Source organism: Protopterus annectens, chromosome 11.part0, assembly GCF_019279795.1.
Source record: "Protopterus annectens isolate FY-2018-M chromosome 11.part0, PAN1.0, whole genome shotgun sequence".
Classification (NCBI taxonomy): Eukaryota; Metazoa; Chordata; order Ceratodontiformes; family Protopteridae; genus Protopterus; species Protopterus annectens.
Window position 1 is genome coordinate 1,485,344,775 of NC_056745.1, and position 144,179 is coordinate 1,485,488,953.

Genomic DNA, 144,179 nt, shown 5'->3' on the forward strand with positions numbered 1-144,179 from the left:
AGTCATTCCCCTCTACAAGGGCAGACCATCAACCAACCCAGGGTTACAGCCCCATCAGTCTAACAAGACTGATATGCAAAGCCATGAAACAAATTATCATGGAAATGATAAACAAGGAGATTGGCAACCTACTGAGAATGGACCCATCCAAGTTTGACTTTGTCAAGGGAAGGTCATTAACCTGGCAGACTATTCTGAGGATATCACCAAGGCAATGGATGAGGGTAAAATAGTGCATACTGCATATCCTACTCTGACTAAGGCATTCGGTAGAATACTCCACTCAGGCCTTGTTGACAAGCTCTCTGAGCTAGGCATAAATCCTTACATAACTCATTGGATTTCAGGCTGACCCAGATACAGGATACACAAAGTCAGGATAGGTAAAACCACCTCCAGCAAGAGACCAGTTACCAATGGAGTACCCCAGGGCTCTTTGCTGGGCCTGCTTCTTGTTTGGCATCTACATCATGGAAGTCAGTGCTAATGTCAAAGGCCTCTGGCTCATCAACTTTACAGATGACTGTAAATTGGGAGCTATTATACATTCCCTCAAGACACGTACATCTTGTAAGTGTGTTTAACACAGACAAATGACTGGTGCTAAAGCCATGACCTAAAATTCAAAGCAAAAAAATGCATAGGTTTATAAGTTCATAGGTTCGTACTAGGCTATCTGCCCTAGGGCATTTATAAGTCTAGCCAGAGTGTGTGTGGCTTTCACCACCCCTTAGGATGAGAATACTACACCATTTTAGGGTTTAGTTTACTGTGCCTCTGTCTAGTAGTGACACAGAGATGACCCCCGGGGTAAACCTACGATCTCCCATCCACTCATCAAGATTTCTCTTGAATAGAATCAGTGAGGGGCTCTGCCTAACATGGACTGGGATTCTATTCCAGAGTGTAGGGAGCCTCTGGGTTATGAATCTGTCCCTCCAGCATGTCCTATTTATTTCTGTGTTGAGGTTTAAGTCTCTTGCTCTCGTGGCTCTGATGGATTTGGATTTTCTGAGGTGGAGCATGTCCATTAATTCCGGATTGGATATGGCCTTGTACGTCAGGCACAGGTCACCTCTGAGTAGGCGGTATGCGACTGAATAGAGCTGGAGTTTTTTCAGTCGGGCAGCATATAACATATGTTTAAGACCCTTTATCCTCTCGGTGAGGAACTTTTGGGGTCTTTCCAACTGCTGCAGGTGTCGGGTGAGATACATCCCAAATTGGGCATTGTACTCAATCATTGGCCTGATAAGAGAAGAGTACAGGGGCACAATGACCTCTCTTGATCTAGATGTGAAACCCTTCATGATAAGGTGGGAAATATAGAAGGTCTTCCTAACCACTTTGGCAATGTGAGTGTCAAATGAGAGGTTACTGTCAACCTGGGTCCCTAGGTCCCTGATTACCTCTTCCGTACTTAATGGATTACCACCTATGTGGTAATTTGTGAGTACCTTGTTTTTCCCAAAGGGTATGACTATACATTTTTTGGCGTTCAGCTTAAGGCCATGGCTCTGGCACCAATTATCCATTTCTATGAGGCCTCTCTGAAGGATGTTTGTGTCCGCTGGAGTATCAATTATGCCGCCCAGTTTGCAGTCATCTGCGAACTTTGTCAGCCAGAATCCTCCTATGTTTGCCTGTACCTCGGAAAAATAAATGCTGAACAAGAGGGGTCGCAGGACTGAACCCTGTGAGACACCGCTTGTGACTGGCTTAGAGTCTGACATAGCTCCAGCAACTCTGACCCTGTGGGTTCTGTCCTTGAGCCAGTTTGCAACCCATCTTGTGACATATGAGTTTACATTTTAGCTGGTGAGTTTGTCTATGATGCCCGAGTGGGGTATTGTGTCAAAGGCTTTTGCAAGGTCAAGGTAGGCTGTGTGAACTGCCTTGCCCTCATCAATGGCCTTAGTGACTGTTTCAAAAAAGTTGACCAAGTTCAAAAGGCAGGATCTGCCCTTGACAAAGCCAAATTGGGTAGGATCCAATGTCTGTAGGTCCCCAATGTCTTTGTTTATGAGTTCCATAATGATCCTCTCCCTAGCTTTGCAGACCAGGCTCGTCAAGCTTATGGGGCGGTAATTTCCAGGGTCCGTAAAAGCACCGCCTTTGTGAAGTGGGACCACTGTTGCCGTACGCCACTCTTTGGGTATGTATCCTGTAGTAAGGCTAAGATTAAATAGCAGCCTTATGCATGGGTTTAGTTCCTCTTGGAGTTCATGTAGCACACAGCCCGGGACACCATCCGGTCCCATTGATGCTGTGTTTTTAGCTTTAGAGAGGGCGGCTCTCACCTGGGCATCTGAGATGTTAGGGAGGCTACACTCTGCTGGGATAGTTATTTCTCCTTTTGGGGTGGAGGGGGAGGAGAAATTTGCACTGAACCTGTCTGCCAGAATGTTGACAATGTCAGTGGGATCAGTGTATTTTGTGTCATTTTGGACTAACTCTGAGCATATCTGGGAGTTTCCACCCAGGTTTCTAACATAGCTAAAGAAGGCCTTGTGATTGTCTTTTGTGTCTTTTGCGATTTTTCTCTCAAAGTTGGCCTTGGATGATTTTATGAGTGATCGTAGTTTTTTGCTAGTACTGATCAGAGATGCCTTCCCTTTTGGGGATTTTGCTCTGTCATGTAGTAGCTTCCTCCTCCTGTTGTAAAGTTTGTTTATGGCTGGGGTCCACCAGACCCCTGCCTTTGGGGGAATGGGTCTTGGTTTTATTTGGGATTGCATGATCCATGCATTCTTGAAGGTGCCCGTAGAAGGCATTTGCAAAGGATTCAGCAGTATGGGTTGTGGTTTCCACTGGCCCAGGGGCCTTGAAGGATACCACTTCAGTCTTAAGAAGTGTGAAGTTGGCTTTTGAGAAGTTCTTCACTGTGGTCTTTTGTGCAGGGGGTGGGGGCGGGATGTGGATATCCAGTGAGATTAATTTATGGTCTGATCTTACCAAAGAGGGATATACTTCCGGTGTGGAGCATTTTGTCCCCATGTTTGTGATGATCAGGTCTAGTATATTGTCTCCTCTTGTGGGAATGGTGACTAGTTGTTCCATTGCATTTGAGTTTATGAATTCTAGGAACCTTTGGGCTAGGGTGTTGGGGCTTGAGTAATGTTCCCAGTCTATGTTTAGGTAGTTGAAGTCTCCCAAAATGATGGTATTTGGAGAGACATTCATACTCTCCAGTGTCTTCAGGAAGGCTGTGTGGGTTCCTGAGTTTGAGAGGGTGGTCTGTAGCATGCTACAAACTGTAAGGCAGTTTTGCCTATGGTTAGTTGCACCTGGATAGTCTCCGATGCTTCGTGCATTGCCACTAACCTGGAGGTGTGGGTATCTTTGATGAAAATGGATACTCCCCCTCCTTTTGTGGTTCGGTCCAAGTTTTGGGGCGGAAAGCATGATATGAGGTAAAACCTGATAGTGCTGGGGTGCTCTCAGGATCCTTGAACCAGGTTTCAGTCACTGCACAGACATCGATGTTCTCCATACTGAGGAGGGCTTCGAGGGCGTGCATCTTGAGGTTTAGACTTCTGGCATTGAGCAGCATTACCCTTAGTTTTTTCCACTTGTGTTTTCTAGGGAGGTAGGTTTGTCATTTGAGCCTTGCCTAAAAAGGCACTATGGGGTGGCAAGAGCCTTGGCCAATATGCGGAAGCCCAGGGGTGACAGGTGCAAGCCATCCCTTGCAAAGCAGCGTGGCTTGTCAAGCATGTCATCCCAAGCAGACAGACATTGGATCCCCTTTGAATGACACCAGTAATTAAGCCAATTGTTAAAACTGATCATTTTGTCTTTGTCCTGTGGCATCATTTTTGGTGAGGGTAAGATGCTGCTCAGGGTCAGGGTCATACCGGCCTGGGCTACATAATCAGAGAGCTCCTGTATGTCTCTTTTCATGTAGTCCAGGGAGGTACGTCTCAGGTCGTTCACACCGGCATGTACAATGACTGAGTCATATTTGTACTTGCTGTGGAGTGACCTGAGTGCTTGTGTTATGTGGCGGATTCTAGCTCCCGACAGGCAGCTTACTGTGACCTTTTCCTTGTTCAGTCTGGTGAGCGGGACGTCGGTGTGTCTGACTATGGAGTCACCTATTACAAGTGTGTCTGGCATGTTGTTTGGCCTTAAGGGCTGTGACTGTTTAGCACACTGACTTTGTGAACTATGTGTTGCATGATAGTGCCTTTGGGAAACTGTCAACCCAGTTTAATTACTCCATCGATAAAATGCCCCTAAGAGTTGACCCAGTAGTAATGGATCTGGGAACATGTGCAGATAACAACCTGGCCTTTGACCAATGTGTAGCTAAGATATTAAGAAAATGATTCTATGCCACCCAGCTTATAGGTAACAGTACGGCATCCAGGTCAAATAAAGTTATAGTGTCAGACCTGTCATGGAGTACAATGCCCCCTTTGGCATTTATCTAACCAGACACTTGCAACAGTTGGAATGCCCACAAAGGTTTCTCACCAGGTGAGGAGGGGGCATGGATACCCTGTCCTACACTTATTGCCTAAAGATTTTGTCTCTGTAATCAGTGAGAGGGGATCTTGGCCTGGCTTACATGGCTTCCTCAGACTCAGCCTTAATGGGTCTGTTGCAAATGCACAAAACAAACACTACCAGGAACACTAAATCCAAGGATATGAACTTTACTTGTGCCATAAACAGAACATGCTGGAGAGACAGATATGTGTCTTAAAAGATCCCAACACTATGGAATAGGCTCCCCATCCATGTAAAACAGAGCTCATCCCTGACTCTATTCAAATGAAACCTTGACAGTTGGATGGGAAATTGTAAATTTTCCCTGGTTTGGCCCCCTTGTCCCTTATGGACAAAGGCTGTCACTAAGAAAAGTATTAGCCTAATTAACATCCCCCCCTACAAATCCTTCGTTACCTCCCTACTAACATGCCCTCCCATATAGCAGTCCATGATACTCTGGACCTAAATGGTCTGGAGTGTAGGTTTGTAAGGGCCTTCATGGTCATTAGCCTAGTAACAACCTACGAACCTACTGGCCAATAAATGTATCTCTAACTTCACCCCTCTTTTCCCTCTGTCTGTCCCTCAAGATATACCTGAAACTTGCTCACCTCTAGATATCACACAAAACCAAGTCCTAAAAGTGCTAGGAAATGCTAAAAGTACTGCATTGATGGGTTCTGGCAATATCCCTGTATGCATCTTAAATAGCATGAAGCATGGTTTAGTCACACCCCTAACAACACTGTTCAAACTCAGCCTCCATACAGGTTTTGTACAGAGTGAATGGAGAACAGCTACAGTCATTCTCCTGCTAAAGGGATGACCTACCACAGACTAAGGCAATTATAGACCCATAAGTCTGACCAGCCTCATATGCAAAGCCATGGAAAGACTTATCATGGAACTAATCAGTTGGGACATAGTGAACCTCCAAACACTGGACCCTTCATCAGTCTGGATTCATCAGGGGCAGGTCATGCTTACTCTACCTCTTGGATTTTTTTGAAAAGGCCACCAAAGTGATGGATGAAGACAAAATGGTACATACCATACACTTCAAGCTGGTCAAAGCCTTTGACACAATTTCCCACTCAGGCACAGTAGAAAAGCTAAATAAACTGGGAATAAACCCCAATGTCACCCACTGGATTGCTAACTGTCTCACAGGCAGAATGTAGAAAATCAAAATAGGGGAAGTAGCTTTTTACAAAGAGACCAGTCACCAGTGGAGCCCTTCAGGATTCTGTCCTGGGACCTCTCCTGTTTGACATCGACTTTTCTGAAGTAAAAGGCAGTAGGACTTTGGCTATGTTTGCAGGTGACTACAAGTTAGGAGCAGTCATTGAATCCCCAAATAACTTAGCCATCCTTCAGTAAGGTTTGACTCAAGTTAATAACTGCTGCTAAAAATGGACTGAAACTAAATGCCCAAAATGCATTATTGTATCCTTCGGAAAGTCATCTGTCCTACTACAATATAACCCTAAGAGCTGACCCAGTTGTTCAGGATTTGGAAACTTGTGTGGACAGTGATCAAACTTTTGACAAACGTGTCTATTAATGTAAGAACATCTTTCTATACTGCACATTTGATAAATAAAGAGATCGAGTCACTGTCCTTCTTTAATCAGTCCTCAGTAGCCCAGTCATTGAATACAATGGTCCCTTTGGCATGTATCTGTCCAGACCCGTGCCACAACTGGAATGCGCACAGAGATACCTTACTGAAAGGGTGTAAGGCCTATACAACATATCCTACATGGACTGACTCAGTGCCCTGTCACTATACTTGGTTTCTTACAGACAGCTAAGAGTTGACCTGTGTCTGGCATACAAGGCATCCTCTGACCTAATACTGGTGGATTTACTGCACATCAGTAAGTCAAATGGCATCAGAAATACTTAGTCTAAACCTCTTCTGCAACATCAACAGAATGGTTTGGAGAGACAGGTATATATCTCAGAAGGATACAACTGCTCTGGAACAGACTCTCCATCCACACAAACCAAAGTTCATTCATGTCTATACTCAAGCACAACTTGGATCTATGGATGTGATACAGAAAATTTAGTCCAGAATTGTGCAGCTACTTACAGCAAGCTGAACTGTTACTTCTGAGGAAGATCATGTCATTGTTCATAAACGTGCAGCACCAGTTAGAGACAGAGCTTATAAAAACCCATGATTCAGTAGGCATCCGCCAGAGTTAACAGGAGCGTACACACCAGAAAATAGATATGTTTATCAGCGATGTTTAATTTCTCCAAGTGCTTTGGGTTTCTAATACCATAGCAGGATTAGAGTTTCATTGAAGTCCTGGCAATGTGTTTTGTCACAATGTACACTGAATTTAAAGCCAAAGTTATATTATTTTATACAGTTCACATCATTTTTACCTAACACTAAACAGTGCTGATAGGTAACTGTTAGAGATACCTTTTCTTACAGAAAGTATGTTAATTTCAAATAGGTGATTTCTTACAATATTTGTTCTCATAAGCTATTCTTCTCCTGCAAAGGAACTTTACTATATTTACAATGTATTACTTGCAGGATGGTTCATAGTAATGATACTGTGTACATTGACAAGAAAGTTTTCAAAATCAGATAGCCCTTTACATACATTAATAATTTTGTGATTGGTAGAATATTTCATACTTGTGGTGATGATATTCATTAGTCAAATGCCACGAAGGATTAAACTTCGAGCTCAACAGCATTTTCATGATGTCAAGATAAGCAATTTGTTAATCTCTTTAACTATCTATGGTCTTGAATGCCACCAGGGTAGTCACAGTGTGTAAATATTCACTAGGATTCAGAAACATTTTATGCTTTGCGCCAAGTTATTTCACATGATGAGCTAACGTTTATGTTGTGGGTGGTTAAGGGACATATCAACTACAAGTTTAGATATCTGAGAAATCCTGCAGCTTGTATAATATGCAAATGATGGTATGATGACATGGAATTAAGCAACAGTATTAAAATGAGAATGCAAATGAGGGTAAACAACACAGCAGAGGGATTCAGAGAAATACATGGATTGCACCAAGAGATATTAACTCCGGAGCTGTTGACTACAACTAACATATGGAGCTGTGGGGTACAGACTACAAAAACCTGCAATGGCTGCCCACAACACTAGAAAATAAGTACACACAGCAGGCTGTACTCGCTGGCTGCAGTGACGGTATTCTAAGTTGTCACCGTTATTGATACTGTGTCATCCATTAATGCTTAACATATCACAATCTCCATGACATTAAAATGGTGGACTGCTATTTTGTGAACAAAGGCATAATCCCATAGCAGGTTGAGATGTGTCACTGTCATATGCAGGCCCACAAGATGAACTGAGCACCTATCTCTACAGATGCCAAGCTATGTGTAGTTTTGAAAATGCTAGCTTCAGGGACCTTTCAGCACACAACGGGGGGCATTGTGAGCATATCCCAGGCAGCAACCTCAAGATTACTTCACAATTTCCTCAATTTCATGCTACAGCATGGAGATCAGATGTGATTTCCAAGTGTTGCAAAGCAGAGATTGAACATCATGTGAGTTTTTATGATGTCATCCATTTTTCTGATGTACCAGGAGCTATAGGCTGCAGAGCAGAGAAGACTGTATATCAACAGTAAAGGGTTCTATCTACAATGTGCCAGGCAGTCTGTAGCTACAATATATAAAGAATTTGCAGGACATGAAGGCAGTGCTTATGACTCCCACATGTGTCTCATGCACAGTTTACATCAGTGATTTCTGTGGAGTGATTTTACCCAGGGTAACCATCATGAAAAACTTCTCCAAAGCTGACTTTGGGCTCCTACAAACAGAGGTGGCTAACTTTACGACACCCATGTCAATGGAAAATAGATGCATGACTACCGAATCATACACCAATGTACTGTATGAACACGTACATAAATGCATGGAACTTGCCATACCCAACAGAACCAAGACGCTCTCCTCTAGAAAACGGAAGCCAATCTGGTGGTCCCCTGCCATTAATAAACTCGAAAACAGAAGGAAGAGACTGTTGCAGAAAAAGGTGAAGCCCCAAGAATGGAAAACTCCCTTATTAGCCTCAACAAAGAGTTGAGATCCCTCATCAAAACCTCAAAGACAGCTATGAAGGCAGAATTGCAGCAGACACTGAAAACAACCACAAAGTCTTCTATAGTTATATCAAGAATCTCCATGGCAATACCCAGGTTTGTTCTGAGTTACTGCACAATGGTACCTTCTATATTGAGCCAACAAGTATTTCCAACATACTGACCGACAGATTCAGTGCCAGCTTTACCCCTCTCTCCCCCCTCTAAAGGACCAATCACAATACCGGAGGAATGCCAGGCATCCAGCATTACTGCAGCACAGGTTAAAGCTGCATTGTCCAAGGCCAAGAAAACAGCTTCCATGGGACCCAAAAATATCCCTGGATGTGCTCTACATGAACTACAAAGTGAACTGACACCACATCTGTGTGCCCTGTTCAATAACAGCCACACCTCAGGCTTTGTCCCTACTGAATGGTGCACTGCTACAGTTATCCCTGTCCATAAAGCGGGAGTGACTACAGACCCTGGGAATTATTGCCCCATTAGCCTGATGAGTCTGATATGTAAAGTTATGGAGTGCATCATCATGGACCTGATTAACAAGGATAAGGAATCTCCAAACTCTAGATCCCACACAATTTGGTTTTGTGAAAGGTAGATCATGCCTGCTCAATCTGGTTGACTTCTTTGCATCAATCACCAGAGCTGTGGATGAGGGCAAGGCAGTTCATACAGCCTACCTTGATCTGGCCAAGGCATTTGATACCATTTCCCACTCAGGACTTATTTATAAAATCACCAAACTAGGCATCAACCCCTATATCACTAGGTGGGTTGTAAATTGGCTCACAGACGGAACCCATGGTGTGAAAGTAGCGGACTCCAAGTTAGACTGCCAACCAGTTAAGAATAGAGTCCCACAGGGATCAGTCCTGGGTCTTCTTATGTTTGGTATCTACTTCTCAGAAGTCCAGGCCAACACGGAGGGACTCTACCTGACCAAGTTCATAGACAAATGCAAGCTGGGAGCCATTATTAACTCCCCAAGTGATGTAGACATCCTACAGAAAGGCCTCACTGAGACCAATGACTGCTGTTGAAACCATGGCCTTAAGCTTAATGCCAAAAAAGGTGCCATCATTCCCCTTGGGAAAACTCAGTTTCCACTAATTACCACATCGATGGGAGCCCAATGAACAGTGAAGGCATTATTAGAGATCTGGGGACAAAGGTTGATAGCTACCTCTCCTTCAACCACCACATTGCCACTGTGGTCAGAAAGTCCTTCTATGTGGCACATCTCATTACTAAGGGTTTTCATCTAGGAAGAAAGAGGTCATCATCTCTCTCTACTCTTCCCTCATTAGGCCAATCAGCGTGTATAATGCCTCATTTGGCATGTACCTCACTAGACACATGCAACAGCTTGGAAGGCCACAAAAGTACTTCATGAAGAGGATCCTAGGCCTTAAACACATGTCCTACATGGACAGACTCAAAAAGCTCCAGCTATTCTCTGTCTCATATCATCTACTAAGAGACGATCTCTGCTTGTCTTACAAAGCCATGTCTGACCCAGCACTGTTAGAAATGCTACATCTAAAGAAATCCCACTGCCTCCGCACCACACAGTCCAAAGACCTCAACTTCATTACCACAATCAACAGAACATACTGGAGGGACAGGTTCATAACCCAAAGACTGCCAATGCTCTGGAATAGACTTCCCATGCATGTCAAGCAGAGCACCTCACTGGCCCTCTTCAAGAGAAATCTTGATGAGTGGATGGGAAATACAAAGTTCACCCCAGAAATTACTGCAGAGGCTCTACTTGATAGAGGCACTTTGAACTAACATTGGACAGCATGATGCCAGGGCACTACTACGGGATAGGCTTGTAAAGGCTCCAGGGTCATTAGCCTAGTATACGCCTATGGACCTATTTTATTACCATTGTTGAATATGCCCTGGGACTATGATTAGTAGCACCTATCAGAGATTTCTAGACCATAGTAGAAAATTACTGCACCTATCTCCTGTCACATCCATTTGGCTTGCTGAAGGTCATCTTCCCCTCTCTGAATGCATGTGAGGTGCCCTGCAGTATGACCCTTGCACATGCAGTAGGATGTTTTCAGTCTGTGCAATGTTACACAACATCATCATTATACACAAGAAATTAGAGCATTATTGCACTATAATATATACTATAATCAACAAAGAAACAAAACCATCAAAACACACGTCATCAGGCTTTTTACTGTGTAGCATTATAGTTCTCTTTGTCAGAGTAAGAATGTGATGATTCACTGTCCCAATTAATGTCCAACCGGAGTCTTCTTTGGTGCAGGTGTCACAGCCGACTTTTCCTCAGTATCATTGGCAGGACCTTTACTAAGGAGCCGACTCTTCCTCAGTATCATTGGCAGGACCTTTACTAAGGAGCCGACTCTTCCTCAGTATAATTGGCAGGACCTCGACTCTTCCTCAGTATCATTGGCAGGACCTCGACTCTTCCTCAGTATCATTGGCAGGAGCTCGACTCTTCCTCAGTATCATTGGCAGGACCTCGACTCTTCCTCAGTATCATTGGCAGGACGTCGACTCTTCCTCAGTATCATTGGCAGGACCTCGACTCTTCCTCAGTATCATTGGCAGGACCTCGACTCTTCCTCAGTGTCATTAGCAGGACCATTACTAAGAACAGTTTGCTGGGCGATACTGTATTAACCATTTGTGTACATTTAATATTTCCATATCATGTATGCACGAGCAAATTAAATATGCAGACTGGGTTGTCACTCAATTTGTGACACACCTACTTCTGTGTGAAACGAACTGATGAGGCCCTCAACTACAATATCGCCAAACATTCTTATTTAATCCAGGGGGCAATGTCAAGACAACAAAATTTCTGACTTAAAAAAATCTACTCAAGACAAACTCACTGCTGCTTAATGCTAGCAGCCTAAACAGGAAACTGCACTCCTCACCTTGGAAGATCCTGACATCTGTGCAGTCACTGAGACATTGTTCAAAGCCACAGAGAGTACCCAGGTAGTGCAGGGCTACAATGCCTTCCACATGTTCGGATCCCAAAGTGAGTATGAAAGAACAAAAGGTGGAGGTGTATCCATCTTCATTAAAGCCAAATACACCTCAAGACTGGTTAAACAGTATGACTCTATTGAGCTACTCTAGTTCCAACTAACTATAGGTAAAACACTCTAGAAGCACACCACCTACATGAACTTACTAGATTAACTCACTATACAGCCAAACACTTGGTCATGGGAGATTTCAACATTCCTTCTATAGACTGGGCAATATACATGAACACAAACATGCTTGCCCTGAAGTTTCTGGACCTTTGTTAATACAAATGTCCTGGAATAGCAAGTCTGCACCCACTCAAGGGGGTCAAATGTCCTAGATGTAGTGCTCATCAACATGGAGGTGGTCATTACTTTATTCCCTGTATGTTGCCCTCCTGGTAAGGTCAAACCATAAATATGTCTCATTTGAATTAACTATCAGACCTGGCAGCCCCACAGGAACAAAAAAACTAAAAACATTTCTCCAAACTACAGCCTACTAGGTGATGGCATAAAAAGTTTCAAACCCCTGCTAGTACAGCCAACAATGACTCCTATGGAGAGGAGTATACAAGTGCCCTATATAACCACCTAAACAACTGTATAGACTTGGCTGTACCTGACTGGATCAAAATCAGATCCTCCTGAAAAAACAGGTCACCCTGGTGGACCTCAAGTATAAATAGATTATATAAGAAAATGAAGAAACTGATATCTAGGAACAAGAGGAAGTTTACTCTGCAGAGGAATAATACCCTCCACAGGCTGAACACACAAATCAGATAACTTGTAAATTCCTCTAAACCTGGTTATGAAGCTAAATAAGCATCCTTAGCTAAGGATAATCATAAAGCATTCTTTAGCTACATCTGAAAACTAAAAGGGAACACCCGACTATATGCCGAACTTATAGTGGATGGTAGCTCTTATACTGCACCTGAGGAAATAGCCAACTTGACAGCTGACAGATTTGACACAAACTTCACCTCCCTGCCCCACCAGCCATACCCCAAAGAATGCCTGACACCAATCCTCTACCTAATATCTCCAAAGAACAGGTCACATCCATGCTCTCCAAGCCCAAAAACATGGCCTCTATGGGGCCAGATAACATTGTAGGCTGCTTACTAAACACTTGGCACTCTCTTTAACCTCAGTATGTGTACTGGCTTTGTTCCAGCAGAGTGGCGAACAGCAACAGTAATCCCCTTGCACAAGGGGGTCCATCAACCACCCCTGGGAACTGTAGATCCCTAAGCCTAACCAGCCTTATCTGTAAGTTCATGGAAAGAATCATCATGGACCTTATCAGCAAGGACACAGGCAAGCTTCAAACTCTTGACCTGATCCAGTTTGGCTTCATTAAGGGTAGATTATGCTTATTGAACCTGGTGGTCTTCAAGAATGTCACCAAAGCCCTGGATGAAGGCAAAACAGTACATACTGCCTGTTTTGACCCAACTAAGGCTTTTGACACAATCCCCTACTCAGGTAGATTCAGAAACTCTTCCAGCTGGGGGTTAACCCATGCATTGCTAGATGCGTAGCCAACTGGTTTGCCAACACAGCACATATTTCAAAGTTGGGGATTCCACCTCTACCAGTAGACCAGTTACTAGTGGTGTACCACAAGGATCTGCCCTGGGCTCTGTACATTTGGAATCTATTTCTTGGAAGTCCAGGTGAAAGTAGATGGCCTGTGGCTTACCAAGTTCACTGATGATTGCAAACTGGGTACAATCTGAGTATCCGGATGATGTTAAGATATTACAGGTGGGAGTAATACAGTCAAAGGATTGCTGCCAAAGCCATGGACTAAAACTAAATGCAAAAACTATATTATTATCCCCTTTGGCAAACAGGAAGCCCCTGCAAATTACAATATTGACAGCACCCCCAAGCTCAAACCTAGTGGTGTCAGATTTGAGAACATAGGTTGACAGCAATCTAAACTTTGATCACCATGTGTCCACAGTGGTAAGGAAAGCCTTCTACATTGCATATCTCATAAGTAAGGAAATTGCATCGAAGACTAAGGGCATTATAACTCCTCTGGACGTACTGTACTCTGTATCCTACAAGCTGGTGAGAGTCAACTTGTGCTTGGCCTACAGCACAGTCTCTGACCCTGCCTTAATGGAAATATTGTGCATCTGCAAATCAAATGGAACAAGAGTCACTCACTCCAGGGATCTCAATCTAACCTATGACATTAACAGAACATACTGGAGATATAGATATATCTCTCAAAGACTGATGCTTCTCTGGAATAAACTCCCAATTCATATGAAGCAGAACTCCTCAATGACCCTATTCAAGAGCAACCTAGACAAATGGTTGGGAGACTGTAAATCCCTCCTGGGTTGACACCTATGTCTCTCATGGACAGGGGCAGTCAGTGTTGATCATAGACTTGATCTGCAAATAATGACCATCTAACCCAGGTCAGTAAGTGAACACAGGCATAACATGGCTAGGCGTATAAAGGCCCTAGGGCCATTAGCCTTGTAACCTTGTATGAACCCATGAACCTATATAGCACATGCCCATTAGGCAACAGTATGTAATATAGCACATTCATTAGACAATATGTAATATAGTACATGTCAATTAGTCAATATGTAGTATAACACACATACATTAGACAATGTATAGTATGACATATATCCATTACACAGTATGTAATATAGCACATGTCCATCTGACAATACATAGTATGCAACACGTCCATTAGACAGTGAGTAATGTGACATATGTCCATTAGACAATACATAATATAGCACGTCTGTTAGAAATTGTCTAATATACCACGTCTGTTAGACAGTATGTAATATAGCACATATCCATTACACAATGTGTAGTATGGCAAACATCCATTAGACAATATGTAATATAGCACACGTCCATTAGACAATATGTAACTTGGCACATGTCCGTCAGACAGTATGTATTATAGCACATTTCTGTTAGACAGTATGTAATACAGCACATGTTCATTAGACAATGTGTAGTATGACGCATGCCCATTAGAGAATGTGTTGTGTGACACATATCCATTAGACAGTATGTAAAATAACACGTCCATTAAACAATGTGTAGTATGGCACATACATGCCCATTAGACAATATGTAATGTAGCACATGTCTATTATGCAATGTATATTATGACACGTCAATTAGACAATGTGTAGTGTGACACGTCCATTAGACAGCATGTAATATAACACATGTTCATCAGACAATATGTGATATAACACATGTCCATTAGACAATGTGTAGTATGACACATGTCCATTAGACAATGTGTAGTATGACAGATGCAGTAGGCATTAAAAAGCTTTATAAGACCTCAGATAACTGTCATACCAGTAAACAATGAACACCTCTTTATGCTTAGCCTATAGATATGCATCGATTGTGTTTATACACACAGCAAGAACAAATGCATCATGGGTCAGTTTGCTATCCTGTAGAAACGTCCAGTGTACTACGCATGCCATGGCAGTTGATACCAGTAAAATTTTATACCCCTTCACATTTTCCATATGGATGTATCTTTAAACAAAAGCATTTTTTTGAAAGAATGCAAGAGCATACTTTCAGTAAAATGCTCAGAAAGAGGTACATTTATAGAAGCATTTGATATCAATTGTGCACTTACATTGCTGCTTTGTAAACTTCCAACAAGCAATCTTCTGTAGTGCAATGAGGCCTTTGCAGATGTGGGGCTTGTATTGTGCAGTTTTGAAGCTTCTGTCATGGAAGTCATGCTAATGAAGCACCAGATAATGAATGTTCCTCAGCTTCCTATTCTTCTCCTTGTGGCGATGTCCAATGCTGTACTAAGTGCTTCTCTCGGCTATGTGCACTCACATTGCCATCTGTGAATTGTACTGAGCATGCATGGCTGGGTCAGTGGCCCCTGCAGGGACATATTTAAATGCATTTTATTTGTGTATGCTATAAAATCAGTAAAGAACACATCAGCAAACACATTTAAGCAGCATGTAGCAATTACAAACTTTCAATACCAGTGCTTGCAACCTAATGCCATGATGCCACTCCATCCTCTGTGTGCTAAGCAAGAGGTTGTAAATGCTAATTTGCTGTCTAATGTTGAGCATCACATAACCAAAGACTATCTGTGCATGACCATGACAGGGCTACTGCAGTTCTCTCAAATATGACCAGGTGGATGTCCATGGCTTCTGAGGGCACTGATGCTAGCAGACTCCCTCGTACTATAGCAAAGAAAGCGTGATCTTCCTTTTCTAGTTTCATAGAGACCACCAGGAGCACTTGATGTTGGACTCTTATGAAGTTGGTAAATATAAAGTGCAAGTCAGGCACAGTTCTGTTAAGAGACTGTCTGATACCATTAACATGCCACACTCTGAACAGCCATGCCAGCACAATTACAGATAAGACTGGGCCTTTCAGGGTTCAAAATGCAAGACACAGGTCACATTGGAGCAGTTGTAGGCCACTTAGCATAAGGAAAGGAGTAATTTTTTCAGGATTGTTGAAGGATTTAAGATTTTTATATTCTTAGAAAACATTGGGACCTTTCCATTTGAGTGATATGCTCATATTGTTTACTATCAAAAGTGGCTCTATATTTGATGATGGATCTGATAAGGCAAAAGTACTGTGGTAGGATGAATGCTTTGGCTCTTATAGTTACCTCCTTGAAAATTAACTTGAAAAGGTAGAACAATTTCCTATCTACTGTGCATACCTTTCAACCTCTTAGTGCAAGAAATCTGGACAAACTTTGACAAAATGGGGGGGGGGGGCAAAGGCCCAAAAAGAGGTACATATTTTAAATAGTGCTCTTATGAACTTAGCAATTTGCTAAAGTAACAGGGTTTGTGTTAACATACATTTTCTGAAGGATTTGTAGTCTGAAACTCAATATATACGTCATTATTTTGTGATTTCAATCCTCAGGTTATCCCAGTGATTTGTCAGAAAAGCACAAATTCCATGAGGAATAGACCAAAAATATGAGGCAAAAATCTGGACTGTTGCGTGGTATGCTACTGTGTAAACATGAGGATGGAATGACAGAGAGTTGTCCACATGTGTACCCAGGCTTCTTAAGACCTCAACAGTCTGATGAGAAGTACTATGTATAACATATTACGTGACAGCAAATTGTTGCCAGAGAATACTACACTGCAAATTTTTGCATTCAGCTTTTGGCCATTTTTGCTACCCCATGTATCTACATAGACTAGACCTTGCTGGAACTGTTTATTGTGAAAGGATGAGCAGATAACAGTGTCCCCATTTGTGTACATCATTATATTTAGTCAAATACATGTCTGCAGTACAGATGTGGATATTTGCAAGATAAATATCAAACAGGAGAGCACCCATCACTGATTGTCATGGTACCCCACAATTACAATTTTACATTCAGAGAGGGTACCAGCAAATTTCAAACCTTGAGATCTGCTGGATGGCCGATATGCAATCAAGTAGATGAGCTAGGGGTTTGCATCACATTTGTGTAATTTATCAACAACAATAGCATATGTATCAATACTTATAAATGTCAAACTGTCAGAGACTCCTTGTTGGTCTGGTGGCAGAGTGATAACTATATGGGATGTGAAGAATCCTCGGTTCAATCTCCAGACAAGAATCAGGGTCTCCTTTCCTACTGAATTGCTAATACTGACATAAGGGACAGTAGCAGAAGCCCTGGCCAGAACAAGATAAGCAGTGTGTACAGAGTGACCACTATTCATGGCCTCGGTAACCTTTTCAAATAAGTTTTTTAGGTTCAGGAGACAGGACCTGTCCTTTGTAAAACTAATTTGATCTGTGTTTAGATTAGATACACTGCCCATGTCTGCCAAAATTAGTTCTGTTTTGATATGTTCCAATAGTTTGCATACAAAGCTGGTGAGGCTTATGGGCCTATAATTATCAGGTCTGTAGAGTGACTGTTCTTGTGTGGAGGAGTCACAGTGGTGGTTCTCCAGGCATTAGGCAAAAACTCCTGGATAAGCTAAAGCTGAACACTTTAACTAGAGAGTCATATAGTGTATACTTGGTGCTGATGACAATACAGCTTGGTATGTTATCTAGTCCCAATGAAGTACTGTTCTAGCCCTGGACAGGGATTTTAAGCCTTGTTTCATGGTGATTTTATGGAAAACTAAATTTTTCTGCTAATATATTGGTTATATCCTTGGTATCAGAATGAGTGAATCTGTCAGTGATGACTCCAGTGTATTGATGGACATTATTTCTTAATTCTCTGACATAACTGAAGAAAAATCTGTAGTTTCCTTTGGCATCTGTAGAAACATAAGCTCACACTCTGTTTACTAGTGTCTTAAGTTGATATGTTTCAGTGAGATCCTTGGATAAAGGATGGCGTTTCTTACAGCTTACCATCGTTTTCCTGATTATGTCATTTATTACAACTGTAATTCAGACATTAGGACTGCAAATAAATGCTTGAGAATGCACTCAGAATGATCAATGGTATGTTTTCTTTCCTTCCTAGTAGACCTCACAATGATTATGTGTCTGTAGTATCATGGAGTGATTGTTAACTCATTCCCTCCAGTAGAGCTCTTTTGTGGGTGTACCTTTAATTTGTAGTGGGTGTGGCTTCAGCATTTAAAAAATAAAGTTTTCACCTTATATTTTTAACAAATGCCCACTGACAGAGAAGATATATCAATACAATTGTGTTTGCCATCATGTATGCTTCAAGATAAAATTTTCTGATACCTTGTATGTAACATGGTTTTGGAATTATTAATGTAAATATGAACAGGCAATATTTGATGCCTAGAGGTGCAGTAGGAGGTAACTGCAGAAATGCCTGAAGACGTCACTCAGCTGTAATGAGTTTTTTAGCTATATATTAAAGATTTTCTTATGGAGCATTTCTCTCTGAGCCTCCACTAAAAAGGACCACAACCCAGGGTGCAATCAGGGAAGTACCATTAGCTATTCTGACAAACTGATCTGTCTTTCTACTCAGTGTCATACAGACTCCTGAGGGGGTGATCTCTGCTTAGCCACATATGCAATGAAAGACCCAGCATTTGTTGAACTTCTTCACCTAAACTGATCCAGTAAAAGAGCAAACACATGTTCTACAGACCTAAACCTAGGCTGCCACATCAACAATACCAAATGTAATGACAGATACTTAGCTCATTGTGTCCCCCATTCCTGGAATAAACAGGCATCACATGTCAAGGGAGTACTTCCTTAGCAACCTTTAAAACCAGCCTGGATGACTGGATAGATGATGCAGATTTCACCTGGGATATGTGGAGAACATCTGGTTAATCGGGGACATTGTTATTCTCCTTGTTAGGCTGCCACAAGTACTGGATGATGTGGCCAAGTTTCTTGATGGTCTACTTTGACCATAAACATAGAGTGAACCTATGAGCCTATAATTAAAATAAAACTACACAAAAACAAGACAAAACAAGAGGAACTAAAAACAATAGCTAAGTATACTTTATACAAGAAGAGATTATAATTTGTTTACTTGAGTAGGAAGCTGATCCATTGGACAAATTACAGGCAGACCACTGGTGAAAAATCACATTGTACATACAAAACCAGATATTGTAGTGAATTGGGGAATTACGAATTAAACAAGAGGGAAAAAAGCCTTACAAAAGAGTTGTTTCTTGAGGTCTGAAAATCAGTAATAAAATGAAATGAGTCTGGAAGAAGTGATTCTATATCTAAGCATTGGCATCAGCCCAAAACCAATGAGCAGAGGGTATGAGAATGTTATTAAGGCATATTGATCAGACTTAAATTGTAGAAATCCTGACTGAGTATAGCTTTAAGATGCTCCACTAAAATGCTTCTTTGTGTATCATTAAGTGAGTAGCTGCATTTCTAAGCAGTGCCTCACTCTTAAATAAAAGTTAATGCATTTGCAGTATTAAAGCATTGGTAAAATCCTACACAATAATCATAATTAGTTACTACGTATGCAGTCTAGAGAACATTGAGAAGCTTAGCCCAGTTCTCAAATTGCCAAGCACTGTGCGATGGCAACACTACTTACAATTCCACTGTGCCAAATTCAGTTGCTCTCACAAAAATCTGCAGAATACTGAAAGGTACCACTTATTGTGGATAATTCTGATGCTTTATTATTATGGAAAGTGAATGAAATTATGGCCACCTTATTGCTCTTGGATAATCTGAAATCCCCTACACACTCATAGACACACATGTATAACCTACAACAATGATCATTTTATACAACTTCTAAAAATAAAATACACAGTCCAGTGACCTGACAAGTCAGTTAATGAGTGTTTAACTGCGATCAAACAGAAGAAATAAGTATTTTTTTTCTCAAGAGATAACCTTCATACCCATTGTTTGCAAACACTTTACTGATTATGCACACCCCAGGTGTCCAATTGTCATTAAAAACACATTCAGGAGTTCAAAACTGTTTCAAACAAATACACATTAGTAATGCAAAAACAAATCAAATGAATGACATTTTAACTTCATCAAACAACAAATGGATCAGCCATTTTCAACCACAGACAGCAACTAAAACAGGCAATTATAGCCACTCTGTTAAATGTGCACACCAGAGATATCTTGGTGTAATTAAAGTGAAATATTTCAACTTTGTGTCCATGCAAGCAACAGTCACAGTAAGGTATTCCAACATGATTCACACAATTTTATTATATTTATTTATTTCCCCTTTGTTGACTGGGTAAGTTTGACTAGGCCAAAGGCCTCTTCTCAGGGGAGACTGATGTGGTATTCACACTCACCAAAGAAAATTCGGTCAGGGCACTGGGAAATGGTTTGTTCGGAAAGGTTAGATGATATGACACTTATTAGATGGAACAGGAGGTTCTGAATGAAGACTCAGTTTTATTGTCGGTGGCTGCTATGCACTCTCACCTCTCATCTCCCTACTACTAACCCCAAACTACTCCCTCTACCCACATCCAATCCCAACCTTCCAACTCTATACCCAAATTTGAGCTCACTTCTGTCCCTCCATCTATCATAAAAAATACTTCTAAATCTGAAACCCTGCACTATCACTGCAGATGTGTACCCACTGAATGCCTACAAAGCATTGTAGAATCTATTGTGTACCCCATTAGCATACACCTTGACAAATTTATCCAATAATCTTATATTCCCAACCTATGAAAAAAGCATACATTCTTCCTCTTCATAACGGGGGTACCTCTACTGCTACCTCCAACTTCCACCCCATAGCTTTTCGCTCCCCTCTTTAAAATCTAAAAAAAGGTGTGCACACACTCAGTGTCTGCAAGTCTGTCTAGACAATCAAATCCTTTCTCAAATTCAACATGGCTTTAGACCAGGTCATATTACTTCTACTGCCCTAATAGCCTTCAATAAAGCATGCAACTCTGAAAAAATTGTCTCCACTCTATTTCTGGACTTATCTAATGCCCTCAATATCATTTCTCACTCTCTCCTCATTTCCCAGCTTTCTAACATTGGAGTATCTTCTTTGGCTCTTCAATGGTTTAAAAGATGCCTATCTGGCAGAGACCATGCCATAAAATAGCTGCACACCACTTCCCCATATATCCTCAACCCCACAGGCATCCCCCAAGGCTCCATATTAGGTCCCTTACTGTTTAACATTTTTATCAACAACCTCCAACTGTTGTTTCATCAGGGGTCTCTTGTCTAGTACTCCAGTGATTGTAATATTATTTGCTCTGCTGACAACTCAACCCATCTACAAAAGATCACTCAGTCAGCATTCTCATCCATAGAGACATGGTTAGATACAAACCATCTGTCCCTAAACTCCAACAAAACCAAGCTCATGATGTTTACTCTAAGGAAAAATACTCCAATTATTAAATCTCATGCCGACATATTTCCCTAAATTATAGAAAAATTTAATTAATTACCCACACTAAATTGCTCAGTGACATAATTGATGAAAGCCTGAAATTTTACCTGCATCTTCAAAACAACATTAATAAGACTCACAAAAAACTGGGACTTCTTTATAGAAATAAAAACTTCCTCTCCCTTCCAACAAGGCAAATACATGCATCCTCCTGCCTACGTTTTTCTCTTGTCTATAGTGCCCCAGTGCTATCCAACCTGAAATCCCTCCTGATGAATAAATTAGAAATATGCTACAACAAAATAGCTAAATTGGCAACTAACACTTGCAATTTCACCCATCACTGTACGTCACTAAAAGTTCTAAACTGGCTTGAACTCCCCCACTATCTTACTTATCTTCAACTAACTACGGAACACAAATTACTTACAAAACCTCTAGACTGCCCTTCCCTAAGCTCTTGTTTTTCCTTCTATAATTCCAACAGGCCGCTAAGATCAGAAAACCAAAATGTCCTCCAAAGTGAAAAACCCAAACTCCCTGCTTGTCAGCTACTATACTCCTGGGTGGTAGCCAATATTTGGAACAACCTTCCACCTGCCATTTGTACCACTCAGTCCTCTACTTCCTTGAAATCAGCTCTGCATTCTCACCTGTACACCAAATGGATGTGTAATTGCAACAAGCCCCTTCTTCCATAACCTAGTGTATTGTTCCCCTTATTCTTCTCCCTCATTTCCTATATCTCCTACTTTAACTCTTACTTTTCTCTTTTATCAACCCCCAAGCTGTTAGCTAACTGCTCTCGCACTCTACCTTCTATCAACAACCTACTGCCGCTACTATTACTTTCACTCCTTTGCTTCTGCTGCTCTTTTTACCTAATCCTTTCATGCCCTCCTTCTTTCTCCATTCGCTGCCACTATTCACCTCTACTCCTCTAACATGCCTGTTTTTAGTCTCGGAATGCATTATTATCTTAGAGTTCCTGATAATACGAGTGATTATCCTATTTTACCACCTCTGCATACATCTTTTACACTGTATATATCTCATGTAACTTTATCTAGTGTTTATATTGTATATAACTTTGTAACTTTATTAGTGTCTACATTGCATATAACTTTGTAACTTTATCTAGTTTCTACATTGCATATAACCTTGTAACTTTATCTGGTGTGCCTCATATAGTTACAATGTATTTCTTAGATCCTGTGCTCTTGTAGTTAAGCTTATGTACTGTACTTTTCTCTGTCCTTGTGATCTACTCATTGTTATTGTAATGTTTTTATGTGCATTTTGTATACTCTATCTTTCTGGAGATTTACTCTCTAGGTCACCACTGAAAAGGGGTTCTTTTAAGCCCAATCATCTTTCTTGGAAAACAAATGTCAATCAATAAATAAATAAATAAATAAATTAAATAAATAAATAAATAAATAAATATGTTTTTGAACTATAAAGGTAAGAGAAGGACTCAGAGGTATGGAGTGTACATAAAACTGGAGATGAGACTGGTGTGACTTTTAAGACTCTTGCTGATATTGTTAGGAATGGTGAATGATAATAAAATGAAAAAAGTTTAAGAAACAAAGAGCCACTGTAAGGATTACATCTAAACCTGACAGTGTTATTGAAAAATACTACATATGGGACAAAATAGTATTGCCATTAAGATTCCCTTTTGCAGATATAACATCATTTACTTACGTGGAAAAAAAAACATATAGCAACCTCTCTTTTGAAACATATTTTGCTGGACAAATTTATGTTATATGTGAAAAATATCTGTTTCCTTGGAACTCTTTATTGTATTATGGACAGCAATTTTTCTTACAGAAAACTTTAAATATACAATTTACATCTATAGAAATTGAAGAATGCAATGTTAGATTATAACCACAAGGACGGAAAGGAGTACACGCCAGCAAAAGTCTGAAGTTTTTAATATAATTCCACAAGTATAACACAATACATGAACGCTCTTCAACAGCTGTGCGTTTTCATCCATACTGAAAGTAGGACTTCATCAGATAACTTAATTATACTTAATTGACAATTATATACTACAATCAAATTCAATTTAACCAATGCCAAGGTTTGCATCCTGCTTCAACTAATAAAACGTGTATGGCTCATGAATATTAAAAACACCCATTAAATTTCGCGAAATATATAACCTGTTCTAGGATTTGTTTTGACTTGTTAAAACTCTAGTAAAAATCATCAAAATGTTAAATAAATATTCACTATAATTCTCATTCATTCATAAGTATAAAGTTAAATAAATGTTTAAAATAAATATATGTTTCATTCTCTTCATTATGTGCTCATTTTTCTTTTACCATTCACAGCATTAGGACATATAGCGCCATCTGTTGTTCAAATGACAATAGTAACCTGATATAGTTTATATTTTTGCTGCTCTTAATTTTAAAACAGAGGACAATGATATATGTTCATTTAATCCTGGTGTTTTGGTGGCTTCCAAAATAATTTGCCACCAAAGCTCCTTATATTCCAGCCATTCCTCCCATAAGCCACCCCTAATTTCCCTTTTGACTTGTTCCAATACAAAAAATAAAAACCCTGAGCTGTCACATACTCTGGTGTGTTTGTACAGAGCATTAGTCTCTTTAGCTTTGGACATTTTGTATGTGTGCTCATAGATTCTTCTCTTCAGCACCCTCTCTGTCTTGCCAATATAAAATGAACTGCATTTTTCACATATAGCTATGTATATCACCCCCTTTGTTTCACAATTATAATATCCCTTACTATTTATTGTTATACCCCTACTATTTATATCTATTTCCCCTTTATTTATAATATATTCACATTGCTTACAATGTCCACATTTGTAAGTTCCATTCTTTCTTTCCCCTACGATTGCTATATTATTATACATATCATTACTCCCTGCATTGTTGTTCTCCAAAATCTTTTTTATATTCCATGCATTCTTGTACACTATTTTAGGGGTAAAATTATTAATATTTTCAATATCTGTAAAAGATTAAAATTTGTCCCATTCCCTCTGGAATAAGTCTTTCACTTTGGAATTGAAGGTATTGTACTGTAAAATTAAAGCAAATTCATAATGTTTATCAGTACCCTGTGTTTTATTGTTTGTAATACTACATATCTTATCTACCAAACTTCCCTTTATAGGTTTAAATTTTGATGTTCTGTTTTTCTCTACCTCCTCTCTGATATTTTTTACAAACTCCATTGGATATCCCCTTGCACAAAACATCTCCTCAAGTGTATTACATTCTACTTGAAAATCTTCATCTTTACTTGTCATGCGACATCCCCTCACAAACTGCCCTTTCACTATATTCTTTTTGCAGTGTGAGGGGTGTGCACTCGTGTAATGAAGAAAGGAATTGCAAAATGTGCTTTTCCTGTATACTTTTGTTTCAAAATCATTGTTATTTTTATTTTTGTAAATTTCAATATCTAGATATTGTAATCTATCTGTTGAGGTAGTATACGTAAATTTCAAAAAACTTGTCGTACTATGAATATAATCAAAAAATTCAAGAAATTTGTCATAGCCCCCTGTCCAAAAAATAACTATATCATCCAGGTAACGACGATATAATGACCAGTATTGATTAAATTCTGAATCCAGTACATATAGGGTTTCCCATCTAGCTAACACTATGTTGGCATATAGCAACCACTCTTTTGAAACATATTTTGCTGGACAAATTTATGTTATATGTGAAAAATATCTGTTTCCTTGGAACTCTTTATTGTATTATGGACAGCAATTTTTCTTACAGAAAACTTTAAACATACAATTTAGATCTATAGAAATTGAAGAATGCGATGTTAGATTATACTTACTGGACTTTGTGAAAATATTCACAGTGTAAAAAAGGGATGACATTGATTAATGGACCAGGGGCTGGAAAGTTGAAGCTGTTTTGAAAAAACAGAATTATGTTGTATATATACTTAGTGTGATATATGTGAATAATTTAAAATGGACTTTAAAATACATATGCCAGCCAAAAAGTCTTTTTTCGATGTAATTTATTTTCATTAATTAGTGATTGTGAGATGGTTGGTGTATTCAATGTGGGGGAAAGGCCATATCATAAACAAGCCTAAAGAAGTGTGTAGAATTTGTAAAAAAAACTGGTCATTTTTGATTTGACTGTCAGCAAACCTCTGAAAATAATGTGATATCTAATGTAACAGAGGCTTGAGAGTAAAGAAGAGATGAAAGATCAGAGTGAGAGAAGAGGTAGAATTATCTGAAGAAGAATGAAATATACAGAAAATTTAGAAACAGAAAGCAGATTTGAAGCTTTCAATATTGAACACACAGAAGAGGGTGAAGGAAACAGACTTGAGCAAAAAAGTTTCCACAAACAGGGTAATGAATTAGAACAAGATAAGGAAAACAAACATATACCTTGAAAAAATAGGAAAAGGGGAATGAAAACGTGAAGGTAATATCATTAGATGTAAATAATTTAGACTGAGAGTACTAGAATGGTGTATGACGTTACAGGCTGATGTGATGTGTCCTGGAGAAGTACGTTTTATTACGCAACTCGAAAGGGTACAAATGCAAAATGTGTTCAGTTGTTTTTACATGATAAATATCAAGGTGCTAGATGTGAGGATTATTAAATCAGGGAGAGGAATGCTAGTAGATGTCTGGTGTGAGAAAGATGTATATAGATAGATCTACTTTATATTGTCAAAAAAAAACATGTAGTTGAAATTCAAAATGTCTAGACCACTTTGTTGAAATGGCATGTTATAAAACACCTGGAAAATTTCAATTTCACTCTGGAAAATGAACCCCTTGTCCACCAACACAGAAAAAACAAACCAAAGCAAATCAAACCCACTCATATTTAAGGCTTCACCCCTGGACACAAACCTAACTAAACATACTAACGCTGAGATCACACTATAGAGGAGAAAGGGGCAAATTTCACCATAGTGGGTCAGTGGTTCATTTCCTGGAGTGAACTTGCTATGTTTTAGGTGTTTGATAACATGCCACTTCAGCAAAGTGGTCTCAACATTTTGAATTGTGTGTGTTTTTTTGACAATATAAAATAGATCCATATAGATTGATAGGGATTTATGCTTTATTAATATTAAGAGATAAAAAAGTATATTTTTTCAATATGCATATTATATTAATGCGGATCTTAATGGTGATTTTAGAAGGAAATGAGAAAGTGGAAAGATGCAAGAAAGGGGAAGAAATAATATATGGGAATTTAAGAATATGGGATTAGGTTCTCTGGACATATAAAAGACGGTATTTGAGGACATAGATTGATTATTTTATGTGGTCAGGGCAAACTGATGGAAATTGGAAGAGGATTATTGCTTAATGAATTTGAGATCATGTGTCAATATGAGCTGAAGTTGAAGAAAGTCCTGTGTAAAGAAAGGAAAGGGATAAAAAGATTAACAGAAAAACATATTAATAATGTATTATTAGATAAGGAACTTGCTCAATTGTGGTTGGATCATTTAACTCTGACTTATTTTTATAAAATACGGTCAGAATGGTGGATGATATTTAAGGACATTTTTTTTAAAAATTACATTTAGAGGTAGATATGAAATTTATAAAAGAGTGAATATGAAAATTTTGTATAAGAAAATGTTGAATGATTTGGAATTGAATAGCAGAGATTATTTTAATAAAGAATAAAAATTATATAATTTGAATAAACAAAAATAGAAGGTTTAATATTTAAAAAGAGATATTTTTACAGGGTAAAAAAAGACAAAGTAGTTTCCCTTTTTTGAGAAAATTATTTAAAGAAGAGAGTACATCTTCTTTCTTCTATAGAACACAGATTTAGACTTGCATACAGTACTACCATTCCTCTTCTTTCCTTCACTGACACAGTAACTAAAGCACGTGATACAGGGAACATTGTCTGTTCTCTATTCTTAGATCTGTCTAAAACTTTTGATACAGTCACACACCACAAACTCTTGTCCCAACTTTCCCTACTTGGCTTAACTGAAACTGCCTTACAATGGTTCACCAGTTACCTCTCAAATAGATATCAGTCATTCAAATGGGATTCCAACTTTTCTCTTTATCTAGCAGTATGCACAGGGGTAGTTCAAGGCTCCATTCTGGGTTCACTCCACTTGAACATTTTCATCAATCATCTTAATACCTCCACATAACAAGCAATGCTTATTCAATATGTTGATGACTCTACTTTAATTTACTCCTCAAGAAATCTTACCCATCTTCAAAGTGCAACTCAAGAAGCATTTAATTCCATTAAGGCATGGCTTACCAATGACCATCTTCTACTCAATCCTCAAAAAAAAAACCTACTGTTTTTACCCAGGTAATTCCCCCTAATAATATTGCCTTTACAATTACTTCCCTGAACAGCATTAGAGGTGAGATTGTCTCTCACAGTAAGCTGTTCGGTATTACAATAGACAACAATCTTAAGTTTGATCTGCATATGAATAACAACATAAAAGAGACTAATCAAACACTGGGCATGTTGTATAGAGTTAAAACATTCTTCAAAAATTCCACTAAAAAAGCTCTTGCCACCACTTATCTCTTGCCATCATGTGTATAGGCCTCCCCTATCCTAACTAATCTTAACTCTTCCCTAAAAGCAAAACTCAGTCAATAGTATAACAAAATAGCTAATTTGCAAGCAGTCAGCCTCCCAATACTCACCATTGCTTTTCTCAGCTGAAAGAACAGCTTTAACTACCACACCTGCTGACTTCTCATCAACTAATATTAACACACAGAATACTGTATAACACCTCTTTTTCACAAACAACCTCAACTTTACTTCAATATTATATTCCATTTTGCAACTTACATTCCCATCACAAGCATCTAATATCTATTTATAGGAGTTAGTCTGTATTCACAATGTGTTGCAAAAACCTGGAATATTATTCCTGAATCAATCAGATGTAAACCCTTTATTCTTCATTCAAATCTTGACTGAAAGAACATTTGTCCAACTGGATCTGCCAATGCCCCCTGTCAACTTAGATATCTGTTCAACTCTTATAGCTGCAACTTACTGTGAGTCAACTAACTTACCCATATTTTTCCTAGCCTTTCCATCTGTAAACCTTACCTACAAATTATTCCTTCATTTTCAGTCTTACTTTACTCTTTCCTTTCATTAAACTACAACTATATCTATTGAAAAAAAGCTTGTGCTAGATGTTATACAGTGTATTATAGCATATTTGTTTATTTTTCATGTATCCAATTTTTTTTGCATGCTTGCTGTGACAATAGCATCTGTAATCAATGTAAAATTGTAACTTTGGTAATGTGCTTTTTGAGCTTTTGTCCCAAGACCTCCACTGAATATGGGTGCAAGCCCAGTCAGACCTTCCTGAGAAACAAATGTCAAATAAAATAAAATTAAATTAATAGAGGAGATAAAAGATGGAAGTGGAAACATTCAAAAGGCCAGAATTGTATAATATGTGCATTTCAAAACTATATGAAAGAGATCTGTTAAGAAAAAAAGATGACATAGATAAGAAAATGAGTGAAGTTTTTTTTCAGGTGAAAGTACAACAGTTAGAAAACAAGCTAGAAATGAAAGATTTGAACAATGTGTTGAAAGCAGTAACAGAAAACATGTATCAGGTTTGGATTGTATAGGGTATATTTTTTTATAAAAATCTTCAGTTTTGGCAAAAAAAAATGTTAAGGTTTTGAATGAATGGTTGGGTAAATATTTGTAGGTAAATAAATATATAATTGTAATCAAATTTGGAAAAATAAGAAAAATGTGATATTAAAAATTGGGGACCAATTATTTTGAATAATACTTATTATAACATATTAATGAAAAGTTTTCAGATGCTTTTGAAAGAGTATTGCATAACATTATGATGACAGTCATTTATGTGGTTAAAGGTAGAAACAGCAAAGGTGTGTTTTTAAAAGGGAAAGACTTGATCAATGATATACTTTATAGAGGTGAGGAAGCTAAAATGATGGTTACAAAAATAAGGTATTTAACAATATTGGACATAAGGAGTTATGGAAGATTCTTAGACATTATGGATTAAATGGGATTTTTTTTTACTTTTTATTGCATTTTAAACCAGTATGAATTCATTATAACAAAACAAAAAAAAAAAACAACTAAGAACAAATAAAACTATATACAGAGTCCATAACAAAATATGCATTATACAAAAAAATTAAAACATTTTCAATATTTCTTTAAGCTTTAGCCATGACAATTGTTTATGAGTAATACTTGATGTTCTAGTATGAACAGTATCTAGTGCCTTATTACATACATTTTTGCTAGATAAATAAATTCAATAAAAGAAAGAATATTTTACTTTTCCAATTTATTATGATAACTTTTCTCACAATAACTAGGAGAAATCAAAGGAGAGGAACTTGCATTTTTTGAATGGAATCTGGAATTGGGGCATTAAACAAAATCAAGGAATTTCTAAAAGTTCCATTAGTCTGACCACAGTGCTTTAACAAAATAAAATAGATAAATAAATACATATTTTAAGGGAGCTAGACAAAAATGATCCAATTTTGACAAAGAATAAAGAATTCTCATATAACTTATTGATTAAGTCTACAAACTCTGAAGAAGTTATATTCTTTAAGTACTTTAAATAAGCATGTCCAATTAATAGAGTCAAAAGCTTTGTCTAAGTCTAAACTTATGACAGAAATGTCTTTCTTTTTCTTATTAGCTATATCAACCAATGAAAGAAGTCTGATAACATTATCTTGTACTTTCTTATTTAAAATAAAGCCTGTTTGATCACCTTCTATTAATCCTGACATCATCTGATTTAATCTTTTTGCCAATATAGCATAAAATGTTATAATCGATGTTCAAAAGTAAAATAGATCAATAAGAAGAGCATAATTTAGGGTCCTTATCCTGCTTCAGAATAGGAGATATCAATGCATATTTCCAAGAGGGAAAAATAATTGATGTATTTCTAACTTCTTCAAAACCTCTTAAAATAATTTTTAGAGTAGTATTGGAACTTAATTTGTATAACTCAGGAATTATGCATTCTAACCAGGGGCTTTGTTATTTTTGAAATGTTTAACTTGTTATTTTAATTCTCTAAAATAAACTGGTTTATCTAATTTTTCACTCTGTTCTTTAGTCAATTTATGCATTATATTTTTCGTTAGAAAGCTATCAATTAAATTACAATTATCTAAAGTTGATTTGCTATTATTAATTAAGTCATAGAAACTCCAACTCTACTCAGTGGCATACCGCCTGCTTAGAGGCGATCTGTGCCTGACGTATAAAGCCATGTCCAACCTGGAATTAATGGACATGCTGCACCTCAGAAAATCCAAATCCCATCGAGCTAAGCGCTCGAGAGACTTGAACCTCAGCACTGAAATAAATAGGACATGCTGGAGGGACAGATTCATAGCCCAGAGGCTCCCTTCACTCTGGAATAAAATCCCAGTCCAGGTTAGGCAGAGTCCCTCATTGACTCTCTTCAAGAGGAATCTTGATGAGTGGATGGGAGATAGTAGGTTTACCCTGGTTATCACTTCTGTGTCACTGTTAGACAGAGGCACAGTATACTAATCTCGAAAAAGGGCATAGCAAAATTCATTTAAAATGGGTGGCGAAAGCCAAACACACTCTGGCTTGGCTTATAAATGCCCTAGGGCAGATAGCCTAGTATGAACCTATGAACCTATGAACCTATAGTGCTTCCTAAACGTTTCTAATACATCTTTTAAATATGTTGTTTTTCTAAAATTACTACCAACTTTATAAGTAATTTCTTTGATATGATTTATGCTATTTAATCTTTTTTGATCTGATGACTAATCTATGTAGATGCTTAGGATTAATAGAATATGATTGTAATTTAAGTTTATCCATGTTTATTGTAACTTTATGGTTTAATATTTCTACTTTTTAGTCCTTTAAATTCAGAGTTTGCAACTATATCATTGGCTTTAATGTTTAATTTTAAATTATTAATTTTTGATTGTAGATTGATTAATTCTTTATCCCATTCCTTTCTTTTGTTGAAATACCAAAATTCAATTATACTGCAAAAATATACTTTTAACACACCCCACAAAATAACCTCAGAAACATTACCATTGTTATTAAATTCCATAAACGAGTTTAATTTCTTTAAGAAACATTTCTTGAGTCCTTTAATCTTTAAAACATAAGCTGCAATTCTTTGCCAAAAGACTAAATCATTAGGTTTTACATTAACATTGAATGTGATAACATTATAATCAGACAAAGTACCTGAATTATAGAAACTTCATCAATTTTAGAGTATAATCTATTAGAAGTAAAAAATGTATCTATATTTGTTTGGGTACTGAATCTAAATGAATAATGTGTATAATTAAGAGAATTTGATGATTTTATTTCATATATATCTCTCTTAGGTTCACTGAATTTATGGAGTAATTGAATTGTTTGGCATAGGTAGATAATCTAGATTTTATATCTTTGGTAGTATCTTTTTCTAATATAATGCAATTAAAATCACCAGCCAATACAATTTCACCTTTCAAATCTAAAGTTATAATATCCAAATAATTTCTTGCCACTTTAGAATTAATTCCAGGGATCCAATAGACATTAACAAATGTGTAATATTGTTTACTGATTTCCAGTATAACCAGTCTCAAAATTCCCCTTTTATCAGTATATATACATATTCAATAATTTCTTCCAAAGTATGAGACCATAGCTGTCAACCTCTTAACACAAAACATATGGACAAAGGGAGAAATAATGGTGGGGACAAAGTCTCAAAAACAGGGACAGATTTTAAATATTAATCTTATAAACTTAGAAAGTTGCTAGAATAAAAGCTCTTGTGCTACCATTCATTTTCTGAAGGAAATGAATTCTGAAACACAAATGCCTGTCATTATTTAGTGAATTCAAGTCCTCACTGATTTGCCACAAGAATCCAGAAAATCACAAATTTTATGAGGAACAGACCAAAAATATATGGCAAAAGTCTGGACAGTCTGTGAAAATATGGACAGTTGAGAGGTATATATGAGAGTAACTCTTCTTTTCAAACTAGAATGTGAGTCTACAGGTATTGAATAATCTTTGAATAATGACCTATCTAAATCCTTTTTCATCAAATGTGTTTCTTGCAAAAAAACCAATAGAACTTTCTTTATTTTTAGATATTTAATTAAACTACCTCTCTTCGTTGGGTTATTGAGACTATTAATATTCAATGAGATGCATTTATAAACAGAAATTTTTAATATAAAACAATTCTAATAGAGTTAAATTACACTTTGGGTTAAAAAGCAATATTTAATTTTGGAAAATTTTGTTATGGACACGATCATTAACCTAATTACTAACACTCCTAATTTAAAAATATTCACACCCCCTAACAGGGAATAAAATATTCCTGGTTTGATGACATAGTCATGCAAACCACTTGCAATCATTGCCCAGTTAGTATCTAACCACTATCTAATGCTACTACCTCAAAAGTTAAACTATTTAGCAATGTATATTAAAATATGAGGCTCCTCTCATTAATATCAGTCTCTTTTTCAAATCAATCTTCAATATAGTATATAAATCCAGACTCTCAATAATAATCAACGTTGTATTAATAAATGCACACATATCAATAAAAACTGTATTTAAATGTCAAATTTTCAACTAAATTAAATATATGAGTATTCTTATTAACATAGAATAATAAAACTATCTTAAATTATTGTAATATGTTATCCATCTTAGAATATAATTTCTCTGGAATTCATTAAAAGCATAAAGACAGAGTACTGAAGTAATCAGCTTTGATTAATTAATCAGGCTTGTATTTCTTCATTTGTATTCTGTTGTTTAGACTGAAATTACTCAAAGAACTTCTAACATATTTGTGTATACCATGGTGTAGTTTTACTTTAGGAATACTATAAAAGAAGTTTATTTAAATAAAAATATGAGTGAAAAGCAGTTTTGTTTAATACGTATTCTCCCAAAAGCAAAGACAGATATGGACTAGATTCACCACTTATAATTAGACCTTATTTTCCTCTCATGTTTCAGAATTATAAATAATCAAATGAGTCATTTCACAATTAAACAAGTTATATGACCTATGGAAAAATTACATTATACAAATCTAGAAATTTTGCTCTTATTTAGATGTTCATATCAAAATGTACCCATATAACTGTACTGATTATGCCAAGCAATTCTGTTGTTCTAAACTCATTAGTACAACATAAGTAGCGGGTTTCATCAAACTTTGGAAACAAAGAGTTAAAATCAAGCCAAATGTCAATTTCCTCTTTTCATTTATTTATTTATTCATTTTCTGATATCTACTTTATCCTCTTTAGAGTTGTAGTGGCATTTAATCCATTCCTACCAACCAAATGACAAGGCAGAAAATACAAACCTAGTTAGGATGCTAGTTTACCATAGGAAGCCCACAGGCATTAATTAAAAGCATTTATATTAATGTATAAATAAAGAATGAAAATTAATTTACAGCATGTATTAAGGTGTGAGAGGAAAAACTATAGTCCCAAACAAAATCACAAATCATGTTTAATGTGTGCGTGCATTTGTGTGAGTGCAGATGCAGGCACAACTGTAACTGCATATGCCGACATGTGGTTGCATGCCTATTTTCCTAAAATGTCATACTCAATTACACAAACAGACACATAATAACACACCTACACACACACACACACACACACACACACACACACACACACACACACACACACACACACACACACACACGCACACACACACACACACACACACACACACACACACACACACACACACACACATACACCATAACATGCACATACAAATACATTTAAGGATGCACACACTGTGTGTCAAACTTTGAGTCATAATAATTTAATATCAAGCATCTGAGCTACACACTACCACCCTTATATATATATATATATATATATATATATATATATATATATATATATATATTAACCATTATGGGAGGAATAATGTATGCATATTTCCTTGTCATGACACAACTCTGTATTAAAACAATGTACTTGATAGAGATATAAAGTGATTTCCTGAAAAGAGGTTCCTGTATTTGTCTAAATGATATATCACCTATGCATTTCAATGTCTCTTATTGGAACTGTTACACATATAGTCCATTGTCTTAGTCTATTATACCACTACATTACTATTCTTATATAGACATTTATCAAGTCATTACCAAAATGAGAAACTAAATCCAAAATAATTTTATAATTATCAGTATCTGGTATTTTATTAACTAAATTAAAACTCCCTACAATTTTAAGACAAATCTGAATTAGATAAACAATAGAATTATTCAGTGCAAATATAGTTTAGATATGAAGAGTACAACTAAATGTTTTGCAGGAACCCACCAACTTACCCCTTTAAATTCTAAGATTTATAGCTGTGGCAACTATGAACACAAGATCTCAGGCATTACAATGTTAGGAATTTGATTCCTGTTACATGTCTAAGGCAATATTAATTTTATTAGTGAAGTTCAGAATGAAATAAAGAAACCAGCATTCATTAACTTATACCTGTGACAGGAATAGATTGTTCCAATAGCCTATAGGAACAAGGATCAGGTATCAGATTTGGTGGAAAACAACATATTTCTGATCACAATATGTTGCTGTTATTAATGTAAGGCAGAGAAACCCATTAAGAATCCTAATAGACAAAAATGCCAAATAATTAGCCATGAGCACATTCTTTCTGAATGACGTTATCACTTATCTAGTGATTTGAATGATTCATTGCTTAAACTGCATAAGGAAACTGTGTAAAATTGCATTAGTAACTAAGTATTCAATTTTATAGCTTCAAATTACATTTTGAATATATCCAGTATTGTCTTACAATATTTATAAGCAGTAAACAAATTCACATTCTTTGTTAAACAGATTGTCTAAAGTTTACTAGTGTAAAAATTTTGTTTTATTATTTATTTATTTATTTATTTCCATTTATTTACCAGAAAATTCCGACTGGACGCAGGTCCTTTTTCAGCAGATACCCAGAGAGATGTACATGATAAATAGAGATACAAAGTTGCAGCAATAGTAAACAACATTACAGGTTGTTGGCTTTAATACAATAATAAGATATTAATTATCAACAGTATATGTAGTAAATGTTGCAAGTTAAGACAGTTTCTTGTCATTTATAATATTAGTAACAAAGTTGTCAGACAAGATTTTAAAGTATGCAAAGACAACTAACTAATTCTGACTGTGGTTAGTATTGGTGGTAGTATAGCTGGGTGAAGAGTCTAGGTGGAGGGGGTGTAAGGGTGGGGGTGTTAGTCTGGATTACAACAAGGACAAAGTCAGTGCAGATTTAAGTGGAATTTGAGTGCAGTCTTGAAAAGGCTGCTGGAAGGTAGAGTAGTTATAGAAGGAGGAAGATTGTTCCAAAGTTTAGGTATGGTACATGAAAATATGCTTCTCCTGCTGAGGTTTTGGGTTTGATAACAGTGAGTTGATTTTTGTTGCTTGATCTTAGGGGACTAGTGGAGTGATTGGGTTGGAGAAGGGTTTGTAGGGAAGGGATGTTATGGGGGTGGTTAATAAGTTTATGAGCGAGGATGAGTTGATTAAAGTGAAGGAGTTGAGGCAGTTCTAGCCAGTTTAGTTCTTTAAGGGAGATACAATGATGGCTGTGGTAGGAGGTTCCAGTGGCAAATTTAGCAATTTTGTTGTAACAAGCATCCAGCTTGTGTAGGTCTGTCTGTCTAAGGTTGGTAAGTATGGGGGATGCATAGAGTAGGGTGGAGATTAGCTGGGAATTTGGCTATGGAGATTCTAGCTGCCTTGGTTAGGAATTGGCAGCTTCAATATAATGACTAATCACCATGGAAATCCACATCTCAATCACACCCCTCGCAAAGATGTCCACCATTAACAACTTCTACAAAGCTGACCTTGGACTCTTAAAAACAGAGATGGCTAACTTCATGGCACCCATGCCAATGGAAAATAGATGTATGACTGCCAAATCATACACCAATGCACTGTATGAACACGTACATAAATGCATGGAACTAGCCATACCCAACAGAACCAAGATGCTCTCCTCCAAAAAAGGAAGCCAGTCTGATGGTCCCCTGCCATTAATAAACTCTACAACAGAAAGAAGAAATAGTTGCAGAAAAAGGTAAAGTCCCTAGACTGGAAAAATTCCCTGATTAGCCTCAATAAAACCATCAAAACCACCAAAGCCATGTATGAAGGCAGAATTGCAGCAAACACTTAAAACAACCACAAAGCCTTCTTTAGTTATATCAAGAATCTCCATGGCAATACCTAGATTTTCTCTGAGTTGCTGCACAATGTTACCTCCTATACTGCATCAACAGATGTTGTCAATATACTGGCTGACAGATTCAGTGTCAACTTTACCCCTCTCTCTCTCCCCCAAAGGACCAATCTCAGTAGCGGAAGAATGCCAAGCACCCTGCATTGCTGCAGCACAGGTTAAAGCTGTATTGTCTAAGTCAAAAATACAGCTTCCATGGGACCTGAAAATATCTCTGGCTGTGTTCTACGTGAATTACAAAGTGTAATGGCACCACATCTGTGTGCTCTGTTTACTCACAGCCTCACCTCAGGCTTTGTCCTTTCCAAATGGTGAACTTCTATAGTCATCCCCCTCCATAAAGGAGGAGTGACTACAGACCCTGGAAATTATCACCCCATTAGCCTGATGAGTCTGATATGTAAGGCTATGGAGAACATCATCATGGACCTAATTAACAAGGATACCATGCAATTTGGTTTTGTAAAAGGTAGATCATGCCTGCTCAACATCATTGATTTCTTTGAGTCAGTCACCAAAGCTGTGGATGAAGGTAAGGTAGTTCTTACAGCCTACCTTGATCTGGCCAAGGATTTTTATACCATTCCTCACTCAGGAATTATTGATAATTTCACCAAACTAGGCATCAACCCCTATATCATTAGGTGGATTGCAAATTGGCTCACAGATGGAACACACAGTGTGAAAGTAGCTGACTCCAAGTCAGACTGCCAACCAGTCACGAGTGGAGTCCCACAGGGATTGGTCCTGGGTAGTCTCCGGTTTGGAATCTACTTCTCAGAAGTCCAGGCCAAAACAGAGGGACTCTGGCTTACCAAATTTGAAGATGACTGCAAGCTCAGAGCTATTATTAACTCCCCAAGTGATGCAGACATCCTACAGAAAGGCCTCACTGAGACCAATGACTGGTGTCAAAACCATTGCCTTAAGCTTAATGCAAAAAAAGTGCCATCATCCCATTTGGGAAAAACTCAGTTTCCACTAATTACCACATCAATCAGACCACACTGAACAGTGAAGGCATTATAAGAGATCTGGGAACTAAGGTTGACAGCAACCTCTCCTTCAACCACCACATTGCCACTGTGGTCAGAAAGTCCTTATATCTCATTACCAAGGGTTTTTCATTCAGGAAGAAAGAGGTCATCATTTCTCTCTACTCTTCCCTCATTAGACCAGTCATAGAGTATAATGCCTCATTTCGCAAGTACCTCACTAGACACAACAGCTGGAGAGGTCATAAAAATACCTCACAAAGATGATCTTAGGGCGTAAATACATGTCCTACATGGACAGACTCAAAAAACTCCAGCTATTCTCTGTTTCATATCATCTACTAAGAGGTAATCTCTGCTTGACTTACAAAGTCATGTCTGATCCAGCTCTGTTAGAAATGCTACATCTAAACAAATCCCAGTTCCTCTGCACTACACACTCCAGAGACCTCAACCTCATTACCACAATCAACAGAACATGCTGGAGGGACAGGTTCATAACCCAGAGACTGCCGATGCTCTGGAATTGACTTCCCATACATGTCAATCAGAGCACCTCACTACCCCTCTTCAAGAGAAATCTTGATGAATGGATGGAAAATGGAAAGTTCACCACAGGATAATTCCAGTGCCTCTACTTGATAGAGGCACTGGAAACTAACGACAGGTGGCACAATGCCAAGGCACTTCTATGGGCTAGGCTTGTAAAGGATGGCACAGTGGTGCAGCAGTAGCATTGTCACCTCAAAGCAAGAGGTTCTCCAGTTCAATTCTTGGCTGGGGTGTCGTCTGTGTGAAGTCTGCATGTCTTCCCTGCATTCTTGTGGGTTTCCTCTGGGTGCTCCGGTTTCATCCCACATTACAAGACATGCGTCTGGAGCATTTCTCCCCAGGCCTTCGCTGAAAATTGGCTTTGTTCCAAATCGGACTTTCCCAGTTAACAAATGTTAAATAAATAAAATAAAAGCCCCGGGGCCATTAGCCTAGTACACACCTATGAACATATCAACCTATATATTACTAGGTATACAGTTGTTTATAATATTTAAATAAAATAAATGGTATTACCTTATGACTGCAATATTTCTCAGAACATTTTAAAGCAAGATACTCAAAATTATGACACCATATAATAACAAATGAAAACAAGGAAATTACTTTTCTTTAAACTTTTTACTGTTCTAGTTGTCCAACCATTTTTAGTTGCCTTAGTTGTCTTTTCAGACTAGACAAAGACCAATCCATTTTTTCAGGTTTTTCCAAGAGCTTATTTTTCTGAGCAAAGTCCAAAGCTTTATCCAATGTGTTGAAAATTATTTGACCTTCAATAAGAAAGAATCTTGACTTTAGCAGGAAAAATAATTTGAGCTTTGATGTCTAACTTCTTCAAGTTTTTAATTAGAGGACTGCAAATTGTTCTCTTAGAGATCACTAAAGAAGCATTGTCATTGTCAAATCTTATGGCTTTCCCATTTATTTTATTTGGAGTAATTAACAGGCAGTTCTGAAAACAGGTCTTTATCCTATGTAGATAGAAATTTAACAATTATGGATCTGGGAGCAGATCAGTTGTTTATTGATGAAATGTTTGACAGGGACCCATGAGCTCTCTCTGTTCTGAAGGATAGTGACTCTGGTAAATTTAATATTTTTGGTAACACGTTATTTAGAAATTGTACCATATTACTACCTTCCTCCTTCTTAGGCATTCCATATATTCTGATATTCTTTCGTCTGAGCCTACTTTCCAGATCTTCCACTTTTTCCAGAAGTAAAGTGTTTTGTTTTAGAAGAAATTCAGTTTGATTTTCATTTGCAGTCTATCTTACATCTATATCATTAACTGATTCTTCAATGGATGAGATTTGATCTGAATGTTTGTTTTTTGATGATTTCACTGAGTAAATCTAGTTGTTTCTTGCGGTCCTGTTTTATGCTGTCCATTTTACTCTCCAAATTGTCTATTTTGACATAAATGTCATGAATACTTATAATAAGTGATTATAATTCTTTCTTTATCCCAATATCCTGAAGAGAGGTTTTAGAGTGACTCATGACTGTATCTGTTTGAAGAACCTCTGACAGAATTCATATTCAAAATAATCCCAGAAACTTGTTGTTTCTTCTTAATTTTAACATTAAACTATTTTAGAAGCAAAACAATGATTATGCTTATAGTTTTTGGCACTAAAACTAAAAATTATTTTCAGAATAACTGAAAAGAGACAGAGCAAATGTTTATGCTGATAGCAGCTTGCAGTCTTAGCCACACCCCCTGCATTAATAGGAAAATGCTGAAATTTATTAAATCAGCATATGCTAGCAATTTCATTACTTTAATAGTTAATGGGTAATTTAGTAAGGAAATAACTGTGGGGTGAATCAAGAGTGTCCTATGAAGAGTGTTTTACTTGCTTAATTATGAATTCAGTTGGTGGGATTCGGAGGGTGGCCTAATGGTTAAGGTATTTGCCTTACAAATACAAGGTGCAGGGATTGAGTCTCACAAGGGATAATTGACTAGACTTAAAATGGCGCGCAAGAGCAGTTAACTTAGTACTAACCTATGAACCTATATAAATGTGTTAAAGTTGCACTGAAGCAAACTCAGTATAAAATGGAGATTATATCAGGATTTCAGATTTCTTTTGTATGCAGATACAGTTGTTATTATTACTGGAATATAATATGGATGAAGAAAAACTTGATATATTTAAATAAATTATAGAATGAAGTAGAGATGATGCTAAATAATGAAAAAGTACTGGATTAGTACATGTTAAAATAGAAGGGATTTAGTTTTTTTAAAGTGGGTTTAGTTTGTTAGGAATAAAGTTTGAAAGATTCAAAGTGATTATGGAACATTAGGATGAATTAGCAGTGAAAATGAAAGAAATACATTTGTTTTAGAAAACATTTAAACTGCCATTTAGGGAAAATTGTATTTGTTAATTTGGTGATTTTGGGAAGATTGTCACATTTAACTAATATTTACATGATACCTTTGGAGAAGAAAAATGTGATTTAAAAATAATTTAGCTTTGCATGATATTTAACCCAGTGAAAAGGGAGTTTTATATTTAAGTTGGGATGATGGCGCATTGGGTTTAATAATATAATTGTTTTTGCAGCATCTTTACTTTTATTTTGGGTATTAAAGCAAAGTTTATCTGAGGAGAAAGGGATTACTGGTGAAATATATAGTAACCATTATGATTCTTTAAGAGGAAATAATATACAAGAAAAGACAAAAATATGTTGATAATGAAGAGTTTAGAGATTATCAAGATACATTTTTATTTGGGAAACTGAATTTAGAATGTATTGAAAGGAAAAGAAGAAACTGGTAGGAAAATATTAAAATGTGGCTGTTAATCCTTGGCAAGACTTGAAAAAGAGATAACGTGACAAGCCGTTAATACTTGGCAAGACTTGAAAAAGAGATAATACATCCTAGTCAAAGAAGAAGAGCTAAGTTTAAAATGTTTTAGTTTGTCAACATTTTTTTGTAGAGGTAAAGTATAAATAAACTTCCTGTTAAGGTAAGTATGAAGTATACATAAATATCAGAAAGATAATTTTATTATTGTAAATAAGTAGAGATGGCAATTCAGTTTTTTTAGATTGTAAAAGATTTAGGAAAACATGGAAAGCTGTGTGCAAAGAAAGAAAGAAAGATAAATGGTATTTATCAATTAGCAAATATAAATATGGATATAATTTTATATGATTTGTATAGGGAAAATCATGGAAAAATTAACATAATATTAGCAGGGAATTGTTTATGATTGTATGGGTTATCAGGAATATATAGATTAATGAAATATTATTTAATAAAATGTGGATATTATAAGACATTTTGGAAGATTAGGTTCTGGTTGTGGAAAAAAGTGTGAGGATCATTTTATTTTTTTTCTCGTTTTGTGATATTTATCTTGTATAGAATGTAAAAATGTAAATATGCATATGTAAATATGTATATATAGCATCTGTTTATATATGTATAGGAACCTCTATTTTTGATAAATTCCATGTTTTTTTATATCTACCTGAACTAAACAAATACATTTTAATAAATAAATGCCAACAACTCAGGCAGATGCCTCTTGGTTTAACATCTCATCTCAAAGATGACACACTCAGGAGTACAGCACCCCCTTATGCTGTATTACAATGTCAGTACTGGAAAACTAATCCAAATGCATGTTTTGGGGAACCCAAAGCCTCTGGCACTTAAGGTGGGTGTGATACCCATTGATGTACTGAGACAATGCATATGTCCTGCAAAGCTAGGCTAATGACAGCTTAAAGTGATCAAATGACAACAGAATCAGTCATTTTCATCCATAGACAGCCCCCATACTCAGGAGTTATAACCACTGTGTTGGCTTAATATACATCAGTTCTCTGTGATAAATAATGCTAATAGTAATGAATTTCAACCTTGCTTCACACAGACACACAGTAGAACAATAGTCATACTAGTCATATAAAGCTAGATAAATGACTGTTTAACTTAAGTGAATTACAGCAGGGTCAGTCACATTCATCCACACAGACAGCCATTATACCCTGCAATTATAGCCAATCTACTGACTGTGTAAACATCAGATGTTTCATTGTAATAACATTAAGAAATACATAATAACCACAGCAATGTATTTCAACTCTGTTTCAAACAAACACGCAATAACTAGAGTAAAGTATTCAAACTTGCTTCACTCAGATATACACTATTCCAGCAAAGGTCACATTAAATATCTGTTTAGCTTGGCCAAACAACAGTAGGGTCAAAACCAGACTTCATACCAAGCAATTTTAGCCATTTTGTTGACATGTATACTTCAGATGCCTAATTGTTATAAAAAGAAAACAATGGATACATTAACGAGTGTCAACTTTGTTTTACACAAATGTGCCACAGTAAAGTATTCCATCTTGCTTCACACACATGCACAATATTCCTGAAAAGTCTGACTAATGGTTGCTTATCTTTTCATGCTGAGATCACCCCATTACCAAAAAATATAGTCACTTTGTTAACCATGTACACCCCAGACAACTCTGATAAAAATAGTGGTCACAATAACGTATTTAAGGTTTGATTCACACATATTCAGGCCACATCTAAGTACTACAGATTAGTTAATAAAAATGCATACAAGTCCATCAATTCAGATTAATGACTGTTTAACATGAGCAAATGACATCAGGGTCAGTCACTTTCATACAAACAGACAGTCCACATTCCCAGTAATTATAGCCACATTAATGATTGTTTTAAACACATGGTGAACACAATGCAATATTCCATTTTGTTTCATTCAAAAAAAAATATGTATATATATATATATATATATATATATATATATATATATATATATCGAATGCCCTGGATCAACTGGTCAACACCCCCACCAGAGGGAACAACATATTGGACCTGGTCATCACCAACATGGATGACCGGTGTTCCACACCTGATGTCAACCCCTCGCTGGTTAGATCAGACCATAGACTAATCACTCTGGATATTCACATTCCACCCCCAACCCCAATCAAGGAAACCACTGTAAAAACTTTTCAAAAACAAACTTCACATTGCTTAAGACCTAGGTGGAAAGGTTCACAGCCCCCACGCCAATGGACAATGCTGTCCAAGCTGCTGAAACCTATACAAAGGCACTCTATGATCATCTGCAGGAATGCATGGATCATGCTATCCCAAGTAAAACCAAGACTCACTCCTCCAAGAAAAGGAAACCAGTCTGGTGGACCACTGCCATAAACAGGCTCTACAATAGAAGGAGGAAACTAGTACAGATAACAGCAAAATCTTTAGAAGGAAAGACATCCCTGATCAGTATCAGCAAGAAACTACGATCCCTCATTAAATCATCCAAGGCTAGCTTCGAAAGAAAAATTGCCAAGCACTCCAAAGATAACCACAAATCTTTCTTTAGCTATGTCAAGAACATAACTGGAAACTCTCAAATCTGCTCTGAGTTGGTGCAGAATGGCACAAATTACCCTGAACTGACTGATATTGCCAACATTTTGGCAGACAGGTTCAGTGCAAACTTCACACCTCTCTCACCCCCTAAAGGGCCCATAACCATACCAGAATAATGTAAAGCCCCATTAATCACCGACACAGAGGTTAAAACAGCCCTATCCAAAGCCAAAAACACAGCTTTAATGGGACCAGACGGTGTCCCAGGCTGTGTCATACAAGAGCTCCAAATTGAACTAAGCCCTCACCTAAACACACTATTCAAACTCAGCCTCTCTTCAGGCTACGTACCCACAGAGTGGCACACAGCAACAGTTATCCCACTCCACAAAGGTGGCACCAGAACAGACCCCAGTAACTATCGCACTATAAGCCTGACTAGCCTGGTCTGCAAGGCTATGGAGCGCATTATCATGGAGCTCATTAACAGAAACATTGGGAACCTCCAAACTTTGGACCCCTTGCAGTTTGGCTTTTTAAGGGCAGATCATGCCTCCTAAACCTGGTAAACTTCCTTGAGACAGTTACTAAGGCATTAGATGAGGGTAAGGAGGTCCACACAGCCTACCTAGACCTCGCAAAGGCATTTGATACCATTCCCCATTCTGGTATTATAGACAAACTCACCAACCTGAACATTAACCCCTACATCATGAGATGGGTTGCAAACTGGCTCATGGACAGAGCCCACACTGTGAAAGTTGCAGAGTCTAAGTCTGACGCTAAACTGGTTACAAGTGGCATCCCCCAGGAATCAGTTCTAGGACCCCTCCTGTTCGGTATATACTTCTCAGAGGTACAGGTAAGCACAAGAGGACTTTGGCTGACCAAGTTCACAGATGACTGCAAACTAGGGGCCATAATTGATTCTCCGGCTGATACAGACACCCTCCAGAAGGGTCTCACTGAGACGGATACCTGGTGTCAAAATCATGGCTTCAAGCTGAATGCCAAAAAAGTGCATAGTCATCCCCTTTGGAAAAAACAAAGTGCCCGTGAACTACCACATAGGTGGTAGTCCCCTAAATACAGAAAAAGTAATAAGGGATCTGGGGACCCAAGTAGATAGCAATCTCTTCTTTGATAATCATATTGCCAAGGTGGTTAGAAAATCCTTCTATGTGGCCCACCTAATCTCAAAAGGGTTTGCATCCAGAACAAAGGAGGTTATTGTGCCTCTCTACTCATCACTTATTAGACCCATTATAGAATACAATGCCCCATTTGGTATGTACTTTACAAGACACCTGCAACAGCTGGAAAGACCACAAAAGTACTTCACCAAGAGGAATACTGGCCTCAAACAGATGACCTATGCAGCCCGATTAAAGAAACTCCAGCTGTACTCGGTTGCATACCGCTTACTCAGAGGTGATCTTTGCTTGACATACAAGGCCATGTCCAACCCAGAATTGATGGATATGCTCCACCCAAAAAAAACAAACCCCTGAGAGCCACACATTCTAGGGATATAAACCTTACCACAACGATAAATAGGACATGCTGGAGGGATAGATTCTTGACCCGGAGACTCCCCATGCTTTGGAACAAGTTTCCAATATACATCAGGCAGAGCCCCTCATTAGCACTCTTCAAGAGAAACTTTGACGGGTGGATGGGAAACAGAAAATTAACCTCGGGGATCACTGCAGTGGCTCTGCTGGACAGAGGCACAGAAAACTAATAGCTCTGTTGGTCAGAGGCACAGGGAACTAATCCAAGGGGATGGCAAAAGCCAACACACTCTGGGGCAGATAGCCTAGTATTTACCTATGAACCTATGAAATATATATATATATATATATATATATATATATATATATATATATATATATATATATATATATATATATATATATATTTATTTCCAGTTTGATAACCAAGGAAGTCCACTGGGCCCGAAAGCCCATTTTCAGTGGAGGCCCGGGGAGAAAAGCTCCATAATAATACATTACACACAAAAACACTCTGTGTTCTAACAGCTTAACACTTTAACAATTTCCAAAAATGTAGTACATTTGGCAGTATACTTAAGAAATTAATATAATTATGCAACTGTATTGTTAGTGTAGTAGAGAGAGATAAAAGGAAATTATACATAGATCTTGAATGCAAGAGCAGTAAAACAGAGGAGAAGTGAAGGAGATGCAAAGAATTTAAAGGAGAAGAGGTGTCAGGAGGAAGATGAAAAAGAACAGTTAGACTAATATTCATTTTGTGGTTGAGTCAAAAGTACACCTTATGAAAAAGGCAAAAGATTCAACTGTGAGACTAGACCTGCAAGTGGGCAGTGGGAGGAGAACGCTTAAAAGGAATAAATACAGGGTTTAATCAGGGAAGAGAGTGGAGATAAAGAAGTAGAGGGAGGGGAGCCAAGGAGAGAGTTAGAAGAAGGGGGACCGGAGGGGGGGAAATGGATGTATTAAGATCTAGGTAGGAAGTATACAATTACATTTCCAGTTTTGGGAGAGGTGAGAATGGAGAAGAGATGTGAAGTGTTCATAGCTTGTAGTGACTCTTAGAAGGGAAGGAAGCAAGTTCCATTTTTTAGCTGTAGTATAGGAAAGTAGAAGTTGGCCAGGGGGTCGTTTGGGTTTGTATACTGAAATACGATTCTGGTGGCTGGATCTTAGAGGCCTGAGAGGAGTATATAAGGGCAAGATGTTAGATAATGCAGGGCAAGCAGAAGGTTTAAAAATTAGTTTGTGTGCAGTAGTAAGTTGGAGGTAATCGAGGTGATTAGGGAGTTCTAGCCATTGGAGACTACGGAGGCAGATGCAATGGTGTGTAGAATGAGTGGAGTTAGTAGCAAATTTGGCGATTTTGTAGTAGCAACTTTCAAGTTTTGAGGAGATAGAAGAGGTGAGATTGGTTAGAAGAGGAGCACCATACAGTAGAGAAGGGAGAAGGTAGGTAGTGGCGAGAGTTTGTCTTGTAGATGGAGTAAGAAAGTTGACATTTGTATAAAGCATACCGAGCTTCTGATGTGTTTTTTTTATGTTTAGTTGAATATGAGTATTAAATTTCAGGTGTTCATCAATGGTAACTCTGAGTAATTTTGCACAACTAACAACTTCTATTGGGGACTGGGAGAGGCTGGAAATTTTGAAGGATGACTTATCAAGAGTCAGAGCTTTTGAGGTGGAGAAGAGAATGATATGGGATTTATTGGCATTGAGGGAAAGATGGTTTTGAAGCATCCAGTTTTCTGTGGTTGTGAAGGCCAATTGGGTTTTGGCTTGAAGCTCAGGAAGGCTAGGGGCAGAGCAGATAACAGTGGAGTCATCTGCATATTGTACTATTTGAGACTGAGGAATTGAAGAGTGGAGATCATTGATAAAGATATTAAAGAGCAGAGGCCCGAGAATAGAGCCTTGAGGGACTCCGGTAGGGGTAGGTAAGAATTTTGAGGTACCAGTCTTCCATTTCACAGCTTGGGATCTATTTCAGAGATAACTTTTGAACCAAGAAAGGGAATTGTGGGAGAGATTGAGGTTAGAAAGGTGGTTGAGAAGGAGTGTGTGGGATATTGTGTCGAATGCCTTGGAAAGGTCAAGTAGAACAGTGGAGACAATATTTCCAGAGTCACGGGCATGGTTGACAATGTCTAGGAAGGAAAGGAGAGCAGTTATGGTACTGTGGCCAGGCCGAAACCCATGTTGAGTAGGAGTGAGGAGATGGTTATTGAGGAGGTGGGGCATGAGTTGCCGGTGGATACATTTTTCAAGGACTTTTGAAATAGGGAAAAGAATGGCTATTGGGCGGAAGTTAGAAATGGTATTATTTTTGCCTCCTTTATGGAGGGGCAGAATGTGGGCAGCTCACCAAAGTTTGGGAACATAAGATTCTTGGATGGATCTATTGATGAGAATGCTGATAGGTATGGCGATGCCGTCTGCTGCAAGCTTGAGAAAGAGTGATGGGATGTTATCGGGGGCATTGGAGCATGGTTTGAGTTTGGAAAGAAGTTGTTTGATACTGGTGGTAGACACAGGTTGTAGAATAAAGGTGGGAGGGTGGTAACGAGAGCTGGAGTGAGGGATGGAAGGTGAAGAAGGCTTTGGGCTTGGGATGGTGGTGGAATTGGAGAAGGATTTAGTCAGTTCTGCTATGGAGCTGGTAAAAAAGGAGTTGAAGAGTGTTGCAATTTCTGTGTCAGTCTTACTGCTGTCTGGGCAGGGAATGGATTTAGTACCTGGGTGTAAGAGGGAATTGATGGAATTCCAGATTTTTTTTGGATTATTTGTGAGAGTAGACTGAAGTTTGTTGTAGTATGATTTTTTATCTTTCATAATAAGTTTTTTGGCAAGATTGCGGAGTTGCTTAAATTGAAGTAAAGAAGCTGTGTTTTTATTTTTATTGTATTGTTTCCAAGTTTTGTCCCTTTGTAGCATTAGAGTTTTAGTGTCCTTAGTTAGCCAAGGGGCAGAGTTGAACTTTATTCGTTTTGTTCGAGGAGGGGCTTGGGAGTTTAGGATTTGAAGGAAGGTAGTATTGAAGACTTCTAGGGCTTCATCTAGGGGAAGAGTGTTTAGTGAATCCCAGTTTGTTAGTTTAAGGGTTTCAGAGAATACTGAAGGGTTAAAATTAGTTAGGTTACGAGAGTGGGCATATTGATGTTGGTGTGGGAACTGTTGGGTATTTCGGTTAATAAAGGCTGGGAGATGATCACTTATTGAGTCTGGTAAGGTACCAGAGTTGGGGATATTGTTCGGGTGGCTGACTAGAATCCAGTCCAGGATGGACCCTGGAGGGTTAGTTTTGTTAGGTCTGGTAATGTTGTTTATTAATTGAGTAAAATTATAAAGATTGATAGACTGAGAGGGAGTATTATTATTAATTGTATTCCAATCAATATTGACATCACCTAGAATGTAAGTCTCCTGTTTGATATTGTTTGTTGCCCAACAGAGAATATTCTCAAGGGTAGTGGTGTTGTCTCCAGGAGGGATATAGATGGTTATTACACAGATACTTTTGAAGTTGTTTATTTTGAGGATTCCTATGATTAGTTCTGCATTATTAAATTTAGGAATGGGAGTTTGGTATGGGCTGAGATTTAGCAGGCAATTGTAGACCAAGGCTACACCACCTCCTTTTTTGTTTTGGCGATCAGACCTAAGAGCTTGGAAGCCAGGTGGTAAAATCTCAGAGTTAGTAGTTTGGGGTTTTAGCCAGGTTTCTGTTACTGCTACTATGTCAGGTGCAGTAAGATTTAGCCAGGCATGGAAGTTTGTTATTTTGTTATTAATACTCTGGGTATTGATGGTAATGAATTTAAGGTATTTATGGCTGTGTCTATTAGTGGAGGTAGTGGGAGAGAGATTGTTAGTAGGTGTTGGCCCAGGGTTGGGATGGATATCTCCTGCAAGAGCAAGCCAAGAGAAAGGATAGAGTAGATGAAACTTAGAATAGAGAGATAAAGTAAGAGGGAGATGTAATTTAACTTTGAAAGAGGGAGATTGTAAGTACACTGTGTGGAGTTTTAGTTTAAAGTAATGAAATGGATTTGGTTGAAGGAGGGAGGGAGATATTAAATAAAAATGGAGAGTTGAAGGTTGGGTATAGGAGATAGTGGAGGGTGAGGGGAGTGGGAAAGAGGAGGGTAGTGTGGTAGAGGAATAGGAAGATGCATTATACAGAGTGGTAAGAAGGAAAAGACATGTAAATGAGGTGAGATAGTGTGGATGAGACATGGATGAGTAGGGTAGGATAGATATTAGAAGAGAGGGTAGGGACTGACTGGGGAGTTTAGAGATATAAGGAGGAGAAGTATGTGAGAGAGCAGTCAGGTAAGGGGAAGGAGAGGGGGAGGGGTAGTTTAAAGAGAGTTATCTAGGAGGGGGTGGAGCAATGAGATGGGATAGGTTGAGGGCAATAGGGGAGGGGACAGGAAGAGATTATAAATGTAGATGCACTGGGGGTGGGTGGGAATTGGGGGTAGGGTAGGGGAGCGGAGTGAGCCCGCAGGGCGAACGGAGCAGGTAGAGCCACTGAAGGAGAGAGGCCAAGGAAAAACTATCAGTGGAGAGCTGAAAAGATAAGGTAAGTTTGGGGATGGGTAGATGGTAAGGGCCTAGCCAGTAGTGGTAGAGGACAGTGAAATGTATGATATACATATCTTCAAGGGGGGACTGTTGCCAAAGGTCCAAGGAAGGCAAGGGAAGATCAAGAACCTATCAGTGGAGTGAGGAATGCAACAGGTAAGTACAGGGGACAGGGGTGTAGTTGGATAGAGTGGACTATAGTGGATTAAGAGGGGAAAGTAAGAATAGGGCTTTGGAGATTTAAGGGGAAGAAGATAAAGATTAAACAGAATACAAGGCAGTTATTGGGGCGGGAGTAGATTAGTGGGGAGAGGGCACAATCTAGTGGCCAGATGCTGAGATGTAACTGTGGTCCACTGAGGCACTCTAAGGGGTAGAATAAGTAAAAAGAGGAGGAAGAGGGCAGTGTAGATAAAGGGAGCTAGGAGAGGAGGAAGGGTGGCTGTACATATATATATATAGTAATCCTACAAAGCCAAAATGATGACTGTGTAACTTGATCAAATGTCAGCACAGTTAGTTATTTTCACCCATACAGATAACAATCAGCAATTGTACTCGCTTTGTTAACTCTGCACACTGCAGATGCATGATTAGCATAAGAAGTGGCCAAGGCCATGTGTATCATAAAAATACAGAGTAGCCCTGCTAAACTTAGAACCAGCCAATAATGGCCACAATAATGCATTCCAGCTTTGTTCCACACAAGCACGTGGTAGCCCTGCAACCAGAGCACCACCTGAGAGTTGCCACACTTTTTATATCAACATACTAGTCATATCTGTAAAGGGTTAAAATTAAATTGCATTCGTATTCAGAAACTTAGTGTATGTGCCACAGTACTGTGAGTAGAGACATGGAAAATGCAAATTATTTTGTTATTAATTCTTGTTTCTGAGGTAGCGTTCTTTCTACTATACAACATGGCAGAAGAAAATATTTCATGCAGTGTTATATTTTATTTCCCGTGCCTGAGGCAACATTCTTCCTAAATCACATGATCACATGGTAGAAGAAAATATTCTCATACTCAGCAAAATGTTATCAATAAGAAAAAAAGAAAATAATGAGTCTATAATTAAACTGCAATGTATTTTTATTGCATATTTAATAAAAGGCTTGAATAATGAACTGTGCTATAACTGCATTAGCTAGCCTTTTTCTGCTGGATGACTAGCAGTAGTATAATAAAGTTTATAACTTTGTGGAAGTTTTCCTATAAAAGATTATGAATTCTTTTATTCAGGGAGGCCTGTTTTTCAAAGCTATGCTTTCCCACACGTGTGACTATTTTATTTAATAAATTATTTTAAACCTGCCAAGCTCTGAAGTTTTGTTTGTTTTGAGTGTATATCTTAACATGTCAAAACTAGCAGAACCTTGAAGTGGGCATAGTGATATTACTTAATTATCAATGTCTATTTTGTTTCAGTCCAGTAACCTGCTTTATACTTTTTAGGATTGCAAATTGCAAGACAACCAAAGATTATCAAAGTATTCAAACCTAGAATTATAGCAAGAGTGCAAGTTATTCAAACTTCAGATGCACTCAGTCTCCATCAGCAGGTTCTGACATAAATGCATGTGCAGGCAGCCAGTAAAATAAAATGATTTACATTGATTTACATGCCATGTTTTCTCACTTGCCAACTTTTCCAATTGCTCATTTCATGCTTCCTTAGAGAACATATTGTTTGCCCATTAATAATTAATTTTTTTATCAAATAGAAACACCAGAGGTGTGAGAGTCCAGGGCAATTGTCCTTTTCCACAATCCAGTACTCCAATAGTGGCCCACAGAAGGCCTAATAAGGAAGAAATAAGTTGAACTAAAACTTGTTTATTCCTTGATGAGTTACCATGAAAGATACTTTGTGCAAGTCAGACAGATTTTCTACTCAAAACAGAAACGTGGAAGTCGAATGAAGTTCATTATTGATATAAGTATCCCGATCATGATGGTAGATTTAAATAGATGGTTGTAGATATGATCTGTGACAGTGATGAGACAGATTCCAAATTGACCTGTACTGTATTTCTTGTTACTGAGGATAAGTCTGAGTTTAACACGCCAAGCATCTAGTTGGTCTAGTCCATAACAAAGAATTTGATTATGAGAATTAGATTTGAGAACCATTCCTAGTTTGCATTCATCAGCAAATACGTTTAGCATAGTTTCTAGACATCATCTAGTTTTCATTTTTATTTATCCTTTGTTGACCATATTAGTCCCTCGAGACTAGTAAACTCTTTTCAGTGAAGACCTAAGGTGGTATTTAAATTACTGAGGGAAATTTAATCTGTACATCAAGGAACTTCATCTACTGTTTTCTATTACTTCCTGTGAGCAACAGACCAGAAGGTAGTTGCATTATAATACAGGACAGAATGGAGTCTCCTAAACATGTTTCTGAACAAGTCATAATTCAGATTTACAAAGCTTGATGAAGGAGGATTATTGAGTGACAGACTGCTTAAATTGTCAGGAGAAAGTGAGCCCTGATACTTGCAAACCTGCTTCTTGGAGTCAAACTACTGATCGACATGCTGCTAAAGGAGAAACATACTTCCTTCCCTTGTCAGATGATAAAGGTCAGAGTTTGAACTTCGGATCAGTTTACACCACACTAACTGTATCTGTAGGCAAAGAACTGGTTGACTCTGAGAAAAGAGTTTCTTATAGAACATGTTCATAGGTGGTTAAATCTACTTCTTCTGGGAAAGTCTGCTGTTTTACAACACGCAAACAAAACTACCTGTGGTGTGAATATCTGGTAAAAATACTGAAGATGTTAACAGGAATGCATTTTGAGACGCTATTATATCTCATCTTGGACTTCTACCAAAACAATACAGGCCTTAATCCATGTTATAAAGACTCATTTTGTGATATTATCTGTGAAACATTCCAGTTTGCTGAGGAGTTTTTGGCTAAATGTGAAAAAAAAACTTTGAACCCCATGTACACAGCGATACATTGTAGGACTAATTATGCAGCCAGAAAGATGTACTATTGTGCAATTTAGAACAGCTAATGTACAGCTGGAACAGATTCAGCCTTATTTTTCAGCAGTAAACCATTCTGTTTTGGATATTAAAAAAATGGTATGAAGATAGATTTGGAATGGTGCCAGGGAAATATGGAGACGTCTGAAACTGCTTAATCCACTGTATGGGCACATTCCTAGAGTGATTATTATTTCTGGTTGTAGGCCTTTCTGTATTATAAGGGACAGCCTAAAACGTATGTATATTATGGCTCTTATGAAGTTGTAATACAAACACATCCCAAGAGAAAATGTGCTCAGTGAGGAGAATTTGGTGATAGTATGCAAAACTGTGAAACATTTTAGGAATGTAAGAGTGCTCAGCAGTTTTGGTTTGACTGCCCTCAAAAGGAATTATTTGAGGAACGATGTAATTTACCTGACAGCACTACAATCCCACTAAGCTCTATAACCACCTCAGACATACACGCGGGGGGTGCAGTAAGTGAGGACAGTCATATAGGTGAGCGACTTAGGGTGAGAAAAGGGGTTAGGTAGATACAGCGTCTTTAGACATAGAGACTAGTGATATCAAATATGCTGATTTTAATACTATTGGAAGAAAGGAAAGGAAGAGGTGTACCACAGCCTGCAAAAAAGGGCAAAGGGATGACTTAACTGTCTGCTTTCATAATGTTAACAGTAGTATTAATGAAATGTGCCATTTATTTGTTCCAGAAAGTAGCAAGAATATCAGTGCTGACATTTGTTGTCAATTGCATATCCATTTATTGACCAGTAAGCAACAACAACAGGAACAATTCTCCAGGGACATAATATTGTATTGTCATTTGAACATGATTTATGCAGTGGTATTCTTGTTCTAACAGTTTTAGATTCATCGTTTTTATTTCTATTCCTGGTAGACTTGTAATACATGGCTTCAGAAGCCCTTATGGCCTTTTTCATTTTATTTCTATATATGCTGCTAATAATTTGAAAGACCTTGAACACTTGTTTGTTATATTAAAACTGTTATGTTTTTATATCACATAGCACAATCATACTGGTTTATTTTTACTGCCATATTAAGAAAACCTGGAAAATTAATAAAAACATTAAAATATTCAAGGAAGTCCTAACTTGTGGACAACTAACCCTGAATCCCAGTTCAGGGCCTACTTATACTAGAGGTGCTTTCTCTACTGAAACTGATTGTTTTGCATATTCATCTGATTCAGCTTTGGATGACTGTCACAACTAAATTTCTGGTCTCATATCATACAGTCATGATATTCATGTAAGTACATAATACAAGCATGTGAGTGGGGATAGAAATTAAGAACTTACTGGGTGTTTATTACATACTGCATCTTGGAAACCAGAAAGTATTAATCATTGACATCAGCACTGCACTCATGGATTATTGTGTTACTTGGCCTGAGTGATGGTTTAGGGAAAAGAGGTGCGGTCAGAAAAGAAAGAAGGAATATTCTATGATGGACACATATGAACACTCCTTACAACATAATAACCTTTTCCTGTATATCATTTAGACCGATGTTTAAAGACCATCACAGAATACAGAATGAAAATATTATTATTCAAACAGAAGTATGCAGAGCAAAAGTCCCCCCCCCCGAGTAAAAACTTAAAAAAAAACTTGCTCAATGGATTGTATACAGTGCCTTGATTTTTTGTACAGGGGTATGTAAATAAAATGTACAAAGCTTACCTAGCCTTTAGCCAGCCCAGTGCATGGTCTTTTCCAACTATATCCGAATCTGACAATGATACTTTATTTAAGCCTATAGTGCTAGAAGAATGAGGCAGTGTATTGAAGTTACTGTTGAACATTCTCCTGGTTTAGATGGCATACCCTTTTCTTATTATACTTTTATGTCATTATTTCAGAAAAAAATCTTTTTCCAAGTGCTTAACGAATAGTTGCAGTTTGTATATAAAGCACTCCTATCTGTGATGGTATTTTGAAATTTATTTACAAGAAAAGGTGATAGTTATTTACTAAGTGAAGGCTGTTATATCTTATTTATACTGATTACAAAGTTTTTTGCAAAATAACTTCTGAGAGACTGACAAGAGTCACTATGAAACGTTTTCACCCAGGTGTGTTTGCATTATGTGGAAAGACATATCAAATTTGTCTTACTTTTATTAAGAGAGAGAATTTCCAGTGTACAGCATAGGCATGGGTTATTATTATTGTGTGATGTGTCAAAAGCCTTTGATATAGACTTTCATTCTAGTCTATGAAACATTCTGTAAAGTTATAACATCCTCCATAGGAGGGAAGAATAATATTAGCTGGGGACTTAAATTTACCAGAAACAGACTGGAATAATATTGATTCAACAACATTAGTAAGAAAAATATTCACAGCGTATATTCATGGACAACAATTGCTTCAGATTGTAAAAAAACCTACCAGGTGACGGAACATACTGGACATTGTTTGTGTTCCTAAAAAAATTACTGTTACTTAAAGTCAAGTTTTACCACTACTGATGTGCAGGGATCATGGGGTTATAAAGGTTAATTTGTTGCTAGATTATCTGCCAAAACTGAAATCTAAACCAATGCACAGAATGTTAATTACAGATTATATGGAAGCAAAACAGTGAAGTGTGCAGTGGAAAAACTGCAGATGGAATGTAGAAAGTTTTGAAAGAGAAATTGTTTGAGTGCAAAAAATCAAAACAAAATGTTTAACGTCAGGATCTAGGCATATAACATCAGGGGGATATATTTCCATAAGAACAAGATGTCTGATGAAGGTGAGAGACAAAAAAATATAAGAAATCAAACTTTGAAAACTGAGGTAAACAAGCTGGACAAACAGATTAAGCATAGTGTGAGACAACATCAAGAAAATTTTGAAGAAAAATTATATAAAGATATTGAGCATAATAGGAAATCTTTATATAGATTCATAAGCTGTGGAAGGAGTAAAGAAACACAAATTGATAAGCTTTGTGCAGATTTAAAATTTATTCTCAGACACAATAGATTATAGATATATTTACAAAAGCGTATTCAAAACAGTTTGGTTCCACAAAAGGGGTGATAAATTGTCCTAGTGACATCCAGTCAACCCCAGACATTGGAATCAAATTAGATTATATTGAAAAAGAAACGTGCAAACTTGATCCGAACAAAGCACAGGGAAGAGACAGAATTAGTAACAATGACCTGAGAACACTTCAGAAAGAACTTACGGTACCATTATATCTATTATTCACTAGGTTATATAAATATGGGGAGATTCCTCACAATTGCAGACATGCGATTATTAAACCTGCCTTTAAGGGAAAGGGGAGTAGGACAAACCCAGAATCATACAGACCCTTAAGTCTACATTCATGTTGTGAAAAAATAACGGGGAAGGTAATATTGGATAAGTTATTGTTAGAACTGGATAGGTTGGGATTTTAAACCATATATCAGCATGCATATGTTGAAATCAGATCTATTATCCCCTGTAACATGATACTCTATAACAATATAATAACAGCTATGAATGAAAAATTGTGCTGTGATATAATCTATATAGATTTAGCTTCAGCATTTGACAGGATCATACACAAAACACTGGTCAATAAATTAGTACAACTAGGTATTGATGTACTCTTGATAAGATGGATAGCTGCATGGCTTACAAATAGGACATGGCAAGTATCATACAGCAACTGGACAGGTGAAATCCTTGGTTACAGTTAGGGTGTCCCACAGGGCTCTGTCCTAGGCCCTTACTTGTTTAGATTATCCCCAGGATTCAGCAAGCTCTGCACGGTATGCAGGAATAGTGCAAGAGCTGCTGCACACAATATGGCCGAGGAGTGATCCAGGAATGAGCTCCCAGGATGTGCACGAGTGCTCCAACACTATTCCTGCATGGACACAGCTCCTGTATGCTAATTTCCCCATTTGTATGTGAAAACCATGCAAATGAGGTGAATTAGTGATCCAGGAAGCATGCAGGCATCTGTGCAGTAATAGTGTAACCTGCGGAAATATATTCTGTTACTAACCGAATACATTCAGATTACAAAACGAAGGCATGACAGCTCCATAGAAAGCATGTATTCAATATAATAGGCATGCCAATGGCCAAATATATGGCCATTGGCATGGTAAATAGTTGCATTTAAGTGTAGGGCAGTGGTACGCAAACGGGAACGGCCCGAAAATAAAAAAAGCTGGAAATAAGCTTTTAAACCAAAATCATCATTCTGCCATAACAGTCAATGGCATGCAGAAGACAACAATACCATTGAACTGTGGTTGCTAAGGGGGAAGGCTGAGTGTCAGTTTTGTAACCATGCATTAGCAGTCAGTTTTATGCAAATGAGAGGATTGATACTGAATCACAGATTTCCCCTTAGTGTTAACTACCACCCAACTGTGTAAGTGCAGTAACACCATGGTGCGAGCCTAAGAGGTAGCTGATTTCATAAGGGGGGGGTGTCATTCATGTTGTAAGCATATTGGAGCTCTGTGACCCGTGTTTGCCCTTAGCTAAGCACAGCTAAGGAAGGGTGTGTGTCTAAAGCTGCCTAGCAGTGTTTACATTGCCTAAACGGGTGTGCACACTGCGCACCAGGTTTTAAACAACCCTCCCCCCAGGAAATAGCAGCTCTGTTCACATGTGAGCACTGGGTATGCACGATGTACCTCGGGACTTAAAAGGGAAGGCAATGGGAAGGGAAAACAGCAGTAGGAAGGTAATCAAGGAGAACTGGCATAGCTGGCAGGTGAAATGTATCAGAATCAGCCAATTACACAGGCAGCAGCCCAGCACAGCCTAAAACACTACTATAAACTATGCAAACACCTTCTCCTCTGTTTTTTCCCACAAACTCTACACCACCAGTGTACACAGATGGAGAAATTGTACCAGACAAAACTAACAAAATGATAGGGGCTGCTGTCCCTCTCAAATATCAATATGTGGAAGAGGTTGAGGGTGGTGAGGGTGTGAATGCTGATGGCCAACCCACAGTGAGGAGAAGGAGAAGAGTGTAGAGACCAGGGTAACCTACCAGGGGTACATGAGCTGGAGATAGTGGAGCCCTATAGGGTGGACAGGGACCTCCTACTGCAAATTGTTGAGCTGTGCCGGCCACGCCTCACATACAGAACCAACAGAGGGGAACCCATCCCAGTGGATACTAAGGTATGTGTAGGCTTAAGAGTACTAGCCACAGGAACCTTCCAAAGGCCAACTGGGGATATCATGGTGATCTCAAAGGCATCAGCATCCAGGGTATGCCACCAGTTCCTGGATGCCATGTCAGCACATGCCAATGAGCACATATATTTCCTCAACACCCTTGAGGCATTGACCAGCAGTATGTGTCTCTTCCACCAAATAGCAGAATACCCTGAGGTAGTGGGTGCTATAGACTGCACGCACATACACATCAAAGCACCTCCTGATGAGCGGGGTAGGGTCTACATAAACCACAAGGCTTCCCCTCCATCAACTGCCAGGTCATGTGCGATGCCCACGGCATTATAATGAATGTGTGTGCTGGCAGCCCTGGAAGCTATCATGACTCCCACATCTGGCATATGACACAGCTGTACCAGTGATTTGCCATTGGGGACATTCCATATGGCCACCTAGTGGGGGATGCTGGTTACGCACTGGAGCCATGGCTGATGACACCCATCAGAAATGCACACACACCTGAACAAGAACTCCATAATGAGGCACACGCACAAATGAGAATCATAATAGAGCATGCGTTTGGGATGCTCAAGTCATGATTACGGTGCCTGGACATATCAGGTGGAGCCCTGCAGTACTCTTCAGCTACATGTAACCAAATTGTCATTGTATGTGCCATGCTACACAATATTATCCTGCGGAAACAACTACAGCAGAAACAGCATGGGGCAGGGCCACACAGCACCCCACCATTGCCAAGGCCAACACAGGCAAAGAGTGACTCAGAGGAGGAATAACCTGAGCCTGCCCATGTAGGCAGAAGGAGGCATGCCCAGTATGCCCAGGCTTTGGCAAAGAGGCAATGCATAGCACATACACTGACATGGTAGGAACCCAGGGAATGACACCTCTCTCTGTCTCACATATACAGTAAAAGGGATGCCAAACATGACACTATCTGTGCTTTACCATGTATAGGGAGTTTACTATATGCATCTGACATAGTCAGCCCTCCAGCACCATCCTCAATACTGGCACAGCCACAAAGTAAGTCACTCTCACTATCAATTGCTGAATGGAGTAGTATGTTCTGCTAGTCATAGCTATGGTATGGATGTGAGCATGTAAGGGAATCAGGTGGCTGAATGGGATGGCAGCAGATAGTGGACACCTATATGGGCAGCATGGAATCCATAACAAACACTGGTGTCAACAAAGTCAGCAGTACTAGACAAGGTGGCAAATCCCACTGCAGTACATGTGGTGGCCCAAATGTGTGTCCATAGGATGCAGACATGCATGTCAGTGAGGTTCACATACCCAACAACCTCAGCCAGCAGGACAGGTCTAGATGACCATAAAGAAAGACTGTGCTAAGGCCTACAATTAATGGCAATGGATAACAGCCCCCCTCCAGACCTACACAGACAGATTACAACAGGTCAAGCAGTTGTATGTTAGTTCTGCAGGGTATGAAGTCTGAAACTGAAATGTAGGTCAATAAAACCTAAGATCTGTACTCTACTGATATGCCTCTAGTCTGCATGATAGGTCAGAATACAAAACGAAATAGAAGCCAGCAGTGTACCTAAAATACTAGTACAGTCATAGCAAATGTTTACAGTTGTCAGGTGTGCTCTCCCCAATCCTATGTAGAAATGCAGTAACATGCATGGGTGGGGTTAATAACAGTGGAGCACAGATTACCTGAGCTGGTCCAATTTACAGGATAGATTGTTGCATGCGTACAATATGCAGGGCTCTGTGTGTTAGGTTGTTGTGTGTTGTACATTGTGTGGAAGTGGTCAGCATGTAGGCATGGAGGGTTGTGTCCCGGTGGCCTAAGGCCACTACTGTTGATGACAGGTCCATGCTCTGACAACTGCAGTACCAACCATAATGCATCCCAGCAAGACCCAGTTCAGCAGTCATCCATAATCATTGTTCAGATGTCAATAAAGGTCTTCACCCTTGCTAAAAAATGGAATGCCCTATCCACCTCTCTAAGATCCTGCAACAACCTAGATAACTTCAAAGGTCTACTTCATTCTCACCTCTATCTTAATAAAATTTGCAACTGCACTCTTCAACCTACACCTTTTAAATTATCCTCCTCCTTCTCTCCTGGCTAACCTCCATTCTCAATAAAACTCTCTTTTGCCTCTCCTAAAATACTAGCTGTATAAGCTACTCATATATTATCTTTACTAGATGAATTAGTTACTAAGTCACCCTAGGCTGACCATCTTTTTCTCTTCTTCTCTTCTATATTCCTAATTGCATGAGCAACTAAAGTTATCTCCTCCTGCTTTCTTCATCCCAGAATATTTTACTTCATTTTTCTTTTGTGCTGAAACCTAACTAAATGTGTTAATATTTTACTATGTTTTGCCATTGGATATTACTATTGTAGACCGTTTGTAAAATCCTGTTAATCATTGTAAATTATTGTACTACTGTAGACTGTTCTTAAAATCCTGTTTAATCTTTGTAAATTATTTTTGTCTGAACTCTTTTGTAATAAATACTGTTGTTTTTGTGGAGCTTTTCTCCCCGGGCCTCCACTGAAAATGGGCCCCAAAGCCCAGTGGACCTCCCCGGTAATCAAACTGAAATAAAAAAAATAAATAAATAAATATCTGTCACCATCTGAAAGATGGACATGCCACGAATGTGGGTCCAGATATGCACACAGTACACAGGTGGAAGTACCCTAGACAGAGTACATAAAATGTAACTGTCAACTGCACACACCTTTGGAATTGTACATACAGGTTGGCAGCACACTAGCTGTCTGTGTAGTATTGAATACTGATGTAGTCTGGCCAATCACTGGCAGACCACAAAAGGCACAGTTATGAAGTAATGGGAGACTGCCTATGTCCCTGCACAAGGCAGCATAAGGGGAATGTCCCAGGTATATCTGTGAGTCAGCTGCAAGAAGCTTCCATATCACACATGCACTCAGATCACCCCACCATCATCCACAGGTTTATCACAGGTCGTGTCCCTGCTGTTGGGAATGAGTACAGCATGACCCCCACTTCTGTATGGGAATACCCAAAGAATGCAGCATGCTGAAGAGAGGTCCTATGCAGGTGTGTCCCTAAGCTACACCCTGCCAGCATACAGACAAATGGATTAATATGGACAGGAGCTATTGCCATTAACATCTCCCACACTTACCATGTCACCCCAGGGGGATCCAGTGGCTTGCTGCCTGGGACTGTAGGAGTGACAGAATGCACTGGCCTGCTACAGATGGCCTGCATCACTACCAAATGCCCTACAGTCCTCTGTCAAAGGCCTGTGCCTCACCTGTACTGCCAATGTATGTTATCTCATGGGGTCCCAAATAATGACATAACACAGTCCACAGAACACAAATGCAAGGCCATGTTGACAACTCCCAGTTGTATGCCCACCATGTCTTACTGCATGAACTGTAGACCAACCCCAAAATAATGTTGGGATGAAGGGACAACTATATGGTACTTCCCAAATATCACTTGCATAATGTTAGGTTCATAGGTTCATAGGTTCATAGGTTGGTACTAGGCTATTGGCCCTAGGGCCTATGCAAGCCTAGTCTAGCCCTCCTTAATGGCCTAAGCGATCACCTTCTCACATATGTAATTAAGCAAAAAACTATAATTCCCAACAACACTTACTCAGAAAGGTTAGAAACAATAAAAACTTTGACCCTGCCAAATTCCAACAAGAACTAAACTCATGTAATTGGTCTATTCTAAAACACCTCCCCTTAGAGGAAGCAGTAGCATACTTTAACAACAAATTCCTTGAGATCCTTGATTTGCATGCACCTGTTCATTCAAAGAGAACCAAGGCAATAACTGCACCATGGCTTTCTATAGAGTCTAAACTCAAAATTACCCTTAGAAACAAAGCATGGGCTTTATGGCATTCTTCTAAAGACCCTCAAGATCACATTAAATACAGGCAATCCAGGAATGAAACCAAAAAATCAGTTTTACAAGACAAAAAACAATACTACTGTAATTTACAGACAGTAAATCAAAATAACCGTCAGAAGTTTTGGGCAGGTTTAAATAATCTACTACATCCTAGACAAACTTCAACCCCAGTCCCTGCTACTACTATTGATAAAACCCCTGAAGATGTTTCTGATAGTTTTAACCAATTCTTTACTGAGACAATTCAAGCCCTAGCTAGCCAACTACCTCCTAGCTCCCCTGGTCCTGAAAGTAGCACCCCTAGAAACCTACTTGTGTTCAGCTTCCAACCAGTCACCACTTCACTTATCCGTACCTTGATCAAAAAATTAAAATCCACTACACTTTCTGCTGATCAACTCCCTGCCGAGTACCTACAAAAATCAGCTGATGCTATTGCTTACCCTGTCTCAATACTAATCAATCGAACCATAGTAGAAGCTAAAATTCCCACCATCTGGAAAATATCCTATGTAATCCCACTTCACAAAGGAGGCAGCTCTACTGAATTCTCCAATTATAGGCCAATAGCTATACTCTCTCCACTTGCAAAGATTATGGAAAAATGTATTCATGGACAACTCATGCACCACCTAATCCAAAATTGCCTTATGGCAGACACTCAGCATGGCTTCTGTCCTCATCACAGCACTACTTCAGCCCTCCTAGCCTTTACTAACACCATAAACCATAATCACAACAATAATTATATATCCTCAGCCCTCTTTTTGGATCTTTCCAAGGCATTCGATATGGTTGATCACCAACTTTTAATCCACACTCTTCAAACATTCTGTCTAGATACTGGAGCCCTCCAATGGTTTCAATCCTACCTGAATGGTCGACAGCAGGCTGTCCTCTGGCAGAACAAACTCTCTAACCTTCTACCTAACACCCTCGGAGTACCACAAGGCTCTATACTAGGGCCCTTGCTGTTCTAAATATTCATTAATGACCTTTATACTGTCATCCCAAAAGTCAGCTGTATCCAATATGCTGATGACTCTACTCTGATTTGCTCAGCCACATCTCCAGTAGAGTTATGGTCAGCTACCCAGACCACCTTTAATACAATAGAAAACTGGCTTTCTGAACATCGTCTGATCCTAAATCCCAAAAAAACTAAAATGCTGTTATTTTCACCAACACATAGGTCTACCGCTTTCACCTTTACCATAAAATCAAATGATGGCACAATAATCTCCCCTGACCCATCTACAAAACTATTAGGTGTCATCATAGACAATAATCTAAAATTTGACCTACATGTTAACCAAACTATCAAAACCATCAATAAAAAACTAGGGTCAGTTTACAGAATAAAAGCCTTCCTAATCCTTCCAGCTAAAATTGCCATAGCTCGCTCTCACCTTCTTTCAACCCTTCTGGATGCATCCCCTCTACTCTCAAATTTGAACAAGACTGTCCTTAACAAACTCTCAGTTTGCTACAACCACATTGCCAGGTTTGCCACTGGGCTGCCTTTTAGGACACATCATTGCATCAATCTAAATCAGCTTGGTTGGCTTGAACTACCCAGCCTAATCCAGTATAACCAACTGATTATGGCCTATAAAATCCTCTATAATCCGGACAATACTCCTGCACTTAAAAATATTATCACCCCCATAACAATCCTAGACCGCTTGATCCTCTAACAAACTACTAATTCAGACTAGCAAAATTAATAACACAGCTGGTGATTCTCTCTTTGCAAACTCTGTAAGTAGATCCTGGAACTCTCTTCCAGCTGATATTACCTTACTTTCCACCTTAGGTCAATTTAAAACTAGACTCAAACAACATTTGTCACTTAACTGGCTATGTCAGTGTATCAAGCCTGGCTAACTCTCTCTAGAATGTGTAAAAATCTGTTAACCAGTTTACTGTGTAATTTTAATTTACTCCTGACTTGTGCTCAGGATTAACTGTAACCTGTGGAACTTGTTTAACTTGCTTACTTATGTAATCTCTGTAAATAGTCTGTTTGTAATATGTAATGTTGGTATTATGTAATGCTGTATCTGCTTACTCTTGGAGCTTTTCTCCCCTGGCCTCCGCTGAAAATGGACATGCATCCAGTCGGACTATCCCGGTCAACAAATGTAAAATAAAATAAATAAAATAAAAATAAAATAAAATAATGGTGGGCACCTGCGAGATCATGGATGTTGTCAATAACAGCAGAATGAGTAGCCCTCTGGAGCCTCAGACCATGTCTGGAATAACGTTCCATACATGCCTGTGCCTCCATGATGACCCAAAACATGTGTCTGGTGACACCTGCTATGACACTTCTGCAAGGGGCATGATGACCAGCAGCCCACCTATGAGCACCCCTGTACATCTGTCTGTGTGGTACCTCACTGGTCATCTGGCTATGACTGCTGTGTACAGACACACTTGCCATAGTCCCCACACTGCCCTGTCCCATGCCACCACTCGCCAACTGTCCCTCATCTATGGCCACTGGTGATGGGGCATGTATAGGCAATGTGACTGTGTGCGGGGATGGGGTGGATAACAGCAGGATGTCAACTGATGGCACAGCTTCAGCCCCTGACAACCCCACCTGTGCCTCACCAAACCTATCATCATTCTCAGAGTCTGTATGGACACTAACATCAGTTTACCTGCAGGAGGGACCCTGACCCACCTTGACACCTGTGAGGGGAAAACAGAAAACATACTTTAAGACCTGTACATCATTGCTTACCTCTACACACACACACACACACACACACACACACACACACACACACACACACACACACACACACACACACACTTACAGGTGAGGTGGTACAAAGATATTAAACAGACCTATCATTACCCAACTGTCAACATGTATGACATATGGCACTCAACAGCATGCACTACAGCTATACTCAATCCCTGTTACCAACATTATACATCTGTGTGATGCATGGGTTGTGTTAATAGATGATGCCCCTTCCCTAAAACACACTGCACCCATGTACACAGTATTGCTGTGCATCTGTTCAGCACCCTGACATGTACTGTACACCATACCTCACAAGTGCACACACCATTGCTGAATGTGTATATGTGTGGCAGTTATGTTTGCTCTGTTGCTCACAGCCCCTATGTGTTTGTCTGACACATACCTGTGTTGATATGAGGACAGATGTCAATAGTGAATGCCTGACGTCCGATTTGCAGATCTCATCATCAGCAGTGTATGTATGAGCAATAAAATCCAATTATACTGACAACCTCCAAAGCTTACTGTGGCTATGAGGAATGTACACACCCTTATTGACATGCCACCCTCTTCCCTGATATGCCATGGGGGCCACAATACTGCATATGTTAACATTACACACACCTGATATGTGACATATGACCTGTGCAATCAAATGCAGTATCAAACAAATGTGTTAGTTGTGCAGATGTTGATTGGCATGCATACAATACATGGATTGCATAAGTGTGAACACCCTTAACATGATGGTTTGTTGCAGAACCTGTTCAGTGAACTACAGGAGTCACTATTCCTGGAAGGGGTATACTAGCATGGCCCATCTTCACTTGCCATTATTTGGTCACTCCGCCTTACAGATGTCCCCCAGCTCCGCCAGATTGCAAAGTCAGTTCATGTGCACAGCCCTTGGAGGTCACACAGTGCCTTTACTATTGCTGTGGAGTCAGGGTTATGTCTGGCAAAATTCATGACCTTAACTGTGTTCAGATTCAGCCATTCTTAGTGAGCTTTGGATGTATGCTTCAGTTCACTGTTGTGTTTCAGAATGACACCCCTCCCCATCCTCAGCCTTTTTGCAGATGTTTGACAACTATGGGCCAGACATGAGTGTCATTTTGCAGTGTCCCAAATTCAGAGCAGCATGTCTACCAGCCTAGTTCCGGCTAATGTACAGCAAACCTACAGGTGCACACTGGCACCAGCAAGGTACAGATGGGGAAGGCAGGCCTGATGTAGAGTGAGGTGTTGCTTGTGCAGCACATGTATCTTTATTAATACTCTCTGTAGGTTTCAGCCTTAGTCTCAGTACATCATTACACATTGCAACACATGCTTTTGGTATGAATTCCCCATATTTGTTGTCCTAGCATAGGATTCCATCTTACACATTCATTGCTCATGTTAGGATCACATTACAGGTTGTAGAAGTTGTGGAATGTGGTATTGTGATATGCTGTTGTGTAGATCTGTAACAGTTGCCATTGTAATACTGGTATATACACTCACTGTTGTAGCCACTGTATAAGGGTAATGTTTCAGACATGTCCCTACTGTAGGCCATGTTTCCCACCAGTATGTTCATCTCTGTCCACAAATCTTACACTGACAGCTTGTTAGTTATACAGCAGGACTCTTACTTGCCCTTCAGATATGCCACCATGGTCACCACTGTGATGCAGTGCAGTTAACAGCAACAATAAGTGAACATGTACAGCATGCATTATGGGTAGGTGTGTTAAATGTGTGCATGGTAAATGCCATGGCCATAACATGGCTGGTGTATTGGCAAACCTGAACAAAAGACGTCCATACTCACCAGCTACAGGCTGCTGCCCCAGAGATATACCAGAGGGACCTACATAGTTGTGTGAGAGATGTGATATCAGTAGCCACACTTGTGGCATTGGTACAGGGTGGGAGCAGCATTTCAGTACATCAACAGTACAAACCCACAATACTACAGATTATGCACATCTGTTCATTACTACACTGCAGCGACTGACTAGGTTATCTGACATATGCTTGAAGATACTTTACAGATGAGGATTGATAAGTGACAGTGGTCTACTAATGTGCCTTGGGCCCTTATCTGCATGCTCTTCCTCTATTGTGTGGGTATCACCCAACTCCACAATGCTATCTTCCTGTTCTTGCCTTTCTGGCAGGCGGGTGCCCCAAGGTTGGCAAAGAGCTCCTCCACGTGTCAGTGGGGGCTGGATGGCTTCACCCCCACATGTGGCTAGCTGATCCCTCCTAACTGCAGCAGCACGCTGATGGACACGGTGGATGAGATCAGTGCAACGATGTCGCACCTGCTCATAACTGTGGTTATGCAGGCTGACCTTGTTTACCCTGTGGATGAGCTCGTTCCACAGGGCAGTCCTCTCTTGCAGATCATGGGCAGTACGCCCAAAGAGGGTTCCATGCTGATGCACCAGGAAGTTAATCAGAATGCTGTTCTCTTGTGGGGTGAACACCGGCAGTCACTCTCTTGACATGGTACCTGCAAGACATAACCAGCTAAAAAGGTCTGAAGACCTCATACTGCAAGGATATCATAGTTGTTAATTGACATCTCTCTCACTCCTCCAGCCATACCTGCATAACTAATTTGAACACACACGTCAATGGGTATGTTTAAACCAAACCTTCTGTTGAGACATATATCCAATTGTGCAACAAATACTGAAATGTGTTGCTATTCATGTTCCATGTTGAAACACTATCATTGGTGGCCTGTTGCTAACAATGTAACTTGCAGGAACCTATCCCTCCAGCATGTTTTGTTTATTGCGATGACAAGGTTTAGATTCCTGGAGCGTGTGGCTCTGAGGGATTGGGATTTCTTTAATTGGAGCATGTCCAACAGCTCAGGGTTTGACATGGCCTTGTATGTTAAGCAGAGATTGCCACTGAGTAGACGATATGCCACAGAGTATAGCTGGAGTTATTTTAGACAGTCAGCATAGGGTATCTGCTTTAACGGTGCACATCTCACACCTCTCCTGCATCTGCAGTCTACTGTTAACTTCTAGGCATCAAATATTGCTTGTTTATATTCCAATATATAATTAAAAATTTTTTTAATGTATATGTTAAAAAAATTTCATCTTAAAACTTACAAACATTTCACTCACCTTTAAACTCTATTAACCTCTATCTAGTGCAGGTAAATAAATATATATTAACTTTTGTTTTATATTAATTATATTCAATATAAATTTTCATGTTCTAAATATCTCAACAAACAACTAAAAACATCAACACCTCAAATTAAAGAGAAAAGCTCTCTCAAAAAAAAATAAAAATAAAATTGATAATGTGTAGTGTGAGTGGTTGCAGTTGAGTTATTATTATAAGTTGTACAAAAATAAAATGTAATAAAATACTGTGTTACCTGTGACTTATAAAATTCATTTTTCAAACCTTGAACTTAAAGAATAGAATACTAAAAAAATAAAAAGTAGTTTGAAAGGAGTTTGCTATTTATAGTTCTTTCATCCCTATGTTCCAGAGAGATGAACATTTGTTGTTTGAAATGTGACATAATAATTTGATGTCAAAGGCTTAGGCACGCTGCCCATTGGAGTACAATGCAAACTTCCTGAGCTGCATTGGAGTGAATGAGTTAAGCATGTGATTCTTTTAGTGAGGTATTTCTGCGGCCTTTCCAGTTGTTGCAGATGTTTTCTGAGGTACATACCAAACAGGGCATTGTGTTCTATATTATGAGTCTAATGAGGGATGAGTGCAGTGGGACAATGACCTCCTTTTTTCTGGATGAAAAGCCCTTAGTGATGAGGTGTGCCACATAGAAAAATTTCCTGACTGTTGTGGCGATGTGGTTATCGAAGGTGAGACCACTGTCCACCTGTGTCCCTAAGTCTCTCATCACACTTTCAGTGATTATTGTACTGCCACCTATGTGGTAATTCATGGGTACATGTTTTTTCTCAAAGGAAATAACTATACATTTCTTGGCATTAAGCTTGAGCCCATGGCTCTGGCACCAAGCATCTGTTTCTGTAAGGCCCTTTTGTAGAATATTTACATAATTTGGGGATTCAATAATGGCTCCCAGTTTGCAGTCATCTGTAAACTTTTTTAGCCAGAGCCCCTTAGTGTTGGCCTGTACTTCAGAGAAGTAGATGCCAAACAAGAGCAGTCCCTGGACTTGAACTCTGAGACACTGCACTTGTCACTTGTCTGGAGCTGAATTTGGAGTTGGCTACTTTTACAGTCTGGGTTCTGTCATTAAGCCAGTTGGCAATCCGGCGAGCGACATAGGGATTTATGCCCAGCTTAGTATGTTTATCTATGATTCCAGAGTGGGGGATGGTGTCAAAGGCCTTGGTGAGGTCCAGATAGGCTGTTTGGACTGCCTTACCCTCATCCACAGCTCTGGAGACTGATTCAAAGAAGTCAATCAGGTTCAGGAGACAAGATCAGCCCTTCACAAACCCAAACTGGGTGGGGTCCAGGGTTTGAAGGTTGCCAGTGTCTTTGTTTATAAGTTCCATGATAATGCGTTCCATCTCCTTGCAGATCAGGCCCATCAGACTGAAGGGACAGTAGTTCCCAGGATCCAAGGTGGATCCCCATTTGTGGAGTGGGATAACTGTAGCTATGAGCCACTCAGTGGGAACAAAGCCTGAGGTGAGGCTATGATTAAATATGACATTTAGGTGAGGTGCCAGTTCATTTTGTAGTCTATGTAGTACACAGCCTGGGATGTCGTCTGGTCCCATAGATGCTGTATTCTTTGCTTTGGAGAGTGCAGTTTCTACCTGTGTGGCCATGATTACCAAAATTTAGCAATGTTTTGGTATTGAGATGGGCCCTTTAGGGGGTGAAGTTGGCACTGAATCAATCTGCCAGGATATTGGCAATGTCCTTGGGATCAGTATATTTAATGCCATTCTGTTGTAGCTCAGAGCAGATCTGAGCATTGCCATTTAGATTCTTGACATAACTATAGAATGCCTTGTGGTTGTCTTTGGAATCTTTGGCAAGTGACATTTGTGCTGGTAACAGATTGCCCTTTTTGTGTTTAGGTGAGAGTGGGATGTTAGGGAAAGATAGTAGGTATATATGGGGAGGGAGGTTGGTTTGGAAGACAGGCATGACAGACAAGACAGCATACAGGGGTAGTATATGACACATGTGGTGGGTAAACACCTTGGAGACGGGAGGGTTGTTTGGAAATTGGAAGCCCATGAGCCCCCAATGGAAACAGTGGGACTGAGGTTCCCACCCACGGGCAGTCACCACTGCACCTTCACGGCCCTGAAAGTGGCTGTGCTGGAGGCTGAGCAGGAGAGGCAGGCTGAACCTCTACTTGTGTCATGAGGACCTCAAGGTGGTGTAGCAGATCCCACAATTCTCTGCAGAGCTCCCTATGCACCAGACCCTGTACCTGACTTCAGGTTACAAGATCCTGTCTGTACGTGCTCCCAGAGTGGGGTGGACAGGCACCATCCCCTGAGGTGGTGCCACCTGAAGGTAGTGCAGGACCAGCAGATGACGAGGTCCTGTGTTGGGTCCCAGATGTGCTGTAGCCTTTTGCCATGGCCAGATGAGGTGGGAGAGGTAGTTTTGCTGGGAACAGCCTTCACAAACATGCTATTGTGTTGCAGTTTTAGAACATATGTGGGTAGTAATACTCAACACAATCCAGGATTAGGTATAACAGCATGCATACATATTCCCAGTAACCCAAATCACCAGATTTGCAACAGTTGCATAGCAAACAGAACATGTGCATATATGGAAGCACAGTGGCCATTACAATGGCATGCAGGTTACATTAATAGCAATAGGCCACCAATGATAGTATTTCAACATGTAGCATTAACAGAAACCTATTTCAATATTTATTGAACAATAGGACATATGTCCAACAGTAGGTTTGGTGTAAACATACCCACTAATTTGTGTATTTAGATTATTGCTGCAGATATGGTGTGGGGGAGAGATGTCAATTAACAACCTATATATATATATATATATATATATATCCCTGTAGTTCGCACAACTTTAATGCTCATTGCTCTACTCAGTAAGGTACAGGTATTATTACACTACCCTATGGACTTGGTTTGGCCAGTGGTATGTTTGTAAACAAGTGTATACTTCAACTGTCTTATAGCTAAATTCTACCTCTCTTACCTGGTATACCTGTGGAGGGAATTTTTGTTAACAATACCTGACTGTTTCTACAAATATTCCCAGATTCTGAGTTAATGTTATGCACATACTTCTCAATCTGTTAATGCACACACACATGGAGGTAGAAATGGGACATATTTTGAATATTGCTCTCATAAACTTGGAGAGTTGCTAGAGTGACAGGTTTGTTTTCATACACATTTTCTGAAGGTTTTGAGGTCTGAAAATCAGGTGTATGTCATTATTTGCTGCCTAAAATTCTGAGATCATCCCACTAATTTGCCAGGGGGACAATGCAACAGGCAGAAAATGTGTGCCAGTTATCTGGGCATTCTGAACAAATTTGTATAACTGAAAGGTATGATTATGCATACAGCTTACTACAACTCCCAGGATTCAAACCATGGCTGTGTCTGATAAAGATACAACCATTTAAGTTTCTGCAGAGTGTGCTGTTTGGATATTGCTGTCTATCTCTTTAGTGTTTTCTATTTAAGTCTCCCTCAGTTGTACAATCTGACCATGTAATTACAACAGTCTTATACAGACATTCCTAGACAGTTTCATTATGTAGCACAGTGTGGGTGACAGTGGTTAATACAACATTACTATTCAGAGAATGCAACACTAAAAATGCCATACAATACAGGTTCATAGGTTCATAGGTAGGTACTAGGCTATCAACCCAAGGACCTATGTAAGCCTAGCCAACAAGGTTCCCTGGCTTATGCCACCCAAGAAAGTTATTTTCCTGTGCCACTGTCGAGCAGAGACACAGAAGTGATCCCCAGGGTGTATTTCCTATTTCCCATCCACTCATCAAGATTTTTCTTGAAGAGTGCTAATGAAGAACTTTGCTTGACATAGATGGGTAGCCTGTCCCAGAGTATGGGAAGTCTCTGGGACAGGACTCTATCCCTCCATCCTGTTTATTGTGGTGACAAGGTTTAGGTCCCTAGAGCATGCAGCTTGGAGGGATTGGGATTTCTTTAGGTGTAGCATGTCCAACAGCTCTGGGTTTGACATAGTTTTATATGTTAGGCAGAGATCACCTCAGAGTAGGCGATATCCTATGGAGTAAAGCTGGAGTTTTTTGAGACGATCAGTGTAGGGCATTTGTTTGAGGCCAGTAATCATCTTTGTGAGGTACTTCTGTAGCCTTTCCAGCTGCTGCAGATGTCTTGTGAGGTACATTCCAAAAGGGGCATTGTACTCTATAATGGGTCTAATGAGTGTCGAGTAGAGGGGAACAATGACCTCTTTTTTCCTGAAAAAGAACCCTTTTGTGATGAGGTGTGCCTTGTAGAAGGACTTCCTGACTACTGTAGCGATGTGACTATCAAAGGAGAGACTACTGTCCACCTGGGTCCCAAGGTCTCTTATCAAGCATTCAGTGTTAAGTAGATTGCTGCCTATGTGGTAGTTCATGGGTACAGAGTTTTTACCAAAGGAGATGACACTGCACTTTTTGGCATTGAGCTTGAGGCCATGGCTCTGACACCAGGCATCTGTCTCAGCGAGGCCCTTCTGTAGGATGTCCACATCATTTGGGGACTTGACTATGTCTCCTAGTTTGCAGTCACCTGTGAACTTAGTTAACCAGAGGCCATCTGTGTTAGCCTGTACTTCAGTGAAGTAGATACCAAACAGGAGAGGTCCCAGGATGGAACGCTGTGGTACTCCACTTTTCACTGCTTTGAGGTCAGATTTGGAGTCTGCAACTTTTACAGTGTGTGTTCTGTCAGTGAGCCAGTTGGCAACCCATCTTGTGACGTAGGGATTTATACCTAGTTTAGTGAGTTTAGCTATAATTCCAGAATGGGGGATGGTGTTGAAAGCCTTCGCGAGGTCAAGATAGGCTGTGTGAACCACCTTTCCCTCATCTACAGCTTTGGTGACTGCCTCATAGAAGTCGATCAGGTTCAGGAGGCATGATCTGCCTTTCACAAACCCGAACTGGGTGGGATCCAGAGTTTGGAGGTTACCAATGTCTTTGTTTATGAGTTCCATGATGATACATTCCATGGTCTTGCAGACCAGGCTCGTCAGGCTAATAGGTTGATAGTTCCTGGGATCAGTGGTGGCTCCCCCTTCGTGGAGTGGGATAACTGCTGCTGTGTGCCATTCAATGGGTACAAAGCCTGATGCGAGGCTATTATTGAACATGGTGCTTAAGTGGGGAGCCAGTTCATTCTGAAGTTCGTGTAAAACACAGCCTGGGATGTTGTCCCGTCCCATGGATGCTGTGTTTTTGGTTTTAGAGAGTGCAGCTTTTACCTGCATAGTTGTGATTACAAGGACTCTGCATTCTTCCTGTATAGATATTGGCCCTTTAGGATGTGAGAGGGGGGTAAAGTTAGCACTGAACCTATCTTCCAGGATGTTGTCAATATCAGTTGGTTTTGTAATTTTTGTGCCTTTGTGCTGTAACTAGATCTGGGTGTTGCCATCAAGATTCTTGACATAGCTGTAGCATGCTTTGTGGTTGTTCTTGGAATTAGTGGTGATTTTGTTTTCATAGCTAGCTTTGGAGGATCTTATAAAGGATCTCACCTTCTTATTGAGGCTGACCAGGGAACTCCTCCACTCATGGGATTTTACTCTCTTTTGCAACAGTTTCTTCCTTCTGTTATACAGTTTGTTTATGGTAGGGGACCACCAGATTGGTTTCCTTTTTTTGGAGGATAGCTACTTAGTTCTGTTTAGGATAGCACCATGCACGTGTGTAAGTGCTTATAGAGTGCATTTGTGTAGGATTCAGCAGTTGTAACTGTATTGTCCATCTGCATGGGTGTCATGAAGTTCACCACTTCTGTCTTAAGAAGCATGAATTTGGTTTTGGAGAATTTTTTTACTGTGGTTTCCTTAGTGGGGGGTGGGGACGGGATGTGAATATCAAGGGTGATTAGCTTATGGTCAGATCAGACCAATGAGGAGTTGACTTCAGGTGTGGAACACTGGTTACTCATGTTGGTAATGACTAGGTCTAGGATATTGTTGCCCCTGGTGGGGGTGTGGATAAGTTGATGTGGGAATCCTGGGGCATGGTGGGGGATCTGTAGCAAGCTACAATTTGGATTGCAGTTTTGCCCAGAGTTAGTTGCACTTGAATAACCTTGGACGCATTGTGCTGAGCAACTAGCTTGGAAGTGTGGATATCCTTAATGAATATGGACACACCTCCGACTTTGGTGTTTTGGTCCAGGTAACATGACGGAAAAGTGTGGTATGAGTTATAGCCTAGTAGTGCAGGGGTGCTTTCTGGAGCCTTGAACAAGGTCTCAGTCACTGCACAGATATTGATGTTCTCCATTTTAAGGAGTGCCTAGAGTGAGTGCATTTTGAGATTTAGACTTCTAGCATTGAGCAGCATTACCCTCAGTTTTTGTTTGCCTGTTCCTGTTATGGTGGTGAATTTGTTATTTGAACCTTGCCTAAAAAGGCACTATAGGGGCAGCAAGAGCCTTAGCCAGTATCCGAAATTCCAGGGACGGCAGGTTCAGGCCATCTGTGGCAAAGCATCGTTGTCTGTCGACCATGTCATCCCAAGCAGACAGATATTGGATCCCCTTAGAATGAAGCTTAGCCAATTGTTGAAGTCAATCATTTTGTCCTTGTACTGCGGTATCATTCTGGGCAACGGCAGAATGCTACTCAGGGCTAGGGTCATACCTGCCTGGGCTACAAGATCAGAGAATTCTTCCATGTCTCTTTTCATGTAGTCCAGGGAGGTACATCTCAGGTCATTCACACCAATATGGACAATGACAGAGTCATATTTGTACTTGTTGTGGAGTGACCTGAGTGTGTGGGTTATGTGGCGGATCTTGTTACCGACAGGCAGCTAACAGTAACCTTCGCCTTGTTTAGCCTGGTGAGTGGCACATCAGTGTGCCTGACTACAGAGTCACCTATGACTGGTGTTTTGGGTATGTTATTTTGCCTTATTGGCTGTGGTTGAGTGGCACACTGAGTCTGTGAGCTGTGTGTCATTTGGGTTGTGTTGGGGGATGGAGGTTGCTTCCATTTGTGCTTTGGAGGTCTCTGTTGCATAGACAGATTATTATTGAGAGCCTCCGCAAATGTTTTTGTGTTACTATGTGTGGATTTTGGTGGTGTAGATTTAGTGAGATTATGTGATGAGTGTGGTGTGCTGCAAATGTTTACCTTCTCCTCATGACTGTCAAGTTCAGTCTTGGTTGGAGAGAGCTTTACCTCCAGTTTGTCTAGATAAGTGCATCTCTCACAGATTTAGTGTTGGGTGGTAGGAGGAGACGGTTGTCTGTGTACATGAGGCAATTTCTACACTGCCTCAAGATGCCCAGATTCATCAGATAGACAGGAGAGAACACTGGGAGCTAACCCTTGGACATGCCTGATTAAAAACATATTTTCCTCTATTTAAGTGAGGAAAGTGAGTACAAGAGCTGTTTTTCCGTAAGCAAGTGAGAAAAGTAAGTACAAAAACTGTTTTCCTCTTCCTCTAGGTAATGAGGAAGATTGATCGCTATAGTAATTAGTAGCTTATTTAGTGCTTACAAGTTCTGAACAAGTTCTGAGCATGAATAAGCAAATTTAAGTGCTAAAACTAAGAATCTGTATCTGCACTAGATGAGTTACATGACAGAAACAAGTGCAAATGCAGGCTTTCAAATCAGAAAGCTGAGAGAGATGGAAGAGATTGCCCAAACAGCCAGTAACTACAATTTCTGTGCCAGAACCACTCCTTATGTGGTAGACAGGTTACCTAGTGCTTACCACTCCCACTGATATGCTAGAAGGCTTCCCTCCAACACAGAAAGGCTTGGGGGGCTCAGAAGCTTACATACAGTCCTGGATACAGGAAATCTGTATCTGGAACACTAGTTACTGGAAAGGTAAGAATTAAACACAACCAGTCCAGGATTTACAGCTTTTTGCCAGGCAGTTAGAGTTTTATTTAAATATGCCCTTTATGGGACTATTACTGTCATATTGTCTCATTTGTTCAGTACAACCCATACACAAAACAGTTTTTATACTGGCAGTTGGGTTTCTACTACTTTATATTTATTTGGTATGACTACTACAAGCAGGATTGTTACTCACCAGCCTCGCGACGCAGTATTTGCAGCCTACTTGCATGGGCTTCCTGATTCACAGCCCGCTCAGCTGCAGCTGTAAGGGAAATAGAGAAATATTTAAGCATACCTATCCTTCACATACACAGGCTGGACATTAGTAAACAGTTATTGGTATGACTACTTATACAGTGCTGGGACATCACCCCTTTGCCTGGCTTCTTGGACCTACTCATCCAAGAGCTCCCTCTTTCTCCACTTCAAGTCGACATAGTGGTGCCAGATCTGCTCACCAGTCCGAGGAATACCAGTGGCACTGGTGAGATCACGGGCAAGAAGGTCCCTGGCTTCCACTTTATATTGGGAATCCTGGTACTGGCCCTGCAGCAGTCTCTCATCATGTTTTTTTACCAGGAGTCCTACCATGACCTTGGACTCCTGGATACCCTAGCGCTGCACCCGGAAGCACAATCCCTCTCCAACTCCAGCCATGGTGCCTACAGTGGGAAGCTGCAACCCAGTTATGAGCTATATTTCTGCCTGAGGGGTTTAAATATGGCCGATTTTCCACCCTTTGCCATGATTGGATGGTTTTGAATGCTGAGCTAAGCTGTGGGCAATTCTACTTAGCTAAGGTTGGCATTGCTTAAAGGGGCAGGTTCAGCACTGCTTACCAATGGGCAAATCCATTTAGTTGGGCAACTCTTTGCATAGCAGTCATATTTACACAATGCTTACACCAGGTAAGCAGAGCTATGCAATGCTTATCATTGCTTATTTTTCATTTTATAGACTATCTGCTGTATGGTATTGATTCATCATTCATTACATATTATAAATTTGTTTACTCTCCCTGACATCCCCCAATGTGCTTTCATTACATTTATTCATGTGTGACTACACTGCATGGGGCACTTGTGTTTATATGGAGGTTTTGCAACTTTATTAAACTGACACCTCACATCTGGACCCACTACAGTACTCTTGTTAACAAATATATGTTATTTAGTGACTAATTATATAAGAAAAATGTTTATGTACTGCTTTCACATGTAAAATGTAAATTGATTACAGTGGGGATTCACCCCAGAATGGCTGTTTGCAAAGTGTATACTCTAACCACTACAATATTCAAATACTGCTTATATTGGATGTCTCTTGCTATTTAACTTCTTGTGCTGTCTAAGCTGGAATAAGCGTAGCTAAGCAACAGGCACACTCGCGCAGCTATGCTTAAACTTTATCGCATTTATAAAAAATATTATTTGTTGTGTTTTATTATTTGCACCATTCAGAGTATCCCTACTAATGCTGAACCTGTTATTCTATCAACTTTCTGCTTTGTGGGATGATTGTTCCATATGGCTTTTTCCACATTCCTTACTCTGACGGGTTGGGAGGTTTGTGCTATTTGCTTATGCTACATCTCTAATTCTTTCAGCTTTTGCCTTGGTAGGGACGATTGTGCCTTATGACTTTGACAAGATTTCTTACCCTGACGTGTTGTGGTTATAATACGAGCATTCTTGCTTGTTTTATATTGCTGAATGGCAATTCTGGTGTGCAGGGGGCATGTGTATTTTGAGAGCTCTGCTCTCAGACACACCCCCTGCACTCGTACACAGATCCGTGTCTGTTTAACAGCACGGCAGCGCACCTTCATGAATATGCATGACACGCTGCAGTGCTATATGGGAACGGTCCTTTCTGTGCAGGAATAAGCTATCCCTGCACAGAAGTTTGCTGAATTCTGGGGTTAGTGATTGCTCCAGGCACTACAAAGAATTATAATTGTGTCACTGATTATAACCTTAAATTATGTGTTCTCAACATAGCTGCTAAGAAATTCACCACAAGCAAAGCTGTAGAGGTGAATTTCTTGGTATCCATGTCAAGAACACATAATAAGCAGGTTATTATTGGTGACCCAATCATTATCCCCTATGCTAGTACTGAAAAGGATTTAATATCATTATTTCTTTGGACTCTATATTGAGTAATGTGGGTTTATCTTACAACATAGAGAAGTGTAAAGGTTTTGTGTATCTTCCACAATTCACAATATTACATTCTTAATGGATAGCATACAAATATCAAGTATATTACATGGGACTGATGCAACCCTTTTAAAATAATGGGATGAGTTCCTGAATACTGCTACTGGCATAGTTACTTATTACAAATTATTGTCATTAGTATACCAGAAAAAAAGTGTATCACACTCATCATACTATTTTAGGGATATTAGTATATGTAAGTAATGATTTTTTCCCAAGCAAAAAAGAAAAATGCTTGCTAGAAATATTTTTTTCTGTCCTATGGGAATACAAGTAGAACCCTAAAAAAAGAGGTAGAGTCTATTGTAAAACTGCTGATGGTGAATTATGCATGTACAACCCAGTTGCATTTCTTGTCGCATTACATTTTTATTGATTATTAATGAAATTATCACTGAAAGATACTCAAAATATACTCGATAAGATAGGTTTACAACTGAAATGATGAAAATGCAAACAAAAAACATTCAGAACATCGACTGGGAATGTCGAATTTCATAATATAAATCAGGTGAAAATGTCAAATTTGATGAATGAATTTAGCAGATTCAACATTTTTGCCTTGTATCAAACGTGATATCCATATAGGAGCTCAGGTAAGTGTAACTCCTACACTTCACATCATATTTTTGCAGGGGGTCAAGCCCCAGTGCATCGCCCACACCCCCCTGCTAACTCTATATTCCAACACAGTGATTGCACTACAGTGAGGAAAGGGATGAATGTCCCAATCTGCACTGTACCACGACCACTATTCATTACTTCAAATTCATATAAGTGAATGCACAGTAGCATTCGCTAATCTGAACTGTCGATCATGTAATGGTCAGCAACATGGGAATTGGATAGCTACATTCAGTTTCCTGTCTACAGAGAATCTGCATTCATTATTTTGATAGCAAACCGATAAGATATAATGGGTCAGATATAATACTGTTTGGAATAGTGCCTTCATAAAAATGTAAGATATTGGGAGACTATCTTGCTTGACAATATTATTTTAAAAGTTAGAATTATTAGGGAAATTATTACTGTAAGATACTGATGTACTAGATAAGATAAGATATTAGGGTTAGATATAATTCTGTTTGGAATACTGCCTTTGCAAAAATGTAACTGTCTTGCTAGACGATATCATTCATAGGTTCATAGGTGTGTACTAGGCTAATGGCCCTGGAGTCTTTACTAGCCTAGCCCAAAGGATTTTCCCAGGCATCGTGCCACCTGACCTTAGTTCCCAGTGCTTCTGTCAAGTAAAGCCACTGGAGTGATCCCTGGGGTGAATTTTCTATTTCCCATCCACTCATCAAGGTTTCTGTTGAGGAGGGCCAGTGAGGTGCTCTGCTTGGCATGTATGGGAAGCATATTCCATAGCATGGGCAGTCTGTGGGGTTATAAACCTGTCCCTCCAGCATATTCTGTTATTTGTGGTTATGAGGTTGAGGTCTCTGGAGCATGTGGTGTGGAGGGATCAGGATTTCCATAGATGTAGCATTTCTAACAGAGCTGGGTCAGACATGGTTTTGTAAGTCAAGCAGAGATCACCTCTAAGCAGGCAATATTACACAGACAATATTTGGAGTTTTTTTTAGTCTGTCCATATAGGACAAGTGTTTAAGGCCTAGGATCCTCTTTGTGAGGTACTTTTGCTGCCTCTCCAGTTTTTGCAGGTGTCTAGTGAGGTACATGCCACATGAGGCATTATACTCAATGATTGGCCTAATGAGGAAAGAGTAGAGGGAGACAATTACCTCTTTATTCTTGGATGCAAGGATGCAAAACCCTTAGCAATGAGATATGCCATATAGAAGGACTTTCTGATGACAGTGGCAATGTGGTGGTCAAAAGAGAGGTTGTTGTCAACCTGTGTTCCCAGATCTCTTATAACACCTTCTGTGTTCAGTGGATTACCATCAATGTGGCAATTCAAGGGAACCATTTTATTCCCAAGGAGGATGATGATGATGACACCTTTTTTGTCATTGAGCTTAAGGCCGTGGTTCTGACACCAATCATTGGTCTCATTGAGGCCTTTCTGTAGGATGTCAATGTCACTTGGGGAGTTAATAATAGCTCCCAACTTGCAATCCTCTGTGAACATTGTCAGCCAGAGTCTCTTCATGTTGGCCTGGTCTTCAGAGAAATAGATACCAAACAGGAGAGGACCTAGGATCGAACCCTGTGGGACTCCATTCATGACTGGTTGGCAATCTGACTTGGAGTCAGCTACTTTCACACTGTGGGTTCTATCTGTGAGCCAGTTTGTAACCCAAGTAGTGATATTGGGGTTGATGCCTAGCTTAGTGTGTTTTTCTAGGATTCCTGAGTGTAGAATGGTAGCAGAGACCCTGGCCAGATCAAGGTAGGCCATATGAACCACATTGCCTTCATGCACAGCTCTGGTGACTGACTCAAAGAAGTCAACTAAGTTGAGTCTACCCTTCACATAACCAAACTGTGTAGGATCCAGAGTTTGGAGATTCCCTATATCCTTGTTCATTAGGTCCATGATGATGCATTCCAAAGCTTTGCATATCAGACTTGTCAGGCTAATGGAGTGATAATTCCCAGGGTGTGTAGTCGCTCCTCCTTTGTGGAAAGGGATGACTGTAGCAGTGTGCCATTCAGTAGGGACAAAGCCTGAGATGAGGCTGTGATTGAACAGGGTGCACAGTTGAGGTGCCAGTTCACTCTGTAGTTCATGTAGAACACAGCTAGGGATATTGTCAGGTCCCATAGAAGCTATATTCTTGGCTTTGGACAGTGCTATTTTAACCTGTGCAGCAGTAATACTGGGTGCCTGGCAATCTACTGGTATTGTGATTGGTACTTTTGGGGGGGTGAGAGGGGTAAAATTAGCACTGAATCTGCCAGCCAGTATATTGGCAATATATGTTGGCTTGGTAGAGGAAGTATCATTGTGCAGTAGCTCAGAGCAAATCTGGGTATTGCCGTGAAGTTCCTTTACATAATATAGAAAGACTTGTGGTTGTCTTTACTATCTGCTGCAATTCTGTTTTCATAGCTAGCTTTAGTGGATTTGATGAGGGATCTCAACCTTTTGTTGAAGCTGATAAGGGAGCTTTATAGTCTTGAGACTTCACCTTATTCCACATCAGTTTCCTCTAGATATAAATATATATATATATATATATATATATATATATATATATATATATATACACACACATATGTATATACATATATATATATATATATATATGTATATATATATATATAAACATTTTCCCTACTGTTGAATGACTGTGCTGCATGATATGTTTGAATACACATCAGTAATATCTACAGCGCAGATGGCTATGTGGTAATTTGTGGTGGCTATGATGTGTAGGGTCCTGGGTTCAAGACTTGCTAGGGCTCATTATTTCGTTGCTGGGCAGAACAAGGGCTGTTGGATACGAAGTGATTAAGGCATGTTTAAGCAGTTGTAAGCAGGTTAGCATGGGTTTGCGCAGCAGTCAGCAATGTTAACTTCTGGTTAACTATGCCTACACACAGTTAGTCTTAAAAAGTGCTTAATCTATGTAGGCATCGCTTAGCACTGCACAATCAGGCTTACATCCGCTTATTACTGCACACTCCCACTTACCCCTGTGCTAATTTCTCTAAAAGAAAAGAAAAAAGTGGTGATAGGAAAGTGATGAAAAAGGGGGCACAAAGAGGATAAAACAATATGACAGATTGCTAGGGATGTGCAGGATGGATGTATGGAAGGTCCATAGCTGTCCATTTCTTCTACAGCAACAGCTGTGCATATATATATACTGAATTTGGAGGTACATTTGGACACTAAAACCCCTGAGAGAGAGAGGGGTGATGACAACAATAATGTGTTGTGAAGCCAATTTGACAAGATTACATGTGTCCAGTGGACACGTGTGCGAAATGGACAGCTATGTATGGGGCGAAATTTTTTTGGGGAGCAGATTGCCCTTTTTTTTTAAAGGTGAGAGTGAGATGTTGGGGAAGGATAGTAGATTTATTTTGGGAGGTAAGTGGGTAGAAAGACAGATAAGGCAGACAAGACAGCAGCCAGGGGCTGTATATGAGACATGTGGGGGGTAAACACCTTGGACAGGGAGGGGTGTTTGGTAATCAGAAGCCCACAAGCCCCCAAATGGATACATTGGGACTGAGGTCACCACCTATGGGCAGTCACCACTGCACCTTCACAGCCCTGAAGGTGGCTGTGCTGGAGACTAAGCAGGAGGGGCAGGCTGACCCTCTAATTGTGTCATGCGGCCCTCAAGCTGGTGTAGCAAATCTCCCAATTCCTTGTGGAGCTTGTTATGCACCAGAGCCTGGACCTGGCTTTGGGTGACAGGATACTGTCCACGCCCACACCCAGTGGGGGGTCGAGCCCCATCCCCTGAGGTGGTTCCACCTGAAGGTAGTGCAGGACCAGCGGACGAGGAGGTCTTGGGGTGGGTTCCAGACATGCTGGGGCCCGGTGCCATGGCCAGATGAGGTGGGAAAGGTGGATCCACTGGGATCGGCCTTCCCTGATGTGTTATGGTTTTGCAGTTTTAAAACATATTTTGGTTAGTAATGGTTAACACATTCCAGGATTAGTTATAACAGCATGCAGGAATATTCCCATTAACCCAAAATAACAGATTTGGAACATTTGCATAGCAAACAGAACACATGCATATACAGAACCACAGTGGGCATTACACTGGCATGCTGGTTACATTGATAACAATAGGCCACCAATGATAGTATTTGAACAAAGAACATTAATTGGAATAAATTTCAATGTTTGTAGAACAGAAGGACACATGTCCCAACAGCAGTTTTGGTGGAAAACATACCCACTCATTTATGCGTTTACATTATTGGTGAAGATAAGATAGGGGAGAGAGAGATGTCAGTTAACAAATGTAGATTCTTGCAGTAGTCACAGCTTTAATGATCATTGCTCAACGCATTACTCTACAGGTATTATTACATCAACTATGGCCTAGTGTTGTGTGTGTGTGTGTGCGTGTGTGAGTGTGTGCGTGCGCGTGTGTGTGTGCGTGTGTGCGTGTGTGTGTGTGTGTGTGTGTGTGTGTGCGTGTGCGTGTGTGCGTGTGTGTTCTACTGACACACTCTGTCTTGATTTCTGTCAGTCACCCTGGTTAATGTTAGCAGGGATCAGTAGCTGTGACAGCATGACACTTTTGAATATTTCTTGGGGGAGACCACATGGTGTATGTACTTATCTTGCTGTCATTTACAGCCTTGGGGTTGGACCGTGGGTGTTGGACACAGTATAACTACAGCCTTCTTATAGCTACTTTATACCTTCTCTTACCTGGAAGACCTGTGGAGGAAATGTTTGCTAATACTACCTTACTGTCTCTACTCATTTTCACAAAATCTTAGTTGAAATTATGCATACAGCTTACTACCACTCCTGGGATTTGAACCATGGCTGTTCCTGCTAAAAATATAACAAGTGCGTGTTTCATCAGAGGGAGCTATTGAGAAACTTCTGTCTTTTCCTTGAATGATTTCTTTCTCATTCTCTCTTTGTTGTACGATCTGACCTTGTACTTACAACATTCTTATACATACATTCCTATACGTATCTTTTCACATAGCATAGTGTGGAAAACAGTGGTTAACACAACATTACTATTCAGATATCGGATCTTGGTGCATGAAACATTTCATATCAGTTAATCTCATGTCTTACAGAGGTTCTAACTTTGTCAGATGAGACTTGATTGTTTAATGCTTTCAGAGCTATAGCTGCTGTGCATAACCTGTACACATTTCAATTCATACCATACCAGAGTAAACACAACTAGCCCAGGGTTTTGAATTTTATTGCAGGCACTTCCAGTTTTATTAATATATGACCTATATGAGACTATTACTGTAATATTGTCTAATTTATTCAGTTTAAATCATATCCATTTTAATACTGACAGGTGACATTCTACTCCTTTATATTTATTTGGTATGAATACTACAAGCTAGATTGCTACTCACCAGCCTCGCGACACAGCCTTTGCAACCTGCTGGCATGGGATTCCTGGTAAGCAAACCCGCTCAGCTGGAGCTGTAATGAAAATAGAGAAATATTTATGCATACCTATCCATCACATACACAAGCTGGACTTTGGTAAACAGTTATTGCTATGAATACTTTCACACTGCTGGGACATCACCCCTCTCTCCTGCATCTTAGACCCACTTTTCCAAGAGCTCCATCTTCCTCCGCTTCAAGTGGGCATAATGGTGCTGGACCTGCTCACCAGTCTGAGGATTACCAGTGGCACTGGTGAGATCACTGGCGAGACTTTCTCAGGCTTCCACTTTTGCATTGGGAGCCCTGGTACTGGTCCTGCAGCAGTCTCACATCATGTTTTTTTACAAGGAGTCCTACCATGACTCTGGACTCCTGTATGCCCCAGCACTGCACCCGAAAGTGCATGCCATCTCCTACACCAGCCATACTGCCTACAGTGGGGAGCTACAACTGGTTATGGGCTGTATTCCCACCTGTGAGGTTTAAATACGGCTGATTTCCTGCACTTTGTCATGATTGGACACTTTTGAATATGCTGAGCTAAGCTAAGCTACAGGCAAACCTACTTAGCTAAGGTAGACAGTGCTTAAAGGGGCAGGTTCAGCACTGCTTACCAATGGGCAAACCCGCTTAGCTGGGCTACTCATTACTTAGCATTCATATTTACACAATGCTTACACCTGGTGAGCATAGCTGTGCAATGCTTAGCATTGTTTATGTTTTATTTTATGGACTACCACCTGTATGGGATTGATTCATCATTCCTGACATATTATAATTTTTTTAACCTTCCTTGACATCCCCCAATGTGCTTTCATTGCATTTATTCTTGTGTGACTATACTGTATGGGGCACTTGTGTTTATATGAGGGTTTCACAACTTTATTATGCTGGCACTTCACATCTTGGCCTAAACACTACTCTGATTGAGAAATATAAATTAGTTCCTTCATAAATGCACAAATAAATTAAAATTGTAATGATTTCACATACAAATGGCTTTGGTGAGGCTTGAACCATAAATGATTACATGCAAAGCATATACTCTAATCACTTTACTATTGTACTTCTGCTTATGTTGGATGTCTATTACTATTTAACTTCTCATGTCATTTAAGCTGGGCTAAGCATAGCTAAGCAACTGGCACACCCATGTAGCTACTCTTAAACTTTATTACAGATGTGTACAAAAAAAGATTTATTTGTTGGGGGTTGTGCTTTGCAAATGTTGATAACATATAACTTTTCACAGTATGTCTGGATTTTTGCCTTATATTCTTGGTCCACTTTTCATAAACTTGCAGCTCTCTGGCACATCATTACAGACTGAAGTTTGACAATAATGACAGAAATTTGCGTTTTATACTTCATACCCTTCGGAAAATTCATGCTAATGCAAAACCTGTTATTCTATCAACTTTCTAAGTTTGTGATGGCAATATTTCATTGCAATGTTTAGCAGTTGTCCCTTATGGCTTTGTCCAAATTTCTTACTCTAACGGGTTGAGAGGTGTGCGTTTTAGGCTTCATACCCTTTACAATATTCATGCTAATGCAAAACCTGTTATTCTATCAACTTTCTGAGTTGTAATAGCAGTGTTTAGCAGTTGCCCCTTATAGCTTTGTCCAGATTTCTTACTCTAAAGGGTTGAGAGGTGTAATGAGCGATTTCTGGTGTGCAGGGGCATGTGTATTGTGAGATCACTGCTCTCACACACACCCCCTGCTCTTGTACACATCCCTGCGTATGTATTACAGTACGGCAGGGCGCCTTCATACATATGCATGGTGTGCTTCCGTGCTGCACGGGAATGGCCCCTTCTGTGCAGGAATAAGTTATTCCTGCACAGATGTTTGCTGAATCCGGGGGACACACTTTTCTTGCAGAAGGATGTGGGTTTTATTCAAACATCAGGTAGATTGATTGCTGACACTGCAGTGCAGTATAAGAATGGGTGCTGCACACCTGATTGTGCCGTCCTTCAGATGAGATGTTAAACTGAGGCCTGAGTTGGTGGTAGCACATGTAGATGTTAAAGATCCCATGGCAGCAATGTACTGACTAAATTCTCCCTAGTAGTATAAATGCCACCTTGTGTGTTCCTTAAATAAATAAATGAATAGATACATTTTGAACATTTTGGAATTCACAAGAGAGTTATGAAGGAATTTTGTGAGGTAAAATGTGTTAAGAAACTGCAGAATGCTGTTATGCTGACCCATTAGATCTGAAGTTATTATGCTTACCAATGGCAGACAGTGAAGTTTATTATTATTTTAAAAAATGTACAGAAGCTTATTAAAAGTAATGGATTTCATCAGATAAAAAAAAAAAATCTCCCCTTATAACATTTTATATCCTGTTAAACACTGCCATCTAGTGGATAGCAACATAATTTTCATAGTTCTGCTGCAGAAAAGTAAAGTGGTGTAGATAAACTGGTCTCCCAACACAACTTTCTTCTTTTCCGGCTTTTCCCAGTTAGGGGTCGCCACAGCAGATCATCTCTCCACTCATGGTTGGCAGTGGAGTTTTACAGTGTCGAGTTGCCAGCCCAGTGTCCAACCTTCCACAGAAGGCACACACGTGCACACACTCTCACCTAGGACCAATTTAGAGTGTCCAATCCACCTACTGCATGTCTTCGGGATGTGGGAGGAAACTGGAGCACAGAGAGGAAAGTAAACACGACCACAGGGAGGACATGCAGACTCCTCACAGAAGGCACCCCAGGTGACAATCGAACTGGAGAACCTCTTGCTGTGAGGTGGCAATGCTAGCCATTGCACCACAGTGGCCGCCCTACCAACAACAACACAAAATTAAAAGAATAGGAGATACCAGACCACGGCTGATAAAAATCATCAAACAATTTAATCCAAGTAAAAAGGTGAGTGCTTTCGCAGCCAAAGCTGCTTCATCAGACAATACAATACATCATTTCCCCTTTTCTTATACAACGCTCCAACCAATCACAACGTTCCCTGGTAAAATCACTTCACTAATGCGTATTGACTCTTTCATGCATAAAAACATTTACAACTAATACTTATTCAAAAAGCTGAATGAAAACTTGAAGGGTAATGTTTTACCTGTGTCAGGATGCCTGAATGTCCCCATCCTGTCAATATAATGGCAGTAGTTACAGAATTGCAGTGAAATGTACCCAAGATCTGTAATATACTATGAGTACTACTTACAGACCCATTCCTAGGACCACATAAGAGTCTTTTCAAGGATTTCTCATTTTTATTTGCATGTTTTGAATATGGATATAAAAATAAGAAATCCTTGAAAAGACTCTTATGTGGCTCTAGGAATGGGTCTGTAAGTAGCACTCATAGTATATCACAGATCGTGGGTACATTTCCCTCCCATTCAAGTTTTCAGCTGACTGTAATACCACCAATATAGTGTATCTAGCACACTGCACCCTTTGTTCCTCTTTCTATTTAGGAATGACCACACGCAGACTAAGGGACAGGATCAGAGAGCATGCATATGAGATACACAGAAAGGTGGACACTAATGCCCTAGCTAGGCACACTATGGATATGGGAGCATCACATACCTTCAGGTTTATGGTGATGGAGAAAGTCTGGATAGGTAATAGACGAGGGGCAATCAGGAACAGAGTTGAGACAAAGGAATTAGAATGGATAATCAGAATGTGTGCAAATATGGGTAAAGGTTTAAATGACAAAATCAGTATTAAACTTGTTTTGCTGAATAAACCATTAATTAGATAGTTAAATGTATATACACTATGTTTCTTAACCATGTTTTTTAACTATGTGAAGTTATCCAATGTGTTTTTTATTCAGCTTTTTGAATAAGTTTTAGTTCTAAATGTTTTTATGCATGAAAGAGTCAATATGCATTAGTGAAGTGATTTCTACCAGGAAATGTTGTGATTGGTTGGACCTTTGCATAAGAAAAGGGGAAATGATGTATTGTATTGTCTGATGATGCAGCTTTGGCTGTGAAAGCGCTCACCTTTTTATTTGGACTAAATTGTTTGATAATTTTATTAGTCGTTGTCAGGTATCTGCTTTTCTTTTCATAGTTTATTGATGACTATTAGGTCTAGGATTTAAAGTTTTATCTTTAATCAAATTATGTATTGTTTTTATTGACAAATGGTCTATGGAATGACTTGTGAAGTTTTTATGTGTTTTATTACATATAATGTTCATCTGAATTTTTTTAACATTTTCATTGTGATTAGCAAGTCATCCACTACATGCCAGTGTTTAATAGGATATAAAATGTGTAAGGGAGAATTTTTTTTTATCTGATGAAGTCCATTGTTTACATTTGGACGAAAGCACTTATCTTAATAAACTTCCATACTTTTTGCTTTAGAGTATCTGCGGTCTGTGCAGTTTGAGGCTATATTTTCCATAGGTCTGATTTGTTTGGGTTACTTTTAGAAATGTCGGACATTGCTGGCTTGCTGCTTTTGGTAATGGAAAGATCTTTAGCGACAATTTGCAAACCTGGATTTTTACTAACTGTGGACTTACTGCTTCACAATGAAAATGTAAATAAAACAATAAACCTTAGCATGACCCATCTTTTAGGTAGAACTACCAGGTCAATAGCATTTTGTTATGGGTTTACTAAATGGTTAGCAATTCTAAGCAGTCAGATAGTCAAAGAAGTAACAAGTGGAAGGAAATATCATTACTGGACATAACTTTGTTTTTTTTTCTTTCAATTTTATAATGCATTTGTGGTATGTTGTTTGTGAAGTGGGTTGGAAATGTAGTAAGCCAGGAAGGGGAAAGAATGGTAAGATGAAAGGAGTGATGAGAAAAATGTGATAAAAGACAAGTTAAACCGAAGCATACATTTCTTGGAAAATGTGAGGGGAAATAGAAACAGAGGAAGGACAGCAATAAAGTAGCAGCAGAGAACTAAATATAAAAACAATGGTATAGTGAGTGAAATGCCTACTTTATATCATCAGACAGTCAGCAGGATAGTTCTCACTGCTGCAAAGCATTGCAAACAGAACAGGATATAGCCTTTTCTTGTGTGTATAATCATAGGGTCAACATAAAGAAAACATATATAATAAATGTAGTTGGTAAATCAACCTGGGTGTGTTTGTCCAGTTAAATTAAACTGAGTTAAAATTGATTAAATATAGTAAACAGAATGTTTCAGTGGGTGCAAAGGGATAAAACCCTAACTACATCCCAGGTGACCTGGGATCAATTAGAGGATTGGGGTACCGATGTCAGTGGGCAGGAACTGGTCACTATGGAATGTACCAGATCTCTTCAAAGAGAGGTTATGATGCAAAAGATGCAGCTGGGAGGTGGGTGTTAGGCTCACCAAGCCAACAATGAGCTGTAGCCTTTACAATGGTCATGCATCTATGATGGAAGGCATTCCCACTCCTGCAGTGACACACGATGGTAGGCATTCCCACTCCTGCAGTGACACACTGGGCTTATTAAATCAAATCAAATACAACAACATGTTAAATCCTCTAAGGGTAACTTTGAGAAAAACTTATAAATCACATCCAAGAAAAAACATAAATTCATTTACAGCTACATACTCAGCCTAAATGCTAGGGCCCACTCATGTGCCAAACTAGTGACTAACGGTATCACACACACTGATTCAGCGGATAGCAAACCTGCTGGTGGACATATTTGGTGAAACTTTCACTCCCTTATCCCCTCCAAACTTATCATAAACTTTTTCCTCAATTTCCCCCCACCCTACATATCCAAAGAGCGGGTCATTAAAGCCTTGAATAAGGCAAAAAACACAGCCTCCATGAGACCAGATGGCATCCCAGGCTGTCTTATAAACAAACTAAAACATGAACTAGCATCACCATTAGGTACCCTGTTCAATCACAACCTAACCACAGACTATGTTCTTGTGAAATGGAGGAGTAACACTTATTTCCCTCCACAAAGGTGTCCTAGCAACAAACCCAGGGAATTATAGACCATAAGTCTGACCAGCCTCATCTGTAAGGCCATAGAATGTATCATCATGGACCTCATAAATAAAGACATAGATGACTTCCAAACCTGGATCCGACCCAATTTGGCTTCATGAAGGACACAGCCTGTCTGCTAAACCGGTGGACAATGAAAATGTGACCAGGGCCAATGATGAGTGCAAATCTATACACACAGCATAACTCATCTTGGCCAAAGCCTGCAACAAAATTCCACACTCAGGCATTACCGATAAACTTAAACTGAATATAAACCCCTTTGTTGGAAGATAGGTTTCCAACTGGCTCACAAACCGGCATCAAAGTGGGTGACTCCTCATCGACCAGCAGACCTGTCACCAGCAGGGTGACAGAAGGGTCAGAGCTGTGCCCCCTACTGTTTGTCATATATTTCTCAGAATTTCAGGCTAAAACAAAGGGGATGTGGTTGTTCAAGTTTGCAGATGACTGCAAACTGGGTGCAATTATCGAATCCCTAAATAATATCAATATACTTCAGGAGAGTCTTATGCAGACCAATGACTGGTGTCTTAGTCACGGTCTCAAAATAAATGCAAACAAAGGCATTATATTTCCTGTGAGTAAAAACAATGTCCCTTCACACACTCAAATTAACAACAATACCCTATGTACCTGTGAAGTGGTAAGGAATCTGAGATCACAAGTAGACTGCGACCTTAACTTTGACCACCATGTGTCTGCTGTAGTAAGGAAGGCTTTCTACATAGCACACTTGCTTAGCAAAGGCATCACCTCAGGAGCAAAGGAGGTTATAACCCCTGTATACTCATGACTAATCGGGCCCATAATTGAGTATAATGCCCTTTCGGCATGTACCGTACAAAGCACCTGCAGCAATTGAAGAGACCACAGAGGTTTCTAACAAAGAAGATCAAGGGACTCCAGTATGTGCCTTACACAGACAGACTCAAGCCCTGTCACTATACTCAGTATTGCATAGACTCCTTACGGGAGGCTTATGCCTGGCTTACAGAGCAATGTCTGACTCAAACGTAATAAATTTTCTGCACATCCGTAAATCAAACGGGACTGGAGATACCCATTCTAGGGAGCTAAATATGGCCTACGACTTGAATATGATGTGCTGGAGGGACAGATGTGTCTCCCAGTGACTGCCACATCATTGGAATAGGCAGCTAATTCATGTGAAGCAGAACACCTCTTTGACACTGTTCAAAAGGAACCTGGACGAGTGGATGGGGCACCGTAAATTCTTACGGGCGCTAGAGCCCACAACCCTCCTGGACATGAACAGTTATTACTGAATACAATCCTGGGTATTGACTAGAGTATCTGTAGTATTACATTGGGATGAAACGGCTGGGCTTGAACTGACCTCCGGGTCAATAGCCTAGTAACCTCCTATGATCCTATGATCCTTATACCCCACAGGAGGCTTAATAAGGGCCATCATAAATGTCCTCACAAATGAGATTTTGTCAGTGATGCTAGTAATCTTCATAGTTGCCTGAATGATGCCCCCGCCAAATGGCTTTCACCTCTGTAGTTACAAAAGACATCCCACCATGAAGGAACAAATGGGATCAATTCTGATTGGTGGAAGCTTGATATTCAGCAGTCACAGAGGCAAAAGCACCGAGAAAGAATAAATAGTATACATGATCATTGCAAAAATATGCAGAAAGCAGAGCGAGATGTCTTCCATCTGTACAGACCTTGTAGTGTCACTTGGTTATTGCTTCTTAAACAGCTGACACCAGTTTGAACATCCAGAAATATGTTTTGGGTGATTATTATTAGTATATTTATTTATTTTTTAATTATTTCATGTCATTCTGTCTGCCTGCTTGTCTTCTTGTTTGTCCTTGTTGTCACTTTGTACTACTAAGGCCTGTTAATTTTGTAAGGGCAGCCATCATTAACTTCAGAGTCCCTCACGTATTCTTCACAGGAGCACCATGGTACGTCCCGTAACAGGGTATTTCTTACCTCTTTTGATGGAAACAGCTTGTCATCTGTTCAGGCTTTTGATTCTCCATTGCATTGAAGAGGCTGTTATACTGCAGCTGACTGCTGTTACAGTCTGCCTGGGGCCTTAATACCCACAATTCCCACCGTGCATAACTACATGAGGAAGTGTCACCTGGATTGTTATAGTCTGCCTGGGGCCTTAATGCCCACAATTCCTAGCGTGCATAACTACATGAGGAAGTGTCACCTGGATCTAATACGGCACCATACATACCTCTTAACAGTCCAGATTTTTGCAGAATGCCCAGATTTATGCCTCATATTTTTGTTTTTGTTCCTCATAAAATTTGTGATTGTCTGGAAAATCATTGAGGATTGAAGTTACTAAATAATGACAGACATTTGAGTTTCAGACTTTACATTCTTTAAAAAAATGCATACTAACACAAATCCTGTTATTCTAGCAACTTTCTAAGTTCATGAGAGCAACATTTAAAAACTGACCCTATTTCTGAGCTTTTGTTACACATAATTTTAGGTTTTGTCCGGATTTCTTACACTAAGAGTTTCAGGGGTACGGCTGCCAGACATACCGTCTGATTCCTACCTGATGCTGTTCTCCTCTCTACACTCAGAAACGGCAGGGCAAATCTGCCCGCTACATGCCCATTTCCAGCAGTCTTTGAGAAGAGAGAGCAGACTTTTTGCCTTGCTGTGTCTCTCGTTCTCTCTCTTTCTCTGTCTTTCTCTATGTCTCTGCATTAGTTTCCTTAGCTCCCAGGCTCTTACATAGACCCAGTCTGTCCTGGTCATAGTTAGGGCTTCATCCTTTCATGCTGTGGAATCAAATGAGGAGAAAAGAAGAAAGAAAATAAATGAAGAAGGAAATAGATCATATGGGTGCAACTATTTACCTTTTTAAAATATATTTATTTCCAAAGCTACCTTTTTTTACAGTGGTGACCAAGCACTACCGTCTGCTTAAGTGCGCAGTCATACAGTAGGCAAATGGAGGCTGTAAGAGTTATAATTACAGGGGGTTACATTAGCGTACTACATAAGCAGATATTGTACAATCAGAAACCTGCACAAGATACAACAGGATTTGCCTACTCCGACTGATGTGACAATGACAATATATAATGATCAATCCTAAGCAGTGCCTCTCCAGTATCCAAATATATAACAGTTGGGGAAAGATTAAAAAAAGCAAAGAAGAGACAAAAAATACCAGATAGGTAGAAACATTTGTTCAGATTTCAAGCTGGTTAATTTAAATAGACATAACAGATTGGTTAAATCCAGTTATGAGCGTGTATCGTACATGTCATATGACCACGGCTAGTGAGGCCGAATCCCAGTGTGTAGAGTTACAGGAATACGATGCATAAAGAAAATGCTAAACAAGGAAAAGAAAATGCAAAGCACGTTGTTGGTGAGAAATGATCATTAGCTAATAAAATATAAGCTAGCACTGTGTCATCATGAAACGTAGCTTCGTCCCCTACATATAGTGCCACCGGCCTAATCTGACTACAACACTTTAGGTGTGGCCCCGTTAATTTCTGTGTGTGATAATAGAATCATAAATATTGGTTGCTGCTTAACCTTTATGTTTCAGTTTACTATCATGAATGGAAGATAAACTGTAAGTAGTTGTAATGGGTTTCTTCTGGTCATCAAGAAAATAGTCAGAAAGTGGGTAGTGCAGAAAGCTCTAGAAGCTGCTTTGGTAACCTGCCATATCACGCAAGAGAATAAGTAGTTCATAGGTTTATAGGTTCATAGGTTTATACTAGGCTATCTACCCTAAGGCATTTATAAGCCTAGCCCAAAGATTTGTGACTTACGCCACCCCTTATATGAAAAAATACTGTATCCATTAGTTTGTTGTGCCTCTGTCCAGCAGTGACAAAGAGATGATTCCCGGGGTAAACCTATGATCTCCCATCCACAGGTCAAGATTTCTCTTGAACAGAGCCAGCGAGATGCTCTGCCTCACATGGACCGGGATTTGATTCCACAGCATAGGGAGTCTCTGAGTGATAAATCTATCCCTCCAGCACGTCCTATTTATATCCGTGCTAAGGTTTAAGTCGCTTGCTCTAGTGGTTTTGGTGGATTTGGATTTTTTGAGGTGGAGCATGTCCATTAATTCCAGGTTGGACATGGCCTTGTATGTCAGGCACATGTCACCTCTGAGCAGACGGTATGCGACTGAATAGAGCTGGAGTTTCTTCAATCTGGCAGCATATGACAGATTTTGGAGTCCCTTTATCCTTTTGGTGAGGAACTTTTGGGGTCTCTCCAATTGCTGCAGATGTCGGGTGAGATACATCCCGAATGGGGCATTGTACTCGATCATTGGTCTGATAAGTGAAGAGTACAGGAGAACAATGACCTCACTAGATCTGGATGTGAATCCCTTCATGATCAGGTGGGCAATGTAGAAGGTCTTTCTAACCACTTTAGCAACGTGAGTGTCAAAAGAAAGGCCACTGTCAACCTGGGTCCCCAGGTCCCTGATAACCTCTTCTGTGCTTAGTGGATTGCCACCTATATGGTAGCTTGGGGTTACCTTGTTTTTCCCAAAGGGTATGACTATACATTTTTTAGTCACATATCAATGTGACAGTCAGTTTATAGAAGAAAAGAGGGGAATCCGGATGTCTAATGAGCAGGGTGAAACAGGAGTAGGAAGGCATGACACATATGTTGAGGTTCTTTCAGCTAAGCTAACATACGATAGCACCAGAAGTTCTGGGGAGCCAGGTATGGGAAGGCAGGACAAGGTATCAATGAGCACAAAAAACAGCAATAGGTTGTTTAGATGTGATCAGCTTAAGCAAAAGCAAATGCATGATGCATAGTGAATGGAATGTATATCATCAGAAGCGCAGCAGAGAGCAACAAATACAACAGAACAACTATGCTCCCCTTCCAGAGCTATGTAGTCACTGTGTTTGGAAATATTTGCTACCCGAAGATAAAAAAGAGACAATGATGGTGGTAAAAGGAAAAGCATTTTTAGCAGAAGCTAATGCATAAGACAGTATATAAGGCTGAGTTGTCAAAATTAAGAGAACAAAAAAGGACACTGAACAGTAACTGACATTCCTCAGAGATCTCCAGCCTGACTTCCAGTGCTTGGACTTCCAGTACCATGTAAAAGGACATTATTTTTGTGATGCATTTCAGGGTCAGCACCTCGAACTGACTCTAACTGTTCCTGCTCATTAATTTGAGATATTCAAACGTAATAATGAAGCTCTTAAAGAATGAAGACATATCCCATTACCAGTTTCCCTATACATTTATCGACTTAAGTTGATAGTTTAATCCACAGATACACCTCTTTGCAGATTACTTGCTAGTTCTAAGGGATGGTAAGACCTTCATGACTATATAGGAGACACTAGAAAAGATTTTATTTTGATCATCAATTGGTTCCATACAGTTAAATTAATGTCAACACTTAAAACCCAAACCATATAATTTTGGAATCCTCAAAGACTTAGCATCTCTCACTCTTATTGTGTTGCATCTCCTTGAAAATATTTGAGAAAACTGTTATTACAAGTTTGCTATATAAATACCTTAGGGTATGGTCTCTCTGTACTTTAGCATTCACCTTACATGCTAACAATATTCTGTTAGTAACATTTGTACGATACAATTATAGTCAATGGCATAGGAATAAAATAGAGCATACCATTTCAGGTCATCCAAGCCTTATAACGGAGCATACCAAGTGCAATAATCACAACAAATCTATTAATACATGGAGCACAATTACTTCTTTATCAATAATGGCTGAAGATGGGGGATTTTCTAAATGGAAAATAATGAATCTTTCACTATAATTTTCTACAAGCCTCTATGACCTGAGACTCAGTTAAAAGTACTTGAAGGCTATGCAGTTACTCATCAACATGGACACCACAAGGTTTCCTCACTCATGCAATATTCAATGATTAAAAAGATGCTACCACCTGCTACTACCACTATTAATAGTACTATTGCTGTTACTTCTACTAATATTACTACTTCTGTTACTATTACTAGGACTACAACTGCCACTACTACTGTTACTATTACTAGTACTTTTACTGCCTACTACTACTGTTATTACTCCTCTTAGTAGTATTACTGCTGTTACTTCTACTAATATTAATACTTCTGTTACTATTACCAGGACTTCAACTGCCACTATCACTGTTACTATTACCAGTAGTATTACTACCTACTACTACTGTTATTACTCTTCTTACTAGTATTACTGCTGTTACTTCTACTAATATTACTACTTCTGTTACTATTATTAGTTCTTCTGCTGCCACTACCACTGTTATTATTACTAGTACTACTACTGTTACTACTCCTACTACTGCTACTACTATTACTAATACTAATACTACTGTTACTTCTACTAATATTACTTCTGTTACTGTTACTAAGACTACAACTGCCACTGCTACTGTTACTATTACTGGTATTATTACTGCCTACTACTACTGTTATTACTCCTCTTATTAGTATTTCTGCTGCTACTTCTACTAATATTACTACTGCTGTTACTATTACTAGTACTTTTACTGCCACTACTACTGTTACTATTATTAGTACTACTACTGCTACTACTCCTACTACTGCTCCTACTATTACTAATACTACTACTGCTATTACTTCCAGTAATATTACTACTACTGATACTATTACTACTACTGCTACTACTACTGCTGTTAGTACTATTAATACTGTTGCTATTAGTACTATTACGATTAGTAGTACTCTGCTTTTTTTAACAAGCAATCCCAGTCTTGCTGGACTGACCAATACTTACTTGGTAATTGTTGTCATTTAGCCATAACCATAGTTGAACACCTCCTCTCATAACCCATTAGCATGCATCCCTTCCACCCAGGTCTATGTCATATCATTGAATAGCTAAATTGTCGACAATGCAGGCCATCAAACCCACATGTGTGAGGGTGGACTATGGGGGGGCTGTGAGGTTTATAAAGCTGCTAAATTTGTAATTGCCCAGGTCATTCATAAAGTCATCCATATTGACCAACATCACCAATGCTGTCTACCTCTCATCAAGGACAAAAACACTAATGAAACCTAAGTTAAACAGTTTCAGTAGGGTACCTACAAGGGCATGTTTAATACTATTAATTAAGCAACCAGGTATATTGCCAGGTTCTGTGGAGGAAGCTTTTTTGGTCTTGGTTAGCACATTCAGGAAATGATGTATAGAAATAATTGGGGGGGGTTCACTAATTCTGGGGCTTTGAATAGAAGTCTGAGGGGGTTAAAATGCCACAAAATGTGTTTACAATGATATTAGTAATGTCACTTGGGTCCAAATAGGAGGGTACACTAATAGTACACAAACCATTCTGTCGATGCTGCCGAAGAGGTTTAGATCCTTAGATTGAGCTATTTCTGATGCCATTTGATTTGCTGATGTGCAGTAAATCCATCAGTAACTGGTCAGAGGCTGTCTTGTATGCCAAACACAGGTCACCTCTCAGCTGTCTGTAGGATATGTAGTATAGTTCCAGGGCTTTGAGTTGGTCCATGCAACACATGTAGTCTTTGTCCCCAAATCTTTTTAGTAAGCTATCTGTGTGGCAGAGTTCCAGTTGGTTCAAGTGTCTGGACAGATACATGCCAAAGAGGGCATTATATTTATTGACTGGCCTAATGATGGCTGAGTAAATGGGGACACTGACATCCATAGATCTATGCATAATCCCTTTGTTTTTAAGCTGTGCAATATATAAGGAATTTCTTACAAAAATAGTCAAATCTTGGTCAAAAGTTAGGTCACTGTCCACATACATTCTCAAATACCAAACAAATGGGTCAACTCTTAGGGGTATACTGTTAAAGTGGTAGTTCCCTGGGGGCAATGACTTCCCAAAGGATACAATAATGTAATTTTTGCATATCTAATATTAATATCTATATCTATCTCTATATATAGAGATAGATATATGCATATATTATTAATAGATTAATATTAATATAAACAATATTAATAATTTAATATCTAATTTTTAATTGTCACATGTGCTTTTATTACAGTGTCATGCACGCTATGAATGTGGAAAACTAAACTGAGTGTGTTTATGCTGTTTTATATGCATAGGTTCTCCTGAACAATAAGTTAGTTGCCCAAGTTACTGTATATGTGATATTGACTACATCAGTCCTACAGCCTCTCTGCATAACATTTCAAGTAATCCCTCCAAGAGTTACTCCCGTTTGATTGTGAAATGTGGTAATTTTGGTAGTTATCAGCCTACCCATATTTGTTATAGAAAGTGACATCTTTTTTTTCTGTCTTTTACAGCAAACATACTAAAAATGATCTTAATATAAGTTTTCAGGAAGGCAGTAGAGAAACTCAGCAGTGGTGTGACTTAAAGATACAGACTGTAGCATTTCTTGTTTCTGTTGTACCTATGGCTCATTAACAACAGCAAGATGTTTAATTTCCTCTATATAAAATACTTCTTGCATATCAGAAACCAACCATGCTCTTCCATCTAACTCTGCATATGCAGTTCTACTTTACATCAGATCACTAAGTCTGCATTATTCACAGCACAAAAAATCATTTTGTGTTCTACCACTTTTGGACTGAAATTCATATTAATACATTAGGCTTAAAAATGGACTATTTGAAGAATGATTCTGCCGTATGTTTAGAATAAACAAACATAACAGGTCAAAATGTAATCTTTTTCTTTATATATAAAAGCATCCTGATGACTAGACTGCGATATGTTTTAAACTGTTTAGGAACACATTTGTAGAAATTCATATCTTCTTAATGAACATTTGGAATGCTGAGTGACAAAACACCAGCTGCTCAGACATTGAAAACAAACAAACAACAACAACAAAAAACAAGATAGTAAAATCAGTCCCCTGCACTAAATATATACCTCAGCTTGACCAGCTAAGAACTTGGTTATATTCAACTGGACGTATAAGAGAATTTAAGTACCTTTATCTGCACTTTTTTTTTAAAAAAAATACAGTATTTAATTTGATTTAAACTGTGTATGAAGGAGTGTTGGAATATTTAACTGAAGTTATTCTGCTCTTCAGTAACTTGAACTGAAGCTAGTGTTGGCTGAATTTTGTTATTTGTTAGTAATTACAGGTGTGGGGGTAGCCACATTCTTTGATTTCCTGTCCTTGCATATTTAAACTGGTGCATGTGAAATAATTCCTGCTTTAAAACCTCAGCTTGGCCAGCTAAGAACTTGGTTATATTCAACTGGACGTATAAGAGAATTTAAGTACCTTTATCTGCACTTTTTTTTTTTAAATACAGTATTTAATTTGATTTAAACTGTGTATGAAGGAGTGTTGAAGGAATATTTAACTGAAGTTATTCTGCTCTTCAGTTATTCACACCCACCCGCCCTGTTTTTGTTTTGGTGTTAATCTTAGTGGCATTGAAACTGCCCGCCCCTCAGCCTGCCTCCGGGCCCATCTCATTTGCTCACTCAACTGAGTGCAGTGAGATCATATTCTGATTTCAGGCACTCCTACTGTGTACAAAGAGAGCATCTGGGAAATAGAAAAAAAAAATTAAGCTTATTTCCTGCCTTTCTTGTTAAGTGGTACAGACTATTTGTAGGCTTCTGAGCCCCCAAGCCCTTCTGTGTTTGAGGGAAGCCTTCTAGCTTGTTTTTTTCTTATAACTAGCCAGTTTTCTAGTTTCAGCACTCAAATCTGTTTCTTTGATCTCAGCACTTGTTCAGAAAAAAAAAAAAAAAAAAAAAAATTTCATCTGCTTTTACTGTACTTGTGTTTCTACCTACATCTTTTTACTTTTGCATCATCTTAAAATACTCAATTGTATTTATTACTGCTTGGTGTAACTCATTCTAAGCCTTTTGGTTTAAACACTTGGGCTTTGGACCAGTTAGTTGTTTTGCACTGAGAGGGTTTGTGGTCTGCACTGTTGTGGCAGAACAGGTAGCTTACATCCTTCTAGGTTGAGAACTGCTGATTGAGAGCTCAGTGTCTGTTATTCTAAAAGTGTATTAATTCTGGTTTAAGCACTTGGGCTTTCAAGCCAGTTATTTTACATTAAGAGGGTTCGTGGTCTGCACTCTTGTGGGAGGAGAGGCTGGACTCTGCCCTTCTGAGCTGGGAATTTCTGGTTGAAGGCTTATAGTGCATGCATATCTGAACTGTTTCTTACTGAAGTTGGTGCGCCTTGTTTGCTGTGGCATAGACTGGATTCGGGCCTGCTGGATCTAGCTATGTTTGTGTAACTTGAGCACTAATCCAGACATTCTCTAAAGTATTCAATGGTATTTATTACTGCTTGGTTGTAACTTGATTAAAGTGTAGCTATCATTCAAGTCTTTTGGATTAAGCACTTGGGCTCCAGACCAGTTGTTTTACATTAGGAAGGTTTGTGGCAAGCACTGTGGTGGCAGGACAGGTAGCTTTCATCCTTCTAAGTTGGGAACTGCTGATTGAGAGCCCAGTGTCCAAGTGTATTAGTTCTGGTTTAGGCACTTGGGCTTCAGGCCAGTTATTTTACATTAAGAAGGTTCGTGGTCTGCACTCTTGTGGGAGAAGAGGCTGAACTCTGCCCTTTTGAGCTGGGAATTTCTGGTTGAAGGTTTATAGTGCCTGAATATTTGAACTGTATCTTACTGAAATTGGTACACCTTGTTTGCTCTAGCATAGACTAGATCCAGGCCTGCTGAATCTAGCTTTGTTTATATGCTTGTTGTTTGTTTGCTTGTTATTTCCCTGGAAGCTAATTCCACCTAATACGCAACTTCTCAGCGCTTCTGTGGATCACTAGTGATATCTGCATTGCTTACTGTACTTATTTCCTTGTTTCACTTGAAAGACAGTTACTGTTTGTCGTTTTTGCATTTAGTTACTTGTAACACATTGCACTCAAGTTACCTGGCACTTGCTCACTAAAGCAATTATATAAGTCAGCACTAAAAATTAAAAGCACTACACCCTCACTCCCCACTGGCCCTTGTTTTCAATTAAGGATTTCCCAATATTATTCTAGCATGTCCAAAGGTCAGTTGTCAATCTCCTCTCCGGTCCAGCTGGTGAATCTGGGAATCTTGAGGCAATGTTATAACTGCCTCATGTACACAGACAACCCTCTCCTCCTCCCACATAACACAAATACTTAGAGATGCAGCTATTTAGCCAAACTGGAGGCTGAGCTCTCTCAACTCAGGACTGGCAAGACCAGACAGGAGGAGAAGGCAACTACACACACCACAAAACCAGCCTCACATAATGCTACCACTCCACTGAATCAAACACATAAACACACAAAGACATACTCGGAGGTTCTGAGTAAAAATTTACCTAAACAGCAGAGGCCTCCAAAGCAGACACCCAAACAACTGCTACCTCAAGACACCCCACAAGCAACACATAAACCACAAAAGCAGTGTGCAAAGCAGTCACAGCCCTTAAGGCCAAATACAACACCAAACATACTTGTCATAGGTGACTCCATAGTCAAACACACTGACGTCCCACTCATCAGGCTGAACAAGGAGAGGGTCACAGTAAGCTGCCTATCGGGCGCTAGAATCCGCCACATAACACAAGCACTCGGGTCACTCCATGGCAAGTACAAATGTGACACAGTCATTGTCCATGCTGGTGTAAACGACCTGAGACGTACCTCCCTGGACTACATGAAAAGAGACATAGAGGAGCTCTCTGATTATGTAGCCCAGGCAGTTATGACCCTAACCCTGAGCAGTATCCTTCCTTCACCAAGAATGATGCCACAATATAGAGACAAGATGATCAGCTTTAACAATTGGCTTAATGTCTGGTGTCATTCAAAGGGGATCCAGTGTCTGTCTGCCTGGGATGACATGCTTGACAAGCCATGCTGCTCGCAAGGGACGGCTTGCACCTGTCACCCTGGGATTCTGGATATTGGCTAAGGCTCTTGCCACCCCCATAGTGCCTTTTTTAGGCAAGGCTCAAATTCTAAACCTACCACCCTAGAAAACAAAAATGGGAAGAAACTGAGGGTAATGCTGCTCAATGCCAGAAGTCTAAATCTCAAAATGCACGCACTCGAGGCCCTTCTCAGTATGGAGAACATCGATGTCTGTGCTGTAACTGAAACCTGGTTCAAGCCCCGGCACTATTAGGTTTTACCTCATATCATGCGTTCCGGCCCCAAAACCCAGACCACGCCACAAAAGGAGGGGTGTATCCATATTCATAAAGGATACCCACACCTCCAGGTTGGTGGCAACGCATAAGCTCGGAAACCATCCAGGTGCAACTAACCATAGGCAAAACTGCTCTACAAATTGTAGCATGCTACAGGCCACCCTCTCAAACTCAGGAACCCCACACAGCCTTCCTGAAGACACTGGAGGGTATAAATGTATCTCCAAACACCATCATATTGGGTGACTTCAACTACCGAATATAGACTGGGAACATTACTCAAGCCCTAACTTTCTAGCCCAATGGTTCCTGGAGTTCATAAATTCAAATGCCATGGAACAGCTAGTCACTGTTCCCACGAGAGGAGAAAATATACTAGATCTCATTGTCACAAACATGGGGACAAAATGCTCCACACTGGAAGTATATCCCTCATTGGTGAGATCTGATCATAAACTAATCTCACTGGAAATCCACATCCCGCCCCCACCCCAAACAAAAAGACCATAGTGAAGAACTTCTCTAAAGCAAACTTCACACTACTCAAGACTGGTGTGGTATCCTTCAAGGCCCCTGAGCCAGTGGAAACCACAACCCAAGCTGCGGAAGCCCTTACAAATGCCTTCTATGAACACCTCCAGGACTGCATGGATCAGGCAATCCCAAATAAAACCAAGACTCTTTCCACAAAGGGCAAACGTCCAGTCTGGTGGACCCCAGCCATTAACAAACTTTACAATAAGAGGAGAAAGCTATTACATGATAGAACAAAATCCATAAAAGGGAAGTCACCCTGATCATTATTAGTGAAAAAATACGATCACTCATAAAATCAACTAAGGCCAATTTTGGGAGAAAAATTGCCATGGATTCAAAGGACAATCATAAGGCCTTTTTCAGCTATGTTAGGAACCTGGGTGGAAACTCCCAGATATGCTCAGAATTAGTCCAAAATGATACAAAAATCACTGAACCCACAGACATTGCCAACATACTGGCAGACAGGTTCAGTGCAAACTTCACCCCTCTCCCCTAAAGGAGAGATAACTATCCCAGCCGAGTGTAGCCTCCCGGACATCTCAAATGCGCAGGTGAAAGTTGCTCTCTCTAAAGCTAAAACACAGCATCAATGGGACTGGATGGTGTCCCCGGCTGTGTGCTACACGAGCTAAATGAGGAATTAAACCCGCACATAAGGCAGCTGTTTAATCTCAGCCTTACCACAGGATACGTGTCCAAGGAGTGGCGACGGCAACTGTGGTCCCACTCCACAAAGGCGGCCTCACGGACCCTGGTAATTACCGCCCCATAAGCTTAACAAGTCTAGTCTGCAAAGCTATGGAGAGGATCATAATGGAGCTCATAAACAAAGATATAGGGGACTTGCAGACATTGGACCCGACCCAGTTTGGCTTTGTCAAGGGAAGATCATGCCTTTTGAACTTGGTCGACTTCTTTGAAACAGTCACCAAGGCCATTGATGAGGGGAAAGGCAGTCCATACAGCCTACCTTGACCTTGCAAAGGCTTTCGACACAATACCCCACTCGGGTATTGTAGAAAAACTTACCAGCTTAAATGTAAACCCATATGTCACAAGATGGGTTGCAAACTGGCTTAAGGACAGAACCCACAGGGTTAGAGTTGCTGGCGCTATGTCAGACTCCAAGCCGGTCACAAGTGGTGTCCCACAGGGCTCTGTCCTTGGCCCCCTATTGTTTGGCATCTACTTCTCAGAAGTACAGGCCAACATGGGAGGACTTTGGCTGACAAAGTTTGCAGATGACTGCAAACTGGGCGCCATAGTGGAAAGTGCATCGGACAGGGATATCCTTCAGAAGGGACTCACGGAAACAAATAGCTGGTGCCAGAGCCATGGCCTGAAGTTAAACACCAAAAAATGTATAGTCATACCCTTCAGGAAAAACAAGGTAACCCCAAGCTACCATATAGGTGGCAATCCACTAAGCACAGAAGAGGTAATCAGGGACCTGGGGACCCAGGTTGACAGTGGCCTTTCTTTTGACACTCACGTTGCTAAAGTGGTTAGAAAGACCTTCTACATTGCCCACCTGATCATGAAGGGATTCATATCCAGATCTAGTGAGGTAATTGTTCCCCTGTACTCTTCACTTATCAGACCAATGATCGAGTACAATGCCCCATTCGGGATGTATCTCACCCGACATCTGCAGCAATTGGAGAGACCCCAAAAGTTCCTCACCAAAAGGATAAAGGGACTCCAAAATCTGTCATATGCTGCCAGATTGAAGAAACTCCAGCTCTATTCAGTCGCATACCGTCTGCTCAGAGGTGACATGTGCCTGACATACAAGGCCATGTCCAACCCGGAATTAATGGACATGCTCCACCTCAAAAAATCCAAATCCACCAAAACCACTAGAGCAAGCGACTTAAACCTTAGCACGGATATAAATAGGATGTGCTGGAGGGATAGATTTATCACTCAGAGACTCCCTATGCTGTGGAATAAAATCCCGGTCCATGTGAGGCAGAGCACCTCGCTGACTCTGTTCAAGAGAAATCTAGACCTGTGGATGGGAGATCGTAGGTTTACCCGGGAATCATCTCTGTGTCACTGCTGGACAGAGGCACAACAAACTAATGGGCACAGTATTTTTTCATATAAGGGGTGGCGTAAGCCACAAAAATTTGGGCTAGGCTTATAAATGCCTTAGGGCAGATAGCCTAGTATAAACCTATGAACCTATGAACCTATATATATATATATATATATATATATATATATATATATATATATATATATATATATAAATATATATACTAACTCCACGATTGCATTAGAGAAGAGAAAGAGCCAATACCTCAATCCCTACTGTACTATGATCATACACACAGTAAGTTTCCGATTTGATGATATGGTTTTGACCTTACATCATTTGACATTCGAGTATGTTGAAATATTCACATGTATCTGATGTCTAGTGCTTGTGAAATCATTACTAAGTCCTGGCCAAGCCCTGCAGATTCAGACCTCATCATCAAAGTTAATGCCCATAAACATTATAGGGTTTAAAGAAGCTGTTTTTCTGAAGTATAGCTAAACTAGCCATTTATGCTGTACTGATAAAGTCAATAAAAAGGCCAAAATGTGCATGTTCAATGGCTTGTCTGGGTGACCTTTATAATCTTGGTTTATATGATACACACACACATATATATCTATATATGGGTCTACTTCATATGATCAACGCCTCATATGATCAACACTCATTTCACCGACACCAAAATACCTAAAGCTCAAAACACCGGAAACTCATTTGATCAAAACTCATAACATCGACACATGAAATTCAAAGCATTATGCCCTTTCCCCACTGTAGCGCGACCCTGGAGTTAGAATAAATAGTTAGGGGGTGTGGGGGCCACAGCCCCCTACATATGTTATAAATTTTAAACATACACATAGATACTGATAACAGAAATGATAACATCTATCTAAATAATGTGGGGGGCTGTGCCCCCCACACCTCCCCTAACTATTTATTCTAACTCCAGGGTCACGCTACAGTGGGGGAAGAGCATAATGCTTTGAATTTCATGTGCCAATTTTATGAGTTTCGATCAAATGAGTTTTTGGTGTTTTGAGCTTTAGGTGTTTTGGTCTCTCTGAATAGTTTGTCGATCATATAAGCTATCGATCATATGAAGTAGACCCGTATATATATATATATATATATATATATATATATATATATATATATATATGTGTGTGTGTGTGTGTGTATATATATATATATATATATATATATATATATATATATATATATATATATATATATATCGAGAGAGAGAGAGAGAGATTTCACTGAATCACAAATCATTGAAAAACCTCACTGAATGCACATTTGTTGAAAACACATTTGCTTGAATCACAATTGAAGGAAAACCATATCAGGCTATGGACAGCTGTTGCAGTGTGGGACCTTAGGGTCATAACAATTACAAGCTAAATTAGTGTAGAGTTCCCATTTACACTTCACCAATATCCACTGTCATATTTTATCCCCATCTGTAGAAGCTTGTGTTTGCACACTGGCTATGATGCACTGTGTGTGATGTTTTCTCTTTTCTTCAAGGCTGTATACTGGTGGACCTGGAGCGAAAGTACATTTAAGTGACGGAGGAATGAGAGGCGCTGGGAGCATTGCTACCCCAAACTTTTGCTGCATGTGAAAAGTTGCCTGAAATGTGATTCAGTGATATCTATTTTCAATGATTTTTTAGACCAAATGACATATATATATATATATATATATATATATATATATATATATATATTTATAAATACATAGCTATCTACTGTATCTATATCTGTGTCTACGTCTACATCTGTCTATGTATCTATCTGTATGAATATATTATTTATGATTGAACATATTTAATGTCGAACATAAAATACTGTTATAAAATACTGTAAAATACTGGCATTGAGAAGTTCAAAAGTACATAATAGCAAATGTCCTAAATATTGAAAGAACATAAGATCAGGAAAGGAAAACTATTTCCTTCTGCGATCTTCACAATAAGCCCCCCCTCCCCCAGTAATACTCACCTCAAATTCATCTGAATAGTGGCTGCATTACAGGAAGGTTATTAAGGTAAGTTATTGGGTTAAGGTAGGGGGAAGAGACAGGGTTAAGGTGGTTAGGGTGAGTGCCCATTATTAAGACTTAACACCCACACATAGTCTTACACACATGCTCACATGTCCACATATATGCGCACACACACACACACACACACACACACACACACACACACACACACACATGATGTGTGTCGCCATTATAGCATTCATGTTCTTTATTTAGTTTTGCATGGATGACTTATAGCATTCATGTTCTTTATTTAGTTTTGCATGGATGACTGCCTGATGTCTTACACAGAAATTTCTTAGTATGGAATTTTTGACTTATCTTTGAAAACTTTAGTTTATACCTGTCAACCCTTGAGCATTAAACATCAGAGCAGAGCATTGGCCTGTAACAGTCATAGCAAAGGCTCAGGAAAGGGGTGCCCTTCTTATTTTTCAGTATAGAACATCTTTATATACAGGCACTATATAGATGGAAACCTTTATATAGGCTTAGTTTATTTGTTTAATAAGGTACTGTATGTACCTATAAAGAGGTCTAACTTTATGAGGTACATCAGTAAATGTAGGAAGATAAAGGGCAGATGTGTCTCCAAAAATCATAGCCTTTTGTCTAAATCACAGCATTTCAGCAGTATGTTTTTTTTGTTTCGGGGGGTATATGGTGATAGTCAATGCTTCTTCACGTGATATCAGAATGAATTTCATTTTCTTATTCTAGCTACTGGCTCTTCCAAATTGCTTTGGCTCTGTAGTCTGTATAACCAATTGTTCCAAAAATGTTTTTTAGAGCATTATTTTTTTTTAAAGACACAGTGTAAGGCAAGTAAATCTTTAAAATCAATGTTAATGTAGGGAAGAATGTCACATTTTGTAAACAGGGTATTGCCCCTGAAGCCCTCACTGAAAGGGTTTGAAATTAGGTATAAATTATTGATGTCAACAGGTACCTACAATATTAGGTAATGTGGCCAGGCTACTAATGGTCCTCTGGATCTATAGCCTAGTAGTAACCTGTGAACCCAGTTATCAAACTGTTTTACAATCTGTGGTTGTGAGAGTCTTAACAGGTAGTGCTAGACATGCAAAATCAAATGAACAAGGTAAACTTTCAGGGCGTTATATATACAAAGACGTAAGGTAAGCTTATTGCATTGATCGGTATTACCTAATTAGGATTTTGGCATTTGCTTCAAAGACATGTTGGTCTAAGTTATAAAGAAATCATTTGCTTTCCAAATGGTCAGGGTATTATAGTTAGCTAATTTATAAATGTTTGCATTTGGTACTAAGCAGATGGTATAATTTTAATGCACTAGAAGAGAGCTACACTGCCCATCTGTGCTTTATTATATTAAAAAATACATTGTATTACTTTTGGCCTCTCTTTTGTATCATTATAGTATCATATGGAAGAGAAAAAAGCAGGCTTGGAGAAACCTGAAGAAATGAGTTACAGAATAATGTTAGCTAATTCAGCAGTCTGAACTGCTAGCACTATTTATGACTTGCAGTGAGGGTTTCGTCCTCTGGTTTTGCCCGTCACTAAGGAGGCACGTGTAAAGATGTTTGCCTTCTCGTTACATTTAAGAAGACTGTGCATTACTTCAGAGATAGTATGCATAATAGTACCTTAAATTTATACGGAAAACATCATGTTAATGAAAGTTACACATCATATTAAAGTTTTATTTGCTGATATCCTTCTGAAAGTGTTATAGTTTTGAGACCACTGATGTTCAGTGTTTCTAGTTTGCAGAGATGTTAGTATGCTCACTTTATTGAGAAGAGAATACTTCTAAAACTCATTCGTCTGTAATTTATAGGTAAAAGTAAGAGTTGCTGTTCACAGTGTGAATCAGCTCAGTGTGCTTGTGAGTGTAAGCATGTGTGTGTTTGTGTGTCATCTTTGGGGCAGGCCTCACAGGTAAGCCATTGAGAAGGATGGAAAGAAGTGGTGATACTCTGTGTATCACATGTGCAAAGGGGACATTGAGCATTACTGGCGATCAGTTGGAATTGTGCAGTGCTTTAGAGCTACACAGCAGGGTTCATCTGTGTATCCCCACATGGCTACAATATATATAAGACACTTAGGAGGAACATATTTTGACCCAAGGTGCACAGCAAATGGTAGCTGTGTACCCCCTCCATGTTTTTCATACATCAGTTGCTCAGGTGGAAGAGATATTACTATTCTGAGGTGCAAAGCAGGCTACGGCTGTGCACCCACACATCTGCAAATCAAAGGGCATTTGTGGGGGGCATTTTATTGTACTGGGTGTATAGCAAACATAGTTCATAGGTTCATATGTTCATAGGTACATGTTAGGCTATCTGCCTGAAGGCATTTATAAGCCAAGCCGAAATTGTGTTGGCTTTTGCTGCCCCCTTAGATTAGTTATGCACTAATGGACATTTAGAGAGTACTGTACAACCAAAATAGATGATTCTATGTGCCAGGGAGCAGAATATAATGCAACATGTAGTCCCACAGGGTTATAGTGCACAAGACACTTTAGTGAGAGTATATAATGTTAAGCAAGATAACAACATATCAGCCACTTTCAACCTGGAAATGAATGCTTCAGAAGGTACTCAAGGGTCAAAATGCATTACTGGTAGGTGACAGACTGGCATTACTGTGGTCTTGGCTACATGGCTGCACACACATTGGGGTTTACTAACACGTCACAATCATTCTTACATGCATCTTTGTTTAGATGTGGGAGGAAATCGGAAAACCCAGTGAAAACCCATGTAGAGATTGTATGATAAGACTTCTACCTTTTCCCAAAAAAACCCTCCCTGCTTCCAATCTTAACTACAGCCTTATTCTGTACCCTTCAAGCTCCTCTTTTTCTATCATTTCAAAAACGTTTCTCTTACAGTTCCTCATACTAGTGCCTCTTGTCCTCTTTCCACACTTAACATCCTACCAACATCCATTACCCTCAGAATTCCAACAAAACTCTTACATTGTATCCTCCTAGCAAAATACTTCTAAACCTCATCTCCTAATCACACCCTGTCTATATCAGAACTCATATAGCCTACTGTTTAAGTATACTTATCAAAAGCAACAAGCGTTTACTCACAAATTGGGCATTAAACATAAAATCAAGCAAAAATGCCTCTACCTGTACTATCATATCTATATAACCATAAAACTTAGTGGTGAGACCCACCCAAACTTAGACCCAAGTCAGCATATTCAAGCACCAGACAGCATATCCCTATCAACTCCTTTATCGCTAACACCTTACCCACAGTCCCCCCTGGCCTTCATTTTTAATCATTCCATTTTACAAAATATTTATAATAAAATCCCTGAAGTACTAATATGGACAGCACTACATACTCCAGACAGAATCTTTGTCATCACAGAAACCGAGATTCACTAGGGAAAAATGAAGAAGTCGCCCCTCCAGGCTATAACATTATCTGATTAGACAGAACCAACAAAAATCTGGTGGTGTTACTGTTTTCTACAAAAAACATACAAGATAACTCCCTTTTCCCCCACACCCTGCCGACTTTTCCAATACAATAATACTAAGCATGCAACACTAAACACTCACAAGCTAAACGCAGACATTGGTAGATATGTATCCCAGATAACAATGCTTAAACACTGGCAGATATTCTCTTCTGAGCCTCTTCAAAAATCTCTCATGCAATCATAATATTAGACGATGTTAATGCAAATTAGCAAAACATACTATCTGAACATTCAGCTGATAACATATATCTATACAAGTTCACCCAACTTATCATACCAACAGATTGATTGATTTGATTGATTGATTGATTGATTGATTGATTGATTGATTGACTGATTGCTTTTGTTGATCTGGATACTCCATCTGGGCATTACCTATTTTCAGATGAAGCCCTGGTGGAAAAACTCCACAAATTTTGACATTTGAAAACATAGGCATTAAGTATTAGAAAAACATGCATTTAAATTTTCTGAAATAACAATGTTACAATCTAGCTAGTAGCAATCCAACAAAGTTTCTACATTAGATTATAATAACATATATAGATAGGTTTCCATGTTGCATTATGTATTACAGAGAATTTAAATAGTGCCAGGAGCTTTTACTTTTTTTAAAGAAAAAAATGTGAGGGGGGGAGATAGTCGAGTATTATAGAAGACTAAGTTTTTCAGAAGATAGTAGTTAAGTGGGAGAAGTGAGAGGAAGATGCTATTGAGGTGATATAGAGTGAAAGTGATGTGAAGGGAAAAGTGGTGGGAAGGGGGGGAAGATGTTGATGGGAGTACTACATATAAAACTCTATACGTTCTAAGGTGGGGGTGCTATAATTACAGGTATTGTTAGTATTTTTAGATATAACTAAGGACAGCCAAACAATCAACCCTTGATTGGATCCAAACATCCTATGCAAATAAAATATCTTCCCATGGAACTCTGTCAGACAGCGTAAGTGATGCCCTACCAATTATACCATTAAGATACCAAAGCAACAGCCCCAGAGAAACATTATTGCAGCCTGGTAAGAAAACTTACTACTTTTCATAAAGATACTTTTATTAATGCAGAGCAGCTCCTTACTAGGAGTCACTAAAGACTCTTTCCATAGATGATGCTGTCTTCTGAGTTGAATGAAATATTTATAGATGTTCTAAACACAAAGCCCCACTTAGAATAAAACGAATCAGAGCCAACCCTACCCCTTTGCTATCCTTAGTAACTAAACAACTCAAGAAACAGATACAAATTATGAAAGGTAACCTAACAAAATAACTTATCACCATAGATAAGAAACTTACTACTCAGCCTAGTGGAACATACCCATAAATAATCTCAAACTGTTTTTGGCCTAAATCAATAAATTGTTTAAATCCAGGATAAGCTGCATAGCCAACACCCAAAACACAGAAGCAAAGTGATGCTGTAGCCAACCAGTTTAATACCCACTTTATACAGATGGCACAGTCATTACCCAGCCAAGTGATTAATCAAGCTCTTGAAGTTCCTGTTCAATTAAATTACCTCCTTCGGCATTTCTTCTTCCGACCAGTTCCGACAGATACTACTAGAAATATCTCAAAATATTAAAGCCTCCTTCAACTGCCACTGAGAAACTATCTGCCAAATATATTAAAGTAGCAGCTGAGGCTGTTGCATATTCAGTTTTAATTCTGATAAATTGGTCCATATCTGAAAATAAAGTCCGATATCTATGGAAAAAAATCATTCATTAGTCCACTGCTCAAGGGTGGAATAAATACAGATCTTTCAAACTATATACCAATTGCTGTTTTATCTCCCCTATCAAAAATATTATAAAAAGTTATTTACACACAACTTCTCAAGTATCTAATAAGTAACCAGCTTCTGTCTTCAGCCCACCACAGTTTCTGCCCTCATCACAACACAACTATTGGTTTGCTGAATTTTGTTAATACTGTCAACATCCACAGAAATGCCAGAAGCCTAGTCTCCACCATCTTCTTAGAATTACCAAAAACGTTTGATACTGTCTCACGCTAGAAACTCGTACATAAACTCTCAGCCTTAGGGCTCGCCAACTCTTCACTGCAGTGGTTCCACAGCCACGTCTCAAACAGACAGCAAGCAATGAAATGGAAAAAAAGATTTCGCCACTTTGTTGCCATTAAGTATTGATGTTCCACAAGGATCTGTACTAAGCCCTGCACTTTTTAACATCGTCATCAATGACCACACTGCTACAAAAAATGCCACCTTAGTTCAATATGCTAATCTGTTCTGCCAAATCTTTCTCTAAACTTAAAGACCTTATACAACAATACTTCTTAATGATTAAAACATGGATAAGCAATTCACAACTACCTCTAAACCCTAAGAATTACTGTTCTCCATGCCAATAATGCATTTCTGCCTAAAGGAGCACTATTCACTATTCACTATTCACTATTGTCTCTGCCAAAAACACCATGATAGCACAACTAAAGTATCCAAAATTACTGGACGTCGTCATGAATGATCAGTTGAAATTTGACTTCCATGTATCGCACGCAGTTAAAGAAACACATAAAAAACTAGGTACATTATACAGAGTAGAAAATACCTCACTGACATAGCTAGAAGACATATGACCTCTACTTTCTTAGTACCATCTGTCCGCTATGCTGCCTTGGATTTCACTAACCCTCAGATCTCACAACTGCCAAACATAAGAAATGTTATAATAAAATACACACACTTGCAATGAACTATAATAATAGAACACACTGCTACTTAGCCCTCAGAGAATTAAATCTAGTTCTTTCTCAGCTAACTACAATATACAGACTTCTCTATAAGCCAGAAAATTGCTCAGCCCTTAACAGGTTACTACAACACTACTCCTACAGAAGAGTTTTAACTCTAGAGAAAAATGACTAATCACTGTAACCCAATCATCTAAAGCTGCAGGTGACTTTCTGTATTCAAACAGTATAGCTAAACTATGGAACCACATCCCACTAGCACTGAAATCCATTCATAATGGAAACTCATTTAAAACACAGTTAAAGTGTCACCTGTCAAATTAATGGATCTGCTCCTGTACAACACTAGGATAAATACCACTGTTAATGTCTGCTTGTCATATTGTCAAACTATTTCTCTTATTTCAGAATCCTTTGCCCCATAACCAGTCATCACCAATACCAGAGTAGTTTTACTAACATCTGCTAACAATATTCATTGTTTTGGGACACTGCTCACTCCAACTCTATACTAATACATGCATATATAGATAGTATAGATCCTTGAGGGACGTCAGTGCATAGATATTGTCTACAAACTTGCTTTACATCCTGCTTTTTATCTGCAATATAAACATTTTCTGCCTTATCTAGTCCCTTGTCTCACCACCATTTCTTTGAAATTCTGAGCACTAATCACACGATCTATTATTTGTTTGACAAACCCACTAATACAACTCATCACATGATCAATGCTCCACATCTCCTAATGCATAAGTACCGTTTATACCGTAATAGTTTCCACTGTTTTCCTATGAATGTAATCTAATTAGCAAATGTATATATAATTGTTCATGTATATTATTTAACATCTATTCATGTACATTACTGAATGTCTTGTTTAAAAATGTTTGCAATATGTCAAAGCTTTTCTCTCCGGGCCTCCACTTAAAGTTGGTTTCTTGACTAAAACCATTCGGATGAAGCTGATAAAGAAAACCAACTTAAAATAAATAAATAAATATGCAAATTCTGCACATAAGGCATCCCAGCCAGAACCTAAACCACAGGGCTAAGCATTTTAAGGCTCTAAGTTTATATCTGAGTTTATATATGTATTAGAAACAGTATTTAGAACACATCTAGAGCCTGTTTACTGCCTTTCCTGTGTTACACTTAATTTAAAATATTTTTTTTCTCTTAAAACTGCATTTTACCTGACTTTGGCCTAGCACTCAAGTGTGGGGTCATTTATTGCACTGTTGTGATTATTTTGCTACTTGTGTATCTCTGCTACCTTTAAGCTAAAACAAAAAAGAAAAAAAAAACTTACTTTTTTCCCACTTTCTGAAATTTAAGAAAGTTCAGTTACAGATTTGCTGTTCTGACCTGTTTGTAAGTTTCTTGGAGGCCAGTGCTTGCTTGGACTAAAGGGAAGTCTCTGTGTTCACCAGTGGCAGTGATTAACACTGAACAGCCTGCCTGTCCTTGGAGGAGTGGTTACTGCCTAGAAGCTGTAGTTTTATTGGCCATTTTGGGTCAATTCCAAACTCCTCGATCTCTCTCTCTTAAAACCCTGCTGCCTGTAGTTTTGGCATCTTTCCAGGCTTGTTAGTTGTTGCTGAAGCACCTACCAAGAGGAGGAAACGCTGAGAGGAGAAAGGAGCCACTTTTGAGATTTTAAGTATTTTCTTCTGCTTTTTCGTTAAGAATTACTGCTTTGCTGCCTACTTTTCGGCGTTTTCCAGCTTGCTAAAGTTTATATATGTATTAGAAACAGTATTTAGAACACATCTAGAGCCTGTTTACTGCATTTCCTGTTTTGCACAATTTAAAATCGTTTTTTTCTCTTAAAACTGCATTTTACTTGACTTTGGCCTAGCGCTCAAGTGTGGGGTCATTTATTGCACTGTTGTGATTATTTTGCTATTTGTGTATCTCTGCTACCTTTAAACTAAAACAAAAAAGCAAAACAAGCAAAATATCTTGCTTTTTTTCCCACTTTCTGAAATTTAAGAAAGTTCAGTTACAGATTTGCTGTTCTGAACTGTTTGTAAGTTTCTTGGAGGCCAGTGCTTGCTTGGGCTAAAGGGAAGTCTCTGTGTTCACCAGTGGGAGTGGTTAACACTGAACAGCCTGCCTGTCCCTAGAGGAGTGGTTACTGCCTAGAAGCTGTAGTTTTATTGGCCATTTTGGGTCAATTCTAAACTCCTTGATCTCTATCTCTTAAAACCCTGCAACCCTCTTTTAGCGTGGTCTTGCACACAGAGCAGCGTCAGGCAGTGCCGCTTAAACAAGCTTAAACTATTCCCGGCTCCACAAAGTCTACTCTTCACTTTTTTCCCTTAGAACTGCTCTAAATCTCAAATTAAGCACTCTATTCTCATTCTAAAGCCCTGCACTTGCTCGTATAAGTAATCTCATAGGTAAACACAAACTAAAGCAATACATCTTCTTATACTCCTTCAAAGCACTTGCTCCCTATTGGTTCTTTCTGATCAGTCAATAAGTAGTTCCCTATATTATTCAGGCATGTCCAAAGGTCAGTTTCGAATTTACTCTCCAGTCCAGCTGATGAATCTGGGAATCTTGAGGCAATGTTACAACTGCCTTATGTATACAGACCACCCTCTCCTCCTCCCAACAAGCTCAAATATATGTGAGAGATGCAACTATATAGCCAAACTGGAGGCTAAGCTCTCTCAACCCAGTACTGGCACAGCCTGTCAGGAGGAGATGGTAACCACACACACCACAAATCCAGTCTCACATAGACCTATCGCATCAGCAAACCAAACACATAAACACACAAAAACATACTCGGAGGCTCTAAATAAAAATCTGCCTAAGCAGCAGAGACCTCCAAAGCAGACATCCAAGCAACACCTACCACGAAACAATATCCACGTTGCACATAGCTCACAAAGTCAGTGTGCCACACAGTCACAGCCCTTAAGGCTAAACAACACACCTAATACACTTGTAATAGGTGACTCTATTGTCAGACACACTGACGTCCCACTCACCAGGCTGAACAAGGAGAAGGTCACTGTAAGCTGCCTGTCAGGTGCCAGGATCTGCCACATAAAACAAGCACTCAGGTCACTCCAAAGCAAGTACAAGTATGACTCCGTCATTGTCCATGCTGGTGTGAATGACCTGACACATACCTCCCTGGACTACATGAAAAAAGACATACAGGAGCACTTTGATCATGTAGCCCAGGCCGGTATGACCCTGACCTTGAGTAGCATCTTACCCTCACCAAGAATGATGCCACAGTATAAAGACAAAATGATCAATTTTAACAATTGGCTAAAGTATTGGTGTCATTCAACGGGGATCCAGTGTCTGTTAGCCTGGGATGACATGCTCGACAAGCCACATTGCTTCGCTAGGGATAGCTTGCACCTGTCACCCCTGGGTTTTCGAATACTGGCTAAGGCTCTTGCCTCCCCCATAGTGCCTTTTTTAGGCAAGGCTCAAAAGACAAACCCACCCCCATAGACAACACAAAGAAAAAAAAACTAAGGGTAATGCTGCTCAACGCCAGAAGTCTAAACCTTAAGATGCATGCACTCGAGACTCTCCTCAGTATGGAGAATATCGATATATGTGCAGTAACAGAAACCTGGTTCAAGGCTTCCGAGAGCACCCCAGCACTACCAGGCTATACTTCATACCATGCTTTCCAGCCCCAAAACTCAGACCTAACCACAAAAGGAGGGGAAGTATCCATATTTATCAAAGATACCCACACATTCAGGCTAGTGGCACTGCACGAAGCTTCAGAGACCATCCATATGCAACTAACAGTGGGCAAAACTGCCTTTCAGTTTGTAGCCTGCTACAGACCACCCCCCAAACACAGGAACCTCACTCAGCTTTCCTGAGAACACTGGAGAATATGAAGGTCTCTCCAAACACTATTATATTGGGTGACTTTAACTACCCAAACATCGAATGGGAAAACTACTCAAGCCCAAACACCCTTGCCCAATGGTTCCTAGAATTTATAAACTCAAATGCTATGGAACAACTGGTCACCACTCCCACAAGAGGGAAAAACATACTGGATCTGGTCATCACCAACATGGGGTCTCTATGTTCTACACCAGAGGTATACTCCTCATTGGTAAGATCAGACCATAAACAAATCTCACTGAACATCCATATTTCATCCCCACCCCTAGCCAAGGAAACCACGGTGAAGAACTTCTCAAAAGCAAACTTCACACTTCTCAAAACTGAGGTGGAATCCTTCAAAGCCCCCGGGCCAGTGGACAATACGGCCCAAAATGCAGAATCCTTTACAAAAGCATTCTATGGACACCTACAGGAATGCATGGAGCATGCTATCCCAAATAAAACCAAGACTCACTCCTCCAAAGGCAAGAGACCTGTCTGGTGGACCCTGGCCATAAATAAGCTATACAACAGAAGGAGAAAGCTACTACATGGCAGAGCAAAATCCCAAAAAGGGAAGGCATCACTGATCAGTACTAGCAAGAAACTACGATCCCTCATAAAATCTTCTAAGGCCAGCTTTGAAAGAAAAATTGCACAAGACACTAAAGATAATCACAAGGCCTTCTTTAGTTATGTCAGAAACCTGGGAGGTAACTCCCAGATATGCTCTGAGTTAGTGCAAAATTACCAAAAATTCACTGAACTCACAGACATTGCCAACATCCTGGCAGAAAGGTTTAGTGCAAACTCCACCCCCCACAAAAGAGCAAATGTCTATCCCAACAGAGTGTAGCCTTCCTGAGATCACAGATGCACAGGTGAGAGCTGCCCTCTCCAAAGCAAAAAACACAGCATCAATGGGACCAGACGGTGTCCCGGGCTGCGTCTTACACGAGCTCTAAGAAGAACTAAACCCTCATATAAAGTCACTGTTCAATGTCAGCCTTACTACAGGATATGTTCCCAAGGAATGGTGTACAGCAACAGTGGTCCCACTCCACAAAGGTGGTGCCACAACAGACCCCAGAAACTATCGCCCTATAAACCTGACTAGCCTGGTCTGCAAAGCTATGGAATGTATTATCATGGAAATCATAAACAAAGACATGAGGAACCTCCAGACACTGGATCCTACCCAATTCGGCTTCGTTAAGGGCAGATCTTGCCGTTTGAACCTGGTTGACTTCTTTGAAACAGTTACCAAAGCCAGGGAAAGTAGTCCACACAGCCTACCTGGACCTCACAAAGGCCTTTGACACAATACCCCACTCAGGCATCATAAATAAGCTCACCAGCTTAAATATCAACCCCTATGTCACAAGATGGGTTGCAAACTGGCTCAGGGATAGAATCCACATGGTCAGAATAGCAGGTGCCATGTCAGACTCTAATCCAGTTACAAGTGCTGTCCCACAAGGCTCAGTCCTGGGACCTCTCTTGTTCGGTATATATTTCTCCGAGGTACAGGCTAACATGGGTGGACTATGGCTGACCAAGTTCGCAGATGACTGCAAACTGGGTGTTATAATCAACTCTCCGACTGACACAAGCATCCTCCAAAAGGGTCTCACAGAGACGGATAACTGGTGCCAGAGCCATGGCCTAAAGCTAAATGCCAAAAAGTGCATAGTCATCCCCTTTGGAAAAAACAAAGTGCCCACAAATTACCACATAGGTGGTAATCCATTAAGTATGGAAGAAGTAATTAGGGACTTGGGGACCAAAGTAGATAGCAATCTCTCCTTTGACAATCATGTTGCCAAAGTGGTTGGAAAGACCTTCTATATAGCCCACCTTATCATGAAAGGGTTCACATCTAGATCAAGAGAGGTCATTGTGCCCCTCTACTTATCACTTATCAGGCCCATAATTGAGTACAATGCCCCGTTTGGGATGTACCTTACCCGACACCTTCAGCAACTGGAAAGACCCCAAAAGTATCTCACCAAGAGGATCAAGGGGCTCAAACAGATGCCCTATGCAGTTCGGCTAAAGAAACTCCAGCTATACTCAGTTGCGTACCGCCTACTCAGAGGCGATCTGTGTCTGACGTATAAAGCCATGTCCAACCCAGAATTAATGGACATGCTTCACCTTAGAAAATCTAAATCCCTTAGAGCTACATGCTCCAGGGACCTGAACCTCAGCACAGAAATAAATAGGACATGCTGGAGGGACAGATTCATATCCCAGAGGCTCCCCTCACTCTGGAACAAAATCCCAATCCATATCAGGCAGAGCTCCTCACTGACCCTCTTCAAGAGAAATCTTGATGAATGGATGGGAGATCGTAAGTTTACCCCTGGGATCTCTTCTGTGTCACTGCTTGACAGAGGTACAGTAAACAAACCTTAAAAGGGCTACCTTCTGTAACCTACTATACAGAGGCACAGTCAACTAATCTAAAAGGGTGGCGAAAGCCAAACATACTCTGGCTAGGCTTAGTATCATCCTATGAACCTATGTACCTATAATGGTAACCACTGCATCACTGTATCACCCTGCAGATACATAGTGTTCTAGATTTGGGTTAGATATTTAGCTCGTGATTCCGGCCATATTGTCTCTACCCTACTACTTGACCTTTCTAAGGCTTTTGATACCATTTCGCACAGCCTGCTATTAACTAAACTTTCCAAACTTAACCTTTCTTCCTCCTCTGTGAACTGGTTCTCCAGCTACCTATCTAACAGACACCAAGCTGTAAAATGGAAAAAGGCCACTTCCTCTTTTCTTAGTACCCCCACCGGGGTTCCCCAAGGCTCCATACTTGGTCCTCTTCTCTTTAACATTTTTATAAACGATTTTCATAAATCTATCCCATTCTCTAACATCATGCAATATGCTGATGATTCCACCATTATCTGCTCTGCCACATCTACCCCTGAGCTTCTAAAGCTCACACAAGAAGCTTTCTCAATTACTGAGCATTGGATGAAAATAAACCACCTTGCTCTCAACGCCTCCAAAACTAAAATCATGGTATTTACTCCCTCTAAAACTACTCCCTTTGATACAAACAAATTCCTGATCACTAGTCAAAACAAATCAACCCTAGAACTCGTATCTGAAACTAAGTTACTTGGTGTTCAAATTGATAACCAGCTTAATTTCAACTCCCACGTACACCTAAATATTAAAAAACCCACCAAAAGCTGGGTATGCTCTACCGTCAAAATCAATACCTCACAAAGACCTCTAAAATCACTCTGTCTTCTTCCTTTCTTATTCCCTCCCTTCTCTATGGTTCACCTCTCCTAACTAATATTCAGTCCTCTCTTAAGAAACAACTTTCCTCTTGCTGCAACAAAACCGCCAAGTTCGCCAACGGCCACAGGTCATCCACCCATCACTGTTCCTCTCTCCAAAAACTACATTGGCTTGAACTTCCTCATCAGCTCAATTACATTCAGCTTACCCTAGCCCATAAGCTCATTAACAACCCCTCTCTTTGTCCCTCCCTATCTTCTGCTTTTAAGTTTCACCTACCTGATAGAGTCTTAAGGTCAAACAATCAAAACCTATTAGAAATACTTAAACCAAAACGCCCCCCAGGCAAAAACCTACTATCCTTTAACATAGCTCGTCTTTGGAACTCACTCCCACCATCCATTTGTACCATCTCTAATCTTTATTCGTTCAAAAAATCTCTTCATACTCATCTTACATCCCAATGGGAATGCTCTTGTTCCCATCCATCATAAAAATATGGAACCCTTCATCCTTCATCCTCCATTCATTCACTTCCTACTCAACAAAGCCTATATACTTATCACTTTCTTCAAATCTAACCACACTATAATCCTACCTCATTAATGCCCTAACTCACCTCTCATTTTTGTACTTTATCTAATATTTCGCATTTTTGAATGTACCTCAAATGCAAAAGCAATGACTGTATTCTCTTTTACATTGTATAAGTAGCTTAGCTCTGGTGTTTCCACCTTGTCTGTTAGTTTGCATTAAGAGCTTTTTAAATGTATGTACATATTCTGTATGTCTGTTCTTTTTTGGAGCTTTTCTCCCCAGGACTCCATTGAAAACGGGTTCTTTTAGGCCCAATGGACTATCCTGGTAAACCAACTGCAAATAAAATAAAAAAAATAAATAAAATATTTCCTTTTCATGTAGCAGTGACTTACCTAAGGTGACCTACAGGAGGCAGTGAGGAGAACATTTGAGCTACATTTACAACCCGTGGCAGTGTGTAGAGTTTGTAATCTCTGTGTGATTGTTTCAGTAAAAATAACATGCTTAATTTAATTCTACACTTACTGAGCAACTATTTCTTAAATTTCAAAAAGTTTGTCAGAACTATGAATATTTGGATATTTAAAGCTCTTTTTATCGGACTTAAAAAACTATTGCTTGCTGTCTAATATAGAACAACATTTAACATTTATAATTCATTGTTGGCACTTATTTATAAACTTTTAAAACTGCAAGATTGTTTTAAAATGTCCCTTGATTGTGGAAGATACTGATCTAGGTTTGTTAAATAAACTGAAAGGTCATCAGCAGGCAAAAAAGTTTAAGTTACATACCTGCTGAGGTAAACCCATAATTGGGGTAACATAGGCCAAAAGTCAGGGAAACATTACCATGTGCAAAGAGCTTCTTAATAAAGAGCTTTGATCAGTGAAGAGACGGAGAAGATCCTATCTTGCATATCTGGCTGAAAATGATAGCTTTGATTGTTAATGTGATTTTTTCTTCTTGTGTTTCCTCAAGTAGCACTTCCTTATTATGTGGTGAGGACTTGAAAATGGAGGTCTGCGTTCTGTTATACTGTGAGCTGTATGGATGCATGTTTTAGTATAGCTTTAGATAAAGGGCAGATTGCAACTGCAATACTCTTTAGTTTAACAGATGTTCTCCAAAAGGGTATTGGTGTTCAAGGAATGTCCTCTAGCATCAAGTCAGTGGCTTCATTATGCATTTTAAGCTGCCATGAATTATGGACTGAAAACAAACAATTGCCTTGTTGCTTTCAATCACACGTAGTGACAGCTGTTAAAAAAAGAAAAACAAAAGTAACTGCAGTGAGGAGTTACAAGAAAGGATCTGCTATTTTAGTTTTCCCTCAGTATCAATGGCACAAAAAGCCATGTACAGTAAACCGAGGAAGTAACACTAATGCACTTAAAAAGCCATGTACAGTAAACCGAGGAAGTAACACTAATGCACTTAAAAAGCCATGTATAGTAAACCGAGGAAGTAACACTAATGCACTTAAAAAGCCATGTATAGTAAACCGAGGAAGTAACACTAATGTACTTAAAAAGCCATGTATAGTAAACCGAGGAAGTAACACTAATGCACTTAAAAAGCCATGTATAGTAAACCGAGGAAGTAACACTAATGCACTTAAAAAGCCATGTATAGTAAACCGAGGAAGTAACACTAATGCACTTAAAAAGCCATGTATAGTAAACTGAGGAAGTAACACTAATGCACTTAAAAAGCCATGTATAGTAAACCAAGGAAGTAACACTAATGCACTTAAAAAGCCATGTATAGTAAACCGAGAAAGTAACACTAATGCACTTAAAAGCCATGTATAGTAAACCGAGGAAGTAACACTAATGCACTTAAAAAGTGCATCTATCTAGTTATCTTTACCCTGGTCCCATTGCTAATTATCCCTTATACTCTCACTGCTTATGAACATCAATGCTGCCTAGGTTTCCACCATCCTCGTGCCCAAACTACTATCATGATGGAATCCAATACTCTAGATTATTTAATATATTCATACACTACTAATTCCTTACATACTAAATGCCTTTATCCTGCTAGACCCAGTAGGGCCAGCCATAAAACTAAAAGATACCATTGTCTAATACGTAAATATCTAAAACTCATTTTTAGACTACAATCCAACCTAACCATGGATGGAGACATCCACCCAAACCCTGGTCCATCTCCTTATAATAGTAATATAACCAATACCTCTTCTTCCACTAACTTAGTAACCATAAACAAACCCACTAACTCTCTCCTGATTAGTCACCTAAACATTAAAAGTCTAAATAATAAGATCCATCACCTTCCTGCCCTCTTGGAAACTCTCTCCTCAGATATACTATGTCTCACTGAGACCTGGCTAAAACTAGCAACAAGAGACAATGAAATAATCCTCCAGGTTACAACATACTAAGGCTGGACCACACAACTAAGAAAGGAGGTGAGGTAGCATTCCTATATAAAAGTACACTGGAAATGGCATCCATCACCCCACAAACAACTTGAGTAGATAGTGCTGAAATCCTTATTACTAAGCTACAAATAAATAAAGACAAATGTCTGTGTCTATATCCCCCCAGGTAATAAACACAAGCTTCCTTGAAGATTTTCTTTGCTGGCTTTCTGATAACTACCCCCAAGAAATGATTGTGCTTGGCGACTTTTATATAGATTGGTACTCTTGCTCTACAGATCCCCCTAACCTTCATGTAAACCTCTACGGATTCAAGCAGGTCATATCCTCCCCCATTAGAATCGGGAAACCCAACAATAAAAAAGTACCCTAGATTGCATACTCATTAATAGTGATCACTATATGTATAAGGCAGGGATCCTGCCTGATGACATAAGTGATCACTTTCTTATCTATATAATCAGGCACAAAGCAGCTGTCCCTAACCAACCCACTTACAAAGCAATAAGGAACAGTAAGAAATTTAAGCTTGCTAGTTTTAAAAATGAACTCAAAGCATGCAACCGGTCAGTTCTAAAGCATCTTCCACTGGAAGAGGCCGTAACTTACTTTAATACCAATTTCCTAGCCATCCTTGACATACATGCACCAACTCGATTAATTAGAATGAAAACAAGAGGCATCCCATGGCTCTCTAAAGAAACCAGACAAAAAATGTCCCTTAGAAACAAAGCCTGGATAACATGGCATACCACAAAAGCTCCCGCTGACCATCTTAGATATAAACAACTAAGGAATAATGCAAAATAAGACATAATAACAGATAAGAAAAACTACTACTGTCATCTACAACATAAGCACCAAAACCATCCTCAGAAATTTTGGGCAGGAGTAAACAAACTCCTACACCCAGGTCAGTCCTCCACTCATTCCCCCTCAGTCACAAACCAAAAACCTCCAGAATTAGTAGCCAATGCCTTTAATAGCTTCTTTACAGAAACCATTCAGTAGCTAGCTAGCCAACTACCACCTGGATGCCCAAACCCTACTGATTCTTTACCTTGCTCCCAAATCTCCTTTAACTTCCAACCAGTTCCTAATTCACTTATCACAACTCTACTCAAGAAATTAAAACCAACCACCCTATCTGCAGATCTACTCCCTGCTGAGTACCTTCTAAAAGCAGCAGAAGTCATAGCTTATCCAGTCACCATCCTGATTAACACAACTATATCTGAGGCTACCATACCCGCTGTCTGGAAGATATCCCGTGTAATACCTCTCCATAAAGGGGGCACCTCCAATGAACTATCTAACTACAGACCTATTGCTATCCTGTCACCCCTAGCAAAAATAATGCAAAAATGTATTCACAAACAACACATGAGCTACCTTATCAAGAACAATCTCCTGACTAACACTCAGCATGGCTTTAGACCATTCCATAGCACTACCTCTGCCCTACTCTCCTTTACTAAAGTCCTTAACCAAAATCGGAACAATAACAAACTCTCCTCTGCCCTCTTTCTGGATCTTTCAAAGGCCCTCGATATGGTTAACCATAAACTTCTCATACTAACACTAAAAACCATCTCCCTTGACAACCAGTCTCTCAAATGGTTCCAATCATATCTAAATGGTAGACACCAAGCTGCCTTATGGAAGGACAAATTATCTGTCTTACTACCCATCACCCTGGGAGTTTCCCAGGGATCTATAGTGGGACCTCTCTTATTTTCTATCTTTATTAATGATCTGCATAATGTCATCCCAGATGCAATCTGTGTCCAATATGCAGATGATTCAACTTTAATATGCTCGGCCACCACTCCCAGTGACCTTCAGATAGTTTCCAAAACCACTTTTAACACAGTAGAAGACTGGCTCCTTAACAGACAACTCTTACTAAATCCTAATAAAATGAAACTATTACTTTTCTCCCACAACAGAAGACACCCCCTTCCAGCCTTTAATATTAGGTCTAACAATGGGACCGTTATTTCTCCTGACCCCTCTACCAAACTCTTAGGAGTAATAGTTGACAATAACCTCAAGTTCAATGCACACCTTAATCAAACTATCAAGACTGTCAATAAAAAACTTGGATCTCTCTATAGGATTAAGCCCTTCCTAACTCCAGTAACTAGAACTGTCATTGCCCGAGCACACCTCCTCTCTACCCTCCTTCATGCTTCACCCTTATTTACAAACTTGAGCAGGACTAAACTTAACAAGCTATCTAGTTGCTATAATAACATTGCCAGATTTGCCACTGGAACTGTTTTCAGAACCCATCATTGTCTCAACCTTAACTCTTTAGGGTGGCTTGAATTACCTAATCTACCTCTGGTCAGTCAACTGATAGTTGCTCATAAGATTCTTCATCAGCCTGAAAATACATCCCCACTCGCTAACCTAATCACTCCCTATAGTAACCTTAGGGTACTACGCTCATCTGACAAACTCTTAGTTCAAAATTCCAAAGCTAATAATTTAGCTGGGGAATCACTGTTTGCCAACTTTGTGGGAAAACCTGGAACTCCCTTACTACTGACCTTATTTCAGAACTCCCTCACTACTGACCTTATTATAGAAACTCCCTTACTACTGACCTTATTTCAGAACTCCCTTACTGCTGACCTTATTTCAGAACTCCCTTACTACTGACCTTATTATAGGAACTCCCTTACTACTGACCTTATTTCAGAACTCCCTTACTGCTGACCTTATTTCAGAACTCCCTTATTGCTGACCTTATTATAGGAACTCCCTTACTATTGACCTTATTTCAGAACTCCCTTACTACTGACCTTATTTCAGAACTCCCTTACTACTGACCTTATTTCAGAACTCCCTTACTGCTGACCTTATTCCAGAAGTCCCTTACTGCTGACCTTATTATAGGAACTCCCTTACTGCTGACCTTATTTCAGAACTCCCTTACTACTGACCTTCTTATAGGAACTCCCTTACTACTGACCTTATTTCAGAACTCCCTTACTGCTGACCTTATTATAGGAACTCCCTTACTGCTGACCTTATTTCAAAACTCCCTTACTGCTGACCTTATTATAGGAACTCCCTTACTGCTGACCTTATTTCAGAACTCCCTTACTACTGACCTTATTATAGGAACTCCCTTACTGCTGAACTTATTTCAGATCTCCCTTACTGCTGACCTTATTTCAGAACTCCCTTACTACTGACCTTATTTCAGAACTCCCTTACTACTGACCTTATTTCAGAACTCCCTTACTGCTGACCTTATTATAGGAACTCCCTTACTGCTGACCTTATTTCAACACTCCCTCACTGCTGACCTTATTTCAGAACTCCCTTACTACTGACCTTATTTCAACACTCCCTCACTGCTGACCTTATTTCAGAACTCCCTTACTACTGACCTTATTTCAGAACTCCCTTACTACTGACCTTATTATAGGAACTCCCTTACTGCTGACCTTATTCCAGAAGTCCCTTACTGCTGACCTTATTATAGGAACTCCCTTACTGCTGACCTTATTTCAGAACTCCCTTACTACTGACCTTATTTCAGAACTCCCTTACTACTGACCTTATTATAGGAACTCCCTTACTGCTGACCTTATTTCAGAACTCCCTTACTGCTGACCTTATTTCAACACTCCCTTACTGCTGACCTTATTATAGGAACTCCCTTACTACTGACCTTATTTCAGAACTCCCTTACTGCTGACCTTATTTCAGAACTCCCTTACTGCTGACCTTATTTCAGAACTCCCTTACTGCTGACCTTATTTCAGAACTCCCTTACTACTGACCTTATTATAGGAACTCCCTTACTGCTGACCTTATTTCAGAACTCCCTTACTACTGACCTTATTTCAGAACTCCCTTACTACTGACCTTATTATAGGAACTCCCTTACTACTGACCTTATTTCAGAACTCCCTTACTACTGACCTTATTTCAGAACTCCCTTACTGCTGACCTTATTATAGGAACTCCCTTACTGCTGACCTTATTTCAGAACTCCCTTACTACTGACCTTATTTCAGAACTCCCTTACTGCTGACCTTATTATAGGAACTCCCTTACTACTGACCTTATTATAGGAACTCCCTTACTGCTGACCTTATTTCAGAACTCCCTTACTACTGACCTTATTATAGGAACTCCCTTACTACTGACCTTATTTCAGAACTCCCTTACTGCTGACCTTATTATAGGAACTCCCTTACTACTGACCTTATTTCAGAACTCCCTTACTACTGACCTTATTTCAGAACTCCCTTACTACTGACCTTATTTCGGAACTCCCTTACTACTGACCTTATTTCGGAACTCCCTTACTACTGACCTTATTTCAGAACTCTCTTACTACTGACCTTATTTCAGAACTCCCTTACTGCTGACCTTATTTCAGAACTCCCTTACTACTGACCTTATTATAGGAACTCCCTTACTACTGACCTTATTTCGGAACTCCCTTACTACTGACCTTATTTCAGAACTCTCTTACTGCTGACCTTATTTCAAAAGTCTCCCAAATGCAATTCAGGAAAAACCTAAAACAGCACTTCAAACTACACTGGCTGAGCCCATGCCCCAGTCCAGACTAACTAATACTACATGCCTGTATGATACAACAGGTCGTCTTCCTCTACTTTGACTACATCCCAAGTTTTTGTCTACAACATAATAACAAGGGATTAATTGTTAAACTGATGAAGTATGACTGCTTTGAGTCTTAAAAAGATTAAACAAGATTTTTTATCTAATATGTAAACTTACATCTTATAGATTAATCTTAACAAATGTTTTGCATTTTTACATTTATATGTAATAGTCTTTATATTTACATCTGAAGCTTTTCTCCCCGGGCATCCGCTGAAAATGGACATGTATCCAGTCGGACAATCCCAGTCAACAAATGTAAAATAAATAAAAAATAAAAGCCATGTATAGTAAACCGAGGAAGTAACATTAATGCACTTAAAAAGCTATGTATAGTAGACCGAGGAAGTAACACTAATGCACTTAAAAAGCCATGTACAGTAAACCGAGTAAGTAACACTAATGCACTTAAAAAGCCATGTATAATAAACCAAGGAAGTAACACTAATGCACTTAAAAAGTCATGTATAGTAAACCGAGGAAGTAGAATTAATGCACTTAAAAAGACATGTTTAGTACACCGAGGAACTAACACTAATGCACTGAAAAAGCCATGTACAGTAAACCAAGGAAGTAACATTAATGCACTTAAAAAGCCATGTATAGAAAACCGAGGAAGTAACACTAATGCACTTAAAAAGCCATGTATAGTAAACAGAGGAAGTAAAACTAATGCACTTAAAAAGCCATGTATAGTAAATTGAGGAAGTAACACTAATGCACTTAAAAAGCCATGTACAGTAAACCGAGGAAGTAACATTAATGCACTTAAAAAGCCATGTATAGTAAACCGAGGAAGTAACATTAATGCACTTAAAAAGGCATGTACAGTAAACCGAGGAAGTAACATTAATGCACTTAAAAAGCCATGTATAGAAAACCGAGGAAGTAACACTAATGCACTTAAAAAGCCATGTATAATAAACCAAGGAAGTAACACTAATGCACTTAAAAAGTCATGTATAGTAAACCGAGGAAGTAGAATTAATGCACTTCAAAAGACATGTTTAGTACACCGAGGAACTAACACTAATGCACTGAAAAAGCCATGTACAGTAAACCGAGGAAGTAACATTAATGCACTTAAAAAGCCATGTATAGAAAACCGAGGAAGTAACGCTAATGCACTTAAAAAGCCATGTATAGTAAACAGAGGAAGTAAAACTAATGCACTTAAAAAGCCATGTATAGTAAACCGAGGAAGTAACACTAATGCACTTAAAAAGCCATGTATAGTAAATTGAGGAAGTAACACTAATGCACTTAAAAAGTCATGTACAGTAAACCGAGGAAGTAACATTAATGCACTTAAAAAGCCATGTATAGTAAACCGAGGAAGTAACATTAATGCACTTAAAAAGGCATGTACAGTAAACCGAGGAAGTAACATTAATGCACTTAAAAAGCCATGTATAGAAAACCGAGGAAGTAACACTAATGCACTTAAAAAGCCATGTATAGTAAACAGAGGAAGTAACACTAGTGCACTTAAAAAGCCATGTATAGTAAACCGAAGAAGTAACACTAATGCACTTAAAAAGCCATGCACAGTAAACCGAGGAAGTAACATTAATGCACTTAAAAAGCCATGAATAGTAAACCGAGGAAGTAACACTAATGCACTTAAAAAGCCATGTAAAGTAAACCGAGGAAGTAACATTAATGCACTTAAAAATCCATTTATAGTAAACCGAGGAAGTAACACTAATGCACTTAAAAAGCCATGTATAGTAAACCGAGGAAGTAACACTAATGCACTTAAAAAACTATGAACAGTAAACCAAGGAAGTAACACTAATGCAGTTAAAAAGCCATGTACAGTAAACCGAGGAGGTAACACTAATGCACTTAAAAAGCCATGTATAGTAAACTGAGGAAGTAACATTAATGCAATTAAAAAGCCATGTATAGTAAAACTGTGGAAGTAACACTAATGCACTTAAAAAGCCATGTATACTAAACCGAGGAAGTAACATTTCTTCTTCTTTCGGCTTTTTCCCAGTTAGGGGTCCCCACTGCGGATCACCTGTCCGCTCATGACTGGCAGTGGAGTTGTACAGTGTCAAGTTGCCAGTGCGGTGCCCAACCTTCCACAGAAGGCACACACACACACACACACACACACACACACACACACACACACACACACACACACACACACACACACACGCACACACACATGCACTCACACCTAGGGCCAATTTAGAGTGTCCAATCCACCTGCAGCATGTCTTTGGGATGTGGGATAAAACCGGAGCCGAGGAAGTAACACTAATGCACTTAAAAAGCCATGCATAATAAACTGAGGAAGTAACATTAATGCACTTAAAAAGCCATGTATAGTAAACTGAGGAAGTAACACGAATGCACTTTAAAAGCTATGCATAGTAAACCGAGGAAGTAACACTAATGCACTTAAAAAGCCATGTACACTAAACCGAGGAAGTAACACTAATGCACTTAAAAAGCCATGTACAATAAACCGAGGAAGTAACATTAATGCACTTAAAAAGCCATGTATAGTAAATCGAGGAAGTAACACTAATGCAGTTAAAAAGCCATGTATAGTAAACCGAGGAAGTAACACTAATGCACTTAAAAAGCCATGTATAGTAAACCGAGGAAGTAACACTAATGCAGTTAAAAAGCCATGTATAGTAAACTGAAGAAGTAACACTAATGCACTTAAAATGCCATTTACAGTAAACCGAGGAAGTAACATTAATGCACTTAAAAAGCCATGTATAGTAAAACGAGGAAGTAACACTAATGCAGTTAAAAAGCCATGTACAGTAAACCAAGGAAGTAACACTAATGTACTTAAAAAGCCATGTATTGTAAACCGAGGAAGTAACAGTAATGCACTTAAGTGCATTAGAAAGATGCCTGTGTGTGTGTGAGTGGGTGGATGTGTGTGTGTGTGTGTGTGTGTGTGTGTGTGTGTGTGTGTGTGTGTGTGTGTGTGTGTGTGTGTGTGTGTGTGTGTGTGTGTGTGTGTGTGTGTGTGTGTGTGTGTGTGTGTGTGTGTGTGTGTCTCGGTGTGTATGAGAGAGACAGAGAGAGAGAGAGAGTGTGTCCCTATTAATTTCTTTGCCCAAGAATTCTGGACAAAACCAATGTAACTGGGGTAACATAGACCAAAAGACAGGGAAATATTATCATAATTCACTTAAAAAGTTAATAGAGCAATACATTTTACATCAATATCCATTTTTCTGAACAAGAAGACTAAATATATGAGGCAAACTTAGGAGGATTCTATGAAATCAGAAGCAGTGAGCGTTATGCAGGGTGCTGAGTTTGGCTTTATTAGCCTGAATGTAACCATAAAGACATAAAAGTTAAAAAAGTAGTGGACAAAAGTCATGTAGCTGAAACACTTGATGCCCTTAAGGGTTCATTTGCATATTCCCTTGGGCATCCATTACATGATGTTTAAGATTTTCACACAGTGAAAACTAGTTTGGCTGAGTTTTTCTTGCAGTTTTTGCTGTGTGTAGACATTAAATACTTAATATATAAATGACTATTTATTTATTTATTTTACATTTGTTGACCAGGCTAGTCTAACTGGATATATGTCCATTTTCAGTAGAGGCCCGGGGAGATAAGCTCCAAGACAGAAACAAGAAAAAGCAACAAAAAAAAAAACGACTAAATAGCAACATTCATTATATACAATGCATATTCCAGGTTAAAACAGAAAATTCAGCGAGGACAAAAAAAAATCCTTATAGTGCAAGAATGCATATACAATACAACATACAGGTATAATACATAAAAAAAGAAATAAAATCAAAGAAGAAGACTGGTTAATTGTATTAAAATAAAGAAATTCCTCAGTAGAAAGTATTCACAGAGGTTGGACACAGTGTAGTTTTAGAGGGAGTATGTATTTGTAGTCAAAAAGTAATATATAACAGTTCATGAGTAGTATGGGATATGCAGAGCTAAGTTTAAACAGATAGATAGATGCCTAGTCAGGTTTAGTAGAGGGGCATAACCAGTGTGTTGTAAGGAAAAGTTTCAGTCTGTTTTTGAAGAGTGATAAAGAGGGAAGAGAGGAAAGGTCACTGGGGAGAAGATTCCAGGTTTTTCCGACAGCATTGGAAAAGAGAGAATCCCCAGCCTTGCTGTTAGGTTTAGAGGTGTGTACAAGAAGTTTGTGTGAAGACTGTAAGGACTTCAGATTTGTATATGGGGTGATGAGGGTAGACAGACTAGGAGTACTGGAAGTGAAGACCGTAAGGACTTCAGATTTGTATACATAGGGTGATGAGGGTAGATAGGAGCACTGGAAGGTTTATAAAGACTTTTATGGGCAATGGTTAGTTGATGGAATTTAATCAGGTTTTGTAGTTCCTGCCATCCTAGCTGCTTTATATTTATGCAATGGTGGGTTCTGAAAGGGTTACCTGTTGCAAATCTAGCGATGTTATTGTAGGAAGTTTCCAGTTTGCTGAGGTTATTTTTAGGTAGCTTAGTAAAAATGGGCGCAGCATAGAGGAGTGTAGAGATTAGATGAGTGTGAGCTATAGTTGTTCTGGCTGTGGGGGAAAGGAAGGGTTTAATCCAATAAAGAGAGTCAAGTTTTTTGCTGACAGTTTTTATAGTATTGTTGATATGGATGTCAAAGTTCAGATTGTTATCAATGGTGATACCCAATAGTTTGGTGGTTGGGTCTGGTGATATAATGGTACCATTGGTGGATGTAACTGAGAAATCAAAAGGAGAAGACTTGTGAGTAGGATTGAAGAGGAGGAGTTTAGTTTTTTGGGGTTCAAAAAAAAGCAATGCTGTGTGAACCATTGTTCAACTGTGTTAAATACCTTCTGGGTAAGAGAGTGAAGTTCAGATGTGGATTTGGCTGAGCATATAAGTGTGGAGTCATCAGCATATTGTATGCATGTGGCTTGGGGGATGGCTAGATGAAGGTCATTAATAAATATGGAGAAGAGGAGAGGTCCTAGTATGGGCCCTTGAGGGACACCTAGGGTAACCGTTTAGAGGGTAGATATAGTCTTATGCCAAATTACTGCCTGTTGTCTTTTATCTAGGTAGGACTGGAACCATTTTATGGAAGGTGCATCTAATGACAGGGATTTGAGTATGTTGATGAGAATCTGATGATTTACCATGTCAAATGCTTTAGAAAGGCCAATAAATAGTTCAGAGGAAAGGTTATTAAGGTTGTGGATTTTGTTTATGCAATCAGTAAAGGAAAGGAGGGCAGTGGTAGTGCTGTGTGAGGGTCTGAAACCATGTTCAAAGCTGGAAAGTAAGTTATTTTGGGTTAAGTGGTCAAGTAATTGCCTGTGGATGCATTTCTCCATGATCTTTGCCAAAGGAGAAAGAAGGGCAATGGGGCAGTAGTTGGAGAGCTCAGTGGAGTGTCCACCTTTATAGAGGGGGGGGTAATATGAGAGACTTTCCATAAGCTAGGTATGTGACCTTCGGTAATAGTCCTATTGATCAGAATGGAAATGGGATATGCTATAGCTTTGGCTGATAGCTATAGAAATTCAGCAGGTAGTTGATCTGCTGAGGGAGAGCATGGTTTTAGTTTTTGTATAAGGGTTAGAATATTTGTATTTGGGACAGGTTGAAAATGAAAAGGAGGGGGTGAGGTTGAGTTACAGGAAGGTAAAGTGAAGCTATTAGGTGGTAGCTGACTAGCTAGTGTTTGGATAGCATTAGTAAAGAAGGGATTGAATGTATTGGCTGTATTTATGGGATTATTATGGTCAGTATTTTGAGGGTTTGGTGTGGTGGATTGACCTGGGTGGAGTAATTGGTTAATGCTAGTCCAGAATTTTTGTGGGTTGTTTTGGTTAGTTTGTTGAAAGTGTAGGTAGTAATTTCTTTTATCAGAGAGTATAGCTTTCTTAGTGTCATTTCTTAACTGTATAAAGGTTTGTTGGTCAAAAGGATTTTTAGTCATTCTCCATTTGGCCCAATATTTACTTCTAAGATGCATTTTGTGTTTGGTTTCTTTTGACAGCCATGGGGCAGACTTGGCTTTAATTCTAATTAATCTGGTTGGAGCATGGTGGTTATGAATGGCAAGGAAGTTAGAGTTAAAGTATTTGATGGCTTCTTCTAAAGGGAGATGTCTTAAGGGAGACCAGTTGCAAGCTTAGTTCCTTTTCGAATAGCTCAGGGTTAAAGTTCATTTTGGATCTGATATTTCTGACAGATGTTGGAGTGGGAGTATCGGCTTTATGCCTGATAATATAGGTAAGTGAGTGGTCACTTATATCATCAGGGAGGGCTCCAGAATCATAATTGTGAGGGTGATGGTTTATGAGAATCCAGTCTAATATGCTTGCTTTCTTGTTAGCTTTATTGATCCTGGTGGGGTATGTAATGGTTTGAGAAAACCCATATAGGTTAATGTGAGTGGTAAGGAGGTTGCTACAATAGCAGTTCCAATCAATGTTTAAATCCCCTAGGATTATGGTTTCTTGGGGCAGGTGTTGGGATAGTCAGCAAAGGATATTTTCCATGGTGGCAATGTTATTACCAGGAGGAAAATACATAGAGATAATATAGGTGGATTTGGCATTGTTAAGATGAAGTTTGGAGATGAGAATTTCTGCACTGGAATCAAGAGGTAGTTTACAGTCATAAGTGGTTACCTGTAAGCCATATTTAAATAGAATAGCTACCCCCATCACCATTCTTGGCTACTCAGTCGAGTCTTAGCATGTTATATCCAGCTGGAAGGATTTCACTGTCTTTGGTTGCAGGTTTTAACCATGTTTCTGTTAAGCTGAGGATATCAAAGGAATAGACTTCTACTAAAGCCTGGAGTTGAGATACGTTGTTGTTAATGCTACGTATATTAAGATGGGCTACTTGGAGGGAGTTAGATGGTTTACTAAGGGAATCAATAGGTGAGTGATTTTGGCTATGGAGAGTGCTAGGAGGTTTTGTTGGGCCTGGGTTAGGGTGGATGTCACCATGCTTTAATGAGAGTAGTAATCCTATGTAGTTGGGTTAGGGAATTTGCTGTATAGAAGTATATTTTCCTGAGATTAAGAGTGTTATATTTAATATGTAATATTCTATGATACTTTGCAAGTAGGTAATTGGGTGAAGATGTTATATTAGCATAGATATAAAGGAGTGGTAGGGATAGAGCAGTGAGGGTGTGGATGTAGTGGGTATTCATGGAGGTGAGTAAGTAGGCAAAGGTTAGAGGAAGAAGTAGTAATAGTGTGAATAAAAGTAGGACATATAAATGGGGTGGGTGGTCTATACATTGTAAGAATTTACTATTGGATGTGTGTTTCCAGTTTAACCCAAGTTGCGTGTGTCATGACAAGAGATAAGGTCTTTAAATGGTGTTTCCAATTTAACCCAAGTAGTTTGTGTCATGACAAGAGGGAGTGTCTTTAAATGGTGTTTCCAGTTTAACAAAAGTTGCATGTGTCATTACAAGAGGCTGTGTCTTTAAATGGTGTTTCCAGTTTAATCCAAGTTGCGTTTGTCATGACAAGAGGCAGTGTCTTTAAATGGTGTTTCCAGTTTAATCCAAGTTGCGTGTGTCATGACAAGAGGCAGTGTCGTTAAATGGTGTTGCCAGTTTAATCCAAGTTGCTTGTGTTATGACAAAAGGCAATGTCATTAAATGGTGTTTCCAGTTTACCACAATTTGCTTGTGTCATGACAAAAGGCAGTGTCTTTAAATGGGGTTTCCAGTTTAAGCCAAGTTGCATGTGTCATGACAAGGGGCAGTGTCTTTAAATGGTGTTTCCATTTTAACTCAAGTTGCGTGTGTCGTGACAAGAGGCAGTGCCTTTAAATGATGTTTCCATTTTAAGCCAAGTTGCGTGTGTCGTGACAAGAGGCAGTGTCTTTAAATGATGTTTTCAGTTTAACCCAAGTTGCTTGTGTCGTAACAACAGGCAGTGTTTTAAATGGTGTTTCCAGTTTAACCCAAGTTGCTTGTGTCGTGACAACAGTCAGTGTCTTTAAATGGTGTTTCCAGTTTAACCCAAGTTGCGTGTATTGTGACAATAGGCAGTGTCTTTAAAGGGTGTTTCCAGATTAACCCAAGTTGCGTGTGTCATGACAAGAGGCAGTGTCTTTAAATGGTGTTTCCAGTTTAACGCAAGTTGCTTGTGTCATGACAAGAGTCAGTGTCTTTAAATGGTGTTTCCAGTTTAACCCAAGTTGCATCTATCATGACAATAGGCAGTGTCTTTAAAGGGTGTTTCCAGTTTAACCCAAGTTGCTTCTGTTCTGCGAAAAGGCAATGTCTTTAAATGGTGTTTCCAGTTTAACACAAGTTGCTTGTGTCATGACAAAAGGCAGTGGGCAGGATTCACGAAGGCTTACACGGAGTTTAAGAGTAGTGTAAGCCTCCGTGTAAGCCTCCCGATCCAGGAACAGCCCAAACCTCCATGTAAGAGACTAGCTAAAACGTCTCTTACACGGACTGGGCGTGGAAATGCTCAATACCTCATTTGCAGCTCAACGATATGCAAATGAGGTATTTGAGCGATCCAGGAAGCCCAAACCAGTCTGTGTAATGGATGTTTTAGCTGCAGAAATGTACTCAGCTGACAACTGAGTACATTTCTGCAAAATTTACAACGGAGCTATGTCAGCTCCAAATAAAGGTTGCATATGTGTCATCTAGCATGCCAATGGCCAAATATGTGGCCATTGGCATTAAAAAATGATGCAAAATTATTTAAAATAACATTTTTTTTTCCGGGGGATTTTGATGTTTAACTGCAGCGCACACCCGTGCAAACAGGGTGCACTGCCTAAAAGTGAAAACCAAAGCTTATAAGCCCACAGTTGTGGGTTTTATGTAGTACATGGAATGACAATGCAGGGACTAGCAGACCAAAAACAATATGGCCACCGTGTAGTGGTTGCCAAGGGGGGGAAGCTCAGTGTAAGAGATGTAAGTAAACATTACTAGGCAATCCTATGTAAATGAGGGTTACAATACTGAATCACACTGCCACATAGCTAATGAGCACTTTTCGAGTAGTGTAAGAGTTACAGAAGGGGGAGGAATAGAGTAAGAGGTAGGTGACATCATGGGGGGGAATGATAGAAGTAAATGTATCACATTGGAGAGCAGTGTAACATGACAGATGACAGACAGACATCAGGGAGAGAGGTGTGTCCCAACAGAACACTAGGAAAGTCAAGAAATAGAGGGTGTACACTATCCCTACACTCAAACTTTCTTGATATACGTGCATGCATGCATGTGCGCATGTGTAAGGCAGGTTCACCATGTGGGAGCGTGTCGCAAACCGTTTAAAATGGTTTGCACGGGCGTGCACATGTGTAAGGCAATGTAAACATCAGGAAGCCTGTTGCCTGATGTATAAGGCTGTGTGCACGCGTTTTACCATGAATCAGCCAAGTCCAAACCGTGTAAGTATTGCTCCCCCTGAGGAAACAGAGAGGAAAAAGGAAACAACCAGATTACAAGGAAGCTGTCAGAGAATACTGCTGGAGTTAATTGGTGATAACAATTAGAAGCAGGCAATTACACAGGCAGACTAGAAGCCCAACCCAGCACTTAAAACACTGCAAACAGCAGTGCAGGGTGTTTCTCTCAAGAGATACTGCAAGAAAGGAGTAAGCTATCAGAATTGAAAACTGAAAAAGCTGAACTCAGAGCAGAAATGCTAGGGACTGCCATAGCTGTTATAATCAAGCATAGGCGAATTGCTGAGGGTGGTGACAATGCAGATGCTGACTGACAACCCAGAGTGAGGAGAAGGAGAAGAGTATACAGGCCCAGGGTCACCTACCATGGGTTACATGAGCTGGAGATAGTAGAGCACTACAGAGTGGACAGAGACCTTCTGCAGCAAATTGTTGAGCTGTGCACGCCACATCTCACACACAGAACCAACAGAGGGGAACCCATCCCAGTGGAAACCAAGGTATGTGTTGGCCTAAGAATACTAGCAACAGGTACCTTCCAGAGACCAACTGGTGATATGATGGGGATATCACAGGCATCAGCCTCCAGGGTACTGCACCAGTTCCTGGATGCCATGTCAGCACATGTCAGTGATCATGTATATTTCCCTAATGCCCATGAGGTTGTGGCCAGCAATATGCGTCTCTTCCAGCAAATAGCGGGATACCCTGAGGAACTGGGTGCAATAGACTGCACGCACATACGCATCAAAGCACCAGCCGGTGAGTGGGGTAGAGCCTATATTAACCGCAAGGGATTCCCCTCCATCAACTGCCAGATCGTGTGTGATGCCCAGGGCATAATAATGAATGTGTGTGCTGGCTGCCCTGGGAGCTACTATGATTCCCACATTTGGCATCTGACGCAGCTGTACCAATCATTTGCCAGTGGGGACTTCCCACATGGACACCTAGTGGGGGAAGCAGGTTATGCACTTGAGCTGTGGCTGATGACACCCATCAGAAATGCACACACACCTGAACAGGAACGCCATAATGAGGCACACGCACAAACACGTAATGTCATAGAGCGTGTGTTTGGGCTGCTCAGGTCACGGTTCCGGTGTCTGGACATATCTGGTGGAGCCTTGCAGTACACACCAACTACATGTACCCAAATGATCATGATATGACTATGTTACATAATATGATCCTGCGGAAACAGCTGCAGCAGGACCAGCGTAGGGCTGGGCCAAACATACCCCCACCATTGCCAAGGCCACCACAGGCAGAGGGTGACTCGGGGGAGGAACAACCTGACCTTGCCCCAGTAGACAGAAGGAGGCATGCCCAGTATGCCCTGGCCTTGGCAAAGAGGCAACGCATAGCACATACATTGGCTCAGTAGGAACACTGGGACTGATACCCTCTCCGACTCACTCATATAGTAACAGGGACACCTAACATGACACAACCTGCTTCCAAACATGTACAGGGGGTGTAGTATGTGCATCCGTCAGAGGCAGCCCTGCAGCACCACCTGAGGCATGAATGCCATGTGTTAAGTGATGTAACACCATGTACCATATGCACACCTGAGGACCCTGACTAACATCCACCCTCACCAATCATGAACCACAAAAACACAAACCCACCTTCATAGGTACCACAAGGGATAGGAACCTAGATGTAATGCTACCCAATGCCATAAGTATAAACAGCAAGATGCGTGCAGTGTAAACGCACACAGTATAGAGAATGTAGATATCAGTGCTGTAATAGAAAACTGGGTCAAAGCCCACATCAGCACCCTAACACTACCAGGTCACACCTCATACAGTGATGTACAGCTGCAAAACATGGAACAAGCAACAAAACGAGGGTGACTAGCAATAAATGTCATGGATAACCACACCCCCATGTTGGTACCACAACAAGAAGCAGCATGGATTAGCCATGGTCAAATACCAATGGCTAAAACTGCCTACCACTATATAGCTTGCTGCAGACCACTGTCCTAATAGCAGGAACTGCACCAGGCCTATGTTGGAATACATGAAGATATCAAGCCCCCCAAACCACATTATATTGCTTGACTGAAAATACCTACACATACACCATAGTTTCATAGTTTCATAGTTTACTACTAGGCTATCTGACCTAGTGCATTTATAAGCCTAGCCATAGTGATGTGGCTATTGCCACCCCTTATAGTGGTAACAAGTGTACAGAATAGATTCTGAATATTGTGCCTCTGACTTAGTAGTGACACATTATGACCTCTTTACTTAATCAAATTAATTGACTGTGCCTCTGTCTAGTAGTGACACAGGGAGGACCCCTGGGGTAAACCTACGATCTCACATCCACTTGTCCAGACTTCTCTTGAAGAGAGTCAGTGAGGGACTCTGTCTAACATGAACTGGGATTCTGTGCTAGAGTGTGAGAAGCCTCTGAGTTATGAATCTGTCCCTCCAGCATGTCCTATACATGTATGTGCTGAGGTTCAAATCTTTAGCTCTCATGGTTCTGGTGGATTTGGATTGCTTGCAGTGGAGCATGTCCATCAAATCCTGATTGGACATGGTCTTGTATGTCAGGCATAGGTCACCTGTAAGTAGGCGGTATGCTACTGAATAGAGCTGGATTTTCTTTAGTCTAGAAGCATATGACATGTGTTGTAGACCCTTGATCCTCTTGGTAAGGTACTTTTGGGGTCTCTCCAGCTGTTGCAAGTGCTGGGTGAGGTACATACCAAATGGGGCTTTGTATTCAATCATGGGCCTGATAAGGGAGAAGTATAGGGGTACAATGACCTCCTTTGATCTGGATGGAAAACCCATCATGATAAGGTGGGCAAGATAGAAAGTCTTTCTAACCACTTTGGCAACATGGGTGTCAAACGAGAGGTCACTATCTACATGGGTCCCCAGGTGTCTGATTTTTTTTTCTGTGCTCAGTGGGTTGCTGTCTATGTGTTAATTTGTGGGTACTTTGTTCCTCCCAAAGGGGATGACTACACATCAGTTGCATTCAGTTTCAGGCCATGATTCCGGCACCAGCTATCTGTTTTTGTGAGGGCATTCTATAGGATGTGTGTGCTGGCTGATGTATTCACTATGTTGCCTAGGTTGCAGTCATCTGCAAACTGTGTCAACCACAACCCTCCTATGTTTGCTTTCACATCTGAAAAGTAAATGCCAAATAAGAGGGGTCCCAGGACAGATCCCTGTGGGACACCGCTTGTGACTGGCTTTGAATCTGACAAGGCACCTGCAATGTCGACTTTATGGGTTCTGTTTTTTAGCCATTTTGCAACCTATCCTGTGACATATGGATTTATATTTCAGCTGTTGAGCTTGTCTATGATGCCTGAGTGGGGTATTGTGTCAAAGGCCTTAGCCAAGTGCAGGTAGGCTGTGTGGACCGCTTAGCCCTCATCAATGGCCCTACTGACAGTTTCAAAATAGTCAACTAGGTTCAAAAGGCAGGATCTGCCCTTTACAAAGCTGAACTGGGTGGGATCAAGAGTCTGTAGGTCACCAATGTCTCTGTTTAAGAGCTCCATAATGACTCTTTCCATAGCTTTGCAGACAAGGCTGGTTAAGCTTGTGTGGTGGTAGTTCCCAGGGTCTTTGGAGGCATCTCCTTTGTGGAGTGGGACCACTGTTGCTGTACGCCAGTGTTCAGGTACATATCCTGTAGCAAGGCTAAGGTTAAATATCATTTTATATACGGGTTTAGCTCCTCTTGGAGTTCACGTAGCACAACTGGGGATACCATCAGGTCCCATTGATGCTGTGTTTTTGTCTTTGCTGAGTGCGGCTCTCACATGGACATCTGAGATGACAGTGAGGTTACATTCAGCTGTGATAACTATCGTCTTTTGGGGTGAGGGAGGAGAAAATTGCACTGAACCTGTCTGCCAGAATGTTGCCAATATCTGTCGGGTCACTGAAATTTATGTTGTGGTGTACCAACTCTGAGCATATCTGAGGGTTCCCACCCAGGTTTCTGACATAACTGAAGAAGGCATTGTGGTTATCTTTATTGTCTTTGGTGATTTTTGTCTCAAAGTTTACCTTGGATGTCTTTATGAGAGAATGTAGCTTTTTACTAGTGCTGATCACAGCTGCCTTCCCTTTAGAAGATTTAGCTCTGTCTTGCATTAGTATCCTTCTTTTGTGATACAGTTCGTTTATGGCTGGGGTCCACCAGACAAGCCACTTTCCCTTGGTGGAGAGGGTCTTGGTTTTATTTGTGACTGCATGGTCCATGCTTTCTTGGAGATGTCCATAGAAAGCGAGTCACCATTGTGTGTTGTGGTTTCCACTGGCCCAGTGGGCTTAAAGGATACCATCTCAGTCTGAAGAAGTGTGAGGTCAGCTTTTGAGATGTTTGTCACTATACTCTTTGTATTATACTAGCACCGACACATTTGTAGAAAATTTCCCAGAATCCATCAAACAAAATGGACATGCAAAATGTAACACTTCCACAAGAGGGGTAAGCATACTGGATGTGATAATCAGAAATATGTGTACTGGATGTCAAGATGAGAAGTGTATCCCTCACTGGTAAGACCAGACCATAGAGTAATCATACTGTAGTTACACATCCCGACCCCAGTCCCTGGCCAGAATACCACAGTGAAACACATGTATATAGCATAGCTTGCACCCCTACAAACCAATGTGGAATCCATGAAAGGCCTGTGCAAGTCCAGAATATGGGACACACTGCAGAACATGTTATACAGGCATTCCATGAACACAGCCAAGAGTGCTTGGAGTCTGCAATCACAAATAACAACAAGACACAATGCCATACACCCAGGCATCTGGCATGCTGGACTCTAGCAATTACTAAACCATTGAAGAGAATGAGGAAGCTACCACATGATAGATCAAACATAAAAAGTGAAGTAATCAGTGATCACTAGTATGGCAATAAAATGTGTCCACACATACAATCCACTAAGGCCAGGCAAAACAAGTAGAATCTGAGAATCCAGAGGCAATGTGACACCTGTCCCAAGTACACACACAACAACTCACCCCAATAAATACAAATATATGTGATAGACGCAACCAGGTAGCCAAACCGGAGCCTGAGCACCCCCAAATCAGTACTGTCAAAACTAGTCAGGAGGAGAAGGTAACCACATACACCACAAACCCAGTCTCACATAGACCTACAACGACTGTAAACCAAACACATAAACACAAAAACATTCCCAGAGGCCCTAATTACAAACACACAACACCAACACAAGCCTCCAAAGCAGACACCCAATAAAACAACCTCCAGACATAGCACATGTAACACATAGTACACAAAGCTGGTGTGCCAAACAGTCACAGGACAGAAGGAGAAACAACATGCCTGATACAGTTGTAATAGGTGACTCCATAGTGAGACATGCTGCTGTTCCAGGGATGGCTTGCACCTGTTACCCATGGGCGTCTGGATATTGCCTAAGGCTGTTGCAACCTACAGAGATCCTTTTGTAGGCAAGGCTAAAAAGACTAACCCACCACCATAGAAAACAAAACTGGAAAGAAACAGAAGGGTAATGCTGATCAATGCCAGACATGTAAACCTCAATATGCATGCTCCTGAGGCCCTCCCCAGTATGAAGAACATTGATGTCTGTCCAGTGATAGAAACCTGCTGCAAGCCTCGTGACAGCACACCAGCACTACCAGGTAATACCACATATCATGTGTTATGGCCACAAAAACCTGGAACAAAACATAAAAGGAGGGTGAGTTTCCATATTCAGCACAGACACCTATACGTCCAGTTAACTGACAATGCTTACATCATTGCAGTCCACCCATGTGCAACTAACCGTAGGCAAGACTGCTGTACAGTCTGTAGCATGCTACAGACCACACTCTCACACACAGGAACCCCTCCCCGCTGTCCTGAAGACAGTGGACAGTATGAATATACCACCAAATACAAAACAAGGTGCACACAAATTACCACATAGGTAGTAAACCATTATGTATGGAAGGAGTAATCAGGGACCTAGTGACACAAGTGGACAGTAACCTGTTATGTGACAGTCACATTGCCAATCTGGCTAGGAAGACTGTCTATATTGGACACTGTATCATGAAAGGAGTCACATCTACGTCAACAAAGGTCATTGTGCCCCTATACTGTTCCCTTATCAGACCCATAATGTAGTACAATGCCTCATTTGGGATGTACATTACCTGGCACCTGCAGCAGTTAGAAAGACCTCAAAGGTACCTCACCAAGAGTTAGAAATGGTCTCAAATATATGTCATATGCTGCCTGGCTGTAGACACCACAGCTGAATGCAGTCACATACAGCCTACACAGAGGCATTGTATGTCTGTTGTACAAGTCCATGTCCAACACAGAAGTAATGGACATGCTCCACCCCAGAAAACTCAAAGCCATCGGAGCTGTGTGAGTCAGAGATGTCAACCTCAACACATAATGAAATAGGATGTGCTGGAGGGACAGATACCTAACCCTGAGGCTCTCCACACCCTGGAACAGAATACCACTACATGTTAGGCAGAGCCCCTCACTGACACTCTTCAACAGGAAGTTGGCAAAATGGATAATTGTAGATGTACACTGGGGGTCTTTACTGTGTCATGTCCAGACAGAGACACAGCTAAGTAAATCATAAATGGCCATAATATTCACATAGCAAGGGGTGGCAAAAGCCACACACACTGTGGCTAGGCTTACAAATGCCCTGGGGTGGATAGCCTAGTATGAACCTATGAACCTATTATGATACAAATTGTACAGGACACGA